Source organism: Ranitomeya imitator, chromosome 6, assembly GCF_032444005.1.
Source record: "Ranitomeya imitator isolate aRanImi1 chromosome 6, aRanImi1.pri, whole genome shotgun sequence".
In the NCBI taxonomy this organism is placed as follows: Eukaryota; Metazoa; Chordata; class Amphibia; order Anura; family Dendrobatidae; genus Ranitomeya; species Ranitomeya imitator.
Window position 1 is genome coordinate 339,486,940 of NC_091287.1, and position 140,821 is coordinate 339,627,760.

At 44.3% G+C, this 140,821-nt stretch overlaps 1 protein-coding gene across 1 annotated transcript; it reads right to left on the reverse strand.

Moving 5' to 3' along the window:
• Positions 1-6,734: 6,734 nt before the first annotated feature.
• LOC138641406 (Y+L amino acid transporter 2-like) lies at positions 6,735-120,497 on the reverse strand. The gene is made up of 10 exons (XM_069728938.1): positions 120,410-120,497; positions 119,765-120,293; positions 107,071-107,196; positions 79,066-79,210; positions 57,816-57,939; positions 56,563-56,666; positions 56,148-56,244; positions 54,013-54,162; positions 50,073-50,256; positions 6,735-7,000 (listed from the first exon to the last, which is right to left on the reverse strand). The coding sequence occupies exons 2-10, from the start codon at positions 120,207-120,209 to the stop codon at positions 6,918-6,920; spliced, it is 1,458 nt and encodes a 485-aa protein (XP_069585039.1). The 5' UTR covers positions 120,210-120,293; positions 120,410-120,497; the 3' UTR covers positions 6,735-6,917.
• Between the last annotated feature and the right edge of the window lie 20,324 nt (positions 120,498-140,821).

Sequence of the window (140,821 nt, forward strand, 5' to 3'; positions counted from 1 at the left end):
CATTGCTGAACCTCCTGGCTTGCTCCTGACCATGTGTATTGCTGATCCCTTTTGTACTTCTGCCTATTTTTGTTTTTTCATTCGGCTTGTTTGACCACTATCTCGCCCCTTGGTGGCGCCTATGCTGCTGCTCTGTGGTGCTCTGTGGTGCTTCTCTGTGTATGCAGTCTCACTTCCCTCTCAAGCTCCCTCTGGTGAAGGTTGCATTATACTGCACTGCAGCAGCATGACTCACAAGACATGCAGTCCTGGGTCTCTAACATATTATTCGAGCACACCAAAGTCACTCGGCTAGCACACGTGCATGGTCGGATAGCACCTTTTCTGAGCACGTTTGCTCAATACTAATAACAACACAAAAACAATAGTAACAGTCATGAAACAGTACATGAATGATCACTGTAGTTACATTGTACTTCTATGCAAGGAACCTGATGAACATTGTGAAACAATGAACTATAAAAAATCAGTGATGTCATCAGTATATGGACTGTGGAGACATTGGGGGGGGGGGGGCATTACACATTTTGATGTTGCAGAATAATGCATGAACCAATATCACGGAAGAGGGATAATATTACAGTATCATACGTCATGCGATGTATACCAAAGTAACAGCGCTGCACGGTTCTTTTAGTTGTCCTGTAAGGTTGATCTGTAAACCATACTTATCTATTACAGACTTCAGTGGTCATATGCCAAGTGCTCTCATAACATGTAAAGCCAGTGATTAACTGCACCCACTAGTAAATGAAAATCCATCACTGCAGGAAATGTAACAAGTTATTTTGCTAGTTTATCTCCTCCCCTGCTTTTGCGATTTTGTTTTTTTAACTACTGGACTATCCCTTTAATATCTGCACAAGTTACTGTTCATTAACACATAATAAATCCTTTCCTACATTATTTGGATAATTTACATTTCTATCATGTTCAGATCTTTTATACAAACATCATGGCATTCTTTCCATAACGAGCCCACGTAGCAGCTGACAAGTTATCCTGCACAGTTCCATACTGACAAGTATTGTTGTCGATGTCTATATCGCCAGTCGGAAACCTGTAAGCCTTGCAAACAGAGTCATTTACATTTTCCAGAGAGCACAGGTTGTTCATTTAGAAATAAGAAAACATTCATTGCTCATCTTTCACCATTGTTAAAATGACTTCCAACTTTGTGTACATTCTGTGCAGCAAACAATGTGTTCATTTATGTTGGGGAATGATTATTTTGACAGTCAGCTCATCCAGTAACCTTGTATATATTACTGTACATGACCTGTATGCCAGGTGCTGTTATCTGCTGTAGAGCAGATCCTAGGTGTCGAATAGTATAACCTCTGCATGTATAGAGTTCATTATAAAGCTGAAAGTGGGGAAAAGACTAATTTTAATATACAGGCAACAGCTGTCAATCGTTCGGCTGACATTTAATTGTCCCCGATCCCCATACACAGCTAATATTTCCTAGGTTCTCTATGAGAGAGCCACTGTCAGAGTCCTCCAGCTTATCTTCCAACCAAACAAAAACATTGGTAGTGTAAATTCCAATCATTGGATCCTTTTGTCTCCTTACATTTTTGGTCGGGAGACCCCCATATGTTGTGAATTCTGTTTTCGAACTCCCTCCTGTAGTCATGAATGGTACTTCGGCGAGTTCTGTCCATGGACTCCCTCTGGTGGCTGTGAGTGGAGCTGCTGCTTCTGAGGTTCCTTCCACAGGTGACGTAGTTTGTTCTTTGGCTGGCTGTTCTATTTAACTCCACTCAGATCGTTACTCCATGCCAGCTGTCAATGTTCTTGAGTTCGCTCTTGGATCTTTCTGGTGACCTGTCTACTCCAGCAGAAGCTAAGTCCCTGCTAGTAATTATTTGTTCATTGTTTCCTTGTCCAGTTGGCTATCATGATTTTGTCTTGCTAGCTGGAAGCTCTGGGATGCAGAGTGGCACCTCCGCACCGTGAGTCGGTGCGGAGGTCTTTTTGCACACTCTGCGTGGTTTTTTGTAGTTTTTTGTGCTGACCGCAAAGATACCTTTTCTATCCTCAGTCTGTTTAGTAAGTCTGGCCTCCCTTTGCTGAAACTTGTTTCATCTCTGTGTTTGTGACTTTCATCTTAACTCACAGTCAATATATGTGGGGGGCTGCCTTTTCCTTTGGGGAATTTCTCTGAGGCAAGGTAGGCTTTATTTTCTATCTTTAGGGCTAGTTAGCTCTTAGGCTGTGAAGAGGCATCTAGGTCGTGTTAGGTACGCTCCACGGCTATTTCTAGTTGTGTGATAGGATTAGGGGTTGCGGTCAGCAGAGTTCCCACTTCCCAGAGCTTGTCCTGTGTGAGTTTAACCATCAGGTCGTTCCGCGTGCTCTTAACCACCAGGTCCATAACACCCATACCCATTAGACTGTCAGCTGATCCCACTGACTTTAGTTTAATGTGTACAGGGGCTATTTGATTGTGTTCATGTGTGTGTCAAAGCATTATGGCAGCTTCATTTACAGCTCCCAAGAGTAGTAATGCTGCATAGCACTACAAACATTGGATACCACAATAGAACCGGACAGACCCCATTATAAGTCAATACGGTCTATTATGCATCGGTTCTACAAAGGATTTGGTACAATTTTGGAAACCACCGTGACAACAAACCCTGGCGGGCAGATTCCTGGTGGACTGCTAACATAATGGGCTGATAGGAAAGGGCCAATCTAATCTGGCCATACTAAGCCATGGTCTTGAGAATTCGTATTGTGCAGATCTCAGTGCTGCCTGAAGACCACTGATTCTTCCTCTCTATCTTTTCTTCATCTTCCTACTCAGGAGAGTAGCACTGAATATGGTCTAGCAGGAAAAGTCTTGGAGTTAGAAAATGTCAATAATTATCTCACCTCAATTTGAGAGAAGTCATGATTATTGTGGTCAGTGGGTGGCAGCTTCACAAATTGATGCAACTTTTAGTAGCTTCAGAACTAGACTGCAGAACTAAAATAGGCTGCAGAAATTACCTTCACCATTTCTGAAGAAACAGACTGCCCATGGCTTCCCAACAATGTATGTGCCTTCTCTAACAGCATTATACAAAAATAAACTGCTGTCTATAAACAAAGGCTCCCTCTCCTCACATCAGAAGAGGTAGTTGGACCAGATACAGTGGTATGGGAGAGGATGACAGTTTTTGTGTCTGCAAAGCTGATTTCCTAGTCATCTCCTGCTCTGTACTGGGTCCCCTCTTTACCGACCAGTGACTTATGATACTAGTTATGTCTGCTGTTTTGTGATGGGTCAGGATTGTGAAGGCCTCTGCTGCTTAAGAGATAGACATAATAGATAATTACATATAATAATGTGTAAATAATGCAGTATGTGTGTATGTGTAGTATATAATGTATGCAATAGTGTGTGTAATAATGTGTATAGTGTATGTAAAATATATGTTTCGCGCTGCCTGAGAGCGCTTCTGATGGACCCGTAGAAGCGCTCTCAGGCAGCGCGAAACGGCCGTCGTCTTACCTGTCGCACTCTCCCTGTCCACTTCCCTCTCCCCCGTGCCGTGAATTATGTGCCGGCTGGCACTGAAATAAAGGACGCTTTGTAACTGCATCTGGTGAGTGCATCTGCTTTCTTCTTTTTTTTCTGGATTGTCATGGACTATTTTTCTGCAGATTGCACCTCCTGGTTCATTTCTTAGACTGCTACACACCTCGTTGGTTTGTCACCGGTTTTCTCTATCTTTCAGAGCTGTGCCGCTCTCTCTCTCTTTTTGGCCTTTATTTACATTGTTATGTTCATGTGTATTTTCGCCTCTGCTTGGAGTTTTAAATGTATAGTGTAGTATATAGTGTATAAAGTAGTATACTATATGTAACGCACACAAGAACAAAATTAATGGTACCCTTCTGTTAAAGTTAGAAAAATCCACAATGGTCACTGAAATAACTTGAAACTGACAAAAGCAATTTTCAATTTTAATTTACTGAATATGATCCAATGGAAATCAGGCAATCCTTTAGAATTTTGATTAAACAGAAAAAAACTGGCCTGGATAAAAATGATGGTACCCTTAAAAAGTAACTGTCGTTTTAATTTTTACTTTACAAATCAATAGTATATGTGAAAATAAGCAACTTTGTAATATATTTTATCAGAGAAACATGCTTCTTTCTTCAATGGGACTGATCATTCCTTTTCAAAATTCTCAATTTATATAACGCTGTGTTCAGTGAAACCAGATTGTTACATTACTTAAATAGTAGATGGGAATTGCTAATTATAAGAGTCTATGCAGAGAGGAGTGAGGAGCTAGAGGTCGAGCTCCACCCTCTTGTCTACATAGAATCATATCAGAAGCAACTGAAATCTCCTATCTCAGTAATGTAACAATCTGTCTTAACTGAATACAGGTTTTACCAATAAATTTTAAATTTTGAAAATGAAAGATAAATCCCGAAGATGCTAAAAGCAGATATCTCTGATAAGATATATTATAATGTTGCTTATTTTCACTATTACTATTGATTTATTAACTAAAAATAATCGTACTAACTTAATATTTTGTTGCACAACCTTTTGAGGCATTTGCTGCAAATAAACGGTGTCTGAAGATCTCAATGAGACATCTGTACCTGTCCACAAGTATTTTGGCTCACTCCTTGTTATCAAATTGCTCCAGTTGTCTCAGGTTTGAAGAATGCCTTCTCCAGACTGCTGGTTTCAGCTCCTTTCACAAATGTTTAATAGGATTTAGATCAGGGCTCATGCAAGCCACGTAAAGGGTATATCCGGGACTTTACAAAAAAGCAAAAATGTATGTAAATGCAACTTACCTACCTGTTGTGCACGGTGCCGTTCTTCCCCGCCACAGAGCCGTCACATAATGTCGGGGATTTAGCTGTGTCTGTTGATGCGATGGGGCAGGGACTTCCGATATCATTCTGACTGACAGCTGGCTCCCCCAGTTGGGCAGCGGGGATCCGGCTGTCAATAAGAATGACGTCGTAAGTCCCGCCCCGTTGACAGAGCAAAGCGGAAAAGAAGTCTCCACTCTGTAGACGTGACATCAGCACAAGCTTCTTAATCCCCATCAGGAGCGGACTGTAACCTCTCTGTGACGGTGAAGAACACCGCTGTGCACAACAGGCAGGTAAGTTGCAATTACCTACCTGTTAGTGCTTAGATACATTTTTTGTTTGTTTTTTGTAATGTCCCGGATACCCCCTTTAAGAATAGTCCCATGCTTTGATCTTAACTATTCTTGGATGTTTCTAGCTGTGTGCTTTGGGTCATTATCCTGTTGAAGAACCCATGATCTGTGACTCATACCAAGCTTTCTGATACTGTACAGCACATTTCCTTGATAGTCTAAATATTTAATTGTACCCTTGATTGGTGTACTTTGGGCTGTATGATGGTGGTTCTGGTGTTGCATTCATATACTGATATTACTGGTGATATACTCACATACTGTTGATGATTCTGGTGATGTATTAATTGCTGGTGGTTCTGGTGCCGTATTCATGCACATTGATGAGAAAACGGGTAATAATGTTTTGTACTTTTGACTTTCAGGCCCAATATCTCACTATCCACTACTGCTTCGAACTTGAGACTACCATTATCTCGGCCATCTGATATATGAATTTGACCTGCAACTATTTTGCATATGATTAGTTATGCAGATTTTCGTAATTTCACTGCATTGTTACTGTTTCTTCTCCTAAAAATCAAAATGTTAAAATTCTAAATCTAAATCCACCTTTAGCTTTAAACACTGTCTGAATCCTTCTGGGCAAGCTTTTGATTAGACGAAAATCTGATCCCAGGTCTCTTCTACACTTTCCTAAAGTTGGTGCATACTGGTCAACTCACTTGGGTATGAATACTCCCCTGTTTCTCCCCTCTGCAAATCCCTCCACTGACTCCCGATTCCCCGACGAATCCAGTTAAAACTACTAACACTGACCTACAAAGCCATCCACAACCTGTCCCCTCCCTATATCTCTGTAACTACCAATATCTTCCCTCACGTAATCTTTGATCCTCACAAGACCTCCTACTCTCCTCTACACTTATTTGTTCCTCACACAACCGCCTCCAAGATTTCTCCCGAATATCCCTCATCCTCTGGAACTCTGTGCCTCAACATGTCTGATAATCCACCACCCTCGGCTCCTTCAGACGGAACCTGAAAACCCATCTCTTCAGGAAAGCTTACAGCCTGCAATAACCATTCTGCTGCCTCACCACCGCCCGAGCTGCATCCTCACCAACACCGGAGCTGCTGCACCCCGACATTCTGTCTTTACCCCATTATCCCGTAGAATGTAAGTCCACAAGGACAGGGTCCTCTCCCCTCTGTACCAGTCTGTCATCATAAATTTGATAATGTAAACAATATCTATAACTTTGTATGCAACCCCTTCTCCTGTACAGCACCATGGAATTAATGGTGCTATATACAGTAAATAAATAATAATAATGAATACATTTCTGAACACAGTGGAGGAAACTGTACACTTTTAGCTGCTTTTACTATACAGTCATTGTAATGTGACACATTTACTGTAGCTGCTCAACTTTCATAAACCTAATGTTTTTGCAAATAAATAATGACCATGCATCATATATATATATATATATATATATATATATATATATATATATATATATATATATATATATATATATATATATATATATATATATATATATATATAGCCATAAAGGGACACTCCAAGCAAAACACTCATACAACATTTATTTGGGGTTCTTTGCTGTTGTCAAATCCTTGTGTCATTTTCTACACTTTTAAGCCCAGTACTTGGCGTAACACAATGTATTTATTTTACCAGGAGTGTTCTTTTACCACTACATGTTGTAATATTAATGGACAGATTTTTCAAGTTGTCAGGTATGCAGCATCTTTTTATTTCAACTTGTCCTCTTCTTCATCTGCCGATTCGACAGGACAGCACATACATAGCTTCTGTGTGTACAGGGAAATTGAACCTGTAAGCAAATCAGTTGATCAATATCATTATGGGAAGAATATATCTAAGACTGTGTTAACACATATTGGAGCTGATTCACTAACATTGTTTAAATTTTAGACAATGCATGTTTACATATGTTGATAATTCTGGTGCTTCTTTAGACTGTTTCAGTTTATACATTTGTTGGCTTACTTTGGTATTCAAAGTTTTGTCAACACTTGGCACAATTTTGTCACCCATGATCACAATTTAGTCCACCCTCCTCTCTCCAACCCCCTTCAATGTGCCTGGCACTTGTCGAAAATGCATAATAAATTCGGCCCAAGACATTAACCCTTTGCATCTGCAGCAATTTTTGTCTTTATGTTTGCATTTTTCCCTCCCCTTCTTCCAACAGGTATACCTTTTTAATTTTTATGTTGCCATAACTGTATGTAGTCTTGTTTTTTTTTTGTGGGATGAGTTGAAGTTCTGAGTGACACCATCCATTTTACTATGCAATGCACTGAAAATTGGTAAAAAAAAAATAGTTTTGAGGGTTTTACTTCTATGGGATTTACAGTCTAGTAAAAATGAGTAGGAAACATTACTTGCCAGGTCAGTATGATTATGGCAATACCAAATTTGCGTAGATTTTTTTTAACATGTGAAAAAGAAATTCTGAAGTATGTAAAATAATTTTTTTTTGTTTGTGTCGCCATTTTCCAAGACTCATAGCATTATTTAATTGTCAATGGAGCTGTGTGAGGGTTGTCTTTTGCGTAGCAAGCTAACAATTTTATTGATACCAGATTAGAATACATATGACACTTTTTTAAGGGAGGTGTGATGAATGAGAAACCATGATTCTGGTGTTTTGATTAATCTATTCTTTACACCATTTACCATACATATCAATTAGTTTTATATTTTGATGAAGCAAACTTTTACGGACACTGCAATATGAAATATGTTTATTTTTTATCTTTATTGGGGAGGAAAGGGGTGATTTGAATAGTTTTTACTTTTTTAAATATTTTTAAAACATTTTTTTTACATTTTTACTTCATTTTTTAGTCCCCTTAGGGGACTTGAACATAATGATTGCTTTTACTAGTGAAGATAACTGTATTCTATAAAGGCAGCCTGCAGCTGAGCTTTATGGGAGTACCAAGATGGCAGTCTTTGGGTGCCAAGAGAGCCAATCAATGCCCCACAATCATGTCGTGTAGGGCCGATAGAAGCCAATACACACATGCTCTAGCGACCGCTCCAAAAATGGTGACTCCAGCGCTGATGTACATGTGATTTTGTGCTGAGACAGTTTTTGGCACAAATTTTAAGCTACATTTCTAGCCCCTGCGGCTTCGTATGTCCTATTGTGTTTGCCACATTTGTTGCGTTTTTTTTATGTATGTTTATATAAAAAGTAAAAAACACTGATTAATAAAACAATGCTATTGTGATCCAACTACTAAATCATCAAATATGACTACCAAATGAAAAAAAGATCAAAAGGATAACAGGCTCAAACCGATGGCAAGATACAAGCATCATATAATCTGTCCTAGTGCAGCGCCCCAGAGACCTGGTCGTTGCAGTATGACACTCTGCCACTAAGGGGAGTGATGGTACGTCTGATGGCACTGAAGGAATTCTCCTGACCAGGTATCACCAGCACACATTACACTTCACACTCCGGCCACTAGGGGGAGCAAAAGGCTTTATTTATTGGGCCCCTCCTCACACTGGTAAAACTAGGGGTTGGATAGAAAGTTAGTCAGAAGCTGACTGGGTTGGATTCAGGCAACATCCTGTGGCAGGGGATGTTGCAGGGAGAAGACACAGGGGGTCCCTGTCAGGCGTGGGAACCTGGCAGGTGCCTAGCGAACAGAGCAGAACGTAACGGAGCCGCGCCTGCACCTCCTTGCGGCGGTATCCTAAGAAAGAGACAAGAAGGGAAGGATATTGTGGAACAGTGTAAACGAGATCAAGCAAAAAGGAGTACAATTAGGAGTCGTGCCGTGAGACCGAGGCAACATCCTACTGAGGCGCGTAGCCGGTGGCCGGAACACCGCGGGAGTAACTGACTTTAGGCCTTACTTCAAACTCCGCAGAACAGTTAATTATAGGTTGGCTGTCTACCTTAAATTTCCTAAGAAGACATAGGGGGCAACAGTGGGAGAGGGGCGTCTCTAGGGTCCCGGAAGACCTCCAGGCCTTCCCGTCATATGGGTGCGTCCTAGCCAAAACATACTGGGGGACGAGAAACTAGCAACATCTGGAACTAAAGAGAGAGAGAGCTGTAGGGAACGACGAACGAGAACAGCAGTTGTGAGGACTATTCCGAATGCTCAGCAGGGTAGGACTATAACACACAGGCGCTAGTGGTAGGCAACGATTTTCATCTGCGAGGGAAACTCTGGAAGTGCCCATTGGACCGGCCGGTCTCTGATAGCCCTATTAAACGTGCTCTGGATTGAGGATCCTGAAGTCTTCAGTAAAGAGGTAAAGAGACTGCAACCCTGTGTCCTCGTTATTGACTGCACCTCACACATCACCATCCACCTTACTGGGAAGCCCTGGGGACATACTTCACCTGTGGGAAGGTATACCATCCAGCTGCCATTCCATCACCCCAGCGGACCCCACAGCAGCGTCGGTCACTCTGACCGAACACCACAGGTGGGGTCACGAACCCCTGACAGACTGCATCACCTTTATTGGACGCCCCTTAGCAGGGTCGCAGACCGGGTCTAGCCACCGTGACAGCCTCAGAACTGAACCAGGGAGGCCCGGTACCAAGAACGCGTGGCCCTGTGTCTGGGGGCGATCTGTTGTGAATTCCGCTCTTGGGCTCCCTCCGGTGGTTGTAAGTTGCACTTTTGTGAGTTCTGCTCTTGGGCTCCCTCTTGTGGTTTCTAGTGGTATGGCTGCTCCTTGGAGTTAGCTGTCATCAGCTGCCTCCACTTATCTTCTCTTCTGCTCGGCTATTTAGGCCTGGCTCTTTCTTCAGCCAGTGCCACTTGTAAATGGTTCCTGGTTGGATTCACATCTCTTTGGAGTTCCCTGTTATCCTGACCAGTTCAGCAAAGCTAAGTTTTTGCTTACTCTTTTCTGTCCATAGATTGTGGACTTATCCATTCTGTGCTTTCTATGTTTGTCCAGCTTATCAGTGTGAATTAATTCTGTCTTGCTGGAAGCTCTGGGAGGCAGATTTGAGCTCCACACCTTTAGTCAGGTGTGGAGATTTTTTGTAAACTTTGCGTGGATTTTTGTAGTGTTTTATACTGACCGCACAGTATTCCATCCTGTCCTATCTATCTAGCTAGACTGGCCTCCTGTGCTCATCCTGGTTTCATTCTGTGTATGTCTTTTCCCTCTCCACTCACAGTCATTATTTTTGGAGGGCTAATCTATCCTTTGGGGATTTTCTCTGAGGCAAGATAGCTTTCCTGCCTTCTTTCTTTAGGGGTAGTTAGCTCTTAGGCTGTGACGAGATGCCTAGGGAGAGTTAGGAGCATTCCACGGCTACTTCTAGTGTTGTGTTGAGCTTAGGGACTGCGGTCAGTACAGTTACCACTTCCTTCAGAGCTCGTTCCATGTTGCTCCTAGACCACCGTATCATAACAGTACAAGTGGCCAAAAATGAATTAAATGCATCTCAAAAGAAGGAAAAGAAAGTTCTGAACCATTTTTTTCCTGTGCTCTAGTTTGTTTTCTCGTGTGGATCAACTTGCTGCAAGAGTACAAAGTATCCAGGACTATGTTGTCCAGACTCCGGCTTTAGAGCCTAGAATTCCTACTCCTGATTTGTTTTTTGGGGACAGATCCAAGTTTTTGAACTTTAAAAATAACTGCAAATTGTTTTTTGCTTTGAAACCCTGTTCTTCTGGTGATCCCATTCAGCAAGTAAAAATCATCATATCCTTGCTGCGTGGTGACCCTCAAGACTGGGCTTTTTCTCTTGAAACAGGGGATCCGGCATTATTGAATGTAGATGCATTTTTTCAAGCGCTCGGATTATTGTATGACGAACCTAATTCTGTGGATCATGCAGAAAAAACCCTGTTGGCCTTGTGTCAAGGTCAGGAAGCGGCAGAGTTATACTGCCAGAAATTTAGAAAATGGTTTGTGCTCACTAAATGGAATGAAGAGGCTCTGGCTGCTATTTTCAGAAAAGGTCTTTCTGAAGCCCTTAAAGGTGTTATGGTGGGCTTTCCTACGCCTGCCGGTTTGAGCGAATCTATGTCTCTAGCCATTCAGATTGATCGGTGTCTGCGTGAGCACAAAGCTGTGCACCATATGGCAGTATCCTCTGAGCAAAGTCCTGAACCTATGCAATGTGATAGGATTTTGACTAGAATAGAACGGCAGGAATTCAGACGTCAGAACAGGCTGTGTTTTTACTGTGGTGATTCGGCTCATATTATCTCTGATTGCCCTAAGCGTACTAAGAGAGTCGCTAGGTCTGTTACCATTAGTACTATACAGCCTAAATTTCTCTTATCTGTGACCCTGATTTGCTCATTGTCGTCCTTTTCTGTCATGGCATTTGTGGATTCAGGTGCTGCCCTGAACTTAATGGACTTAGAATTCGCCAGGCGCTGTGGTTTTTCCTTGCAGCCTTTGCAGAGCCCTATTCCTTTGAGGGGTATGATGCTACACCCTTGGCCAAGGATAAACCTCAGTACTGGACACAGATGACTATGTACATGGCTCCTGCACATCAGAAAGATTGCCGTTTTCTGGTGTTGCATAACCTGCATGATGTTGTTGTACTGGGATTTCCATGGTTACAAGAACATAATCCGGTGCTGGATTGGAAAACTATGTCGGTGACTAGTTGGGGTTGTCGAGGAGTACATAGTGACATTCCTTTGATGTCAATTTCCTCTTCCCCCTCTTCTGAGGTCCCTAAGTTTTTGTCGGATTTCCAGGATGTATTGATGAGCCCAAGTCCAGTTCCCTTCCTCGGCACAGGGACTGTGATTGTGCTATTAACTTGATTCCTGGTTGCAAGTTCCCTAAGGGCCGACTTTTCAATCTGTCTGTGCCAGAGCATGCCGCCATGCGGAGTTATGTTAAGGAGTCTTTGGAGAAGGGGCATATTCGGCCCTCTTCGTCACCATTGGGAGCGGGTTTCTTTTTTGTTGCTAAGAAGGATGGCTCCTTGAGACCCTGTATTGATTATCATCTTCTTAATAAGATCACGGTCAAATTCCAATACCCCTTGCCTTTGCTTACTGATTTGTTTGCTCAGATTAAGGGGGCTAGTTGGTTTACTAAGATTGACCTCCGAGGGGCATATAATCTTGTTCGTATTAAACAGGGTGACAAATGGAAAACTGCATTTAATATGCCCGAAGGCCATTTTGAATACCTTGTGATGCCATTTGGGCTCTCTAATGCTCCATCTGTGTTCCAGTCTTTCATGCATGATATTTTCCGCAATTATCTTGATAAATTCATTGTCGCATATTTGGATGATATTTTGATTTTTTCCGATGATTGGGAGTCTCATGTGAAGCAGGTCAGGATGGTGTTCCAGATCCTTCGTGATAATGCTTTATTTGTGAAGGGGTCTAAGTGCCTATTCGGAGTTCAGAAGGTCTCTTTTTTGGGTTTTATTTTTTCTCCCTCGTCTATAGAAATGGATGCTGTTAAGGTCCAAGCTATTCATGACTGGATCCAACCCACATCTGTGAAGGGTCTTCAAAAATTTTTGGGCTTTGCTAATTTCTATCGCCGTTTCATTGCCAACTTTTCCAGTGTGGTTAAGCCCCTTACTGATTTGACGAAGAAAGGCGCTGATGTGACGAATTGGTCCTCTGAGGCTGTTGAGGCCTTTCAGGAGCTTAAACGCCGATTTACTTCTGCCCCTGTGTTGCGTCAGCCGGATGTTTCTCTTACTTTTCAGGTTGAGGTCGATGCTTCTGAGATTGGGGCAGGGGCTGTTTTGTCTCAGAGGGAGTCTGATGGTTCTTTGATGAAACCGTGTGCTTTTTTTTTCCAGAAAGTTTTCGCCTGCGGAATGCAATTATGATGTCGGCAATCGGGAGTTGTTGGCTATGAAGTGGGCGTTTGAGGAGTGGCGACATTGGCTTGAGGGAGCTAAACACCGTGTTGTGGTCCTGACCGATCATAAGAATCTGATTTACCTCGAGTCGGCCAAGCGGCTGAATCCTGGACAGGCTCGATGGTCCCTGTTTTTCTCCCGTTTTGATTTTGTGGTCTCGTATCTCCCGCGATCTAAGAATGTTAAGGCTGATGCTCTCTCTAGGAGTTTTTCGCCTGATTCTCCTGGAGTCCTTGAGCCGGTTGGCATTCTTAAGGAGGGGGTGATTCTTTCTGCTATCTCCCCTGATTTGCGGCGGGTGCTTCAGGAATTTCAGGCTGATAGGCCTGACCGCTGTCCAGTGGGGAAGCTGTTTGTTCCTGATAGATGGACAAGTAAGGTAATTTCTGAGGTTCATTGTTCAGTGTTGGCTGGTCATCCTGGGATTTTTGGTACCAGAGATTTGGTTGCTAGGTCCTTTTGGTGGCCTTCCTTGTTGCGCGATGTGCGTGCTTTTGTGCAGTCCTGTGGGACTTGCGCCCGGGCCAAGCCTTGCTGTTCCCGCGCTAGTGGGTTGCTTTTGCCTTTGCCGGTCCCTGAGAGGCCCTGGACGCATATTTCCATGGATTTTATTTCGGATCTTCCTGTTTCCCAGAAGATGTCTGTTATCTGGGTTGTTTGTGACCGGTTCTCTAAAATGGTCCATCTGGTACCTTTGCCTAAGTTGTCTTCCTCCTCAGATCTGGTTCCATTATTTTTTCAGCATGTGATTCGTTTGCATGGCATTCCGGAGAATATTGTGTCTGACAGAGGTTCTCAGTTTGTCTCTAGATTTTGGCGGGCCTTTTGTGCTAGGATGGGCATTGATTTGTCTTTTTCTTCGGCGTTTCATCCTCAGACTAATGGCCAATCTGAGCGAACTAATCAGACCTTGGAGACCTATTTGAGATGCTTTGTGTCTGCTGATCAGGATGATTGGGTGTCTTTCTTGCCATTGGCCGAGTTTGCCCTTAATAATCGGGCTAGTTCGGCTACTTTGGTTTCACCTTTCTTTTGTAATTTTGGTTTTCATCCTCGTTTTTCTTCTGGGCAGGTTGAGCCTTCTGATTGTCCTGGTGTTGATTCTGTGGTGGACAGGCTGCAGCAGATTTGGACTCATGTGGTGGACAATTTGACGTTGTCTCAGGAAAGGGCTCAACGTTTTGCTAACCGCCATCGGTGTGTTGGTCCCCGGCTTCGTGTGGGGGATTTGGTTTGGTTGTCTTCTCGTCATGTTCCTATGAAGGTTTCTTCTCCTAATTTTAAGCCTCGGTTTATTGGTCTTTATAAAATTTCTGAAATTATTAATCCGGTGTCTTTTCGTTTGGCTCTTCCAGCCTCTTTTGCCATTCATGATGTTTTCCATAGATCTTTGTTGCGGAGATATGTGGTGCCCGTTGTTCCCTCGGTTGACCCTCCTGCCCCGGTGTTGATTGAGGGAGGGTTGGAATATAAGGTTGAGAAGATTTTGGATTCTCGTTTTTCGAGGCGGAGGCTTCAGTATCTTGTCAAGTGGAAGGGTTATGGCCAGGAGGATAATTCTTGGGTTGTTGCCTCCGATGTCCATGCCACCGATTTGGTTCGTGCTTTTCACTTGGCTCATCCTGATCGGCCTGGGGGCTCTGGTGAGGGTTCGGTGACCCCTCCTCAAGGGGGGGTACTGTTGTGAATTCCGCTCTTGGGCTCCCTCCGGTGGTTGTAAGTTGCACTTTTGTGAGTTCTGCTCTTGGGCTCCCTCTTGTGGTTTCTAGTGGTATGGCTGCTCCTTGGAGTTAGCTGTCATCAGCTGCCTCCACTTATCTTCTCTTCTGCTCGGCTATTTAGGCCTGGCTCTTTCTTCAGCCAGTGCCACTTGTAAATGGTTCCTGGTTGGATTCACATCTCTTTGGAGTTCCCTGTTATCCTGACCAGTTCAGCAAAGCTAAGTTTTTGCTTGCTCTTTTCTGTCCATAGATTGTGGACTTATCCATTCTGTGCTTTCTATGTTTGTTCAGCTTATCAGTGTGAATTAATTCTGTCTTGCTGAAAGCTCTGGGAGGCAGATTTGAGCTCCACACCTTTAGTCAGGTGTGGAGATTTTTTGTAAACTCTGAGTGGATTTTTGTAGTGTTTTATACTGACCGCACAGTATTCCATCCTGTCCTATCTATCTAGCTAGACTGGCCTCCTGTGCTCATCCTGGTTTCATTCTGTGTATGTCTTTTCCCTCTCCACTCACAGTCATTATTTGTGGGGGGCTAATCTATCCTTTGGGGATTTTCTCTGAGGCAAGATAGCTTTCCTGCCTTCTTTCTTTAGGGGTAGTTAGCTCTTAGGCTGTGACGAGATGCCTAGGGAGAATTAGGAGCATGCCACGGCTACTTCTAGTGTTGTGTTGAGCTTAGGGACTGCGGTCAGTACAGCTACCACTTCCTTCAGAGCTCGTTCCATGTTGCTCCTAGACCACCGTATCATAACAGCGATCCAACTTGGCATCACGAACAGGATCCTACTTAAGCCTGAGAAGCAGGTCATGTGTGCCTTGGAACTGTGATTGAAAACGTGTTGGACTGTGATTTATTGCAAGGACTGTGTATTGCTATCTGCCGCAAGATTTCCACCAAAACTGCCGCCATTGTAGCGCCACTAGGAGCGCAAGAGAAGAAGAAGGGCGTGGAAGTGGGCGTGAGTAAGCTGGAGAGCGCGAAAGATAATAGCCGCCCAGTCTAAGTATTGCTGTATCCTGAGGGCGGGTCCGTCAGCGGCTGAGGTCCGCCTTCTCATCTTCTATGGCGGGCGGAGACCGAAGAAACGAAACTATGACTCAGACGGAGTGGAGCTGGAAAGCCGGGGAGGCTTGCGGAGAAAGATGGCCCAGTCTAGGTCCCCATCACCGGAGGATTGTACCGGCATGCCGCCGCTGGAGAAGATTGAGTCCTGGGAGCTGTCCGCGGAGCCCCCGCTACCTGCACCAGACCAGGTGGCCGCCCCTGAGGAATGGTGTGGAGCTGCCAGAGCCCCCACCTGCGAGCGGGCTCGGTACCCTGGCCGATCGGGGATCGGTGTTCTGCCGATGCATGACCCGACTACCGGCGTGGTTGGTGGAGTTCCAGAGTCCGCATCATTCGACCCGGAAACGCGTGAGTGGGACATGGGCCCCCCGTCCCTTGGGGGGATTATCGGAAGCACCTCATAGCTGAGCATGCCAGGGACGTGGAACGGGAGGCCCGTGGTGAGCTGCTGGATGGGTCATTGCCGAAATGGGGAGTGGTGATCGTTTACCAGCCCCAGGGAGGAAGAGGCTTTGTCCAGGAAATCAAATCGACAATAAGGGTCCATATCACCCGGGAGGTGGTGGAGGCTGGCCTGCGGGGCAACAGTGAGGGTGCTGTCCTGCTGCCGGGGGATGCGGTAAGCTACTGCAAGTACCAGAAGGGCCACGGCTGGTGGGCTCGGGATATCCAGCGCTGTACCTCTGTCCTGGTTGCTGCCAAGTCCTTGGAGGAAGAATGGGCTGAAGCAGCGGCTGCTGTTCCTCGGATCGCTCACTGGACTCCCGCACTGCCAGAAATAGGCCGGGATTTGAGGCTTCCCAGACCCTCGAGGTCTGCCTGCCCGGTTAGGCCCTGGCAGAGGCCACCAGAGCAGAAGTAAACCTCGGAGATCCGAAAATGTAAATAGCTAACTGTTTCTTGCTGCTGCTTAAACCCGTAGGGGTTAGAGAGAGAGTCCTGCTGAGAACTGTAGAAAGATGGTCGGCACAATGACAGTAGACCCAGCCAAGGAGCTAGGCGGTCCTGCATTGGGGAAGTTAGAACAGAAAGAAAAGTTGAGATATTTATATAGTATTTTATAGTAGGCTGTTATGAATTCTGTTGTCGGGCTCCCTCCTGTGGTCATGAATGGTACTTCAGCTGGTTCTGTCCATGGACTTCCTCTGGTGGGTGTTTCTGAGTTTCACAGGTGACGAGGTTAATTCGTTAGCTGCTGCTCTATTTAACTCCACTTAGACCTTTGCTCCATGCCACCTGTCAATGTTCCAGTATTGGTCTAGTTCACTCCTGGATCGTTCTTGTGACCTGTCTTCCCATCAGAAGCTAAGTTCCAGCTTGTATTTCTTTGGTTTGCTATTTTTCTGTCCAGCTTGCTATTTAATTTGTTGTCTTGCTTGCTGGAAGCTCTGGGACGCAGAGGGAGCGCCTCCGCAACGTGAGTCGGTGCGGAGGGTCTTTTTGCGCCCTCTGCGTGGTCTTTTTGAAGGTTTTTGTGCTGACCGCAAAGTAACCTTTCCTATCCTCTGTCTGTTCAGTAAGTCGGGCCTCACTTTGCTAAATCTATTTAATCTCTGTGTTTGTATTTTCATCTTTACTCACCGTCATTATATGTGGGGGGCTGCCTTTTCCTTTGGGGAATTTCTCTGAGGCAAGGTAGGCTTTATTTTTCTATCTTCAGGGCTAGCTAGTTTCTTAGGCTGTGCCGAGTTGCATAGGGAGCGTTAGGCGCAATCCACGGCTATTTCTAGTGTGTTTGATAGGTTTAGGGATTGCAGTCAGCAGAGTTCCCACGTCCCATAGCTCGTCCTTATTATCAGTAACTATCAGGTCATTCCGTGGGCTCTTAACCACCAGGTCCATTATTGTCCTGACCACCAGGTCATAACAGTAGGCCTTTAGTGGGTTCAGCTTATACGCCCTTGAAGGAAAAGGTTAAATTATTGTTCAGAGTTTGCACTTGGTAGAATACCCGGCTAGGTACTGAGAGTTATTTATAGTCAACCTGTTATTTGAAAATATTTAATTTCGTTTGTAACGTTCAAGTGTTCTCACCTCCCATAAAGGGAAGCATTGTTCTATTACTTGTTTTAGCATTTCAAAAATTTTGTATGTCTTTTGCTGCTATGTATTGTTGTTCTTCTTCCCAGTCCAGGAATACTGGATTTAACCGGGGGAGGGGGGGAGTGCAGCGCCCCAGAGACCTGGTCGTTGCAGTATGACACTCTGCCACTAAGGGGAGTGATGGTACGTCTGATGGCACTGAAGGAATTCTCCTGACCAGGTATCACCAGCACACATTACACTTCACACTCCGGCCACTAGGGGGAGCAAAAGGCTTTATTTATTGGGCCCCTCCTCACACTGGTAAAACTAGGGGTTGGATAGAAAGTTAGTCAGAAGCTGACTGGGTTGGATTCAGGCAACATCCCGTGGCAGGGGGTGTTGCAGGGAGAAGACACAGGGGGTCCCAGTCAGGCGTGGGAACCTGGCAGGTGCCTAGCGAACAGAGCAGAATGTAACGGAGCCGCGCCTGCACCTCCTTGCGGCGGTATCCTAAGAGAGAGACAAGAAGGGAAGGATATTGTGGAACAGTGTAAACCAGATCAATCAAAAAGGAGTACCAGTAGGAGTCGTACCGTGAGACCGAGGCAACATCCTACTGAGGCGCGTAGCCGGTGGCCGGAACACCGCGGGAGTAACTGACTTTAGGCCTTACTTCAAACTCCGCAGGACAGTTAATTATAGGTTGGCTGTCTACCTTAAATTTCCTAAGAAGACATAGGGGGCAACAGTGGGAGAGGGGCGTCTCTAGGGTCCCGGAAGACCTCCAGGCCTTCCCGTCATATGGGTGCGTCCTAGCCAAAACATACTGGGGGACGAGAAACTAGCAACTTCTGGAACTAAAGAGAGAGAGAGCTGTAGAGAACGACGAACGAGAACAGCAGTTGTGAGAACTATTCCGAATGCTCAGCAGGGTAGGACTACAACACACAGGCGCTAGTGGTAGGCAATGATTTCCATCTGCGAGGGAAACTCTGGAAGTGCCCATCGGACCGGCCGGTCTCTGATAGCCCTGTTAAACGTGCTCTGGATTGAGGATCCTGATGTCTTCAGTAAAGAGGTAAAGAGACTGCAACCCTGTGTCCTCGTTATTGACTGCACCTCACACCATCACCATCCACCTTACTGGGAAGCCCTGGGGACATACTTCACCTGTGGGAAGGTATACCATCCAGCTGCCATTCCATCACCCCAGCGGACCCCACAGCAGCGTCGGTCACCCTGATCGAACACCACAGGTGGCGTCACGAACCCCTGACAGACTGCATCACCTTTATTGGACGCCCCTTAGCAGGGTCGCGGACCGGGTCTAGCCACCGTGACAGCCTCAGAACCGAACCAGAGAGGCCCGGTACCGAGAATGCGTGGCCCTGTGTCTGGGGGCGATCCACTAGCTGATTTTATCTACCACAAAGATTAAAAAAAAGATAGTTTCAACATAAGTAATGTATCATAAAAGAACAATACTCTTGACTGACAAAATAACTTGAATAATCATTGTATAATTGTGATTATGTCAGAACATTACAATTCCCTAGACTTCTCCCTCTCTAGTCAATGATGAGAAACTAATGCTAGGCTATTGTGACATATAGCTATCTTGTTCAAAAGCTTTAACCCCTTAATGACAGCCAATACGTCTTTTAACTGACCTGAGATATAAGAGAATAGCCTCCCCATACAGGTGAGAATCCAGCAGCTGTCGGCTGTACACTATAGCTGACAACTTGCTGCATCAGCCACGATCAGTGTTGGCACTGTACATATCTGTTTAACCCCTTAGATGCTGCTGTCAATAGTGACTACATCATTATAAATGGTTAACAGAGTGTGGGGGCTTCCTCTTTATCCCAACTGGTGCCCTCAGATCATGATTGTGTGGTCCCGATGTTTGCGATGGCAATTCATGACCAAATAGCGGCCTTAGAGTCTGTCGGCTGTTGTAACCTGTTCAGAAGTTACCGGCATTTAGGTGGTAAAAATACACATTTTCATTTCTGTCATACCACTTTGCATTAATTCCTGTGGAGCACCTGAAGGGTTAATAAACTACCTGACAGCAGTTTTCAATATGTCAGGGAGTGCTGTTTTTAAAATGGTATCACGTTTGGGGGTTTCCCAATATATGAGTTTCTGCTGCCCTAGGCACTTTTAGTGCTGCCTCCCACATTGGTGAGTATGACACTATCCGCAGTGACTTTGGCAAGAATTGCTGTTGTGAAAGTCGCCTTTTGCAGCAGATCGGGCAGTTTTTCTGCATCTGCCGCGTAACGGATCACTTACGGCAACACTGCGTTTGGTTTCATTCATTCCCTATGGGATTTGCGGTACTTGCTGTGATCTGGGAAATGCGGTACCATACCTCCCAACTTTTGAAGAAGGGAAAAAGGTGTAAAGGTTGCGGCGCACGTAGTGCGCCGTGGCAAATTTTGGGCCACGCCTCTGACAACACCCATTTCACAACTAATCACACCCATATCCAAGTCCCAACCACACCCATTCAGCACTGCTGATCACACTGTTTTATATACAATAATTAAAACCAAAAAAATATGGCCACGCAGTGCTCCATACTGTATAATGGCTACGCAGTGCTCCACATACTTTATAATGGTCCCACATGATGCTCCATACTGTATAATCGCCACACATGATGCTCCATACTGTATAATGACCACACATGATGCTCAATACTGTATAATGGCCGCACATGATGCTCCATACTGTATAATGACCGCACATGATGCTCAATACTGTATAATGACCACACATGATGCTCCATACTGTATAATGGCCACACATGATGCTCAATTCTGTATAATGACCACACATGATGCCCAATACTGTATAATGACCGCACATGATGCTCCATACTGTATAATGGCCATACATGATGCTCCATACTTTATAATGGCCACACATGATGCTCAATACTGTATAATGGCCGCACATGATGCTCCATACTGTATAATGGCCATACATGATGCTCCATACTTTATAATGGCCCCACATGATGCTCCATACTGTATAATGACCGCACATGATGCTCCATACTGTATAATGACCGCACATGATGCTCAATACTGTATAATGACCACACATGATGCTCCATACTGTATAATGGCTGCACATGATGCTCAATACTGTATAATGACCGCACATGATGCTCCATATTGTATAATGGCCACACATGATGCTCAATACTGTATAATGACAACACATGATGCTCCATACTGTATAATGGCCGCACATGATGCTCAATACTGTATAATGACCGCACATGATGCTCCATATTGTATAATGGCCGCACATGATGCTCAATACTGTATAATGACCACACATGATGCTCCATACTGTATAATGGCCGCACATGATGCTCCATACTGTATAATGACCGCACATGATGCTCCATATTGTATAATGGCCATGGCTCATATCCCCCTCCCCTCCTCCTGTATGCATGGCTCATAATTCCCTCCCCTCCCTATGCATGGCTGATGGCTCATGGCTCATAATTCCCCCCCCTCCCTATGCATGGCTGATGGCTCATAATTCCCCCCCCCCTCCCTCCCTATGCATGGCTGATGGCTCACAATTCCCCCCTCCCTCCCTATGCATGGCTGATGGCTCATAATTCCCCCCCCTCCCTCCCTATGCATGGCTGATGGCGCTCATAATTCCCCCCCCCTCCCAATGCATGGCTGATGGTGCTCATAATTCCCCCCCCTCCCTATGCATGGCTGATGGCGCTCATAATTCCCCCCCCCTCCCTATGCATGGCTGATGGCGCTCATAATTCCCCCACCCTCCCTATGCATGGCTGATGGCGCTCATAATTCCCCCCCCCTCCCTATGCATGGCTGATGGCGCTCATAATTCCCCCCCCTCTGCATGGCTGATGGCGCTCATAATTCCCCCCCCTCCCTATGCATGGCTGATGGCGCTCATAATTCCCCCCCCCCCCTCCCTATGCATGGCTGATGGCGCTCATAATTCCCCCCTCTGCATGGCTGATGGCACTCATAATTCCCCCCCCCCTCCCTATGCATGGCTGATGGCGCTCATAATTCCCCCCCCTCCCTATGCATGGCTAATGGCGCTCATAATTCCCCCCCCCCTCCCTATGCATGGCTGATGGCGCTCATAATTCCCCCCCCTCCCTATGCATGGCTGATGGCGCTCATAATTCCCCCCCCCCTCCCTATGCATGGCTGATGGCGCTCATAATTCCCCCCCCTCCCTATGCATGGCTAAGTGCTGGCGCTCATAATTCCCCCCCCCTCCCTATGCATGGCTGATGGCGCTCATAATTCCCCCCCCCTCCCTATGCATGGCTGATGGCGCTCATAATTCCCCCCCCTCCCTATGCATGGCTGATGGCGCTCATCATTCCCCCCCTCCCTATGCATGGCTGAGTGATGGCGCTCATAATTCCCCTCCCTCCCTATGCATGGCTGATGGCGCTCATAATTCTCCCCCCTCCCTATCCTTCCCTATGCATGGCTCATCTCTCCACCCCCTCCCCCGCTCCTTCTCCCGGGCCATCTTGCATGGCGCTGGTGGCTTCCCATCCTCCCCCCGTCCCCCGTCCCCCGTCCCTCGTCCCTCATACTCACCTGTCAGCTGCCTGTGTGTCCCACACGCCGCACCGACATCCCTCCGGCTCTGGCTCCGGCTCTGTCCCGCGGCGCCGCAGCGCCTTCTTCCTGAATGAGTGGTCATGTGGTACCGCTAATTAAGGTCATGAATATGCGCATATTCATGACCTTAATTAGCGGTGCCACGTGACCGCTCACTCAGGACGCGCTACAGACGCTGAGACCAGGCATCGCTGGAGCAGGTGAGTATCGTCTTCAGGGAGGGTGGGTGGGACTCGGAGACTTGGAGGTGGGGGGACTCGGAGGTGGGGGCCTGGGGGGACTCGGAGGCGGGGGGGCGGGGCCGTCGGGCGCGTTTTTGACCTGGGCCGGGACTTATAAAAAAAAAACAAAAAAAAACACACCTTGCTCAGGTGCCGCCCCCCGCAATGTCGCCGCCCTAGGCACGTGCCCTCGCGTGCCTAGTGGCAAATACGGCCCTGCCCTAAAGTCAATTGAAACATGGATAGTTCCTTAAAAAAATAAATGTTGTAAATTTCCTTGAAAAAATGAAAAATTGCTGCTACATTTTTAAACCTCCTAAAATGCTAACAAAATAAAAGAACATTTCACAAATGGTGCTGATGTAAAGCAGACATGAGGGAAATGTTATTTATTAATGGATGGCTGTGGTATGACCATCTGGATTAAAGGGATAATCATTCAAAGTTTGAAAATTGCTAATTTTTTAACATTTTTCTAAAATTTTTGATATATTCTATAAATAAACACAAAACATATTGACCTAAATTTACCATTATCATAAAGTATAATGTGTCACGAAAAAAACAATCTCAAAATCACTGGGATTTGTTGAAGCGTTGCAGAGTTATTACCACATAAAGTGGCACTGGTCAGATTTCAAAAATTTAGCTCCGTCACTAAGGGGTTAATGAAGAAAGGTGGACAAGAGACAATAGCTCAGGTTTTTTGGTCCGGGGTTATACAGAGACTTTTTGTACAGCAACTGGTTGATGTTAGCTATTAACAATACACCTACAGACCAAAGAAATACATTGCAAGAACATTTTGAAATGTACATGATCATATAGTCTCCTGAAATAAAACAAAAATAAAAAACAATATCCCTCACCTGTTCGTCGTTCTGTCCCACGCCGTAATCAATATCTGGGGATAAACAGTTTTCAACCTGGACGGTGCCAAGATGCGACCATCCATGCTGAGAACCACTGGTGAATGAGCTTCTACGAGTGCAGCAACAGTCACTAGCGGTGATGTCATCGAGGTTTGCCCACTGACAAAGACATGAACAGTCTATAACTGAGTATAACTGTGTTTGTTATTTTTCAATAAAAAGTAAAATTGTTTTGTTTTATTTCAAAGGAGGTTGTTACTCAGGATTTTATGGTACTTGGTTCCATCCATTCTCCCATTGATGCGGTGAAGTAGTCCTGTGCCCATAGCAGAGAAACATCCCCAAAACATAATGTTTCCACCTCCATGCTTGACAGTGGAGGCGTTGTTCTTTGGGTCATAGGCAACATTTCTCTAAGTCCAAACACGGCGAGTTGAGTTAATGCCAAATACCTCAATTTTTGTCTCATCTGACCAAAGCACCTTCTCCCAATCACTCACAGAATCATCTAGGTGTTCATTGGCAAACTTCAGATGGGCCTTCACATGTGCGTTCTTGAGCAGGGGGACCTGCTGGATTTTAAACCTTTACAGCGTAATTTGTTACCAATGGTTTGCTTAGTGACTGTGGTCCTAACTGCCTTAAGCTCATTAACAAGTTCCCCGCCGTGTAGTTTTAGGCTGATCTCTCACCTTCTAGATGATCAAGGATACATCACGAGGTGGGAGTTTGCATGGTGCCCCAGATCGATGTCGATTGACAGTCATTTTGTATTTCTTCCATTTTCTTACTATTGCACCAACAGTTGTCTCCTTCTCATTCAGCGTCTTACTTATGGCATGTAGAAGCGCAACAGAGTGCGAAACGGCCATCGTCTTTGCACTCTTCAGCCCCCCACCTGCCTGAGATGTTTTAAACAGTTTTTAGACCAATAAAGTTTGGATTTTATTCCGGTGAGTTTCACCTCTTTTCCTTTTCACTTGGATTATGCACTTTGTTCTGGTGTACACCTAAAGGAAAAAGGTTTATGCCTACGGTAATTTTGTTCAGCTGATGGTGTTGGCTCCGTGGATCGCCGGTGGTGCTCTGCTTCCTCTACTGTTGTGATTACTTATGGTTTTGTAGTGCATTCCAGCTTTGCGCAGGTCTATGATCTTGTCCCTGACATCCTTATAAAGCTCTTCGGTCTTGCCCATGTTGCAGAGGTTAGAGTCTGACTGATTAATTGAGTTTGTGGACAGGAGTCTTTTATAAAGGTGACTATCTTAGACAGCTGTCTTTTATGCAGGTAACGACTTGATTAGGAGCATCTAACTGGTGTGCAGGAGCCAGAACTCTTAATGGTTGGTAGGGGATCAAAAGCTAACTTCTCAATGCAAAATGCAAATAAATGTACAGTTAGGTCCATATATATTTGGACAGAGACAACATTTTTCTAATTTTGGTTATAGACAATACCACAATGAATTTTAAGCAAAGCAATTCAGATGCAGTTGAAGTTCAGACTTTCAGCTTTCATTTGACGGTATCCACATTAAAATTGGATGAAGAGTTTAGGAGTTTCAGCTCCTTAACATGTGCCACCCTGTTTTTAAAGGGACCAAAAGTAATTGGACAATTGACTCCAAGGCTATTTCATGGACAGGTGTGGGCAATCCCTTCGTTATGTCATTCTCAATTAAGCAGATAAAAGGCCTGGAGTTGATTTGAGGTGTGGTGTTTGCATTTGGAAGGTTTTGCTGTGAAGTAAACATGCGGTCAAAGGAGCTTTCCATGCAGGTGAAACAAGCCATCCTTAAGCTGCGAAAACAGAAAAAAAAACCATCCGAGAAATTGCTACAATATTAGGAGTGGCAAAATCTACAGTTTGGTACATCCTGAGAAAGAAAGCACTGTTGAACTCATCAATGCAAAAAGACCTGGGCGCCCAGGGAAGACAACAGTGGTGGATGATCGCAGAATAATCACCATGGTGAAGAGAAACCCCTTCACAACAGCCAACCAAGTGAACAACACTCTCCAGGAGGTAGGCGTATTAATATCCAAATCTACCATAAAGAGAAGGCTGCATGAAAGTAAATTCAGGAGGTTCACTGCACGGTGCAAGCCACTCATAAGTATCAAGAATAGAAAGGCTAGACTGGACTTTGCTAAAAACATCTAAAAAAGCCAGCACAGTTCTGGAAGAACATTCTTACGACAGATGAAACCAAGGTCAACCTCTACCAGAATATTGGAAAGAGAAAAGTATGGCGAAGGCATGGTACAGCTCATGATCCAAAGCACACCGCATCCTCTGTAAAACACGGCGGAAGCAGTGTGATGGCTTGGGCATGCATGGCTGCCAGTGGCACTGGGTTACTAGTGTTTATTGATGATGTGACACAGGACAGAAGCAGCCGAATGAATGCTGAGGTATTCAGAGCCATACTGTGTGCTCAGATCCAGCCAAATGCAGCCAAACTGATTGGTCGTCGTTTCATACTGCAGATGGACAATGACCCAAAACATAAAGCCAAAGCAACCCAGGAGTTTATTAAAGCAAAGAAGTGGAATATTCTGGAATGGTCAAGTCAGTCACCTGATCTCAACCCAATTGAGCATGCATTTCACTTGTTAAAGACTAAACTTCAGACAGAAAGGCCCACAAACAAACAGCAACTTAAAACCAGCGCAGTAAAGGTCTGGCAGAGCATCAAAAAGGAGTAAACACAGCGTCTGGTGATGCCCATGAGTTCAAGACTTCAGGCAGTCATTGCCAACAAAAAGTTTTCAACCAAGTACTAAAAATGAACATTTTATTTAAAATTATTTAATCTGTCCAATTACTTTTGGTCTCTTTAAAAACAGGGTGGCACATGTTGAGGAGCTGAAACTCCTAAACCCTTCATCCAATTTTAATGTGGATACCCTCAAATGAAAGCTGAAAGTCTGAACTTCAACTGCATCTTAATTGTTTTGTTGAAAATTCATTGTGGTAATGTCTATAACCAAAATTAGAAAAATGTTGTCTCTGTCCAAATATATATGGACCTAACTGTATATGCAGCGCCCCAGAGAGCTGGTCGTTGCAGTAACGTCGCTCTGCCACTAAGGGGAGTGATGGTACGTCTGATGGCACTAAAGGAGTTCTACTGACCAGGTATCACCAAGCACACACTACACTTCACACTCCGGCCACTAGGGGGAGCAAAAGGCTTATTTATTGGGCCACTTCTCACATTGGTAAAACTAGGGGTCGGACAGGAAGTTAGGCAGAACGAAGCCTGGGAGAGCTCCAGGAAGGACCTGTCAGAACTGGGAAATCTGGCAGGTACTTAGCGAAAGGACAGATTGTTACGGAACCGCGCCTGCACTACCTTGCGGCGGTATCCTAAGAAAGAGACAAGAAAGGAAGGATATTGTGGAACAGTGAGAAACGAGATCAGCACAAAGGAGATCCAGTAGGAGTCGTGCCCCGAGAACGGCAACATCTTACTGAGGTGCATAGCCGGTGGCCGGAGCACCGAAGAAGTAACAGTCTCTACGCATTACTTCAAACAGCGGCAGGACAGTTAATTACAGGTTGACTGTCTACCATACAACACCTAAGAAGGACATAGGAGGCAGTTGTGGGGGAGGGGCGACACTAGGGTTCCAGAATAACTCCAGACCTACCTGTCATAAAGGTGCGTCCTAGCCATAACATACCTGGGGACGGAGAAGAGAAAGATCTAGAACGAACGAGAACAGAAGTTGTGAGGACTATCCTGAATGCTCAGCAGGGAAGCACTACAACACACAGGCGCTAGTGGGTAGACACTGATTTCCACCTGCAAAGGGAACTCTGGATGTGCCTTCGGACCAGCCGGTCTCAGACAGCCCTGTTGAAAGTGCCCTGGATTGAGTATCCTGAAACCTTCAGTAAAAGGTAAAGAAACTGAACCCTGTGTCCTCGTTATTCCTCGCACTACGCACCATCACTCTTTATTGGACGCCCCTTAGCAGGGTCACGGACCGGGTCCAGCCACCGTGACAACCCCAGAACTGAGACAGAAAGGACCGGTACCAAGTAACCTGTGGCCCTGTGTCTGGGGGCGATCCAACTTGGCGTCATGAACAGGATTGTACTTAAGCCTGAAGAATCAGGTCATGTGTGCCTTGGAACTGTGATTTATTGCAAAGACTGTGTACTGCTATTTGCCGCCAAAAATCCGCCATTGCCGCGCCGTGTGGAGCGCGAAGGGAGGAGCCATAGCTTCGTGGGTGGAGCCGGCTGGAAAAGTGCGCGGAGCGGAAGACGCAATGAGGTGCCGACCTCCGGAAGGAGAACCCTGACCGATTAGCAAGGGGGAGGATCGGCCATGTCGGACCCCGGAGGAGCGGAGGCGGTGGCCACAGCTGCAGACTCGGGAGCACTTCCGGATTCCGCGGTAAGCGCAGCCACAAACGCGGTATCACCGCTAGAGGCCGCGGGGCTTACCGCTCCCACCAACCAGCCGGATAGTGCCGCCGCTACAGCAGCCATAATGCCCTTCTCTATGCCGTGCCTACCAGGGGCCGCCTGGCTCCCGCGATACTTTGGAGAAGCTCATACGTTAACTGACTTTAAAGAAGGGATTTGTAGCCTGCTCGAGTTTTATCCCTTGATGGAGCCTCAGAAGGTTCATATGATAATCGGCCAACTCTTTGGAGCGGCATTGAGGGAAGTAAAGTCCTGGCCCGCTGCGGACAAGAAAACTGCGCAACAATTATTTGCCAAGCTTAAAGCCACCTTTGACACCCGCACCGCTACGGAAATTAAATTGACGTTCTATGGGTGCAAGCAGCAGCCGCAGGATAGCTTACGGGACTATGCCTTTAATCTGCAGGAGGCGCTGCGGGCCATCAAACAAAGTGACCCAAGCAGCATGCAAGATGAAGATAAACTCCTGAAAGAGCGGTTCATCGAAGGGCTCCTGTGCAGTAACCAAAGGGCCCAGCTACACTTCCTGGCCATGCAGAATCCAGACCTGACTTTCACGCAATTCAAAGATAAAGCTATCCAGGCGCTACCGGAGCGGCAGCCCAGCCGTGCCACACTTCCCAGGCGGCAAGCCCTCACATACCACCAGGAGGTGGCGCCGGACGCACCTGTCTCCGCCGAAGCCGATGCCCAGATCCTGGACGATGACTCCCCTGCAGGACTGCGCCTCCAGGTACAGGAACTGACCAGGAGCGTTGCTGCCCTAGCCCGGACCGTCCAGTCCCTACAGGAGACCCCTAAGGAGAAGAACCAGCTGGCTTCCAGACCGGAGGATGTCCCCTGGCAACGACCAAGGAGGGTTCCATCGACCAGAGGCAGAGACGACGATCGTTTTCATCAGGATGGACGACCTATCTGCCGCCGCTGCCATCGGGTGGGCCATCTTGCAAGGTACTGTCAGTTAAACGAGCAACCCCTGGGGCCAAGGGCCAACCCCCAGGAGTAGAACGCCCAGGCCCGCAAAATTGGAGAGCCAAATACGTCGGGGGGCGTCCTGTTCTCCCCATCGTGATCGACGGTATCCCCATGAACGCTTTGCTGGACACCGGTTCCCAGGGGACAACTATGCAACTATGCCCTACATTCTTTATAGGCGCTATTGGGAGGACACTGACATCACCCGTGCCCCTGATGATGATTTCACCATAATAGCTAGCAATGGTCAGCCACTGCCGCAAGTTGGATATAAAGAGGTTACTATTAAGGTGGGGCGGGTAGAATTGATATTGACCGGCGTGAACGTAACCCCATGATGACCATCGGTACTAATGTCATAGAAAATTGTCTTGCAGAAGTTATTGTTTTGTTGCAGCAAGTAGCAGAGACAGCTGGTCACAGTGAACAACGTGCCTTACAGAAAGAAATCAGAGCCCTAATGCGGAGACAGCAAGTGGAGCTGACTGGTGGTGAAATTGGCCGGGTCACAGTGAGTGATTCGAACCCCATTGCAATACCCCCCAGGAGTGAAATGTTAATATGGTGTCGGGCAGCCATAGGTCTCGGGGGTAAAGACTATCAGGCCCTGGTAGAACCTGTGTATTCGGAGAATAGGCCTACCCTCCTGACAGCCAGAGGGGTGGTTGACATCCGCAAGGGGAGGGTGCCGGTACGTGTTCTTAACTGCGGGGAGGAGGAAGTCCACCTAACTAAATATGTCACACTTGCCAAGCTGTTTACTGTTAATAACAGTGTGATACAGGCACCCGGGCCCTTGGCTCCGTCTAAGTCGGCGGAGGACAACGGCTCTGCAGAGCAATCAAAAGATTGGTGCCAAGAATTACATGTGGGCACTGATGCTACTCCATCTCACCAGATACAGGGGGCCTACAGGGCGGTTCACGAGTATGAGCGGGTATTCAGCAAACACCCCCTTGATTTTGGGCAGGTAAAAGGGATTCAACATCACATCCCCACAGGAGATCACCCGCCCGTAAAAGAAAGATACCGTCCTGTATCCCCAGCTCATTATTAGTGTGCCAAGGACATGTTGCGAGAGATGAAGGAGGCTGGGGTAAAGAGAGACAGCTGTAGCCCCTGGGCAGCTCCATTAGTCCTCGTTAGAAAGAAAGATGGCACCATGAGGATGTGTGTGGATTATAGGCAATTAAACCGCATTACACATAAGGACGCATACCCCCTGCCTAGGATAGAGGAGTCCTTGGCTGCGTTAAAGTCTGCTAATTACTTCTCTACTTTAGATCTCACCAGTGGGTATTGGCAGGTTCCCGTGGCAGAGGCGGACAAAGAAAAGACAGCCTTCACGACGCCGATGGGTCTCTGCGAGTTCAACTACATGCCCTTCGGATTGTGCAACGCCCCAGGGACGTTCCAGAGGATGATGGAGTGCTGTTTGGGACACAAGAACTTTGAGACCGTGCTGCTGTATCTGGACGATGTCATTGTCTTCTCTAAGACCTATGAAGACCATCTGAAGCACCTGGCCGAGGTCTTTGAAGCGCTGTCCAACTTTGGCTTAAAGGTGAAACCGTCCAAATGCAATCTGCTCAAACCCAAAGTACAGTACCTGGGCCATGTGGGGAATGCCGAAGGAGTGGCCCCAGACCCCGACAAGGTCACGGTGATCAGGGACTGGCCGCAGCCCAGTAACATTCATGAGATCCGGCAGTTCCTCGGGTTGGTGGGTTACTACCGGAGGTTTATCAAGGACTTCACCAAGAAGGCCGCGCCGTTGCAAGACCTGTTGATGGGCCAGCCCAAGAAACCCAAGGGTAAGAATATCCCGTTGGATTGAAACAACGGATTGGAAGGATTGTTCACTTGCTTAAAATCGGCATTAACGGGAGAGGAAGTACTAGCCTACCCGGAATACGACCAACCATTTGTATTGTACACGGACGCCAGCAACGTGGGGCTGGGAGCGGTGCTGTCCCAGGTCCAGAAGGGCAAGGAACGAGTAATCGCTTATGCCAGCAGGAAACTTCGCCCCACTGAAAGGAACCCAGACAACTACAGTTCCTTTAAGCTGGAGTTCCTCGCAGTCGTTTGGGCCGTGACGGAGAGGTTCAAGCACTATCTGGCCTCAGCGAATTTCACGTCTTCACGGATAATAATCCACTTACGCACTTGGACACAGCAAAACTCGGTGCCTTGGAGCAGCGGTGGATGGCCCGGTTGTCTAATTACGATTTTACCATCAAGTACCGGGCGGGGCACAAGAATGCGAATGCCGATGCATTGTCCCGATGCCTCACCTATCCGAAACAGAGGAAGACCCAGAAGCATTTGAAGAAGTGGAGCTGCCCGCTTTCCATCATCCCAAGGCAACTCAGTGTTCCCATCAGTGGAGAACAGGAGCAGAAACAAACAGGGCGCCCCATTGAATCCCCTGCCCCACCACGGGTGGACAGAGAACCAGGATGGTGACCCTGCGGTCCGTCGGGTGAAGGAGCTCCTGACGCAGGCAGGTTTGCATCCTGGCCCGGATGATCCACCGGAGACATTACAGTTGTGGAAGGAGAGGGGCAAACTGTTTCTTCACGATGGCAAGCTGTGCCGAAGGAACATCGACCCTCGCACTCACGAATTAGTGTGGCAGATTGTGGTCCCCAGACAAGATGTGCCCATGGTCCTGGGAGCATACCACGATGGGGCAGGACACTTCGGATGGAGAAAGCTGGAGAGGCTACTCCGTGGGAGGTTCTACTGGGACGGCATGAGGAAGGCCATCGAGAAGTGGTGTCGAGAGTGTGGCCCCTGTAGCCTACGCCGGAAGGATCGGGACAGCCAACGGGCTCCCCTGCAGCCCATCATCACCAAACGACCGCTCGAGTTGGTCGCGCTGGATCACGTAAAGCTAACACCTAGCCGGTCAGGGTATATCTACGCTCTCACAATTGTAGACCACTATTCCAGATTCCTGGTAGTCGTACCAGTCAAAGATCTGACGGCTAGGACGGCTGCCAAAACCTTCCAGCAGTACTTCTGTCGACCCCATGGGTACCCAGAGAAGGTGTTGACCGATCAGGGGCCGGCATTTGAAGCGGAGGTGTTCCAGGAGTTCTGCAATTTGTACGGGTGTAAGAAGATCAGAACCACGCCATACCATCCACAGACCAACGGGATGTGTGAAAAGATGAATCAAGTGGTGATCGACTTACTGAAAACCTTACCTGTAGAGGAGCAGAACTTGTGGCCTACAAAGTTACCAGACTTGGTGGACATGTACAACCACATTCCGGTGAATTCCACCAACTGCACCTCAGCGTACCTGATGCGAGGAAGGTCTAGCAAGTTACCCGTCGATCTGGACATGGGGGTTCTGACCCCCGAAGATATATCACCAGATGCGGATTGGGATACCGAGAGACAGCAGAGATACCGCAAAGTACAGGAAAGTGTGGAAAAGAGTCTCGCTCAGGCCAGACAGAAGCAAGAGAGGGAATACAACCAGCATGCTCCCGCGGCTCCATTGGCACCTGGTGAGCAAGTACTCAAAAGAAAGACGGAGGGGAGACCTCAGCGGCCATATCCAGAGACCACCTGAAAATATGCCCGGATAAGCTGAAAGATGGGGAAATAGATCCCAGGATTTCTCCACCCGTGGAAGAAGAGAAGATGATACACACTGTTCTTGGCGATTTTCCCCAGTCCTGGACTCAAATAAATCAGGCCATTGTGGTACCTGTCCTAACGTACCGTCAACCGAGACCGCCAGAACTAAATGTGGTACCAGGGCAGCTGGACCCGCCAGCGCAGCCGACCCCACCAGAAGATGCGATGCCAATGGTCGAACCAGCGGGTCCTCCCTCTGTCATCAGTGAATCTGCCATGCCCACCACTAATAGTGGTAGCACTGAGGACGCAAGTATGCCAGTGCTGCCCAGACTCACTAGAAGTGTAGCTAGAAGACAGTGCACTACACTAGCGATAGCAAGCGTAGCGGGTCCTGTCAGGCCAGTAGCAACCCCTGCGCTGCGGAGATCCACGCGTAGCACCCAGAATCAGACTCCACTTCGTTATAGACCTTGGCGATATTCACGATAGTTGTTATTTGGTTGAAAATGCTTGTGTAAATATTTGTGTTACAGGTTAAAAATGGACAATGGTGTGATGGACAGTAACATAGTAACATAGTTAGTAAGGCCGAAAAAAGACATTTGTCCATCCAGTTCAGCCTATATTCCATCATAATAAACAACCAGGGTAAACATCGGGTAACTAAGCGCAGGGCCGAGCTTAGTAACCCGATGTTTACCCTGGTTACCATCCTAAAAGTAAAAAACAAACAAACACTACATACTTGCCTACAGCCGTCTGTCCTCCAGCGCTGTGCTCTGCACTCCTCCTGTACTGGCTGTGAGCGTTGGTCAGCCGGAAAGCAGAGCGGTGACGTCACCGCTCTGCTTTCCGGCCGCTGTGCTTACACAGTACAGGAGGAGTGCAGAGCACAGCGCTGGACCGGCTGACCAAAACTACACAAGTGCAGCAACAACTCATCTTTGAGGTCACAAAAGTGTTGTGAATTCTGCTTTTGGGCTCCCTCCGGTGGTTGTAGGTGGTAATGCAGTTGTCCCTGGGCTGCAGTCTTGGACAGGTGTATCTACTGATTGCAATTCTGACTGAAGTATTTAGGTTTGCAGGACTCATTGGTCCTTTCCAGTTGTCAATGTTTCTTGGGAAGTGTTGGATCTTTGTCTGGCTTCTCCTGCTTCGCTGCCAATTCAGCAAAGATAAGTAACATAGTAACATAGTAACATAGTTAGTAAGGCCGAAAAAAGACATTTGTCCATCCAGTTCAGCCTATATTCCATCATAATAAATCCCCAGATCTACGTCCTTCTACAGAACCTAATTGTATGATACAATATTGTTCTGCTCCAGGAAGACATCCAGGCCTCTCTTGAACCCCTCGACTGAGTTCGCCATCACCACCTCCTCAGGCAAGCAATTCCAGATTCTCACTGCCCTAACAGTAAAGAATCCTCTTCTATGTTGGTGGAAAAACTTTCTCTCCTCCAGACGCAAAGAATGCCCCCTTGTGCCCGTCACCTTCCTTGGTATAAACAGATCCTCAGCGAGATATTTGTATTGTCCCCTTATATACTTATACATGGTTATTAGATCGCCCCTCAGTCGTCTTTTTTCTAGACTAAATAATCCTAATTTCGCTAATCTATCTGGGTATTGTACTTCTCCCATCCCCTTTATTAATTTTGTTGCCCTCCTTTGTACTCTCTCTAGTTCCATTATATCCTTCATGAGCACCGGTGCCCAAAACTGGACACAGTACTCCATGTGCGGTCTAACTAGGGATTTGTACAGAGGCAGTATAATGCTCTCATCATGTGTATCCAGACCTCTTTTAATGCACCCCATGATCCTGTTTGCCTTGGCAGCTGCTGCCTGGCACTGGCTGCTCCAGGTAAGTTTATCATTAACTAGGATCCCCAAGTCCTTCTCCCTGTCAGATTTACCCAGTGGTTTCCCATTCAGTGTGTAATGGTGACATTGATTCCTTCTTCCCATGTGTATAACCTTACATTTATCATTGTTAAACCTCATCTGCCACCTTTCAGCCCAAGTTTCCAACTTATCCAGATCCATCTGTAGCAGAATACTATCTTCTCTTGTATTAACTGCTTTACATAGTTTTGTATCATCTGCAAATATCGATATTTTACTGTGTAAACCTTCTACCAGATCATTAATGAATATGTTGAAGAGAACAGGTCCCAATACTGACCCCTGCGGTACCCCACTGGTCACAGCGACCCAGTTAGAGACTATACCATTTATAACCACCCTCTGCTTTCTATCACTAAGCCAGTTACTAACCCATTTACACACAATTTCCCCCAGACCAAGCATTCTCATTTTGTGTACCAACCTCTTGTGCGGCACGGTATCAAACGCTTTGGAAAAATCGAGATATACCACGTCCAATGACTCACCGTGGTCCAGCCTATAGCTTACCTCTTCATAAAAACTGATTAGATTGGTTTGACAGGAGCGATTTCTCATAAACCCATGCTGATATGGAGTTAAACAGTTATTCTCATTGAGATAATCCAGAATAACATCCCTCAGAAACCCTTCAAATATTTTACCAACAATAGAGGTTAGACTTACTGGCCTATAATTTCCAGGTTCACTTTTAGAGCCCTTTTTGAATATTGGCACCACATTTGCTATGCGCCAATCCTGCGGAACAGACCCTGTCGCTATAGAGTCCCTAAAAATAAGAAATAATGGTTTATTTATTACATTACTTAGTTCTCTTAGTACTCGTGGGTGTATGCCATCCGGACCCGGAGATTTATCTATTTTAATCTTATTTAGCCGCTTTCGCACCTCTTCTTGGGTTAGATTGGTGACCCTTAATATAGGGTTTTCATTGTTTCTTGGGATTTCACCTAGCATTTCATTTTCCACCGTGAATACCGTGGAGAAGAAGGTGTTTAATATGTTAGCTTTTTCCTCGTCATCTACAACCATTCTTTCCTCACTATTTTTTAAGGGGCCTACATTTTCAGTTTTTATTCTTTTACTATTGATATAGTTGAAGAACAGTTTGGGATTAGTTTTACTCTCCTTAGCAATGTGCTTCTCTGTTTCCTTTTTGGCAGCTTTAATTAGTTTTTTAGATAAAGTATTTTTCTCCCTATAGTTTTTTAGAGCTTCAATGGTGCCATCCTGCTTTAGTAGTGCAAATGCTTTCTTTTTACTGTTAATTGCCTGTCTTACTTCTTTGTTTAGCCACAAATCACTCCAAAACTTTCACAGGGGCCCCTTTGTTTATCCGGGGTCCCTGCTGTTCTATGGTTACACCTACAGAACTGGGAGTCATGGACTGTGCATGACCAATCTTTTGCAACGTTCAAGGGTCCTTACCTTCCATAACGGAAAGCACTGTTATGTTTATTTGTTCATAGTATATATATACAGGTCCTTCTCAAAAAATTAGCATATAGTGTTAAATTTCATTATTTACCATAATGTAATGATTACAATTAAACTTTCATATATTATAGATTCATTATCCACCAACTGAAATTTGTCAGGTCTTTTATTGTTTTAATACTGATGATTTTGGCATACAACTCCTGATAACCCAAAGAACCTGTCTCAATAAATTAGCATATCAAGAAAAGGTTCTCTAAACGACCTATTACCCTAATCTTCTGAATCAACTAATTAACTCTAAACACATGCAAAAGATACCTGAGGCTTTTATAAACTCCCTGACTGGTTCATTACTCAAAACCCCCATCATGGGTAAGACTAGCGACCTGACAGATGTCAAGAAGGCCATCATTGACACCCTCAAGCAAGAGGGTAAGACCCAGAAAGAAATTTCTCAACAAATAGGCTGTTCCCAGAGTGCTGTATCAAGGCACCTCAATGGTAAGTCTGTTGGAAGGAAACAATGTGGCAGAAAACGCTGTACAACGAGAAGAGGAGACCGGACCCTGAGGAAGATTGTGGAGAAGGACCGATTCCAGACCTTGGGGAACCTGAGGAAGCAGTGGACTGAGTCTGGTGTGGAAACATCCAGAGCCACCGTGCACAGGCGTGTGCAGGAAATGGGCTACAGGTGCCGCATTCCCCAGGTAAAGCCACTTTTGAACCATAAACAGCGGCAGAGGCGCCTGACCTGGGCTACAGAGAAGCAGCACTGGACTGTTGCTAAGTGGTCCCAAGTACTTTTTTCTGATGAAAGCAAATTTTGCATGTCATTCGGAAATCAAGGTGCCAGAGTCTGAAGGAAGACTGGGGAGAAGGAAATGCCAAAATGCCTGAAGTCCAGTGTCAAGTACCCACAGTCAGTGATGGTGTGGGGTGCCATGTCAGCTGCTGGTGTTGGTCCACTGTGTTTCATCAAGGGCAGGGTCAATGCAGCTAGCTATCAGGAGATTTTGGAGCACTTCATGCTTCCATCGGCTGAAATGCTTTATGGAGATGAAGATTTAATTTTTCAGCACGACCTGGCACCTGCTCACAGTGCCAAAACCACTGGTAAATGGTTTACTGACCATGGTATTACTGTGCTCAATTGGCCTGCCAACTCTCCTGACCTGAACCCCATAGAGAATCTGTGGGATATTGTGAAGAGAAAGTTGAGAGACGCAAGACCCAACACTCTGGATGAGCTTAAGGCCGCTATTGAAGCATCCTGGGCCTCCATAACATCTCAGCAGTGTCACAGGCTGATTGCCTCCATGCCACGCCGCATTGAAGCAGTCATTTCTGCCAAAGGATTCCCGACCAAGTATTGAGTGCATAACTGAACATTATTATTTGTTGGTTTTTTTGTTTGTTATTAAAAAACACTTTTATTTGATTGGATGGGTGAAATATGCTAATTTATTGAGACAGGTTTTTTGGGTTATCAGGAGTTGTATGCCAAAATCATCAGTATTAAAACAATAAAAGACCTGACAAATTTCAGTTGGTGGATAATGAATCTATAATATATGAAAGTTTAATTGTAATCATTACATTATGGTAAATAATGAAATTTAACACTATATGCTAATTTTTTGAGAAGGACCTGTATATATAAGAATTTTTGTGTGTTTTCTATTAACATGTATTGTTGTTCTTCTTTTCCCAGTCCGGGAGTACTGGATTTAACCGGGTATCACCAAGCACACACTACACTTCACACTCCGGCCACTAGGGGGAGCAAAAGGCTTATTTATTGGGCCACATTTCACATTGGTAAAATGCATCTGCATATTTCCCATAAGGGATGGGGGCAGTGTTCTGGAATCACTGTGTTGAGAAACACGTGATGGTGTCTCCGCGGTGTTGGATGTTTTGGTCTCCCCGAGGCCAATCATCTGTGCCTTTATAGCCTTTTTACTAGGCACTGCTCCTAATAGCCAGATTCCTACTCCACACTGATGAGGGGCAAAAACCCCGAAACAGCTGTCTGTGGATGGATACCATGCTTGGCATAGGTGGCTTTCCTTCATAGGATGCTGCCCTTCCCGTGGTTGTTCCTTCCCGGGGAATGGCCTGGCTATTCACTGCTTGCGTCGAGAAACACGTGATGGTGTCTCCGCAGCTTCTTTACATGAGATTGCTATGAGTGACACCCTGTGGTCGGCGCTCATAGCAAGCCTGTAATTCTGCTGCATAGAGGTGATCTGTGCATCACCTCTATGTAGCAGAGGTGATCGAGTAGAGGACGCTTCTAGCCTCCCATGGCGGCTATTGAAGCATGCCAAAATTAAAAAAAAATGTGTTTAATAATATAAAAAAAAAATAAAAAAAATATAAGTTCAAATCACCCCCTTTTCGCCCCAATCAAAATAAAACAATAAAATAACATATTTGGTATCGCCGAGTTCAGAATCGCCCGATCTATCAATAAAAAAGGATTAACATGATCGTTAAACGGCGTAGCGAGAAAAAAATCAAAACGCCAAAATTACATTTTCTTGGTTGCCGCAACATTGCATTAAAATGCAATATCGTGAGATCAAAAGAACGTATCTGCACAAAAGTGGTATAATTAAAAATGTCAGCTCGGCACACAAAAAATAAACCCTCACCCGACCCCAGATCACGAAAAATTGAGACATTACTTGTATCGGAAAATTGCGCAATTTTGTAAAAAAATTTTTTAGTAAACTTTGGAATTTTTTTGTCATTTAGATAAAAGAGAACCTATACATGTTTGGTGTCTACTCGTAATGACCTGGAGAATCATAATGGCAGGTCAGTTTTAGCATTTAGTGAATCTAGCAAAAAGGCAAACAAATAACAAGTGTGGGAGTGCACGTTTTTTGCAATTTCACCGCACTTGGAATTTTTTTCCCATTTTCTAGTACACGACATGGTAAAACCAATGGTATTGTTCAAAATTACAACTTGTCCCGCAAAAAAAAAGCCCTTAACCCCTTCATGACCGGGGGATTTTTCGTTTTTCCGTGTTCGTTTTTCGCTCCCCTCCTTCCCAGAGCCATAACTTTTTTATTTTTCTGTCAATTTGGCCATGTGAGAGCTTATTTTTTGCGGGACGAGTTGTACTTTTGAACGACATCATTGGTTTTAGCATGTCGTGTACTAGAAAACGGGAAAAAAATTCCAAGTGCGGTGAAATTGCAAAAAAAGTGCAATCCCACATTGGTTTTTTGTTTGGCTTTTTTGCTAGGTTCATTAAATGCTAAAACTGACCTGCCATTATGATTCTCCAGGTCAGTACGAGTTCATAGACACCTAACATGACTAGGTTATTTTTTATCTAAGTGGTGAAAAAAAATTCCAAACTTTGCTAAAAAAAAAAAAAAAAAATTGCGCCATTTTCCGATACTCGTAGCTAGGGTTGAGCGAAACGGGTCGAAATTGTTCAAAAGTCGCCGACTTTTGGCAAGGTCGGGTTTCATGAAACCCGACCCGACCCCAGTGGGGGGTCGGCCATGAAGTTGGCGATCTTTTGAATCTGGAATCGGAATTCCGATCCCGATTCCCGATATGTTTAAGATATCGGGAATTGGTATCGGAATTCAGATTAAAGTGTAAAATATAGAATTAAAATAAAAAATATTGCAATACTTACCCTCTGACGCGCCCTGGTACTAACCGGCAGCCTTCCTCCTTCGAATCCGCGCTTCTAGGACCTTGTCGTGACGTCGCGGTGACGTCGCGGCTTGTGATTGGCCGCGCGGCCGCCCATGTGACCGCTCGCGCGGCCAATCACAAGCCGCGACGTCACCCGCGACGTCACCGAAGGTCCTGGAAGGGCTGATTCTTAGGAAGGAAGGCTGTCGGAGGGAAGCAGGGCGCTTCCGAGGGTGAGTATATACCTAATCGGAATATACTCACCCTCGGAAGCGCCCTGCTTCCTTCCGACAGCCTTCCTTCCTAAGAATCAGCCCTTCCAGGACCTTCGGTGACGTCGCGGGTGACGTCGCGGCTTGTGATTGGCCGCGCGAGCGGTCACATGGGCGGCCGCGCGGCCAATCACAAGCCGCGACGTCACCCGCGACGTCACCGAAGGTCCTGGAAGGCTGATTCTAAGGAAGGAAGGTTCCCGGTTAGTACCAGGGCGCGTCAGAGGGTAAGTATAAGGATATTTTTTATTTTAATTCTATATTTTACACTTAAATATGGATCCCAGGGCCTGAAGGAGAGTTTCCGCTCCTTCAGACCCTGGGAACCATGGAAACCCAATGCACTGCATTGGGTTTCGAGTTTCGGCCGACCCCGACCCCGACTTTTTTATAGGATCGGCCGATTTCACTCGACCCGACTTTTCCAAAAGTCGGGTTTCGTGAAACCCGACCCGATCCTATAAAAGTGAAGGTCGCTCAACCCTACTCGTAGCGTCTCCATTTTTCATCATCTGGGGTCGGTTGAGGGCTTATTATTTTTTGCGTGCCGAGATGACGTTTTTAATGATAGCATTTCGGTGCAGATACGTTCTTTTGATCGCCCGTTATTGCATTTTAATGCAATGTCGCGGCGACCAAAAAAACGTAATTCTGGCGTTTCGAATTTTTTTCCCGCTACGCTGTTTAGCGATCAGGTTAATACTTTTTTTTAATTGATAGATCGGGCGATTCTGAGCGCGGCGATACCAAATATGCGTAGATTTGATATTTTTTTTATTGATTTATTTTGATTGGGGCGAAAGGGGGGTGATTTAAACTTTTATGTTTTTTTTATTTTTTTCACATTTTTTTAAACTTTTTTTTTTAACTTTTGCCATGCTTCAATAGCCTCCATGAGAGGCTAGAAGCAGGCATAGCACGATCGGCTCTGCTACATAGCAGCGATCTGCTGATCGCTGCTATGTAGCAGAATTGCACGTGTGCTGTGAGCGCCGACCACAGGGTGGCGCTCACAGCGACGGGCAATCAGTAACCATAGAGGTCTCAAGGACCTCTATGGTTACCATTCACAAGCATCGCCGACCCCCGATCATGTGACGGGGGTCGGCGATGACGTCATTTCCGGCCGCCCGGCCGGAAGCGGTAGTTAAATGCCGCTGTCTGCGTTTGACAGCGGCATTTAACTAGTTAATAGGTGCGGGCAGATCGCGATTCTGCCCGCGCCTATTACGGGCACATGTCAGCTGTTCAAAACAGCTGACATGTCCCGGCTTTGGTGCGGGCTCACCGCGGAGCCCTGCATCAAAGCAGGGGAGCCGGCATCGGACGGTATAGTACGTCCGATGCCGGTAAGGGGTTAAATGGCCATAATGACAGAAAAATAAAAAAGTTATGGCTCTGGAAAGAAGGGGAGCGAAAAACGAAAGCGAAAAAAGCTCAGGGGGTTAAGGGGTTAATATTCTATCTTTCAATGTTAAAATTAACCTACCCTTAAACTTACAAAACCAGCAAAGGATCAAATAATTATTTCCCTCACTGTCTGTGTGTATATATAAACACTACCGTTCAAAAGTTTAGGGTCACCCAGATAATTTTTTGTTTTCCATGAAAACTCATACTTTTATTAATCAAATGAGTTGTCAAATGAATTGAAAATCTAGTCTAGTTATTGACAAGGTTCGAAAAAAAGATTTTTGTTTGAAATAATAATTTTCTCCTTCAAACTTTACTTTTGTCAAAGAATGCTCCCTTTGCAGCAATTACAGCATTGTAGACCTTTCTAGCAGATAATTTGCTGAGGTAATCTGGAGAAATTTCACCCCATGCTTCCAGAAGTCCCTGCCACAAGTTGGTTTGGCTTGATGGGCACTTTTTGTGCACTATACGGTCAAGCTGCTCCCAAAACAGCTCAATCAATGGGGTTGAGATCTGGTGACTGCGCTGGCCACTCCATTACAGATAGAATACCAGCTGTCTGCTTCTTCCCTAAATAGTTCTTGCATAATTTGGAGGTGTGCTTTGGGTCATTGTCCTGTTGTAGGATGAAATTGGCTCCAATCAAGCACCACCCACAGGGTATGGCATGGCATTGCAAAATGGAGTGATAGTCTTCCTTATACAAAATCCCTTCTACCTTGTACAAATCTCCAACTTTACCAGCACCAAAGCAAACCCAAACCATCACATTACCTCCACCATGCTTGACAGATGGTGTCAGGCACTGTTCCAGCATCTTTTCAATTGTTCTGAGTCTCACAAATGTTCTCTGTGATAAAAATACCTCAAACTAGGATTCGACTGTCCATAACACTTTTTTCCAAGCTTCCGCTGTCCAATGTCTGTCTTCTTTTGCCCATATTAATCTTTTCCTTTTATTAGCCAGTCTCAGATATGGCTTTTTCTTTGCCACTCTGCCCTAAAGGCCAGCATCCCGGAGTCGCCTCTTCACTGTAGACGCTGACACTGTGAGGCGTCGATTTCTTAAACTACAGACTCTAATGTACTTGTCTTGTTGCTCAGTTGTGCAGCGGGGCCTCCCACTTCTCTTTCTACTATGGTTAGAGCCTGTTTGTGCTCTCTTCTGATGGGATTAGTACACACCGTTGTAAGAAATCTTCAGTTTCTTAGCAATTTCTCGCATGGAATAGCCTTAATTTCTAAGAACAAGAATAGACTGTCGAGTTTCACATGAAAGTGAAGAGTTTAATGGAACCAACAAATGTAATGCTCCAGATTCACAACTAGCTCAAAGGAAGGTCAGGTTTGAAGGTTCTCTAATCTGCCAAACTGTTTTCAGCTGTGCTAACATACTTGTACAAGGGTTTTCAAGGGTATTCTAACCATCCATTAGCCTTCTTACACAGTTAGCAAACCCAAAGTACCATAAGAACACTGGAGTGATGGTTGTTAGAAATAGGCCTCTACACACCTATGAAGATATTGCATTAGAAACCAGATGTTTGCAGCTAGAATAGTCATTTACCACAATAACAATGTATAGAGTGTATTTCTGAATCATATAATGTTAGCTTCACTAAAAAACAGTGCTTTTCTTTAAAAAATAAGATAATTTCTAAGTGACCCTAAACTTTTGAATGGTAGTGTGTATAAATATGTATAAATATATATATATATATATTGTGAGGTATTGACCCTGTTACAGCTAGGAGACACTGTTTGTACTCTCCAGAATGCGCACGGAGGCGTAGTGAGGCCATGAGGGCATATGGCAATCACAGGTGTTGCTGTGATTAGAATGGTGAAGCAGTGACTGATTAAAGGCCCTGTAGTAGAGGGGGAGGTTTGTCAGTGTTGAGCTTGGAAGCAGACAGAGCAGTTGTCTGCAGAGCTCTTTCTGTGTGGAGCAACACAGGGGAAAAAGAACCAAAGGAACAGACACCCTGCATCTTGGGCTGTTTTATGTTTACCCGGCTGCAATCCGGAGGATAAAGAGTGCAGTACACTGCGTGAGTACAGAGCCTTGGTACCAGTGTGCAGTCGCCCAGGGAAACTGGACAGAGGGAAGTCCGGCCTGTTTATTGACTGCAAACTACAACCGTTTACTGTGTATATTCCATTGGTCTGGATGAAGAAGCCGTTTACTGTGTGAAGTAACACAATAAAGGAACATTTTGTTTGAACTTGCTTGGGTCACTGCCGTTTCACTGCGTATGGTCATATCGTTGCATTACTATATATATATATATATATATATATTGTGACAGGGTCACCGGCACTGTACGTGAGGGGAGATATTTGTCACAGAGATTGCTTTCCTCCATGATCTAGAAATCCATAAGTTTATTTTCAGCATGCTATGTGATGAAGGAGTTAAGCAGCCATGTTATAGGTGGATTTTTAGGTGAGTAGGTAAAGAGATGGGCAGGACGCCTACTCACCATATCTCCACCTTAAGGGTTTGGCTGGGGAAATAAATGTCCATCCAGTTTTTCTTTCCTCGGTCTGTGTTGTGTTATGTGAAGGCCAGGAAGTCTCCATATTGAAGTTCCTGTGAGAGCTGCCATATGCTTTGGCCCAGAAGTTCTGGGCAGAACTGTGTATGAATTGGGTTGTCATTATGATTTAAAAAGAAAAAGCCACAGTAGTTTGACAATAAATGCTTTCACCCAACCACTAACCATGAGTGGAGAAAACGTTTTGGTGTTATCATTCATATTCTCTGAAAAAAGGCCAAGAAAGCAAACATTCTTACAGGATATGTAAACTTTTGAGCTCAACTGTATATACACAGTGTTGAATGTAAGTTTTTGGTACACAGCCAATTTTGCACGCTTTTCCCAATTGTGTGAGACAGAATCTTAAAAAAAAATCGAGAAAATCACATTGTATGATTTTTACATAATTAATTTTCATTTTATTGCATGAAATAAGTATTTCACACAATAGTTAAACAGAACTTGATATTTAGTACAGAAACCTTTGTTTGCAATTACAGAGGTCGGATGTTTCCTGTAGTTCTGGACCAAGTTTGCACAAACTGCAGCAGGGATTTTGGCCCATTCCTCCATACAGATCTTCTCCAGATCTTTCAGGTTTCGGAGTTGTCATGGGGCAACATTGAGTTTCAGCTCCCTCCAAAGATTTTATATTGGGTTCAGGTCTGGTGACAGGCTAGGTCACTCCAAGACCTTGAAATGCTTCTTAGGGAGCCACTTCTTAGTTGCGCTGGCTGTGTGTTTCGAGTCATTAAAGGCACGGATGATTGACCTCGTGGAGACCAAAACATCCAACACCGCGGAGACACCATCACGTGTTTCTCAACGCAGTGATCCAGAACACTGCCCCCAAATATGCAAATGCATGTAGAGGAGCTGCGGAGACACCATCACGTGTTTCTCAACGCAGGCAGTGAATAGCCAGGCCTTTCCCCGGGAAGGAACAACCAAGGGAAGGGCAGCATCCAATAAAGGAAAACATCCAATAAAGGAAAACCACCTATGCCAAGCATGGTATCCATCCACAGACCAGGCCTGGCTATTCACTGCCTGCGTTGAGAAACACGTGATGGTGTCTCCGCAGCTCCTCTACATGCATTTGCATTTTTGTTGGCAGTGTTCTGGATCACTGCGTTGAGAAACACGTGATGGTGTCTCCGCGGTGTTGGATGTTTTGGTCTCCACGAGGTCAATCATCCGTGCCTTTATAGACTTTCTACTAGGCACTGCTCCTGATAGCCAGTTTCCTACTCCACACTGATGAGGGGCAAAAACCCTGAAACAGCTGTCTGTGGATGGATACCATACTTGGCATAGGTGGTTTTCCTTTATTGGATGCTGCCCTTCCCTTGGTTGTTCCTTCCCGGGGAAAGGCCTGGCTATTCACTGCCTGCGTTGAGAAACACGTGATGGTGTCTCCGCAGCTCCTCTATATGTTTCGAGTCATTGATATACCGGAAAACCTAGCCATAGCCCAACTTCAATGCTCTTACTGAGGAAAGGAGGGTGTGCAGTGCTGTCATCGTGTCCTCTTTGCATAAAAGCACCCCCAAAGTATGATGTTTCCCCCACCATGCTTTACAGTTGGGATGTGTTCTTGGGCTTGTATTCATCCTTCTTCTTCCTCCAAACATGGCAAGTGGAGTTGATACCAAAAATTTCTATTTTGGTCTCATCTGACCTCATAACCTTCTCCCATGCCTCCTCTGGATCATCCAGATGGGGATTTGTGAACTTCAAATGGGCCTGGACATGTGCTGGTGTCAGCAGTGGGACATTGCATGCCCTGCAGGATTTTAATCCATGACGGCGTAGTGTGTTACTAACAGTAATGTTTGATACTGTGGTTCCAACCCTCCTCAGGTCATTGACCAGGTCCTCTCATGTAGTTCTGGGCTGATTCCTGACCTTTCTCAGAATCATCCTTACCCATGAGGTGAGATTTTGCATTTAGCCAAAGACTGAGTAAGACTGACAGTCATCTTGTGTTTCTTCCATTTTCTAATAAGTGTGCCAAGAGTTGTTGCCTTGTCACCAAGCTTCTTGTCTATTGTTCTGTAGCTCATCCCAGTTTAGTACAGGTCTGCCTTGTAACACTTAATGAAAAAGTCTAAAATTGTATTTATTTTAATACATCATATAGAGGCGTTAGGGTATGGACAAACATAGTGGTTGCTGACTGGCAACTGTTCACTATTGGTCTGCTCTTTTTTGAATACCCGCAGTGTGCCAAATAAAATAAGTAAAAAACATACTTACTAAACTTTCTCCCAGTGATCGCGTGAGATTGTTTATTTCATGTGAGCACTGCAGCCAATTTTTGTCAGTCCCCACTATGAAGGCTGTTGTTCACTGATAGGCTGCAGTACTATTGTGACAAAAGCAATGTCACTCTACAGCGGGCAACAAGCTTGAAAAAGAGGAAAGGCACCAGTCTGGGAGATATTTTATTCAGCATTCTAACAGGGTTGTACAATGCCCATTAATGGACAACCCATTTAGTGCAACTGCAAAGAATGCCAACATGACCTATTACTATTAGGCAACATAGTTTCAAAATGACTGTTAATATCTATGCAGTTTTTCTGATACAATTGTTGTTTCACAGACATTATCAATTCTTTGCACTCTGCGCTGATCCATAGCATAAGTGCATGTGCTAGTTGTGCCTGTGCCTTTGAAGTGTTAGAATCTGTTTAGTTTGTGACTATCCGCCATTTTCTTGTGGAGTTCTGGCTGCTGATCTTTTTCCTCTGGTGCTGGGTTTGTCTTGGGTCAGGTGTTTGTTTCACTCTTTATTAACCAGCACCTGCCTCCCAGTCCTTGCTGGACAACAGTGTTTATCTGCTTGAGCCCTAGCTTGGTGCTTTGCTTTGTCTTCTGTGTGTGTTATTTGTGCAGTGCTGGTAATTCTGGTTCTGCTAGCCTTAGTTTCTGTTTCCTATGGCGGCTGAAACAGGGTTCTGGCAACGCTGAGAGATATTGTACCCAGTTCAGATGATGGTCTGCAGAGGTCAGCTGGAACGATCCAGCACTCAAGAGTCAGTTTTTAGCAGGTTTTAATGACAGGGTTAAAGATTTGCTCATTGCATATCCTGCACCTGCTACGCTTGAGGCTGCTATGCAATTAGCTATCCGGGTGGATAGAAGATTGAGAGGTAGACAGAATGAGGAGAAGGTTTAGTTTGTGACTATCCGCCATTTTCTTGTGGAGTTCTGGCTGCTGGTCTTTTTCCTCTGGTGCTGGGTTTGTCTTGGGTCAGGTATTTGTTTCACTCTTTATTAACCAGCACCTGCCTCCCAGTCCTTGCTTGAGCTCTAGCTTGGTGCTTTGCTTTGTCTTCTGTGTGTGTTATTTGTGCAGTGCTGGTACCTCTGGTTCTGCTAGCCTTAGTTTCTGTTTTCTATTGGTTTCTGCAGCCTTCTCTTTGTTTTCTATTAGGAGGTGACCTGTTTTTGTACCCAGTCCTTAGTTCTTTTAGGGAACACCTTCCCCTTAACTATAGGTCTTCGCTTGAGATTAACCTAGGATCGTCGGTGGGTCTATTCACAAGGAATGGGTCGCCCACTCCTTCATAGGGTTTCAGCCTAGTCATAGTGCAGCGTCAATTTTCCCCCTTCTACCTTAGTCCTGTGTTGCAGATCCATAACATGAAGCACCTTTGCAATGGCCAAGTGTCATTATGATATTATGATCTGCTTGTTTGCTTTGCTTTAAACTTGTGGTTTTCAAGGTATGGCACACATAGAACAATGTGTTGACGCCGCAGCCACATTTGGGATTGGTTACATTTAAATAATGTTCCTACCAGAGGAAAATATAGGGCATATTTGCTATGTAAGATCAGGGGCAGTGACAATGTTTGCCACTAAAAATGCCTCTGAACTCATACTACCTGTTTTAGAAACTGGGCGATTAAATAAATAATTCATTAATAAATAAATCTACATAATTCAACATTTAAATAAATGACATGCGGACATTGTATTAGTCCATTTTACACTTGCCGATGTAATCTACAATGAGTGGAGATCAATTTTTATGCAAATTAATTGGTGCTCAGCAATGGGTAGGAAAGAGAGGAATAGAGGTAAACGCTATGCAGGCACTAACAGAGTATGTAGAGTCCAATTCAGAGGCTGGGTAGGTGCTCTATCCGCTGATGAGCACAGCAAAAATTAGAAAGGAAAAAGGAAGTGAAGGCACTCCAGCCCAGAAATAAAAGAAAAAAACTTTATTTCGGCATGTCAAACCAAGTTAAAAACATGAGAAACATCTGACGCATTTCTGGGTGCTTTTTATGCCCCAGAAACGCGTCAGGTGTTTGTCATGTTTTTAACTTGGTTTGACATGCTGAAATAAAGTTTTTTTTCTTTTATTTCTGGGTTGGAGTGCCTTCACTTCCTTTTTACTTTCTAATCGGCGCTCAGTTATTGACCCCTTTACTTTTACATTTTAAACAGAACAATCATTAATACGATTATTGTGTCCTCATGTTGCTTGGCGCACATTCCTTTTTTACAATGGGTGATGCGTTACCAACAATGCCTTTTATAGATTAATAAATTATATCTGACCACTCATTGATTGAGTGTTTTGCTTGTTCTTTGGGTGATTGCTGGCCTTCGTACATCAGCTAATAATAGGAACAAGAATTCCTATGAACGCTTATTTGTCAATCATCAGTATATCTAAATACACCTTAACTATACATGATTTCTTTGTTGAGAAAAAAGGAGAAACGGGAGCATATAGTCGATATATAAAACGAACAATCTTTATTAATACAGAAAGATTAAAAGAAGGGTATAGGACATAAATACGTGTAACAATGTAACCATGACATAACATGAACAGGGGAGAAAAAACACCCCACATCCCGCCACCCCAACGTAAAGTAATCGGATGGCCGTAATATAGCAATAAATGGTGAGCACCTATGCAGGTGACTACATGAAGACAAAAAATAAATAGGGTCACAGTAGTAATTGGGTCCCACCAAAAAGGTGAGGACCAAATGCACATTAGCAATAAGCAGAAACCTCTGCAGCGGTGGTAGTGCCTAGCTCATAAGTGGCTAACTATATGCAGAGCTTAACAACATGTCTATACTAACAATCATGGTGATCCCTACCACACCAGTAAGGACACAAAAACGTACCATATATAAAGAGTAATAAAGTAATATGGTGTGAGAGGGAATCACCACTGCACTTAGCACCTAATAAAAAGTGCACAGCCAGTGTGCAAAGGTGACCAAAAACGGCCCCAATGCCAACAGTACAAAATACATAGTATGCTCACCTAATGCCCGTGGGGGGAGAGAGATGAGGGGGTCCCGCCGGTGAATACACCCCGACGCGCGTTTCGTGGCGTAAACACGCCGCTTCCTCAAGGGGAATGTGACATTTATTGCTATATTACGGCCATCCGATTACTTTACGTTGGGGTGGCAGGATGTGGGGTGTTTTTCTCCCCTGTTCATGTTATGTCATGGTTACATTGTTACATGTATTTATGTCCTATACCCTTCTTTTAATCTTTCTGTATTAATAAAGATTGTTTGTTTTATATATTGACTATATGTTCCCGTTTCTCCTTTTTTCTCATATCTAGTATTTGGAGCGACTATATAGAGTCTGGGGGATCATCTTATATACTAGTTCGTTTTTCCCAGATTTCTGTTAATATGTACTCGGTATCTTGGTTGGCATGATTTCTTTGTTGTATGTGTAGGGTAGGTGGCCATTTGTGCTTTTTCTTCTTAGGGTACCTAAATACCTTTTCTCTGCCCTATCTGGAGTAAGACTTCTAGCATAGCACACAGAGGTGCACACCACTCATCAGATACTCCAGATTCATGAAGAGATGTGGGCACCTATTCATGAAACAGGAGCATCTGATTCAACCATACTCTATCATCAACAACAGAGAGAAAATTGCTGGTCTTGATGAATCGGGGCCATAGACTTATATTGTAAAAATATGTTTGTCTGTAGCTTCCACTTGAAACAATTCAATGAAGACCAAATCACACAGCTCCCATTGGACTCAGAAATAAATTGTTCATTATTCACTATATGTTCCCATGCTTCTATATCTTAATTTATGATTTCATCTGTATGGAGCAGATTTTTAAATGAATGGGGTTAAATGTAGCCAGAATGAATGTAATCAACTGACTTTGTGTAATCACTACTCACCTAAGAATTTCTTTACAAATGTTGGTTGTTTCTCTGCAGGAAGGTGAAGACAGAGGTAGTATACAGGAGCCCCTGAAAGAACTACAGCTATTCCAACCAGAGAATCAATGGGATCACTATAGAGAGGAACCACTACCAGACAAATACTGCAGATGCAGTATAACACTGGGAAAAACAAGCTCATCTATGGAAAAAAAAAAAAATGTTTAAACAATTAAAAAGAACTACAACATTGTCAAATAAACTATGCTTATAAGTCGTAGGTACTTAGTCTACATTATGATCAAATTATGTGAGCACATCTGCCAGTGACAAGTCGACCTTTTTAGATGGGTGCCTACACAAAAAGATCTACTTCTCATTGGTAATTAGTAAATGTAATCTCTTCATGATGGAGCCAATTTTAGTTTTTCTGCTTTCATTTTTTCTCCATTTCTTTTACGAGCCATAACTTTTTATATCTGATAACACTACACATTATGATAGAATATAACCATATTCTGATGAACATTCTAGGAGGTGGGAACAAAAAATCACCAATTTCACTATATTAGTTATCTAGGCCCACCACCACATGGATATAGTTAGGACAACTGCAAACAAGCCAAAGAGAACCAAAGCAGTCATAGATCCAAAAATATCAATACCTTTATTAAATATTTAGAAAATTCATAAAAGCTTATATACAGACACAACTGGCTGAAAGATGGCATAAAATGTAGCCAGCACCAAAAATTTCCCAGGGTGGGGTATCCCCATGGATTTAGGGTATATAAATATTTAAACACTCAGTAATTAGATGTATACTGACATGTGGCAAGAGTACAACAAGAGTACGGGCCGCAACTATTTCAAGTATTTGCCCAGTCTTAGCCACATGGCCCTTGAAGAAGGTATTATTACCGAAACGCGCGTCGGGGTGGCCGGGGGACTCCAGGAGACTACTCCACCACAAGGTACTATGTGATTTTAATTATGACAAATATATTATTTGTGTTGTACTCTTGCCACATGGCAGTATATATCTAATTACTGAGTGTTTAAATATTTATATACCTTATATCCAGGGGGATACCCCACCTTGGGAAATTTTTGGTGCTGGCTACATTTTATGCCTTCTTTCAGCCCCATATATGCGTTGTGTCTGTATATAAGCTTTTATGAATTTTCTAAATATTTAATAAAGGTGTTGATATTTTTGGATCTATGACTGCTTTGGTTCTCTTTACATTATGATAGAATGTATTGAAAATGGGAATTCCAAGTGGGATGAAGTGGGGAAAACAAACCAACAGTATTTTTTTCTTTTTGTTTGTTTTCATAGCATTTATTGTGAGGAAAACATGACCTGCTAAATTGAGTCCATTTAAGTACGATTACAGCAATACTAAATTTATATATCTCATGTATTATATTTACTGATTTTAAAGAAATCGGAAAATAAAATAAGTAAAATGTGAAAATAGAATCTTATTTGTGTTGTCATTTTCTAGGACACAATTTTTTTCTATTTACGGAGCCGTATAAAAATTTGCTTTTTTTTTCACTGGGGCAGTACATATGGTATATCGTTAGATTGCTTTTTATTCAATTTTCATGGAGCAAAGATGTCAGAAAAAAAACGAAATCCTGACTTTTTTATCATTCTCTTTACAGTATGGTAGTGCAGTGCCCCAGGGTCCTGGTCATTGCAGTAATGTCATTCTTCCACCAGGGGGAGTGATGTTACATCTGAGGGCAATAAAGGAGATCTCTTTACCCGGTATCACAAACCACACAACACACTTCACACTACAGTCCGCCAGGGGGAGCTATGCTCCTATTTATTAGGGCACAAATAGGTAAAACTGGTGGGCTGGACAGTCAGTGAGAGAGAAGCGAGCTGGGCTTCACCCAGTGAGCTGCTATCTGAGCTCCACTCAGGTAGTGGGTCCCTGATAGGGGTGGGATCCCGTCAGAGGCCTAGACAGAAGGCCACGGAGCTGCGCCTGCTTACAGATGCGGCAGCATTATAGGAAAGAGACATTGAAGGGAATTGCGTTGTAGAGAGTGAGAAACGAAGTCATAGCAAAAAGGAGAGGAAGCCAGAAGGAGTTCTGCCCTGTAAAAGGCTGCCTCCTTCTGAGGCGCAGAAGCCAGTAGCCAGAACACCGAGGGAGTCATCGTCTCCAAGCCTGGCTCCAGAGACCGGCAGGACAGCTAGTTCCATATTAGTTGCCCAACCCATACCCAGGAGGCATGGTGGCAACTTATGGGGGCCGGGGCATGCTAGAGTCCCTGTAAAGAGCCTCAGGCCATCAGTCATACGGGTTTGTCCTATCCTTACCATCAGGGGGACAGAGAGAGAAAAAGACATAACATCTACAACAGTTGTGAGGACCTTACTGAGACGCACAGCAGGGAGGTACTACAACACCTAGGCACTAGAGGAAGGCTACTGATTTCCACCTGGATAAAGGGGACTCTGGATTTGCCTTCAGACCGGCCGGACTCTGCCCTGTGATCTTGTGCTCTGGACTGTGGACGCTCAAGCTTTCAGTAAAGGTAAAGAGACTGCAACCTTGTGTCCTCGTTCTTCACTGCGCCTCACACCATCCACCATCTACACTCTGGGAAGCCCTGGGGACTTACTTCACCTGTGGGAAGGTACACCATCTAGCTGCCATAACATCTCCCCAGCGGACCCCTAAGCAGCATCGGTCACCCTGACCGAATACCACAGGTGGCGTCACGAACATTATCCCTTTAAACACCTTTCCCCCCATTTACAACGAATGCCCCTAGGGCCACGGACCAGGTCAGCCACCGTGACATCCCCCTTGAGAACGGAAGGGCCCGGTTCCGAGTACCCCACTGCCCTAACGGGGGCGCTCCAGTAGGTTAAATTATTTTAATATTTGTAGCATCGAATTGTGTGATAACAAATATGTTTATTTTATTTTTTTGCTCCTGAGCCCACTCCATGCATGTGAGCAGAACATCCATCATACATGCACATTGGATGTTGGTAAGGGGTTAAGGGCAGGTAGGATCCAGCTCTAATTAAATACAGGCCTGAACAGATGGGAGGGACACTCATGCAATGTGGAATCAGTCTCTTCAACCGAATAACACGGCCGAGTGCTTTCCGGAGCTTTACCAGGTAGCATATGGCCCAATGTTTTACTGTGGGGCAGTGCGACAAGCACTTTTTTCTTGTGCCGATTCGGCATGAGAAAAGAATAGCATAATGCTACTAGTACATCCAATAATGGGATAACGTGCATCCATGCAAGCCTATGGGTGCTTGTGAAACATCGGACTGTATTTGGATATCATCCGAGTTCAGTCAGATTGCCTTGGACACAGAGAATGGAGAAGACAGAGAAATTAAGTTCTCCGTCTTCTTTGCACATGTGATAAGTTCTCTCATGTGAAAAAATCGGATCACATTAAGGTGACACACGGAGCAAACTCCATGTAACGTTAGCATAATTGGCCCGATTTCCTCGCATGAGCAAATCGTCCACCGTCTCACTGCAGCCTTACCCCGAAATGCATCCAAATGTCACCTTAATTTGGTATGTCTAACTTTGCTATATATTCTTTTTTTGGTTTAGTGCGGTTAAAAATTAACATCTCTGTGCACTTTGCCTAAATGAAAAATATCCCATGTCTCTCCATTGTTAGAAACGGCAAAAAATTTCATGTACAGTCTCATCTTGCAATCATCTGCTATATCCTTTGACCTGATCCGTTTGACCAACCATCTTTTTCTCTGTACAAAACCCACAGATTCACCCAGAAAAACTAAGTATAAGGTCACAATTCTACTTCTTGTTACATATTGAAATACAAAGGGCTATCTGCCTTCAAATTTCTGTAAGAGAAAAATTAATTTTTATATATAAAAAAAATTATAATTCCGCAATCTGAAAATCAGTGTAAGATAAACAAATACCTTCACAGGTCTGTGTATGTCCGGTCTCTTCAGCCTTAAATAAATTTGACCAACTACGGAAAGGCCAATAAATAACCAGTAAGAAAAGCTAAAGTAATCAATGAGCTGAAACACATCATCCACACAAAGGAACACAAGAGCCATTAATCCCTGGATAATGCAAAGAAAAAAAATACATTTTAGCAGAAGAAATAAGTACTGTAATTTTAAAAAGAATTAATATTGGGGTGGCTCTTTCCGTCTTGTTAAAAGAAAGCACTATTACTCACCTGATGAATCTTTTTAATCTTTCATAGACCAAGTAACATCCTGGTGCCACCCCTTGGTCTTTGGTTACTGTTCTTACAGTTCTGCAATGATTGCTATGCCCATCTACCCACATGATGGCACCAATGTACAGCATGAAACAATAGGCATATCATCAATGCAGCAAAACAAGAGCAGACTGAAGAGGAGCACCAGAGTTGCGGCACTGGAGCCGTGAGGATTTATCAAGTGAGTATTGTTTTGTTTGCTATTTTATGGCTCTTATCCCATTAAATTATTTTTCCCCATATCATAAAACTCCATTATCTGAGCCTTCCCTAACAGGGTATTTTACATTAAAAAAAAAAACAAGAAACAGACAAATATATTCTAGTGTAAGCAAATGAAGCAGGTTATATAAAACATATTTTTGTTACAAACTGTTAAAAAAAGGCAAAAATCAGTTACAGTAGGTTAAGTGTATGTTCAAACATGGCATTTTGGCAGCATTTTTTATGCAACCAAAACCTACACTCTTGATAGTAACTGTATATAAAATGTGTTTTTGTTGCGCTTTTTTGCTGTATTTTTCAGGCGGATTACATATGTGATTTGCCTTCAGTACATGTTACTAAAACTAGCTTTACTCACCAGAAAACAGCATAAGGCTATGTGCACACGATGCGGATTTAGTGCGGATCCGCAGCGTTTTTTTCCATGCAGAAACGCTGCAGATCCGCAAATTGATTTACTGTACAATGTAAATCAATAGGAAAGAAAAGCTGTGCTAATTGTGCGGAAAATTCCGCATGAAAAACGCTGCGGATCAAAAGAAGTAGCATTTCACTTATTGTGTGCGGATCTGCAGCGTTTCTGCACCCTTCCATTATAGAAATCCGCAGTGGTAAAAAACACATGAAATCCGCAACAAAAACGCACAAAATCCACATAAAAAACGCATGAAAATTCTGCACCCCAATCCGCAACGTGTGCACATAGCCCAAATGTTAAGAGGCGTATTTGACACTCTCATTGCTTTCTATGGCTGAAGATAGCTGCAAAAATTGGCAATGCTGCACTCTAGTGTTCAAATTCAATCAGGAAATAAAGCTGTGTATGCATGAGATTTCTGAAATCGAATAACTTTTTATTATTGTAATACAAAGCTTCTTTTCTGCAGAATAAAATGCAGCAAAGAAACAATGCTGCAAAAAAGTCAAATGTGACCATAGCCCAATGTGTTCAGTATTCTGTAGCTCACTTTTCAGCTTTGTAGTATAGATTGGGGTTGAAGGTGTAAAGTTATCTCATTATCTTTAGAGTGCAGGGGATTTTTTATATACGGTATGTGGACCAATAGGGGAAGACTTGACATCTAATTATTTATACAGTAGAGGACACTATGGCCCACATTCACTAGCTGGTGGGGTGGGGGTTAAAGGAGATGGATGCTGCACCACCCACTCTCCAGTGTAACTGAGAGTGACCACTTCGAAGGAATGAACAAGAATGTACATCATGATGTGGGTCGGTACCAAGCGGGGTGGTGGAGATGTCACATCCAAACTCACTCCACTGTGCTCCCGCTACACTTATCTACACGTGTGGCTAAGCCGCTCCTGTTAAATTAACCAGTGGCTGGACGCTTGCCAGTGACAAAGAGATCTCCATGTTGGTTTGTTCTGGGTATTTTGCGTATTTAAAATAGATGATGCCTTTGCATTTCACCTGTTTTTTTCCTTATTCCATTAAGTCAATGCATTTTCCATTACAGTCTTCATTAAAATAATATTATATGATTTCCTACTTGCTGGACAAAACAAATGTGATTCTAAAATCTTTATCATTTTTTCAAATTCTTATAAAACTTGTATAAAAGTATTTCTTACGTTAAAAAGCAGGGCAGGAATAGGAGTATATCTATTGATGTGTATCATACACAGAAAGTCAGGAAGTTGTCCTTCTCTGGAGGCCACAAAAAACAGCCTGAAATACATAAAAAAATCCATGAAGCTACTAATGGAATGGAGAACTGTAGATTAACATGTCAATAACACGTCAGTCAGGCTTAGCTCCACGAATCAACAGCAGATTTATCAGAACTAGTGTAAAAGGGAAAGAATAGTTTTCAACAGCAACCAATCAGATTCAAGCTCTCATTTTAGAAAACAAATTTATTGATTAAAAAATAAAAGCAGCAACGTTATTGGTTGCTATTCGTAACGCCTGGAGACTTGCTTCTCACAAATTTTAATAAATCTCACTCGTTATGTGACACAATGTTTTAGTTCTGCTTTGTCTTACCTTGATGATGAAATTATTACTGAGTTTAATCCACCGCAACATGACATAGCCACTGATATCGGGATAAACCACTTTACAAATCCAAGAACTCTTTCAGCAAAAGTCTAAATAAGTAATGACAATGTTTAGCTTTTCCACACTTAAAAAGTGGTTACACTTATTTACCAGAAAACCTTAAAGTGTACACTTCTATACTAAAGATTCTCATATACATTAAATATCTGTCAGCCAAACAGTAGTCACTGACTCCTTGGCTCGGCCTAACGTTCCTGTGCTCTTTACGAGAGCCGCTATCAGACTGTTCTACAAACAGAAAAAATCTTTTCTTGACGGAGAGAAAAAGCATCAGCATTTCACACGGGATCGTTCTCTTCCCGAGACATCAACTGTTGTGGAAGAGTCAAGAGGCCCACGTACATATTAGACTGTTGGCTGATCCCACCAATATTGTTGGATTTGGCTGACAGTAGTCTAATGTGTATGGATGCCTTTACTCTTTGTAGGAATAAATATTCTGTACATCTATGGCTGACTTTAACCGGCAGCCAACTACATCTCTACCCTGTAGTGGTCCCTGTTGGGAAAATGTTGTATATTTATAGGACATAAAGGGTTGATCTCATTTGTCATCTTCCGGAGCATCTGGGCTTCCTGTTTGCTTGGGGTGGCTGCAGATTCAGCTCAGATCAGCGGCATAGTTGTATCATTGGTCTGAACTATGCCACATTGGAGCATTGCATGCACACTATATTTGGCCAGATCATGCGCTCCAGCAATCCAGGAAGCTACATATTAGTGCTAATAGTGTACTACTGAAAAAAGCTTGTAAGCACTGTGCATGCTTGGCCACGCAGCTAGACTGGAGCGGTGTCCGGTAACTAGACAATAAGCATTAAACAATACAATTAAAAATCTTGTGAAGGGAGAGGTTTTTCAATAGGATTAAAAATGCACATCTGCTTGTCTTTTCAAGAACTTTGCAATTTTCACTATTATTGATGTTGAGAGAACACAGTAAACAACATTCATATGGACAGGAGTAGAGATGAGCCAATCTTCTGAAATTCAAATTTTCTGAATTTTCCCTAAAAATTCGATTCACATTGAATAAATTTACTCAAATCTTAAACGTAGAAATCTTGTAAATTGCTAAATAAGAATAACACCAAAAATATCTTAAGTAGTTGTCAAAAATAAAATGGTGAAGTGCACAGTGTTAAAATTGAGACTTCTGGTTAAAACCAAAATGTTACCACAGCGACTGCACTACTGTCCATGATGGTGTTCAGATCCAATTCTGTGTAGTATGCAATATTTGTCATGACATAGATAACTGTCACAAGTGGCATAGATATCACCATGGATAATGGCAAGTTTCTGAAAACAAACAGCAAAATGGTAAAATGTAACGTTACAGATTGACAGGTAATAGTGAAATCTAAATCCATTTAATAAGGGAAACAAAATTGCAATTGCCTGAAAAATGGCTGATCAGTTTTTCTGTAGTTGTAGAGTGGGAGGAGGCCCTTGTCCATAATATGAGGAAAATCAGCACTAATTACTAATTAAGTGTCTGGTGCCACCCTGTCCAACTTTTTCTGAGACCATGTAAGGCTGCTTTCACACTAGCGTTTTTTTAAATACGTCGTAATGCGTCGTTTAGGGGAAAAAACGCATCCTGCAAAGTTGTCTGCAGGATGTGTTTTTGCCCCATAGACTAACATTAGCGACGCATTGCGACGCATTGACACACGTCGCAACCGTCGTGCGATGGTTGTGCCGTGTTGCGGCGGACCGCCGGGAGCAAAAAACGTTACATGTAACGTTTTTTGCTTCCAACGGTCCGCCATTTCCGACCGCGCATGCACGGCCGGAACCCCTCCCCCACCTCCCCGCACCTCACAATGGGGCAGCGGATGCGCTGGAAAAATGCATCCGCTGCCCCCGTTGTGCGGCGCATTCACTGCTAGCGTCGGTAACCTCGGCCCAACGCACTGCGACAGGCCGAGCCCGATGCTAGTGTGAAAGTAGCCTAATGTGGGGAGGGGATGCAGATAAGGCAGCAGCAGCATTCTGAGGAACTTGAATTAAAGGGGCTATCCAGGCTTGGGCTTCAAGTTTGCAGTCACTCTATTTGACTGTAGACTTATGACTCCACACAGCGGGCACAGAGTGCATTGTTAGGATTCTCCAGTGTCAGCGTCAGGAGCAGAAGGGCACATGAGTGAAAGTATGCGATTTGCATATATGTGATTACAAGCCAACTAGACGTATGTGGCCTTGCTCGATACAAGTGAATTGAGTGAGGTTGGCACATCTAGTCAGAATGTGGGGGGAATTGTGCAAATCGCATACACATCCGGGACTGAAGAATCCTGACAGCACACATTGCGCACGCTGTGAAGATTCACAAGTTTACAGTCACATAGAGTACCAGTAGACGTGAACCTAAGCCTGTACAATCTTCTTAAGGTGCATAATCCATCAATGCAATAATGACTGTTATGTCTCATTAAAGGGGATGTATAATGTTCTGCCCTCAGAAGAACAGTGCTCTACTGCCTCCCTGCTTCCTGCATGCTTGGGTTTGTGAACTCCTGTCTCCTGAAGATTGACAGTACAAATGCTTCTCACTAAATTAGAATATCATCAAGAAGTTAATTTCTTTCAATAACAAAAAGTGAAACTCATATTATATAGAGTCATTACAAACAGAGTGATCTATTTCAAGTGTTTATTTCTGTTAATGTTGATGATTATGGCTTACAGTCACTGAAAACCCAAAAGTCATTTATCTCACTAAATTAGAATACTTTATAACATCAGCTTGAAAAATGATTTTAAAATCTGAAATGTTGGCCTACTGAAATGTATGTTCAGTAAATGCACTCAATACTTGGTCGGGCTTCTTTTGCATCAATTACTGCGTCAATGCAGCGTGGCATGGAGGCGATCCGCCTGTGGCACTGCTGAGGTGTTATGGAAGCCCAGGTTCCTTTGATAGCAGCCTTCAGCTCGTCTGCATTGTGGGGTCTAATTATTCTAATTTAGCAAAAAAGCACATGTATACACCAGAGACATGGCTTTGCCACTAGCTCAAGCTGTGTGCTTTCCCATGTTGCAAGTAGATCCTGCTTTACCACTGCAGCATGGGATAAGCACAGAGACACTGAAGCTGGATGGAACCAGGGACAGCTTTGAAGTAGCACCTACAGAGATCGTGCCAAATTCAGAGCCGTGCTTGCAGGATCTAAAGGATAAAGCATGGAAGTGCACAGTCTTTGCCACGGAAATTGGCCACCTCTCATACTAAAGAGATGGCTGGTAACCTAGGCACAAGCTGTATACAATAGAATTAAAAATCCCTCTGTTCTTGAGAACAGAGATGATATTTAACTTTTAATGAGCAGTAAGTGTCAAAGTAGTCTTTTTACATTCCTTTAATTTTATCGTGACAAAACAAGGTCCGTTATTCCCACTTAACATCCTTGTTGCTCCTAGATTTAGCTGCTGTCTATTTACTACATAGGATTAAATATCACACCTCACTTTTTTTATAGTTTGAGTAAATTTAGGCTGTAATTAGATGTTGTATAATGTGATGATATGCAGTGTACAAGTGTAACCTCTGTCTTTGAGTGCCATCTTGTGGTAGCCTTTTGCTTTTTGTTGCCTTTTTTAAAAAAAATGTTTTGGTGCAAGCAGATTTAACACATGAGAATGTTACCAAAAGTGACAAATTCTATTTTTGCAAATCTTGACACCAATAACTCTTTATGTCATCATACATCCATACCACCAATAGTAAATACACAATGATTGTGCGATAGCTGAGCCTTCTGGTAAGTGGATATATTCTAATTCTACAATATATCATGAATAAATAAGTAGAATGCCGCATCTGCTAAATGTTGTTTTCATCTTCTGGGGAGATTAGTTTCTGATTATTAAAAGGTACCGTAAGTGTTTGGTATAAAAAATAAATGTGCTAAAAAAGTAGTGTTTTTGCAGTGGCTTTCTGCAATGCTAACAAACGGTGTGAACATAAGCCTTTACAGAGTTTATTCAGGATTCATAATGAATTGTTGTGTGGGGAACTCATTGGCTTCGGTGCCACACATGAAGGTACATAGAGGGCACATAATATTTGAAAGGGTTCTGTATTGAATTTGCCATTGTACTGCAAATTTTTCAAATTTTTCAAAGTTGCTGCAGCGTCCGGTAGTGGCTGCGGCGCTGACATCATGTTGACGGAGCGGCAGCCAGTCAGTGAACTCTGTTGGTTTATACGTAACACCCCCTCAGAGCCACTAAATTCACTGATTGACTGCAGCACAGTCAACTTAAAGGGGTTGTCCACTACAAGAACAACCCCTTCTTACACTATATGTTATGCTCTGATAAAATAATTAAACCTATACTGACCTCCTGTGCGGGCTTCATTCCAGCGGTGTCGGCACCCACGGTCCTGGGGCTGTGATGCGGTGGAATGACACGTGATGCCCGACTTCCAATCAGCGCTGACGTCACTGTCTCCACCTTCGGACAATCTGAACATGGAGAGGAAGTCTGGGCTGCAGCTGCTCCCTGGCTTCCTCTTCAGTGTCACAAAATTGGATCACAGCCCTCAGGAGAGAGGGAGTGCCTACACCACGGGGATGAGGCCAGCATGAAAGGTGAGTATAGGCTTTACTAGTTTATCAGAGCATAACATTTAGTTTATTAATAAAAAACATTTAAGGATGGATGCCTCATGTCAGACAAAAAAGACGCAGCAAAGATTGGCAACACAATTAAGATGATATACTAATTTTCATTTAACAAAGTGATCAAATTAATCCCATGCATAATAAATGTATGAGTCCAGTAATGGATGTCTTAATTATATGGTATTGTAAAAAGAAACAATGATAACAATGCTGGGCAAAGTGCCATTTGCTCTATACAGTTAAAGTGCATGTGAACAAGATCCTATCAGGCAAAGAGGAGGCTACAGTATAATATTTAGGTACAGTTGTGGTTATATCTGTACTCTATAAACGAGAGCCAACTAGTCAAAAGTAACATAGAGTGCCCCTGTACATATAGATTAAGATATTGCTGAAGATTTCAGACCAATACTGAAACTAGATTAGGCAGACTCCACACTGTTTCAATAAGGATTGTGTGCTCCGAATAGACACTCAGTATGGAATAGAACCACATTGTAGAAAAGTGCAAGTGCATTTGTTTTTACCTGAGTTGCGGGCCACGTGAAAGCAAATAGCAGCTGCATATCCATATGCATATGTAAATGAGGGGTCTTTGGTGCATTATGCACGTTCCCATTTCCCTCTCCTGTCATCATTGGCCGCCAAAGCTTTATGATCCTGTGTGCAATGAGTGACCAGTAGTGATGAGAGAGTATACTCGTTGATCGGGTTTTTCCGAGCACGCTTCGGTGGTCTCCGAGTACTTGTGACTGCTCGGAGATTTAGTCTTTGTTGACTCACCTGCGTGATTTGTCGCTGCTAGACAGCTTGAATACATGTGGAGATTCTCTAGCAACCAGGCAACCCCCACATGAACTCAGCCTGGCTCGCAGCCATAAATCATGCAGCTGCATGGCAAAAACTAAATCTCCGAGCAGTCACAAATACTCGGAGACCACCAGAGTGTGCGCAGGAAAACCCAAGCAACGAGTATACTTGCTGATCACTAGTGACCAGTGTACACAGGAGAGGGTTGAGAATGTAGCGGCATGCACTGACATTGTGTGATCTTCGGCCCCTGAGTGTCAGTGCATGTAGGGCTGGAGATTTAGATCAGGCAGCCCTCCAAAGTGAGCGATGTCAATCACCTTAAAGGAAGGTGTGGAGGTTGTGAAAATGGAGGGGGGGCGGGGGGGGGGGGCACTGAGCCCTTGGCCACATAAAGGGTGCACCAAAGTGCCCTCATCTATATATCTAATAGAGCTGTTTTTATATAAAATGAAATTAGTAAAATCTACAATCAAAGTATGATTTCATAGAGAATAAGCCCCCTATATGAATGTCTAAATAGTTCCATTTGAGTCCCTGCGTGACAAACTCCCTTTAACTCCAAATGCGGAAGTGATGATCTTTTTAAATTACAAACAATTTCTGTCTTGTTCTTTAGGGTCTGCCTTCTGCTTGTTTGCAAAAGTTTAAGGCTGTGTGCACACGTTGCGGTTTTTTCGCGGTTTTTGCCGATAAAAACGCTAGAAAAACGCAAAAAAACGCATACAATAATCATCCCATCATTTAGAATGAATTCTGCATGTTTTGTACACATGATGCGGTTTTTTCCGCGAAAAAAACGTATCGCGGTAAAAACCGCAGCATGTTCATTAATTTTCCGTTTTTTTGCAGATTTCCCACTCCAAAATACATTGGGAAGTGTCCGGAAAAAAACGCGGCAAAACCGCGGCAAAAACGCATGCGGTTTTCTTGCGGATTTCTTGCAGAAAATGTCTGGAATTCTCAGGAATTTTCTGCGAGAAATCCGTGTGCACATAGCCTAAAACTTGAGACCCCATCAGAGGTCTATCTCTCACCTAGCCAAATTTGATCTCCTGCTTTGAACTGAGGATGGTTAAACACACCCAAGACACAAGTCTGCAAATGAAGTTTCTGGTTTGGTGCCTTATCCTAAGTCATGAGGCAAGGCTCGTTAAAGGGTCAAAATTAACTTTTAGGATTTCATCATCCAATAGGTAGAAGTAATGGGAGAAAACCACTGTGTTGTTTCCTGATGAAGGAGTCTTTGAACTCTGAAACATGAATAAAAACCACATTTGCTAATACGTTCGGACTTTCAGTGATTCAGCAGCGCCAGTAGCGTAGCTGAGAGGGGGCCCACCCGGAGCTACGCTTCTGTAACAGATACAGTTACATTCTGCGGAAGAGCAGGGAGAATCGATCTCCCTGCTCTGCCGCTGGCTGCTATGGGGCCCCTGAGCAGGCGGGGGGCCCCAGTGCCAGCAGTGGGCCCACCGTCTGTCATCGCAAGGTCAGCTGTACCTGCATTTAGCTGATACAGCTGACCACATTGATGGGGCAGGAGGGCTTCACTATGCTCCTTCCCTCATCATCCCCCTGTTAGCGTCCAACGTCACCGACGCTGCCACTGACAGCGGGCGCGATGACATCACTGCCCGGCGCTCGCTGTCAGGAGATGAGCAGGCGCTCAGAGCAGCACAGGAACCAGGAAGAAGAGAGGTGAGTATTTGTTATTTTTTTTTATGGGGTGCTGCCTTATACTACAACGTCTGCCTATAGGGGTGCTCTCTTCTACTACAGGGTCTGAGTATAGGCGTGCTGCTTTATACTACAGGGTGTGCCTATGGGGTGCTGTCTTATACTAGAGGGTCTACCTATAGGGGTGCTGCCTTACACTACAGGGTCTGCCTGTGGGGGTGCTGTCTTATACTACAGGGTCTGCCTATGGGATGCTGCTGTATACTACAGGGTCTGCCTGTGGGGTGCTGCCTTATACTACAGGGTCTGCCTATGGGGGTTCTGCCTTATACTACAGGGTATGCCTGTGAGGGTGCTAGCTTATACTACAGGGTCTGCCTATGGGGTGCTGCCTTATACTACAGGGTCTGGCTATAGGGGTGCTGCTTTACACTACAGGGTCTGCCTATAGGGGTGCTGCTTTATACTACAGGGTCTGCCTATGGGGTGCTGTCTTATACTACAGAGTCTGCCTATGGGGTGCTGCCTTATACTACAGGGTCTGCCTATGGGATGCTGCCTTATACTACAGGGTCTGCCTATGGTGATGCTGCCTTATACTATAGGGTCTTCCTATGGGGTACTGTCTTATACTACAGAGTCTGCCTATGGGGTGCTGCCTTATTCTTCAGGGTCTGCCTATGGGCATGCTGCCTTGTACTACAGGGTCTGCCTATGGGGTGCTGTCTTATACTACAGGGTCTGCCTATGGGGTGCTGCCTTATACTACAGGGTCTGGTTATAGGGGTGCTGCTTTACACTACAGGGTCTGCCTATAGGGGTGCTGCTTTATACTACAGGGTCTGCCTATGGGGTGCTGTCTTATACTACAGAGTCTGCCTATGGGGTGCTGCCTTATACTACAGGGTCTGCCTATGGGATGCTGCCTTATACTATAGGGTCTTCCTATGGGGTGATCTTATACTACAGGGTCTGCCTATGGGGTGCTGCCTTATACTACAGGGTCTGCCTATGGGGATTCTGTCTTATACTACAGGGTCTGCATATGGGATGCTGCCTTATACTACAGGGTCTGCCTATGGGGGTGCTGCCTTACACTAGAGGGTCTGCCTACGGGGGTTCTGTCTTATACTACAGAGTCTGCCTATGAGGTGCTGCTTTATACTACAGGGTCTGCCTGTGGGGTGCTGCCTTATACTACAGAGTCTGCCTATGGGGTGCTGCTTTATACTACAGGGTCTGCCTATGGGGATGCTGCCTTATACTACAGGGTCTGCCTATGTGGTGCTGCTTTATACTACAGGGTCTGCCTATGGGGATGCTGCCTTATACTACAGGGTCTGCGTATGGGGTGCTGTCTTATACTACAGAGTCTGCCTATGGGGGTTCTGCCTTATACTACAGGGTCTGCCTATGAGGCTGCTACCTTATACTACAGGGTCTGCCTATGGGGGTGCTGCCTTATATTACAGGGTCTGCCTATGGGGGTGCTGCCTGATACTACAGGGTCTGGCTATTGGGGTGCTGCTTTATACTACAGGGTCTGCCTATGGGGATGCTGCCTTATACTACAGGGTCTGCGTATGGGGCGCTGCCTTATACTACAGGGTCTGCCTATGGGGTGCTGCCTTATACTACAGGGTCTGGCTATAGGGGTGCTGCTTTACACTACAGGGTCTGCCTATAGGGGTGCTGCTTTATACTACAGGGTCTGCCTATGGGGTGCTGTCTTATACTACAGAGTCTGCCTATGGGGTGCTGCCTTATACTACAGTGTCTGCCTATGGGATGCTGCCTTATACTACAGGGTCTGCCTATGGTGATGCTGCCTTATACTATAGGGTCTTCCTATGGGGTACTGTCTTATACTACAGAGTCTGCCTATGGGGTGCTGCCTTATTCTTCAGGGTCTGCCTATGGGCATGCTGCCTTGTACTACAGGGTCTGCCTATGGGGTGCTGTCTTATACTACAGGGTCTGCCTATGGGGTGCTGCCTTATACTACAGGGTCTGGTTATAGGGGTGCTGCTTTACACTACAGGGTCTGCCTATAGGGGTGCTGCTTTATACTACAGGGTCTGCCTATGGGATGCTGTCTTATACTACAGAGTCTGCCTATGGGGTGCTGCATTATACTACAGTGTCTGCCTATGGGGTGATCTTATACTACAGGGTCTGCCTATGGGGTGCTGCCTTATACTACAGGGTCTGCCTATGGGGATTCTGTCTTATACTACAGGGTCTGCATATGGGATGCTGCCTTATACTACAGGGTCTGCCTATGGGGGTGCTGCCTTACACTAGAGGGTCTGCCTACGGGGGTTCTGTCTTATACTACAGAGTCTGCCTATGAGGTGCTGCTTTATACTACAGGGTCTGCCTGTGGGGTGCTGCCTTATACTACAGAGTCTGCCTATGGGGTGCTGCTTTATACTACAGGGTCTGCCTATGGGGATGCTGCCTTATACTACAGGGTCTGCCTATGTGGTGCTGCTTTATACTACAGGGTCTGCCTATGGGGATGCTGCCTTATACTACAGGGTCTTCCTATGGGGTGCTGTCTTATACTACAGAGTCTGCCTATGGGGGTTCTGCCTTATACTACAGGGTCTGCCTATGAGGCTGCTACCTTATACTACAGGGTCTGCCTATGGGGGTGCTGCCTTATATTACAGGGTCTGCCTATGGGGGTGCTGCCTGATACTACAGGGTCTGGCTATTGGGGTGCTGCTTTATACTACAGGGTCTGCCTATGGGGATGCTGCCTTATACTACAGGGTCTGCGTATGGGGTGCTGCCTTATACTACAGAGTCTGCCTATGGGGGTTCTGCCTTATACTACAGGGTCTGCCTATGAGGCTGCTACCTTATACTACAGGGTCTGCCTATGGGGGTGCTGCCTTATATTACAGGGTCTGCCTATGGGGGTGCTGCCTGATACTACAGGGTCTGGCTATTGGGGTGCTGCTTTATACTACAGGGTCTGCCTATAGGGGTGCTGCTTTATACTACAGGGTCTGCCTATGGGGTGCTGTCTTATGCTTCAGGGTCTGCCTATGGGATGCTGCCTTATACTACAGGGTCTGCCTATGGGGTGCTGCCTTATACTACAGGGTCTGCCTATGGAGTGCTGCCTTATACTACAGGGTCTGCCTATGGGGATTCTGTCTTATACTACAGGGTCTGTATATGGGATGCTGCCTTATACTACAGGGTCTGCCTATGGGGGTGCTACCTTATACTACAGAGTCTGCCTATGTGTGCTGCCTTGTGCTATAGAGTCTGCCTATGGGGGTGCATTATACAATATAGAGTAGGCCTATGGGGAGTGCATTATGCTATATGAAGGCCTATAGGGAATGCATTATACTATATTGAGGACTATCTTCTGCATTATACTATATTTAGGACTATCTGATGCAAAATACTATATTGAGGACTATTTGGTGCATTATACTATATGGAGGCTATCTAGAGAAGCATCATACAGTGTGGAGATTACAGTGAGGGGGTCATTATACAGTGTTGGAGCCATCAAACAGTTTGGAGGCTTCTAAGTGGTCAGTATACTGTGTGGGTGGTACTCTACAGTGAGGGGAAATTATTCTGTGTAAAGGGGAGCTGTAAGGGGGGAGACTTGGGACATTATTAAATGTAAAGTGGGCACTTATTGTTATAAGGGAACTCAGGTTACTGTAACTATCAAAGGGCCACACAGAGCAATATTACTTTCTAGGGGGCAAAATATGGGCACTGTTTTCTAGGGCACTTTCACCTGGCATTACTACAACCCCTGGAAAAAATTATGGAATCACCGGCCTTGGAGGATGTTCATTCAGTTGTTTAATTTTGTAAAAAAAAAAGCAGATCACAGAAATGGCACAAAACTAAAGTCATTTCAAATGGCAACATTCTGGTTTTATGAAACACTAAAAGAAATCAAGAACAAAAAATGTGGTAGTCAGTAATGGTTACTTTTTTAACCAAGCATAGGGAAAAAATTATGGAATCACTCAATTGAGGAAAAAATTATGGAATCATGAAAAACAAACAAACAAAAAAATACTCCAACACATCACTAGTATTTTGTTGCACCACTTCTGGCTTTTATAACAGCTTGCAGTCTCTGAGGCATGGACTTAATGAGTGTCAAACAGTACTCTTCATCAATCTAGCTCCAACTTTCTCTGATTGAGGCTGCCATATCAGCTTTGCGGGTTGGATCCTTGTCATGGACCATTTTCTTCAACTTCCACCAAAGATTTTCAATTGGATTGAGATCCAGACTATTTGCAGGCCATGACATTGACCTTATGTGTCTTTTTTCAAGGAATGTTTGCACAGTTTTTGCTCTATGGCAGGATGTATTATCATCTTGAAAAATGATTTCATCATCCCCAAACATCCTTTCAATTGATGGGATAAGAAAAGTGTCCAAAATATCAGCATAAACTTGTGCATTTATTGAAGATGTAATGACAGCCATCTCCCCAGTGCCTTTCCCTAACATGCAGCCCCATATCATCAATGACTGTGTAAATTTGCATGTTCTCTTCAGGCAGTCAACTTTAGAAATCTCATTGGAACGGCAGCAAACAAAAGTTCCAGCATCATCACCTTGCCCAATGCAGATTCGTGATTCATCACTAAATATGACTTTCATCCAGTCATCCACAGTCCACGATTGCTTTTCCTTAGCCCATTGTAACCTTGTTTTTTTCTGTTTAGGTGTTAATGATGGCTTTCGTTTAGCTTTTCTGTATGTAAATCTAATTTCTTTTAGGTGGTTTCTTACAGTTCAGTCACAGACGTTGATTCCAGTTTCCACCCATTCGTTCCTCATTTGTTTTGTTGTGCATTTCCTGTTTTGGAGACATATTCCTTTAAGTTTCCGGTCTTGACGCTTTGATGTCTTCCTTAGTCTACCAGTATGTTTGCCTTTAACAATCTTCCCATGTTGTTTGTATTTGGTCCAGATTTTAGACACAGCTCACTGTGAACAACCAACAACTTTAGCAACATTGCGTGACGATTTACCCTCTTTTAAGAGTTTAATAATCCTCTCCTTTGTTTCAATTGACATCTCTCATGTTTAATAATCCTCTCCTTTGTTTCAATTGACATCTCTCGTGTTGGAGCCATGATTCATGTCAGTCCACTTGGTGCAACAGCTCTCCAAGATATGATCTCTCCTTTTAGATGCAGACTAACGAGTATATCTAATTTGATTCAGGTGTTATTTTTGGGTATGAAAATTTACAGGGTGATTCCATCATTGTTTCCTCAAAATTGAGTGATTGCATACTTTTTTCCCTATGCTTGGTTAAAAAAAGTAACCATTACAGTTTACCACATCTTTTGTTTTTGATTTCTTTTACTGTTTCTTAAAGCCAGGAAGTTGCCATTTGAAATGACTTTAGTTTTGTGCCATGTCTGTGATCTGCTTTTTTTCTACAAAATTAAACAACTGAATGAACATCCTCCAAGGCCGGTGATTCCATAATTTTTGCCAGGGGTTGTATATTATAGACGGTTACTTTAGAATTTAGAAGGCACAGAGAACCGTACAGCAGGTGCAGTAATAGGGACACATAGGGCAGCAGCGGCTCAGTATTGGGGTTATCGGGCAGTAATAGGGACATATAAAGCAGCAGCGGCTCAGTATTGAGATATCAGCAGGATGAGGAGTTTGTGAAGGTTGGGAATAGATGATGATGGGGCTGGAATATGAGAAGTGAAACATGTCTTTGTTGTATTCTCTGCAGCCGAGTCATGGCTGGAAGAAGTTGTCATGTCGGTCTGGGCCAGATGGAAAAGATGGGAAAAATGAACGATTCCATCATAAAGAACGTCAGCAGTAAGTCCTTATCTGTAACTGTGCTGTGATCTCTTATATGTTCTGTAGGACTGGTATCTACCACTGACCATATGGCGGTAATATCAATATTGGTCTTTATATAGATATTATTTTCAGTAACATCTCTGTCATCTGCTGAGGTTCTCCTCCACTGTTAGGGTGCATCACCCAGTTGTAATCAAGGTTACCTGGTTAGGGGCCCACTCAGAAGCTTCGCCCTCCCCCCCCCGAACCAAATCCCTAGCTATGCTTCTGAGCAGTCCAGAAAAAAAAACACATTTTCTACCATTACTTCTATTTAACAGCCAGTTTCTACTGCACCTGTGGATCTGCTGCAGCTAATTCTCCCAAAGCTTTATTTTGGCTACATCTGGTGAGTACAATTTAATTGTATTAACTGACTATATCTCAGATAAGACCCTATTTGTGCGCTATTTCCTCCAACTGCACTCTTTGGTTCAACCAATAGGTGGCACTTCTCTAAAGAAGCAGTTTTCATATTTAAGTTCCCAGAGGAGCATTGCATAGCCTATGAGTCTCTGGATGTTGATTTGACACTTTCCACAAAGCAAAATGTTCCCCCTTAAACCCCATGAAAATAAACTGATAAATTATGTCTGTCCGAGGCTGATGGTGATATGCTGAAATCAACAGCAACCTAGCAAAAATAACGAGTATACCTACATAACCAAAACTGACACAAAGGTCAGAACTTTCTGGGATTTCTATCTATGATGCACTTCAAAAGCAAATAACTGGGTCAGTGTGTTCTGAATAAAAGGTTCATTATCTTCTAGCAATAAGGTTATCTTACTATTACTTTCTGTTCTCTTGGCCAAAAGACAGAAGAAAAGACCAGATGAAATATATGATGGTTTGGTATACCTAATTGGGTTGTATATTCTCATTCTTGTTATTTGGAGGGGTTTAAATAAACATTTTATTTTATTACGGTAAGTATTTTATAGCGCCCCTAATTCCAGGGCTTTTTGCGTTCAAATACAGGGTTTACAGAACATAATCAGTTACAATACATAACGGAGTAAAAATGTATACCTGAACATGGCTTAATAATTAACAGACAAGTACAATCAGATGAGAGAGAAGACCCGGCCCTCGAGGGCTTACAATCTACAAGGGAGGAGAGAAGGAGTGGTGGCAGTAGGGTTATTTTAGGTTTAGTAGCAAAATCATGAAGCACCAAAGTATATAGTGGTGGAGAGCAGACCACATTAGCTCTCCCTACACGCCCGACGGGCGCTAACAAACCAGGATAGCTCCAAGCAAAGATCAATATGAAAAAACAGAGCATAAACATCCATAACACCATAGTTATGTATAAAAAGGTATAACGTTTATTATATAATTCCATCAAGATAACACCAATATTAACAATGCAATAAGTGCTGTAAGCACTCTGCACACACAAAGAGGTAATAAGAAGGAGACATGTTGATAGCCAAACACAAGGAGGGATGAACACAGTATATTATATCTTTATCACATCCTTTACACTAGCGTTTGTAAGCCACTTATCATTAAATATAAGGTCCTACCGGTATCCCCTTAGCATAGGTGACAAAAGTGTGGTGCCTATAATGCACCGTATACTGGATCAGGCTTACCCATAGTAACTGCTAGAAAAGGTGCCCCCTCCTGGTGTGGCTCCCCTGGACGCGCGTTTCGCGTATTCGCTTTCTCAGCAGGGTTGATATGTGGCCAGTCTCATGCAGTTTAAATACACATAAAAGCGGAAGTGGTACCGGGGCGGCTTCAAGAGACAGTCCATCAACTCTCCTCAACACATCAGTGGTGTCCCTGACATAGGAGGGAAGCGTCTCGACCAAAGGTTTGAAGACCTTACCAAGACATTTTCGGATGTGTCATGGATCTGACCCCAGAGGCCTGAAAGTAAGAGGCATTGAGAGGATACAGGGAGGGATCAGAGGTGGCAACATGGTTAAAACACTTGCACAACGTGAGTGCAGGTGGATTGTCACCCTTGATACCCTAGCTCCGAGGGGATTGAATGAGAAACTAAGTTTTGCCCCGTTCCTCTGAGTGTCTTGGTCCTATGGACCCACATTAGAGCCATTGTGAGGCATCACTTTTTATCTTGTCACGCCTGTGTGACAACGGATACTTAAGATTTTGGGTATATTTATCCAATCTTCTCTCTCTACTTTTGTGTCAATTCACCATTCTGTTTTAAATATTTTTATATTAATTTGTCTTGTGTATGTTTTTATTGTAGTCTACCCTTTAAATATGACCATGGCTTAGGCGATATTTGGGCTGTATCGTATTCCTTTCCCCCATGCACGAATATCACAATGAAACATGAAGGAAAAATGAAGAAAAAAAGTAAAAGAAAAAAAAGAAGAATGGAGTCTCAATTATTATTATTATTTTTTATTTCATATTTGTTTTTCTGTTTGTCTATTTTCACACGCACTATACATATATTTTATTATTAATAATATTGTCAGCACATGTCACTTTATGTGCGTACCGGTATATGATCTATACCCCTATATGATCTAGTTAAATGCTATTACCACAATGTCAGTATTGTGGATGTAGTGTGAGATTTCCCCTGTGCACCATATTCATCGCACTATATTAGTGCCGTCTACTCACTGGTGTCCTCACTTATATGGTGGGTTGGAGTATGCAGCTCCGTGATCTTCTTGCGCATGCCCGCTGTCGCCCGGGGTGTCCGTCCTTTGCTGCCTGTTTGCTGTCTGTTCTAGCAGGGCGCGCGTCACATGACGTCTATCGGCGGACTTCCGCCTTACACCCGCCCTGCTATGACGGCTTAGGCGATGACGAACCTCGGACGCCACCGCGCATGCGCCGCCGCCCCGGTACCACTTCCGCTTTTATGTGTATTTAAACTGCATGAGACTGGCCACATATCAACCCTGCTGAGAAAGCGAATACGCGAAACGCGCGTCCAGGGGAGCCACACCAGGAGGGGGCACCTTTTCTAGCAGTTACTATGGGTAAGCCTGATCCAGTATACGGTGCATTATAGGCACCACACTTTTGTCACCTATGCTAAGGGGATACCGGTAGGACCTTATATTTAACCCCTTTACCCCCAAGGGTGGTTTGCACGTTAATGACCGGGCCAATTTTTACAATTCTGACCACTGTCCCTTTATGAGGTTATAACTCTGGAACGCTTCAATGGATCCTGGTAATTCTGACATTGTTTTCTCGTGACATATTGTACTTCATGACAATGGTAAAAATTATTTGATAGTACCTGCGTTTATTTGTGAAAAAAACGGAAATTTGGCGAAAATTATGAAAATTTCGCAATTTTCCAACTTTGAATTTTTATGCAATTAAATCACAGAGATATGTCACACAAAATACTTAATAAGTAACATTTCCCACATGTCTACTTTACATCAGCACAATTTTGGAACCAAAATTTTTTTTTGTTAGGGAGTTATAAGGGTTAAAAGTTGACCAGCAATTTCTCATTTCTACAACACCATTTTATTTTAGGGACCACATCTCATTTGAAGTCATTTTGAGGGGTCTATATGATAGAAAATACCCAAGTGTGACACCATTCTAAAAACTACACCCCTCAAGGTGCTCAAAACCATATTCAAGAAGTTTATTAACCCTTCTGGTGCTTCACAGGAATTTTTTGAATGTTTAAATAAAAATGAACATTTAACTTTTTTTCACAAAAAATTTAATTCAGCTCCAATTTGTTTTATTTTACCAAGGGTAACCGGAGAAAATGGACCCCAAACATTGTTGTACAATTTGTCCTGAGTATGCCAATACCCCACATGTGGGGGTAAACCACTGTTTGGGCGCATGGCAGAGCTCGGAAGCGAAGGAGTGCCATTTGACTTTTCAATGCAAAATTGACTGGAATTGAGATGGGACGCCATGTTTCGTTTGGAGAGCCCCTGATGTGGCTAAACATTGAAACCCCCCACAAGTGACACCATTTTGGAAAGTAGACCCCCTAAGGAACTTATCTAGAGGTGTGGTGAGCACTTTGACCCAACAAGTGCTTCACAGAAGTTTATAATGTAGAACCGTAAAAATAAAAAATCATATTTTTTCACAAAAATTATCTTTTCGCCCCCAATTTTTTATTTTCCCAAGGGTAAGAGAAGAAATTGGACCCCAAAAGTTGTTGTACAATTTGTCCTGAGTACGCTGATAGCCCATATGTGGGGGTAAACCACTGTTTGGGCGGATGGGAGAGCTCGGAAGGGAAGGAGCGCCGTTTGACTTTTCAATGCAAAATTGACAGGAATTGAGATGGGACGTCATGTTGCGTTTGAAGAGCCACTGATGTGCCTAAACATTGAAACCCCCCACAAGTGACACCATTTTGGAAAGTAGACCCCCTAAGGAACTTATCTAGAGGTGTGGTGAGCACTTTGACCCACCAAGTGCTTCACAGAAGTTTATAATGCAGAGCCGTAAAAATAAAACAAAATTTTTTTCCCACAAAAATTATTTTTTTAGCCCCCAGTTTTGTATTTTCCTGAGGGTAACAGGAGAAATTGGACCCCAAAATTTGTTGCCCAATTTGTCCTGAGTGCGATGATACACCATATGTGGGGGGAACCACTGTTTGGGCACATGGGAGGGCTCAGAAGGGAAGGAGTGCCATTTGAATGCAGACTTAGATGGAATGGTCTGCAGGTGTCACATTGCGTTTGCAGAGCCCCTAATGTACCTAAGCAGTAGAAACCCCCCACAACTGACACCATTTTGGAAAGTAGACCCCCTTAGGAACTTATCTAGATGTGTGCTGAGCGCTTTGACCCACCAAGGGCTTCACAGAAGTTTATAATGGAGAGCCGTAAAAATAAAACAAAAATTTTTTCCCACAAAAATTATTTTTTAGCCCCCAGTTTTGTATTTTCCCGAGGGTAAAAGGAGAAATTCGACCCCACAATTTGTTGTCCAATTTGTCCTGAGTGCGCTGATACCCCATATGTGGGGGGGAACCACTGTTTGGGCGCATGGGAGGGCTCGGAAGGGAAGGAGCTCCATTTGGAATGAGGACTTAGATGGAATGGTCTGCAGGTGTCACATTGCATTTGCAGAGCCCCTAATGTACCTAAACAGTAGAAACCTCCCACAAGTGACACCATTTTGGAAACTAGACCCCCTAAGGAACTCATCTAGATGTGTTGTGATAGCTTTGAACCCCCAAGTGTTTCACTACAGTTTGTAACGCAGAGCCGTGAAAATTAAAAAAAAAAATCTTTCCCCCCAAAATTATTTTTTAGCCCCCAGTTTTGTATTTTCCCGAGGGTAAGAGGAGAAATTCGACCCCAAAAGTTGTTGTCCAATTTGTCCTGAGTACGCTGATACCCCGTATGTTGGGGGAAACCAACGTTTGAGCGCATGGCAGAGCTCGGAAGGGAAGGCGCGCCATTTGGAATGCAGACTTAGATGGAATGGTCTGCAGACGTCACATTGCGTTTGCAGAACCCCTAATGTACCTAAACAGTAGAAACCCCCCACAAGTGACCCCATATTGGAAACTAGACCCCCCAGGGAACTAGTCTAGATGTGTTGTGAGAACTTTGAACCCCCAAGTGTTTCACTACAGTTTATAACGCAGAGCCGTGAAAATAAAAAATCTTTTTTTTTTCCCACAAAAAATATGTTTTAGCCCCGAGTTTTGTATTTTCCCAAGGGTAGCAGGAGAAATTGGACCCCAAAAGTTGTTGTCCTATTTGTCCTGAGTACGCTGATACCCCATATGTTGGGGGTAAACCCCTGTTTGGGCACACGGGAGAGCTCGGAAGGGAAGAAGCACTGTTTTACTTTTTCAACGCAGAATTGGCTGGAATTGAGATCGGACGCCATGTCGCGTTTGGAGAGCCCCTGATGTGCCTAAACAGTGGAAACCCCCCAATTATAACTGAAACCCTAATCCAAACACATCCCTAACCCTAATCCCAACAGTAACCCTAACCACACCTCTAACCCTGACACACCCCTAACCCTAATCCCAACCCTATTCCCAACCGTAAATGTAATCTAAACCCTAACTGTAACTTTAGCCCCAACCCAAACTGTAGCCCTAGCCCTAACCCTAGCCCTAACCCTAATCCTAACCCTAGCCCTAACCCTAGCCCTAACCCTAGCCCTAACCCTAGCCCTAACCCTAGCCCTAACCCTAACCCTAGCCCTAACCCTAGCCCTAACCCTAGCCCTAACCCTAGCCCTAACCCTAGCCCTAACTCTAACCCTAGCCCTAATGGGAAAATGGAAATAAATACATTTTTTTAATTTTTCCCTAACTAAGGGGGTGATGAAGGGGGGTTTGATTTACTTTTATAGCGGGTTTTTTAGCGGATTTTTATGATTGGCAGCCGTCACACACTGAAAGACGCTTTTTATTGCAAAAAATATTTTTTGCGTTACCACATTTTGAGAGCTATAATTTTTCTATATTCTGGTCCACAGAGTCATGTGAGGTCTTGTTTTTTGCGGGACGAGTTGATGTTTTTATTGGTAACATTTTCGGGCACGTGACATTTTTTGATCGCTTTTTATTCCGATTTTTGTGAGGCAGAATGACCAAAAACCAGCTATTCATGAATTTCTTTTGGGGGAGGCGTTTATACCGTTCCGCGTTTGGTAAAATTGATGAAGCAGTTTTATTCTTCGGGTCAGTACGATTACAGCGACACCTCATTTATATCATTTTTTTATGTTTTGGCGCTTTTATACGATAAAAACTATTTTATAGAAAAAATAATTATTTTTGCATCGCTTTATTCTCAGGACTATAACTTTTTTATTTTTTTGCTGATGATGCTGTATGGCGGCTCGTTTTTTGCGGAACAAGATGACGTTTTCAGCGGTACCATGGTTAGTTATATCTGTCTTTTTGATCACGTGTTATTCCACTTTTTGTTCGGCGGTATGATAATAAAGCGTTGTTTTTTGCCTCGTTTTTTTTTTTTTTTCTTACGGTGTTTACTGAAGGGGTTAACTAGTGGGCCAGTTTTATAGGTCGGGCCATTACGGATGCGGCGATACTAAATATGTGTACTTTTATTGTTTTTTTTTTTTTTATTTAGATAAAGAAATGTATTTATGGGAATAATATTTTTATTTTTTTTTTCATTATTTTGGAATATTTTTTTTAATTTTTTTTTACACATTTGAAATTTTTTTTTTTTACTTTTTTACTTTGTCCCAGGGGGGGACATCACAGATCAGTGATCTGACAGTTTGCACAGCACTCTGTCAGATCACTGATCTGATAGGAGTGCAGGCTGCTTCACAGTGCCTGCTCTGAGCAGGCTCTGTGAAGCCACCTCCCTCCCTGCAGGACCCGGATCCGCGGCCATCTTGGATCCGGGGCTGGAGGGAGCAGGGAGGGAGGTGAGACCCTCGCAGCAACGCGATCACATCGCGTTGCTGCGGGGGGCTCAGGGAAGCCCGCAGGGAGCCCCCTCCCTGCGCGGTGCTTCCCTGTACCGCCGGCACATCGCGATCATCTTTGATCGCGGTGTGCCGGGGGTTAATGTGCCGGGGGCGGTCCGTGACCGCTCCTGGCACATAGTGCCGGATGTCAGCTGCGATAAACAGCTGACACCCGGCCGCGATCGGCGGCGCTCCCCCCGTGAGCACTGCCGATCGCATATGACGTACTATTGCGTCCTTGGGAAGTAAAGCCCACCCCACATGGACGCAATAGTACGTCTAATGGCAGAAAGGGGTTAATGATAAGTGGCTTACAAACGCTAGTGTAAAGGATGTGATAAAGATATAATATACTGTGTTCATCCCTCCTTGTGTTTGGCTATCACCATGTCTCCTTATTACCTCTTTGTGTGTGCAGAGTGCTTACAGCACTTATTGCATTGTTAATATTGGTGTTATCTTGATGGAATTATATAATAAACGTTATACCTTTTTATACATAACTATGGTGTTATGGATGTTTATGCTCCGTTTTTCCGTATTGGTTATTTTAGGTTGTAGACTGTTTTGAAGAGGTTGGTTTTTACGTCTGATTGGTTCAAGGAGGAAGATCCAGGGTACATGGGAAGTGCGTGACAAATCTTGTGCAAGACAAGAGGAGAACAGAGAAGAAGGTCTTGTGTGGACCGGAAATTATGTATGGGGAGGTAGTGGGAGACTAGGTAACATATGTATTGAGGGTATGTGTATGGGTATGTAAGTCGTTGGTAGTAATATAAATGGGAATCTCTGTGTAATGGGCAGACAATGAAACGACTGACAGAGTGGAGAGGCAGAAAAGTAATGAGGGGAAAGGTGGATAAGGTTGCCCGGTCACAGCATATTGATGACCTATCCATAGGTCATCAATATGTGTACAAGTGCCAAACAAATACCTTTGCCTGCACTTTGCTCAGGGCCACCAGTGCAGACAACGGTCTGACACTGAGTAATATTGAGGCATTCTCATCAGTGACATCCAAGAGCAAACCTCCAAGCACCTGCTATAGTAATTGTTATAGATTTTGTATGGTTTAGATGCAGCAATCATGTATTTTATGAGTTTATATTGTTTATATTAATATATGCAGAAAACTGGTGCGATTACATTAATATATGTCCTAGTCTGTCCATAGAAATCAGTGTAACCCAATCCTGCCTGGCAGACACTACAGCCATGTTTAATTTGCTCCTGCAGTATTAGTCTATATGATACATGATAAAGTCGAAGGGCATTTGCATGCTAAAAGTGAACGGTCAATTTGTTCTTCAAGAAAAGTAAATAAAATGGCAGGGTTGTATGAAGGGAGCAGTTATATGAAGGGTGCAGTTATGTAACAGAAGCGGTTGTGGTGGGCTCTTATCTAGTTTAGAGTCGGTCAACACGGAATTCTGGTTTGGGATTTATTTGGAGGTTCTGGTATTTATTAGTTTAAGAGATTTGGTAGAACTTATTAATGGGTCTGAATTTGTTGGCAAGGTCAACTCTGAGGCCTCTATGTTTAGGGGTCTTGTGTGTAATCTGTATACTTTTTTGGGTGTTCTAAAACTGGTCAAAAATTTTGTGTGTCACATCACGCGTGTTAATCTCTCTAAAGTTTCTCTTACATTGGCAAGTATTATGTAAACTGTGTGCTTGGGTTGTCTTATCAATAATTCATCTTTTAGTTCAGATTTAATAACTGTAATTATGCAAAAACATTTAAAAATGCACATACAATATTTTGCATATTTTAATATGCTATTATACACGTGATTAAAATTGTTGTTCAGCCAGAAAAAAAACACTTAAAACGTTATGCAATAATAAAAGAAAACATCTCTTTAGCAGGGAACACAAGAAAAGTAAGGACCAGGGCGGCAGAAGATCAATAAGTTCTTGATGACTTCTTTTGTTTAGATTATTTTTAGCAGTTTTTTAAACAATTTCTCCTGGCTGGACAACCACCTTAATAGTGAATATTTTACCTCTTTGGATTTTTCATTTCTTCTGTTACATAATTGATACAGTCCCAGCCAGAAAAAGAATACAAAGCAGAGTAGAAGGCCATAGTTAATGACCCTATATTAGTTTTGGAGCCTTCAAATGCTCTTTCTAGATTATAGGTGTTACCTGAAATTACAATATAAAAAAAAATTGTAAATTTCATTAAAATTTAGTTTTTGCATATGTGCGTCAATTTCTAGATGAGGTGACTTCTCTATCACTCTTACTGAAACAGGACGTCATCAGGGAGGGGAGAGATGGTGACAGAAGCTGTAGTAAGGGACCGCAGCACAGCCCACTGATTACCTTTTGCTTCCAGGTGGAGAAAAAAGCATTAGGATTGACAGTAGCCTCTGCACCCTGATGGCGAACTGTTTGAGAACCTCCAGTGCATACTGGGAGACTGCAATGAATTGTCATCAGAAGTAAGAAAATAAAAAACACATACAGGAATTCAGAGAGGGAAGGGTAGGGAATTTTGAATTGAAGAACATAAGATAAGTGGTAAAATTATTAAATTTAATAGTTAGACAAAGTATAGAACTCACTTTTTTTCAGACAAACACTTACAAAAATTAAGGTGCAGTGGCTCTGACATACAATTGTGTGAAAAGTGTTTGCCCTCTTCCTGATTTCCTATTCTTTTGCATGGTTGTCACACTTAAATGTTTCAGATCACAAAACAAATGTAAATTTTATACAAAGATAACACAAGGAAACACAAAATTCAGTTTTTAAAAGAAGGTCTTTATTATTAAGGGAAAAACAAATCCAAACCTAAAGGGCCCTGTGCAGCGTCGGACTAGAGCACCTTGGGCCCACCAGAGAAAATCATTCTTGGGGCCCCTATGTAGCTACATAGAAATAGATACAAGACCACCAATTGAGTGGTAAAAAGTGCTAATATCAGGGTATAATATAAGGTAGTACACGTCTTAATTAAGTAGCAAGGGTTGGGGTAGCCCCCTCACAGAATATAATGTCGCTCCCTCATAGAATATAATGCATCCCCCTCATAAAATATAATGCAGTCCCCTCTCATAGAATATAATGCAGCACCCCACAAAATATAATGCAACCCCCTTCAGGTATAACGCAGTCCCCACCATAGAATATAATGTAGCACCCTCATAGGGTATAATGCAGCCCCCCTCATATAGTATAATGCAGTCCACCACAAAATATAATGCAGCCCCCCATAGAGTATACTGTAGTCCCCTCATAGGGCATAATGCTGCCCCCCTCATATAGTATGATGTAGCCCCCCCAGAATATAATGTAGTCCCCTAAGAGAATGCAGCCCCACCACAGAATATAATGCAGCCCCCCATAGAGTATACTGTAGCCCCCTCATATAGTATGATGTAGCTTGTTGTGAATTCTGCTCTTGGGTTCCCTCCAGTGGTTGTAGGTGGGAATGCAGTTGTCTCTGAGTCACAGACCTGGCCAGGTGTATCGGATTATTACAATTCTGACTGGGATATTTAAGTGGGCAGGATCCTTTAGCCCTTGCCAGTAGTCAATGTTCCTTGTGAAGTGTTGGATCACTTTCTGACTTCTCCTGCTCGCTGCCTATTTCAGCAAAGATAAGTGTTTGGTTTTTGTTTCTGTGGCACACTGCCAGTGTGCTTGTTTCAGTTTTATTCCTGCTCTGATTGTAGGATTCACTGGAGTTGCAGATTTACGCTGCTACATCTTTTAGTAGCAAGTCCAAGTCCAGTTTCCTTCCACCGCACAGGGACTGCGATTGTGCTATTGACTTGATTCCAGGCTGTAAGTTTCCTAAGGGTCGACTTTTTAATCTATATGTGCCTGAACATACCGCCATGCGGAGCTATATTAAGGAGTCTTTGGAGAAAGGGCATATTCGGCCATCTTCTTCACCGTTGGGAGCGGGGTTCTTTTTTGTTGCTAAAAAAGATGGTTCCTTGAGACCCTGTATAGATTATCGCCTCTTGAATAAAATCACGGTCAAGTTTCAATACCCTTTACCTTTGCTTTCCGATTTGTTTGCTAGGATTAAGGGAGCTAGTTGGTTTACGAAGATTGACCTTCGGGGGGCATATAATCTTGTTTGTATTAAGCAGGGTGATGAATGGAAAACTGCGTTTAACACACCCGAAGGCCATTTTGAATACCTTGTGATGCCATTCGGACTCTCTAATGCTCCATCTCTTTTTCAGTCATTCATGCATGATATCTTCTGGACTTATCTTGATAAATTCTTGATTGTATATTTGGACGATATTTTGATTTTTTCCGATGATTGGGAGTCTCATGTGCAACAGGTCAGGATGGTATTTCAGATCCTTCGTGACAATGCCCTGTTTGTGAAAGGGTCTAAGTGTCTCTTTGGGGTGCAGAAAGTCTCTTTTTTTGGCTTCATTTTTTCTCCTTCGTCTATAGAGATGGATCCGGTTAAGGTTCAGGCCATTCATGATTGGATTCAGCCCACATCTGTGAAGAGCCTTCAGAAATTTTTGGGTTTTGCAAATTTTTATCGCCGTTTCATTGCTAATTTTTCCAGCGTGGTTAAACCCTTGACCGATTTGACGAAGAATGGCGCTGATGTGGCGAATTGGTCCTTTGCAGCTGTCTCTGCCTTTCAGGAGCTTAAACGTCGATTTACTTCTGCTCCGGTGTTGCGGTTGAGGTTGCGGTTGAGGTGTTGAGGTTGACGCTTCTGAGATTGGGGCAGGGGCCGTTTTGTCTCAGAGGGATCCTGTTAGTTCCTTAATAAAACCGTGTGCCTTCTTTTCCCGTAAGTTTTCGCCTGCTGAACGCAATTATGATGTCGGCAATCGGGAGTTGTTGGCTATGAAGTGGGCGTTTGAGGAGTGGCGACATTGGCTTGAGGGAGCTAAGCACCGTATTGTGGTCTTGACCGATCATAAGAATTTGATTTACCTCGAGTCTGCTAAACGGCTGAATCCTAGACAGGCTCGATGGTCCTTGTTTTTTTTCCTGTTTTGATTTCGTGGTCTCATACCTTCCGGGTTCTAAGAATATTAAGGCTGATGCCCTCTCTAGGAGTTTTTTGCCTGATTCTCCTGAGGTCTTAGAGCCGGTCAGTATTCTGAAAGAGGGGGTGGTCCTTTCTGCCATTTCCCCTGATTTACGACGGGTTCTTCAGGAATTTCAGGTTGACAAACCTGACCGCTGTCCTGTGGGGAAATTGTTTGTTCCTGACAGATGGACTAGTAGAGTGATTTCTGAGGTTCACTGTTCCGTGTTGGCCGGTCATCCTGGCATTTTTGGTACCAGAGATTTGGTTGGTAGGTCCTTTTGGTGGCCTTCATTGTCACGAGATGTGCGTTCTTTTGTGCAGTCCTGTGGGACATGTGCGCCGGCCAAGCCTTGTTGTTACCGTGCTAGTGGGTTGCTTTTGCCATTGCCAGTCCCTGAGAGGCCCTGGACGCATATTTCGATGGATTTTATTTCTGATCTTCCGGTCTCCCAGAAGATGTCTGTTATCTGGGTTGTTTGTGACCGGTTCTCTAAGATGGTTCATTTGGTGCCCTTACCTAAATTGCCTTCCTCTTCAGATTTGGTTCAATTGTTCTTTCAGCATGTGGTTCGTTTGCATGGTATTCCGGAGAATATTGTGTCCAACAGAGGTTCCCAGTTTGTTTCTAGGTTTTGGCGGGCCTTTTGTGCTAGGCTGGGCATTGATTTGTCTTTTTCTTCTGCGTTTCATCCTCAGACAAATGGCCAGACCAAGCGAACTAATCAGACCTTGGAGACTTATTTGAGATGCTTTGTGTCTGCTGATCAGGATGATTGGGTGGCCTTCTTGCCATTGGCTGAGTTTGCCCTTAATAATCGGGCTAGTTCTGCTACCTTGGTTTCGCCTTTCTTTTGTAATTTTGGTTTTCATCCTCGTTTTTCTTCTGGGCAGGTTGAGCCTTCTGACTGTCCTGGTGTGGATTCTGTGGTGGACAGGTTGCAGCAGATTTGGGCTCATGTGGTGGACAAGTTGGTGTTGTCTCAAGAGGAGGGTCAACGTTTTGCTAATCGTCGTCGGTGTGTTGGTTCCCGGCTTCGGGTTGGGGATCTGGTCTGGTTGTCTTCCCGTCATGTTCCTATGAAGGTTTTTTCTCCTAAGTTTAAGCCTCGGTTTATTGGTCCTTATGGGATTTCTGAGATTATTAATCCGGTGTCTTTTCTACTGGCGCTTCCGGCTTCTTTTGCTATCCATAATGTCTTCCATAGATCTTTGTTGTGGAAATATGTGGAGCCCGTTGTTCCCTCTGTTGATCCTCCGGCCCTGTGTTGGTTGATGGGGAGTTGGAATATGTTGTTGAGAAGATTTTGGACTCCCGTTTTTCGAGGCGGAAGCTCCAGTACCTGGTCAAATGGAAGGGTTATGGCCAGGAGGATAATTCTTGGGTTTTTGCCTCTGATGTCCATGCTGCTGATTTGGTCCGTGCCTTTCATCTGGCTCGTCCTGATCGTCCTGGGGGCCCTGGTGAGGGTTCGGTGACCCCTCCTCAAGGGGGGGTACTGTTGTGAATTCTGCTCTTGGGTTCCCTCCAGTGGTTGTAGGTGGGAATGCAATTGTCTCTGAGTCACAGACCTGGCCAGGTGTATCGGATGATTACAATTCTGACTGGGATATTTAAGTGGGCAGGATCCTTTAGCCCTTGCCAGTAGTCAATGTTCCTTGTGAAGTGTTGGATCACTTTCTGGCTTCTCCTGCTCGCTGCCTATTTCAGCAAAGATAAGTGTTTGGTTTTTGTTTCTGTGGCACACTGCCAGTGTGCTTGTTTCAGTTTTATTCCTGCTCTGATTGTAGGATTCACTGGAGTTGCATATTTACGCTCCTACATCTTTTAGTAAAGATGTAGGAAGTTTTTGTATATTCTGCTGTGGATGTTTTGAAGGGTTTTTATACTGACCGCACAGAACTCTGTCCTGTCCTGTCCTATCTAGCTAGAGTGGCCTCCTGTGCTAATCCTGTTTTTCTGCCTGTGTATGTTTTTTCCTCTCCGACTCACCGCCAATATTTGTGGGGGGCTGTCTATCCTTTGGGGATTTTCTCTGAGGCAAGATAGTATTCCTATTTCCATCTTTAGGGGTATTTAGTTCTCCGGCTGTGACGAGGTGTGTAGGTGTGTTAGGTACACTCCACGGCTACTTCTAGTTGCGGTGTTAAGTTCAGGATTGCTTCACCCACCATCATTGCCCATCACCTCCATCAATGCCTCCCCCACCATCATTGCCTATCTCCTCCATCATTGCCTCCCCCACCATCATTGCCCATCACTTCCATCATTGCCTCCCCTCACCATCATTGCCCATCACTTCCATCATTGCCTCCCCTCACCCTCATTGCCAATCATCTCCATCATTGCCTCCCTCACCATCATTGCCCATCACCTCCAACATTGTCTCCCCACCATCATTGCCCATCACTTCTATCATTGCCTCCTCTAACCTCCATCATTGCCTCCCCACCACCATCATTGCCCATCACCTTCATCAATATCTTCCCCCACCACCATCATTGCCCATCACCTCCATCATTGTCTCCCCAACCATCATTGCCCATCACCTCCATCATTGTCTCTCCCCACCAATATTATTGTCCTTCACCACCACACACAGTGCCTGGGCCTACCGGAGAATCCTCCGGTTCTCCGTTGGGCCAGTCCGAGCCTGGCCCAGAGTGAAAAAGTGATTGTCCTCCCAAAGAAACATAAATTATCTGTGGTTTATCACATCTTTGGGAAGCTGAGTTCAATTTTCCTAACCACATACAGGCCTCATGTCAAGCTGTGATGGTCTTAGGTAGGGGAGGGGGGCCTCAAACTGTCCCTGGAACTGGGACCCTAAATATCCCTGTCCCGGGTGTACTCCTGATGGTAGAGAGTCAGTGGCAAGTGGCGTAATAGTTTGTATTGTCAGGTGACATCAAGCGCCAAGGTTAGTAATGGAGAGGCGTCAAAAAGACACCTTCATTACTAACCCCATAGTCACATTATATGAAAACACAGAAACCCAGAAAAAAGTCTTTTAATTGAAAGAAAGGCACAGACTCTATTAATAATCTTAATTAAACCATACTTAAGACCTTGCATATTCCCTCGATGCCAGCGTTATCTGCGAAAGAGGTAAAAAACAAACAAACAACAATATTCCTCACCTTTCTGCAGAGATGCTTTTAATCCATTTGTCTCATGATGGGTCTAGCTCTCTACATCTAGATGGCAGGCTACATGGTTGCATGATGCGACCATGGAGTCTGTCATCCAGTAGACACTGAGCACCGAGTGCTCAGTGTCTGCCTATGAACTGCTATTCCCTATCTGAGGGCACCGCGAGCGTGAGATAGTTCTCCTGCTCTTGGTGCCATCTGACAGGTCCTGCGAGTTCACAGCCAATGAACTCACTTCACCTATGTGACATCAGCGCGAGCGTCATTTCTTTTTAGGGTCCCCATTTTAATAGCCAATACAGACTAATTATACAGCTGTGAGCTGATGTTAATAGCCTTGGAAGCTGCATGGGTATTACCACTTCCCAGGCTATAAACATCTGCCCACAGCTGTCAGCTTTCCCTCTGCTATTTACGAAAATTATGCGGGAGCCCACACCATTTTTTTAAGAAAAATCCTTTATTAATTAAATACATGTACAGTAAGCTTCACACACAGTGTACTAATTGTATTTGTCATTGACTTTATATCTACCTATTCTATATGTATTTACTGTATGTAATCCATCTCTTCTATCCTGTCGGCTCCTGCTGTGATTTTACAGTACACAGCAGATGAATTGCAGGCTTTCCTTCTATCTATCTATGTAATATATATACATATATACTGTATATGTGTGTGTCACTGACATCTATATACATATGTATTCTATGTGTATATATCTATTCCATCTATTCTATTGTAACCTATCACTCTGTGGTTTTACTGTATGCGGCACATGAATTGTCGGCTTTTATTCTATCTTTTACAAATGTTACCGACTTTTTCCAATTTAAAGAAAAATGCTTGTGTTACCGATCAAAAATCCGAATGTACCATATTCGTGCCGAGTTTGTTTGGCGATCATAAATCATAATTCCGAACATATTTGCTCATCTCTACTCTCTGCCCTGCTCTGCATCTAATGGCCTCTTTATATGGACTGATCGATGTCATAGTAGAGGACTTTTCACCATTTTTACCTTCTAAACTGGCCACAACACGATAAAGGGAATGAAGATCTGAATAAAATGTGTTTTCTATTGTTTTTTATTTCTCATTTCCGTTGCAGAGATATTGGCTTACAGCTCAATCCCTGCACTTACTGTGATCTGACTATAAGTGCTGGGAGGAGAGCGGAGCTGTCATTACATATACTGCTCTGAATCTATCCCACGCATCGGGGAATAATGCATGCTAAGAAACATGTTTTATTCAGATCTGCAGTCCCTTTGTAATAAAGTTGCCAGTTTATCTAATTACAATGGTAAAAGGGCCTCTTAAAATGGCCACCAATCAGCTATATGCAAGTTGACTAACAGACTTTGGCTTATTTATATTTCTATGTCCACAGAATGATTTTTAACCCCTTTACCCCCGAGAGTGGTTTGCATGTTAATGACCAGGCCACTTTTTACAATTCTGACCAATGTCCCTTTATGAGGTTATAACTTTAGAATGCTTCAACTGATCCAGGTAATTCTGACACTGTTTTTTCATGACATATAGTACTTCATGATAGTGGTCAAATTTCTTTGATTTGACTTACGTTTGTTTGTGAAAATAAAACGGAAATTTGGTGAAAATTTAAAATATTTTGCAATTTTCCAACTTTGAATTTTCATGCCCTTAAATCAAAAAGATATGTCACACAAAATACTTAATAAGTAACATTTCCCACATGTCTACTTTACATCAGCACAATTTTGGAGCCAAAATTTTCTTTTGTTAGGACGTTATAAGGGTTAAAATTTGACTAGCGATCTCTCATTTTTTACAACAGCATTTTTTCTTAGGGACCACATCACATTTGAAGTCAATTTGAGGGGTCTATATGATAGAAAATATCCAAAAGTGACACCATTCTAAAAACTGCACCCCTCAAGGTGCGCAAAACCACATTCAAGAAGTTTATTAACCCTTCTAGTGCTTCACAGGAATTTTGGAATGTTTTTTAAAAAAATGAACATTTAACTTTTTTTCACAAAAAAATTAATTCAGATCCAAATTTTTTTTATTTCCCAAGGGTAACAGGATAAATTGGACCCCAAAGATTGTTGTGCAATTTGTCCTGAGTACACCGATACCCCATATGTTGGGGTAAACCACTGTTTGGGCACACGGAAAAGCTCGGAAGGGAAGGAGCACAGTTTTACTTTTTCAATGTAGAATTGGCTGGAATGGAGATCAGACGCCATGTGACGTTTGGAGAGCCCCTGATGTGCCTAAACAGTGGAAACCCCCCAATTCTAACTCCAACCCTAACCCCAACACACCGCTAACCCTAATTCCAAACCTAACCATAACCCTAACCACAAACCTAACCCTAACACACCCCTAACCCTAATCCCAGTCTTAACCCTAATGCCAACCGTAACCGTAATCCTAACTTTAGCCCCAACCCAACAACGGGAAAATGGAAATAAATATATTTTTTTATTTTGTTGTTTTTCCCTAACTTAGAGGTGATAAAGGGGGGTTTGTTTTACTATTTATAGCGGGTTTTTATGTTTGGCAGCTGTCACACACTATTAGTTTTTGCATCACCACATTTTGAGAGCAATAATTTTTCCATATTTTGGTCCACAGAGTCATGTTAGGTCTTGTTTTTTGCGAAACGAGTTGACATTTCTATTTGTACCATTTTAGGGCACATGACAATTTTTGATCACTTTCTATTCCGATTTTTGGGAGGCAGAATGAACAAAAACCAGTAATTCATGAATTTATTTTAGGGGGGCGTTTATACCGTTCTGCATAAAGCAGTTTTATTCTTTGGGTCAGTACGATGACAGCGATACCTCATTTATATCATTTTTTTAATGTTTTGGCGCTTTTATACAATAAAAACTATTTTACATAAAAAATTATTTTGCATCGCTTTATTCTGACAGCTATAACTTTTTTATTTTTCTGGTGACAGAGCTATATTGTGGCTTGTTTTTTGCGGGACAAGATGACGTTTTCAGCAGTAGCATGATTATTTTTATCCGTCCTTTTGATCGCGTGTTATTCCACTTTTTGTTCAGCGGTATGATGATAAAGCATTGTTTTTTGCCTCGACTTTTTTTTAATGATGTACACTAAAGGGATTAACTAGTGGAACAGTTTTATAGGGCGGGTTGTTATGGACGCGGGGATACCAATTATGTGTACTTTTATTTTTTTAATTATTTTTTTCACGCAAATATTTATTTATTGATAGAATAATTTTTTTTTATTATTATTTTTTAAATATTTTTACAATTATTTTATTTTATTTTTTCATTCATTCTAACTTTTACACTGTGTCCCACTATGGGACACTCATTTTTTGCAGGCTGATCGCTTCTATAGCATGCAGATCTGCATGTTACAGAAGCTGTCAGCACTGCAGCTTCTGTGCACTAACCTTAGAGACTTCCTGACATGCACTGCGCATGACAGGAAGTCTCTCAGTTTTTAGGGGGTTAAAGTGCCAGGAGCGGCCAGTGACCACTACTGGAACTTAGTGCCGGGTGTCAGCTGTGAAGCTGTGAGCTGTGAGACACTTGGCGCTGATCGGCCACACACCCCCTATGTGCGCGGCCGATCTGTAATGACGCCAGGCGCTGATCGGCCGCACCCCCCCATGTGCGCGGCCAATCTGTAATGATGTACTATTCCGTCCATGGTGATTAAGTCCCATGTCACATGGACAGAATAGTACATTGAATGGCAGAAAGGGGTTAATACAATAGAATATCTATTTAGTGCCATAATCTAAACTATTTTCTAATATACTTGAATTAAAAATTTCCTACCGTTCTCTTTCTTCATTATCTAATTGCTTGTTTTTTTTTACTTGTTGTTCGATGCCACTTTGAGAATCCCAGTACATGCTGGGGCATTCAATCAAAGCATCATCAGAAGGCAGATGTTGAGGCCACTTCCCGAAGCTCCTGCTCCCTTCCTCAAACAAAACATCATCAATGATGCTTGTTTCAGGGGCTGGGCTCATCCCAGGGTGATGTGCACAATGATAGCTCACGCTCTGTTGCTGGCTCATTATTGCTTATCTGAGCCAGCGAGAGAGTGCACTGTCTTTCTGCACATCGCACAGTGCACAGCGCACATGGACTAGCCTAGCCCTTGGAAGTAAGGTTACATATAATGCAGGGATCTCATTGGATCTCACCGCAGCTCAGCCCAGCTGGAAATGGAACCCAGTGACCGGAGGTAACCTCTATGACGTCACCCCGGTCAATGATGCTGCGTTCCCATCAGTTCATTCACCAGTGGTTCTCAGCCTGGACGGTCGCATCTTGGCATTGTCCAGATTGAAAACTAATTATCCCCCAGACATGGATTACAGCGTGGGACAGAACGACAGACAGGTATGGTATATTGTTGTTTTCTTAATTTTAGTTTTATTACAGGAGAACGAGGGCTTCGGTGGAATAGGCGTTTCGTGAGTATAATTAGGTTTGTTATTTTTAAATAAAAAAGTAAAACTGTTTTGTTTTATTTATAATAAAAGACGTTTTTCTGGCTGTGTCTTTATTTACCATATAACTATAGGATTAGTAATGGATGGGTGTCTTATAGACGCTTCTCCATTACTAATCCATGGGTTTTATGTCACCTGACAATACAAAGGTGACATCAACCCCACAAATATAAACCCCACTTGCCGATACAGGGCAAGTGGGAAGAGCCAGGCAAAGCACCAAAATTGGAGCATCTAATAGATGTGCCTTTTATGGGCAGCTGCGGGCTGCTATTTTTAGGCTGGGGGGTCAATATCCATGGCCCCTTGAGGGTTGCAGCCCCCAGCTGTGAGTTTTGCCTGGCTGGTTATAGAAAATACAGGTGAACCTATGTTGTTTTTTTTTTCATTTATTTATTTATAGTGCACACGGCGGCTGATGAATACCCCCATCAGCTGCTCCTGTTGTCACTGTTATTAGCAGCAGCAAGGGTAGGCTGATGGGAGTAATTGTCCCATCAGCTGCCGCCCGCTGTCTCTTTTATCACTTAAATGTAACTATCGTCATTCTCCCCTGCTTGCACCGATCGCCGGCAGAGTAGGGGAGAATGATGAGAGCCGTGTTCAGTACCCGGCACTGGGGAACAGCGCTTACTGCAACACTTCTTCCCTGGCGCCGATGCATGTCACACGGATGACATCCATGTGTGTCATGCGTATGCACATGTGCGGGATATTTTGTGGCCCGTGCTGACATTAAAAAATGGACATGACAGCGTGTTTTGCCCATGGACACAAGGTCCATGGAAACACACTAACATGGGCACAGGCACATTCAATGGAATAGGCAAATAGCGCTCTGCTCCTCCCGAGTCTCTCCATATGGCTAATTAGTACTGTAGAGCCACATATGGGGTATTACCACGTTCAGTAGAAATTGTGGGACAAATTTTGGTGCCATTTTTACCCACTTATTGTTTGAAAATGTAAAATCTTTGGCCAAAACAAAATTTTGGTGGTAAAAATGAAGTTATTTTGTCTTCACAGCCCAATGGTATAAAATTCTGTGACACACCCATGGTATCAATATGATCACTGTGTAGGGGGTATGTGTTGTGAATTCTGTTGTCGAACTCCCTCCTGTGGTCGTGAATGGTACTTCGGCGAGTTCTGTCCATGGACTCCCTCTGGTGGCTGTGAGTGAAGCTGCTGCTTCTGAGGTTCCTTGCACAGGTGACGTGGTTTATCCTTCGGTTGGCTGCTCTAGTTAACTCCACTCAGATCGTTACTCCATGCCAGCTGTCAATGTTCCTGCATTGGTTCAGTTCGCTCTTGGATCTTTCTGGTGACCTGTCTTCTCCAGCAGAAGCTAAGTTCCTGATAGTTATTATTTGTTCATTGTTTCCTTATCCAGCTGGTTATCATGATTTTGTCTTGCTAGCTGGAAGCTCTGGGATGCAGAGTGGCACCTCCGCACCGTGAGTCGGTGCGGAGGTCTTTTTGCATACTCTGCGTGGTCTTTTGTAGTTTTTGTGCTGACCGCAAAGATACCTTTCCTATCCTCTGTCTGTTTAGTAAGTCTGGCCTCCCTTTGCTGAAACCTGTTTCATTTCTGCGTTTGTGACTTCATCTTTACTCACAGTCAATATATGTGGGGGGCTGCTTTTTCCTTTGGGGAATTTCTCTGAGGCAAGGTAGGCTTTATTTTCTATCTCTAGGGCTAGCTAGCTCTTAGGCTGTGAAGAGGCATCTAGGGAGAGTCAGGAACGCTCCACGGCTATTTCTAGTGTTTGTGATAGGATTAGGGCTTGCGGTCAGCAGAGCTCCCACATCCCAGAGCTTGTCCTGTGTGAGTTTAACTATCAGGTCGTGCCGGGTGCTCCTTACCACCAGGTCATAACAGTACAGCTGGCCCAAAGTATTAATGCATCTCAATAGAGGGATAAGAGAAGTTCTGAGACCATTTTTTTTCTTTGCACTGTGTTTTGTCTTTCTTTTCCCCTAAACCTTTGGGTGGTTCAGGACACAGGTGTAGATATGGACATTCAAGGTCTGTCCTCTTGTGTGGATCATCTCACTGCAAGGGTACAAAACATTCAAGATTTTGTGGTTCAGAATCCTATGTTAGAGCCTAGAATTCCTATTCCTGATTTATTTTCTGGGGATAGCTCTAGGTTATTGAATTTCAAAAATAATTGTAAACTGTTTCTAGCTTTGAAACCCCGCTCCTCTGGTGACCCCGTTCAACAAGTAAAAATCATTATTTCTTTGTTGCGTGGTGACCCTCAAGACTGGGCATTTTTCCTTGCGCCAGGAGATCCTGCATTGCGCGATGTTGATGCGTTTTTTCTGGCGCTTGGATTGCTTTATGATGAACTAAATTCAGTGGATCAGGCAGAGAAAATCTTGCTGGCTTTGTGTCAGGGTCAGGATGAAGCGGAGGTGTACTGTCAGAAGTTTAGAAAGTGGTCTGTGCTTACTCAGTGGAATGAGTGTGCCCTGGCGGCAATTTTCAGAAAGGGTCTTTCTAAAGCCCTTAAGGATGTCATGGTGGGATTTCCCACGCCTGCTGGTTTGAATGAGTCTATGTCCTTGGCCATTTAGACCGATCGGCGCTTGCGTGAGCGCAAAGCTGTGCACCATCTGGCGGTATTCTCTGAGCATAGGCCTGAGCCTATGCAGTGTGATAGGACTTTGACCAGAGCTGAACGGCAAGAACACAGACGTCAGAATGGGCTGTGTATTTACTGTGGTGAATCCACTCATGCTATCTCCGATTGTCCTAAGCGCACTAAGCGGTTTGCTAGGTCTGCCACCATTGGTACGGTACAGTCTAAATTTCTTTTGTCCGTTACCCTGATTTGCTCTCTGTCGTCCTATTCTGTTATGGCATTTGTGGATTCAGGCGCTGCCCTGAATTTAATGGACTTGGAGTTTGCCAGGCGCTGTGGTTTTTTCTTGGAGCCCTTGCAGTATCCTATTCCATTGAGAGGAATTGATGCTACGCCTTTGGCCAAGAATAAGCCTCAGTACTGGACTCAATTGACCATGTGCATGGCTCCTGCACATCAGGAGGATATTCGCTTTTTGGTGTTGCATAATCTGCATGATGTGGTCGTTTTGGGGTTGCCATGGCTACAGGTCCATAATCCAGTGTTGGATTGGAAATCTATGTCTGTGTCCGGCTGGGGTTGTCAGGGGGTACATGGTGATGTTCCATTGTTGTCAATTTCGCCTTCCACTCCTTCTGAAGTCCCTGAGTTTTTATCAGATTACCGGGATGTATTTGAAGAGCCCAAATCCGGTGCCCTACCTCCTCATAGGGATTGCGATTGTGCTATTAATTTGATTCCTGGTAGTAAGTTTCCTAAGGGCCGTCTGTTTAATTTATCTGTGCCAGAGCACGCCGCTATGCGGAGTTATGTAAAGGAATCCTCGGAGAAGGGTCATATTCGCCCGACGTCGTCACCATTGGGAGCAGGCTTCTTTTTTGTGGCCAAGAAGGATGGCTCTTTGAGACCTTGTATTGATTACCGCCTTCTTAATAAGATCACAGTCAAATTTCAGTATCCTTTGCCGCTGCTGTCTGATTTGTTTGCTCGGATTAAGGGGGCTAGTTGGTTCACCAAGATAGATCTTCGAGGGGCGTATAATCTTGTGCGAATTAAACAGGGCGATGAATGGAAAACAGCATTTAATACGCCCGAGGGCCATTTTGAGTACCTGGTTATGCCATTCGGGCTTTCTAATGCTCCATCTGTGTTTCAGTCCTTTATGCATGACATCTTCCGAGAGTACCTGGATTAGATTCATGATTGTATATTTGGATGACATTTTGGTCTTTTCGGATGATTGGGAGTCTCATGTGAAGCAGGTCAGAATGGTGTTCCAGGTCCTTCGTGCGAATTCCTTGTTTGTGAAGGGGTCAAAGTGTCTCTTTGGAGTTCAGAAGGTTTCATTTTTGGGTTTCATTTTTTCCCCTTCTACTATCGAGATGGACCCTGTTAAAGTTCAGGCCATTTATGATTGGACTCAGCCGACATCTGTGAAGAGCCTGCAGAAGTTCCTGGGCTTTGCTAATTTTTACCGTCGCTTCATCGCTAATTTTTCTAGTATTGCTAAACCGTTGACTGATTTGACCAAGAAAGGTGCTGATGTGGTCAATTGGTCCTCTGCGGCTGTAGAGGCTTTTCAGGAGTTGAAGCGTCGTTTTTCTTCTGCCCCTGTGTTGTGCCAGCCAGATGTTTCGCTCCCGTTTCAGGTCGAGGTTGATGCTTCTGAGATTGGAGCAGGGGCTGTTTTGTCGCAAAGAAGTTCGGATTGCTCGGTGATGAAACCATGTGCCTTCTTTTCTAGAAAATTCTCGCCTGCTGAGCGCAATTATGATGTTGGCAATCGAGAGTTGTTGGCCATGAAGTGGGCATTCGAGGAGTGGTGACATTGGCTTGAAGGAGCTAAACATCGCGTGGTGGTCTTGACGGATCACAAGAATTTGACTTATCTCGAGTCTGCCAAACGGTTGAATCCGAGACAGGCACGATGGTCGCTCTTTTTCTCCCGTTTTGATTTTGTGGTTTCATACCTTCCGGGATCTAGGAATGTGAAGGCTGATGCCCTGTCAAGGAGTTTTGTGCCTGATTCTCCGGGTGTTCCGGAGCCAGCGGGTATTCTTAAAGAGGGGGTAATTTTGTCTGCCATCTCTCCTGATTTGCGGCGCGTGCTGCAGAAGTTTCAGGCTGATAGACCTGACCGTTGTCCTATGGAGAAACTGTTTGTCCCTGATAGATGGACTAGTAGAGTTATCTCTGAGGTTCATTGTTCGGTGTTGGCTGGTCATCCTGGAATCTTTGGTACCAGAGATTTGGTGGCTAGATCCTTTTGGTGGCCTTCCTTGTCACGGGATGTACGTTCTTTTGTGCAGTCATGTGGGACTTGTGCTCAGGCTAAGCCCTGCTGTTCTCGTGCCAGTGGGTTGCTTTTGCCCTTGCCGGTCCCGAAGAGGCCCTGGACGCATATTGTTAGGACTGGCGGAACGCACCAAGAAAGGTGGTATAGATGCGTTCGCAGTCCGGGGTCCACCGTGCAGGTGAAAACCTGCTGCTAGTAAATACAGACTATATGGCGGTACACTAAAGTATATACACGTGGGTTCAACCTCACCCAGCGTGAAGGGAGCAATCCTGTTGCGTCACAGGATCGCGGTACCGCACCTAAAGCGCGAGCGAGTAGTCAGCGTACTTAACCCCAACTGGGATTGAAGTCCGATTAGACCCTCGCTGGCACTACACCACAACTGGGTGTGTAAGGAAACTAAGAATAAATATATAAATGCACAGGAGTGCAAGCAATGCCGCACTGACGGACGCCACCAACCACACTGGCTTGGGTATGGAAAGCGCAAGGCAAGCGCACGGCGCCGTACAGGCGGACACAGCAAGAGGACGCTGTAATGTGTGTATCGTGCAGATGATTAGTCGGGCGCTAGATAGCTACCAACATCCGCGAGCAGACAACAACTCTAGGGAGGGATATTTAGGAGCTTTCATCCATCGACATACATTCATCTACACACACACATATAACATTATGAGACAATACTAGCGCATGGCCGTGCGGTCATGCGCAGTTTATATAGTTGCAGCACAGGAAGTGGCTACAGCACTTTTGCCCTTCCAAGACCTGCCAAGAGGACCAATGGAATGTGCTGCAGAGCCTGAGCACATGACCCTCGATCTCCAACGGGAGATCTTACCCTGGGCATGCTCAGTACGTGCAGACAAGGACTTAGTCCCAGAGAAGTCCGCTCGCTGCTGACCAGCACTGACTTTAATGGCAGAGACTGGAGAAGCAGCAGCAACTCTTCGCACAGAGTCAGACTGAGCGAGACGCTGGGATCGACGTCCCTGCTGAGCAGACTCCACTGCAGCTGGAGGAGAATGGGAGACCGCAGCGGAGACGGATCGAGATTCCCCCTGTGCAGCAGAGGAAACTCGACTCCTAACACATATTTCCATGGATTTTATTTCTGATCTCCCTGTTTCTCAAAGGATGTCGGTCATTTGGGTGGTTTGTGATCGCTTCTCTAAGATGGTCCATTTGGTACCCTTGTCTAAATTGCCTTCCTCCTCTGATTTGGTGCCATTGTTTTTCCAGCATGTGGTTCGTTTGCATGGCATTCCAGAGAACATCGTCTCGGACAGAGGTTCCCAGTTTGTTTCGAGGTTTTGGCGGTCCTTTTGTGCTAAGATGGGCATTGATTTGTCTTTTTCTTCGGCTTTCCATCCCCAGACTAATGGCCAAACCAAACGAACTAATCAGACTTTGGAAACATATCTGAGATGCTTTGTTTCTGCTGATCAGGATGATTGGGTGTCCTTCTTGCCTTTGGCTGAGTTCGCCCTTAATAATCGGGCCAGCTCGGCTACTTTAGTTTCTCCTTTTTTCTGTAATTCTGGTTTCCATCCTCGTTTCTCTTCAGGGCAGGTTGAGCCTTCAGACTGTCCTGGTGTTGATACGGTGGTGGACAGGTTGCAGCAGATTTGGACTCATGTGGTGGACAATTTGACATTGTCCCAGGAGAAGGCTCAACGTTTCGCTAACCGCCGGCGCTGTGTTGGTCCCCGACTTCGTGTTGGGGATTTGGTTTGGTTGTCATCTCGTCATGTTCCTATGAAGGTTTCCTCTCCTAAGTTTAAGCCTCGTTTCATTGGGCCATATAAGATTTCTGAAGTTCTTAATCCTGTGTCATTTCGTTTGGCCCTTCCAGCTTCTTTTGCCATCCATAATGTGTTCCATAGGTCGTTGTTACGGAGATACGTGGCGCCTATGGTTCCCTCCGTTGATCCTCCTGCCCCGGTGTTGGTCGAGGGGGAGTTGGAGTATGTGGTGGAGAAGATTTTGGATTCTCGTGTTTCGAGACGGAAACTTCAGTGCCTGGTCAAGTGGAAGGGTTATGGTCAGGAAGATAATTCCTGGGTTTTTGCCTCTGATGTTCATGCTGCCGATCTAGTTCGTGCCTTTCATTTGGCTCATCCTGATCGGCCTGGGGGCTCTGGTGAGGGTTCGGTGCAGAGGTCTTTTTGCACACTCTGCGTGGTCTTTTGTAGTTTTTGTGCTGACCGCAAAGATACCTTTCCTATCCTCTGTCTGTTTAGTAAGTCTGGCCTCCCTTTGCTGAAACCTGTTTCATTTCTGCGTTTGTGACTTCATCTTTACTCACAGTCAATATATGTGGGGGGCTGCTTTTTCCTTTGGGGAATTTCTCTGAGGCAAGGTAGGCTTTATTTTCTATCTCTAGGGCTAGCTCTTAGGCTGTGAAGAGGTGTCTAGGGAGAGTCAGGAACGCTCCACAGCTATTTCTAGTGTTTGTGATAGGATTAGGGCTTGCGGTCAGCAGAGCTCCCACATCCCAGAGCTTGTCCTGTGTGAGTTTAACTATCAGGTCGTGCCGGGTGCTCCTAACCACCAGGTCATAACAGGTATGATAAAATGTGTTATTACCTTTGGCTTTCCCTCTCGTCCCGGTGCCATCAGTTATTAGTGTATGTGTATAGATTACCATATGTTGATATTGCCACATGATTTAGGTGTAGACAAATACAGTAATCAACAAGCACGTACTCATATGAATGGCCGAGAGCATATTCAATAGTTTTGGCTCTCCCAAACGTCAAAAAGAATATATGTACATAGGTGCACTACTCCAAATTTAGAACATTTGAACATTTGAAAACCAGCAAAGGGAATTATACACATCAAATTATAACAAAATATAAACTTTAATTCTGATATTAAGAATATAATACAAACAAATTTCACATATGACAGAATATATAAAAAAATCCGACATGCAAAAAAGAGGAAAGAACCAACCGATACACTAGAGGTAGGACATAGGTCCACAGTATGACCAGGGTGAGTAAGCAGAACTGCTTAAATATCATCAATCACAAAGCAATGCTCCATCTATCAAACACTGTGAACCCATATTGCAATCTGATCTAATATATCCCATGTTCACATATGTTGATGGAAAAGTATATGCTCACCCATAGTTGGTCCGGCCTTCCCACAGCCCCTGATGTGCATTTCGCCTGATCGATTTCTCAAAGGGGAAGTGATAAGGATGTCTTGTCCCTGCTGCACTATTTATAGAACACCGACACGCCAATACATATGGCGCATGCGCCCGTGACACCCCACATAAAAAAGTGCACACCCTGTTGTCTTCATCATGCCGCACGCATGTGGGCAGTATAACACCCATGGTACCAATATCCATCTGCTCCGCATGTTTTAATAGACACCAAACAGAGATTAAGCAATGTCAGGTGAATCACAGTGCGCACGCGTACCACCAGCGGCCATATTCCCGGAAGTACGTAGCGGCTTCAGCCGAAGTCTATTCAGTGACAGATAAATCATACTGCGCATGCGCATCACTAGCAGCCATGCTTCCGGAACTAAACAAAGGCATCGGCCAGTAATCTAGCAGTATAAGGTGAATCACTACATGCTTCCGCATTATCCAAAGCCCTATTTCCAGAGATCTACAGCAACGCTAGCCGAAAGATCAACGATGTTCCCTCCTTTGTCTGCTCATCAGTCGATATCTTTTGCAGATTGGTAACTGAGGATCTAAAAAAGATACCACAAAATTTATGTAATGACAATCTTACATCTAGACAGAGACAAGCTTTAAGAGAATTGCAGTCATTGGATACGGTGGTGATTAAACCAGCGGACAAAGGAGGGAATGTCGTGATCTGGCTGGCCAAAAAATATAAAAAAGAAGCTTTTCGACAGCTCAGAAATAAAGATACTTATTGTACGCTATCCCACAACCCCATGCAGGCTTTCAATTCTGAAATAGAATCAATTCTATCTTATGCCTACGAGTCGGGTACTGTCCCCAAGAGTGTCTCGGATGCACTCTTGCCTAATTTTCCTAAGGTGGCGACATTTTATCTTTTACCCAAGGTGCATAAGGACACTGTGAATCCCCCAGCCGACCTATAGTCTCTGGCACAGGAGGGTTGAGCGAAAATATTTGTAAATTCATAGACTTCTATCTGAAATCTTTGGTAGAAACGCTCCCCTCCTATGTCAAAGACACGACTGATGTACTTACTAAGATTGATGGTGTTTCAATTGATGAAGGGACACTACTAGTCACTATTGACATCGAGTCATTGTACACATCAATCAAACATGTTGATGGTCTCAGGGCGGTTCACTTCTTTCTTGAGACGGCCAACTGGGATGGCCATTTTTCTGATTTCATTTTGGATTTATTGGAGTTTGCATTAACACATCATTTTTTTGTGTTTAAAGATCGTTTCTTTCTACAGACGCCGGGTACTGCGATGGGCGCGGCCTGTGCTCCGTCGTATGCAAACCTGTTTCTCGGTGTTTGGGAGATGCAGGTTTTCCAGGGCAACGGAGCACAGGCCGCGGACCCAGTAATAGGCTGGTTTCGCTAGATAGATGATGTGTTGATGTTTTGGGAGGGTAGCGAGACCAGCCTATTTAATTTTATGCAACAACTGAATGATAACACTGGGGAACACAATTTTTTAGGAGTTAGGTCAGACAACTGTTCTTAACTAATTTTTGGATGCTGAATCCAGAAATGATCTCAGTTTTTCTCTATCACGTCAAGTTTTTGAACTATAGGATTTTTGTCTTCTCAAAAATATGTAAACTACTGTACCTAAAAGTGTTTGTCTTTTTTTAAATAGTACAAATAGGCATTTACGACGAGAGGAAGAAGGAGCAGACATGATCTGAAACAAAGGAAATATGTACATATGTAAATAAAACACTGAGATGGAAAGTTACAAGCTTTGAAAACTAACAAAGAAAAAATCATAAAAGATATATAAATTACAACTAATTTAACCAATGTAAAGAGAAAAGCTATCACAAATCCTATTTATTCCTACTATGATAACATTTTTTGTGTAAAGATATTGATAATTATGACGTATTGGGAGCTGCACACACCTCTCACCACACTGTCTCAGTTGTAACTACTCTTACAAGTTGCCACGTAGCTCTATATGAGTCGAATTGTAATCAGATAACAAGTCTTATTACAGATATCAGTGCAATTGTGCTTCTCTGGCAGGTAAGTTGTGGAGGAAAAACTTGACGTTCTAGAAAAAAACTGACTACATTTTTGGAATGAGCATGCCAATTTTAGTATAAATCAGCTCAAAAACCTAACTCAACAGAAATTTTTTTTCAAATTGTTCCCCAGTGTAATTCATTCAGTTTGAAATATACTTTTCAGTGACACAAAAAACACATTGACTTTTTGGATATCAGCTTGTATGTCGAGGAGGATGGAAGGATAGAAACTGATTTATATAGGAAAGAAACATCCGTGAATTCTCTTCTACATGCCTTCTCGGCTCATAGCTTTTCAACTATTAAGGCTATCCCAGTTGGTCAGTACCTCAGGAACAGGAGGGTGTGCTCTACGGAGACACGATTTGAAAAACAGTCCATCCTTCTCACCGATAGGTTTAAAGCCAGGGGGTACAGTGCCCCTTCTATCAAATTGGGGTACAGGCATGCTAGATCTACAGGTAGGAGTGACCTGTTAAAGCCTTCTGAAAAAAGTGGGCGGGGAAGTGATTACAAGTTGAGCTATATCTCCACGTCTAACTGCCTCTGGGACTGGGTTTGTGATATCTTGAGGAAACATTGGCCGGTATTACGCAGCGACCATATTTTGGCAACCCATTTAACTGAATTGCTACACATGACACAAAAAGAGGCGGGAGGGACCACTTAGTAAATAGCCACTACGTGGCAAGACAGCCGGGGATATTCAATCAGAGTGGCACCAAGCAGGTCTGCTTCCCATGCGGATCATGTGTGGCTTGCCCTAATATAGTGATATGTGGGACCTTCAAATCATCTGACGGGAGCAGGGAATTTAAAATTAGGGACTATAATTCATGTAATACATCTCATGTGGTAAACTATGCCACTTGTCCCTGCCCCTTGATATATGTTGGTCTCACATCGAGAGAGTTAAAAATCAGAACATGGGAACATGTCCGCGACATTAGGGCAGCTAAAGAAGCATTAGATATCTCAATGCTCAAGACCCTACCAAGACATTTCAGGGAATACCATGGATCTGATTCTGGTGGCTTAAGAGTTAGGGGAATTGACTGTGTCCATGGGGGCATCAGGGGTGGAAACCTTAAACAGGTCCTCGCTCAACGTGAGTGTAGGTGGATTGTCACTCTTGACACTATCTCACCTAAAGGCTTAAATTAAAAATTATCTTTCGTACCGTTTTTGTGAACTTCCTGCCTACAATTTGATGATATGGGTGTCATGCCCCTACTTGGATTGGGGTGTCATATCCCCACAGCTTCCTTTGTGCATATGGACTTGATGTAATTAATAATGTTCATATTCTGGAATTCTTGTCTTTCTGTGTTTTTTTAATTATGTTTGTCTTTGTCTTTTTTATTTAGTATTGGTGTTCCATAATCCATCACATGTGATTTACATACTCTGCCTATTTTTGGACCCCGACCGTCAAGGGTGTGTACGCCGTTGGAGGATTTTGATACCCCCTTATTTGGATACAGACTTTTTTGAGACCAAGATTGAATATGGGGAAGGGAGGAAGGAAGTTTTTTATATAATATTGAAGATTAGGTGTTTCCTAATATATGCACTTTTATATAATTATTATATTTTTGCACATTATTCACTATTATTATATGTGTCTTTTCCACAATACGGGGAGTATTATGTAAATGCCACTACTATATTTTTTTCAATATAGTTTGCACTATATATATATTTTTTCACTTCTATATATTATTCGTCAATATTTCACTTTCTTTGTTATCATTTTCTGTATATGCATTATCTGTTTTTTATCTGGTTTCTCCTTCCCCTCTCTTTCTTTCCCTTCTATCCATGCATAGGACTGATTGATCTGTCCTTGGTATTGTTAATATATATGTGCTGGATTTTATCTTATGGGAAGTTCTAGATCGGACGACAAACAACCTTTTTAGTGGGTTTTATTGTGCTAGATACATACTTTTGATTTCCGGGAATATGGTCGTTGGTAATATGCATGCAGATGGCGATTGACTTATCACTGCGTAATTATTGATCTCCGGTAATATGGCTGCTGATGGCACGCATGCATATAGGGATTTATTTGAAACCATATCATTTTCAGCTAGTGTTGCTTTAGATCTCTGGAAATAGGGCTTTGGATAATGCGCAAGCGCGTAGTGATTCACCTTATACTGCTAGATTACTGGCCGATGCCTCTGTTAGTTCCGGAAGCATGGCTGCTAGTGATGAGCATGCGCAGTATGATTTAGCTGGAATATGGCCGCTGGTGGTGCGTGTGCGCATTGTGATTCACCCGACATTGCTTAATCTCTGTTTGGCGTCTATTGAAACATGCGGCACGGATGGATATTAGTACCATGGGGGGTGTTATACTGCCCACATGCGCACGGCATGATGACGCCAACAGGGTGTGCACTTTTTTATGTGGGGTGTCATGGGCGCATGTGCCATATGTATTGGCATGTCGGTGTTCTATAAATAGTGCAGCAGGGATGAGACATCCTTATCACTTCCCCTTTGAGAAAGCGATCAGGCAAAACGCACATCAGGGGCTGTGGGAAGGCCAAATAGTTATCCGGACCAACTATGGGTGAGCATATACTTTTCCATCAACATATGTGAACATGGGATATATTAGATCAGATTGCAATATGGGTTCACGGTGTTTGATAGATGGAGCATTGCTTTGTGATTAATGATATTTAAGCAGTTCTGCTTACTCACCCTGATCATACTGTGGACCTCTGTCCTACCTCTAGTGTATCGGTTGGTTCTTTCCTCTTTTTTGCATGTCGGATTTTTTTATATATTCTGTCATGTGTGAAATTTTTTTGTATTTTATTCTTAATATCAGAATTAAAGTTTATATTTTATTATAATTCGGTGTGTATGATTTAAATGTACTATCACCTTGCACTGTAGGAGGGGTTAGCTGCAACTAAGGGAAGGAGTGTTTCCTGTATCTAGTCAGAAGGGCCCAAGTGCCCAGACAGTCCACACGGGCTCTAGGCCCAGGACATTAGCAGCCACCACGCAACATTGGTTGTTTAAGAGGAGAGAGCAAAGCCATCCACAGCATCAGGCCAGAAAAGTGGAGGCCAGCACAGCATTACGAAAGAATGAAAGAAGACAGTATGCGAGCACAGGTAGCCCTACAATGTGGCAGCTTATAGATTGGGCAGATGTCCTCAGTACCGGGGTGAAACAGTGGCTGGGGCAGGACCCAGAAGCAGTGAGCTGGGAGCAGGACAGTGCTGGGACTTCACAGAGCGCATTATTGAAGGGCAGGTCACTCAACAGATTACAACTAGCTTCGGAGGTGGAAATTCTTTTGTCTGAGGTGAAGCAGACTGAGAAAGAATTTACCGTGGCCGAGCTGAATTGGGATGACATTGAGGACCTGTGCGGCACAGTCCGACCTGGGTATGTGTTATGTGAAACGAAGGACGGTGCAGGGAGAGAAGAGGAAATCTTTAATGCTGATTCTGATGTAATTTCTGTGAAGAGTCTGGATGTGCTGTGCAAAGCTTGCAGTAAACTTGTTGATTTGAAAGTTGAAAAGGACTGTGTCTCAATCTTTGTTGCATCCACTGATGGAAACCTGTAGCGAGGTGGCCCTGACTGCGCAGAGAATGGAGCCACAGGTACACAAAGTAATGGACAATGATTTCATGTATTGGGAGACCAGGGCTCTGATGTACCAGAGTGTTTGGCCATGACTACTGCCATGGTCTAGACCCTTACAACTGCACCCCTAGATGAATTCATTGAGAGGTATAGCTCGTAAAATGGGGTCACTTATGGGGGGTTCTGCTGTTCTGGCATCTCATGGACTCTCCTAGTGGGTCATGGCACCTGCAAACCATAACAGTAAAATCTGGCGCCTTCTGAGCTTTGCACTGTGCCTGAAAAATATTTCCTGATTACATTTAGGGTATTGACACACTCAGGGAAAAATGGACCTCAGTTTGTTGTAAAAATTCCTATTAGCCCTTAGAAAAATTAAAAACTTGGGCTGAAACATTTTATTGGTAAAAGTGTAATTTTTTCTTTCTTCACCACTCAGTGGTATAAAATTCTGTGAGGCACATGTGGTTTTAATATGTTCACTGCACCAAAAATTCCTGTGAAGCACCTGAAGGGTTAATAAACAAAAAAAAATTCTTGAATGTTGTTTTGAACACCTTGTGGGGTGCAGTTTTTAGAATTGTGTCACTTTGGATATTTTCTATCATATAGACCCCTCAAAATGACTTCAAATATGATGTGCTCCCCCCAAAAAAAATGGTGTTGTAAAAATGAGAAATTGCTGGTCAACTTTTAACCCTTATAACTTCCTAACAAAAAAAATTTGGTTCCAAAATTGTGCTGATGTATAATAGACATGTGGGAAATGTTATTTATTAAGTATTTTGTGTGACATATCTCATTTTCAAACTTTTCGCCAAATTTCCGTTTTTTTCACAAATGAACGCAAGTCATATCAAAGACATTTTACCACTATCATGAAGCACAATATGTCACAAGACAATATTCTCATAATTACTGGGATCCATTGTAGCCTTCCAGAGTTATTACGTCATAAAGAGACAGTGGTCAGAATTGTAAAAATTAGCCCGCTCATTAACATGCAAACCACCCTTGGGGTAAAGGGGTTAAAAAGAAGCATGTACATATTAAAGAGCTGTAATTCTTAAACCCTTACCCCAATTAAGGTGTGAATACCCTCAAATTTAAGTTGAGAGTCTGCACTTTAAACTCCTATTGATTATATAAATATATATATAGTGAATTTATTTTTTTAAACAGCTAAAATGCCAAAACTTCTGTCACTGTTCAAATATTTCTGGACTTAACTGTAGATAGTGTAGTTAGGAAAGTAGGCGCAATGATTACAGAGAGTGTAACCACAAGCCGGCCCGTGTGGGAGGGGTCCCGCCGACACCGGCGCCTACTTCAGCTGGATTTGCGACAGGGACCCACTGGCCACCTGCTATATGCAACATATGCCGCAGGCCATTCAGAGGTCAGCAGCTGACTCTGTTGTGCCAGTCACAAGCGGCAATGACATTATTGCTGGCTACAGAAGAGGACACCACACATCATGTGATCGTTGGAAGGTAAGAAGAATTAATTATTTTTATGTTTTGGAAAATAGTGCGGGCATTATACCAGGAAGGGGTCCATGATGGAGGTCAATATACCAGAATAGTGTACAGGATAGGTGTCATTTTTCAAAGAAGGGGTCCAGGATGGGGGTCATCCCAGAATGGGACTCAGGATTAGGGTCATTAGACCACAATGGGGACTATGATGGGTGTCAGTATACAAGGAAGGGCCCCAGGATGGGAGCAATTATACAAAAAGGGGTTTAGGATTGGAGTTATTATAATATGATGGGGTCCAGGATGGGGTTATTATACAAGGAAGGAACCCTGGATGGGGGTCATTATACCAGGAAAGGGCCTAGGAAGGCAGATATTATTATAAGATAGCGGACATAATACCAGGAAGGGGCCTATGATGGGGCGGATGGATGGGAAATATTATTATAGTAAGGGGCACAAGACACAGGACAGGTGGCCATGAGGGGGGACAATATAAAAGTAAAGGGGACATTATACTTGGAAGGGGCCCAGGATCAGGGACATTATAACAGGAAGAGTAATGATGGGATATTAAAGTAGGAAGGAGCCTATGATGAGAGACATTATTACAAGATAGGTGCCAGGACAGGGAGCATTATTACAGAAAGAGGCCAGGACGGGGGACATTATTACAGGTGTTCTGATGGTGTAGCAACTCACTTGGGAAAATACATAACACTAAAAACTGCAACTGACCCCGCCAGTTCCTATACAGACTAGAAATCCTGACCCCGCAGTCTCTAGTGGTTTCTGCTTGAGTGGACATAGCCCTAACCACAGACTAGATGATGGCAAATTGGACATATGCTCCCCGAAGGCTGTCAAGCACTATACGTTCCTTCTAAAGAACTGGAGGTCAGAGCAGAGAGCAAATTACCTACAGAAGGAAACGTGTGCTGAAATAGAAAGAGATCCCAGAGTGAGTAAAGCAAACCACAAAATACAAGATAAAGGAATAAGTATGCACTTTTAGAGAATATGCCACCTACTACCTAAAAAAACAGAACATAGATGCAGGGTAAAGAACATAAACAGAAAAGATATAAACTCTAGTTGCTCTTTCACTGACTGGTTTAAACTAGTATATCTTTGTACCATGTTAGCCAGTAGATAGAAAAATATTTAGAATTGAGAGTCCTCAGTGGTTGATACCTTTTAATGTCTAATTGAAAAGATGGTAACAAATTGCAAGCTTTCGAGACTACACAGGTCTCTTCATAAAGCAAAGAGTAAAACAAATTCTGAAGAATTACATATTTATGAACAACACAGCAAAGAAATAATGTCATAGATAAGACAGGTGACGGGAAGGAGAATTACCATTATGGGAGAGTGATAAACAGTTATGTCCATAAATATTGTAACAGTTCATAGATCCTTAGTTCCTTATCTATGAAATGTTACAATATTTATGGACACAACTGTTTATCACTCTCCCATAATGGTAGTTCTGCTTCACATCACCTGTCTTATCTATGACATTAATTCTGTGCTGTGTTGTGCATAAATATGTGTTTTTTTCAGAATTTGTCTTAGTCTATGCCTGATGAAGAGACCTGAGTATGACAGATCCGCCGAAAATTTGTTTTCCGGGGGCCGGAGAAAACAGACATAGGAATGTTTTTTTGTCCGCCAGAAAAACAGACAGCGACGGATCCTTCGCCGTCCGTCATTTGCTATAATGGAAGCCTATGGCGCCGGATCCGTCAAATGATGGAATCAGTCAACGGGTTCCGTTTTTTTTTCAAACTAATGATGCATTTCCTCCTCCCCCTCCTCCTCCTCCTCTTCCTCTTAGTTTGTGCCAGAAATGTGTGCCAACATTTTGGCAATTTTTTTTGCCGCACAAAAGGGCATATTAAACCACAAACCTTTCTGCTACATCATACGATCATTCACTTAGGTCTCACCTCTTGTTAAAATAGTGTTTAAAACACATCATGAATATTAATCATAAAAGTAAAAATAAAATAATAATAATAATTCATTTTCATACCAGTCCATACTGCTATAGAGAAAACCATAGATTCAGATTGCTCCTATTTAGCTATGTATGTGCATGTGATTACTTACCCTGACATAATCTGACAGCTCCTGCAATGATGATAATGACCAGAGCGAAGACTTTGGCAAATGTTGCCAGCACTTGAAGGATGGCTCCCCATTTGACTTTTGCACAGTTCACCACTGTTAGAAATGCTACAAATAGACAGTAATTAGATTACAGATAACATTCTGAGCAAGAAAAAAAGCAATCTGACAATGACTAAGCTGGCACTTTCTTCCTATTAGGCCGGGGTCACACTAGAGAGGAATACGGATGAGGGAGAGGCGCAAAAACAACACATTGCACACGGACCAATGTTTCTCTATGGGGCAGCTTCCATCAGCTGTATAGTTCTCGGTCGTATTTTACGGGCTGAGAAAATCGCAGCATGCTGCGTTTGTCAGCGTATTGCGCAAAAAATCCACCAATGAAAGTCTATGGGGGTGAGAAAAATACGGATTACCCATGGACCATACATGTGACTTGCGAGAATTATGCACCGGTGTTCTATAGAAAAGACGGTAATTCAGTGCGGTGTACAGTAAAATCACACTGACAGGTTAGAATAGAATAGATAGAATAAATGTCTACACATAGAATAGGTATATATATATATATATATATATATATATGTCATTGACACACGCATATATATTTAAATATATATATATATATATTATATATATTTATATTTAATACAGAGCTAGATAACTTATAAGCCGGTAATTCAATTGCTAAGTAAATAAGGCAGCACACTGCAGCGCTAAAACATGCAAACTTGAAAACACGAAATTTGAACTGCATTACTGCACTAGAAATATGAAAAATGAGAGCTTTTAGCGCATAAAAATGGCCAATTTTATGTGTACCTGGTAGCCTCTTTACGGCATCTCTCTTATACCAGGTCCTACACTTGCCTTCCTCGCTGAGAATAAACGTCTCCATCTGAATGGGTGCATGTGAAAACCTCTTCTTAGACTAAAATTCTCTTTCTCTGTGGAGGGGTATTGGACCTGCTGTAATTAAAACACCTGAAGCTAGGGGGCGGAGTGCACGATCAGAAGGCTAAAGAACACATTTCAAAAACCTGACCTGCACATCCAAACATAGACTAAGTGTGAACAGGTGCTGAACCCAGAGTCGCCAACTCGTATATAGTTAAGTAAATAAAGGCAGCACACTGCAGCGCTAAAACATGTAAACTTGAGAAAAGACACACACACACAGAGAAAGAGAATTTTTCATATTTCTAGTGCAGTAATGCAGTTCAAATTTCGTGTTTTCAAGTTTGCATGTTTTAGCGCTGCAGTGTGCTGCCTTATTTACTTAACTATATGCGAGTTGGCGACTCTAGGTTCAGCACCTGTTCACACTGTGTCTATGTTTGGATGTGCAGGTCAGGTTTTTGAAATGTATTCTTTAGCCTTCTGATCGTGCACTCCGCCCCCTAGCCACAGGTGTTTTAATTACAGCAGGTCCAATACCCCTCCACAGAGAGAGAGAATTTTAGTCTAAGAAGAGGTTTTCACATGCACCCATTCAGATGGAGACGTTTATTCTCAGCGAGGAAGGCAAGCGTAGGACCTGGTATAAGAGAGATGCCGTAAAGAGGCTACCAGGTACACATAAAATTGGCCATTTTTATGCGCTAAAAGCTCTCATTTTTCATATTTCTAGTGCAGTAATGCAGTTCAAATTTCGTGTTTTCAAGTTTGCATGTTTTAGCGCTGCAGTGTGCTGCCTTATTTACTTAACTATATACGAGTTGGCGACTCTGGGTTCAGCACCTGTTCACACTTAGTCTATGCTTGGATGTGCAGGTCAGGTTTTTGAAAGGTAATTCAATTGCTGGCTTTTGCTATCTCCTTATCAAACCCGACAGGATATGAGACATGGTTTACATACAGTAAACCATTTTAAATCCGTTAAATTTTTAAATATTCCTCACTAATAATGTTAGTAGTGTGTGTGTGCAACATTTTGAATCTCTAGGTGTTAAAATAAAGGGTTAAATCATGGAAAAAAACTGGTGTGGGCTCCCGCGCAATTTTCTCTGCCAGAGTGGGAAAACCAGTGACTGAGGGCAGATATTAATAGCCTAGAGAGGGACTATGGTTATTGGCTTTTCCTTGGCTAAAATCATCTGCCTCCAGCCACCCCAGTAAAGACACATCTGTAAGATGCGCATATTCTGGCACTTGGCCACTCTCTTCCCACTCCCGAGTAGTGGTGGGATATGTGGTAATAAGGGGTTAATGTCACCTTGCTAATGTAAGGTGACATTAAGCCAGGTAATAATGGAGAGATGTCAATAAGACACCTATCCATTATTAATCCAATAGTAGGAAAGGGTTAAAAATACACACACATTATGAATAAAGTATTTTAATGAAATAAACACATGTGTTTTAATATCTTTATTGTACACTCAATCCAACTGACGATTCTTGCTTTTCTGAAAAAAAAAGGAAAATAAAAAAACAGCAATACCCCATACCTGTCTGCCGTACAGTCATGTCCCACGATGTAAATCCATCTGAAGGGGTTAAATAAATTTACAACTAGGAGCCTGCTAATGCAGCCATCCCTGGCTGTAAAAACTGGGAAATGAATGGAATGCAGCTTCGCTGACTTGCGGTGCTGCGCCCCCTGATGGCATAAACTCATATGAACTCTAGCATGGGAATTTTTCAGAATATTTTCTCACGCTAGAGTTCATATGAGTTTATGCCACCAGGGGGCGCAGCACGACAAGTCTAAGAAGCTGCATTAGCAGGCTCCTGGTTATAAATTTATTTAACCCCTTCAGATGGATTTACATTGTGGGACAAGACTGAACGACGGAATGGGATATTGTTGATTTTTTATTTTCCTTTTTTTCAGAAGAATGAGGGTTATCAGTTGGATTAAGCGTACAATAAAGATATTAAAACCCATGTGTTTATTTCATTAAAATACTTTATTCATAATGTGTGTGTATTTTTAACCCTTTATTACTATTGGATTAATAATGTATAAGTGTCTTATTGACATCTCACCATTATTAACCAGGCTTAATGTCACCTTACATTAGCAAGGTGACATTATCCCCTTATTACCCCATATCCCACCGCTACTCGGGAGTGGGAAGAGAGTGGCCAAGTGCCAGAATAGGCACATCTTCCAGATGCCTCCTGAGTGTCAGCCGTCGCACCTGAGTGAGTGAAATCCCTACAATTGGTGGAGAATGCGGGCAGCGTTCCCAGCGGAGACGTAAGTCTATTTTGAATGTCCTGGGTCAAGTCTGTTGCAAGCCAGCAAGCATTGCCGGAGAAAATGGAGGACCTGCTGAAGCACTTGGTCCAGATGCAGTCACAGCAGGAGCAAAGGCAGCAAGAGACCAACAGGCTGTTGATGCAGCAGATACAACAGAGCCAGCAGCAGATACAACAGAGCCAGCAGCAGATACAACAGAGCCAGCAGGAGCAACGGCAGAGCCAGCAGGAGCATCAGCAGCAGATGCAGCTTCTGGCAACCGCCATCCAGGGCAAGGCGAGCGCCCCAACCCCAGGTCTGGCTGATGACACCCACGTCCGGAAGACGGTAAGACGCGCATTGCAGAAAATGACTCCCGGGGATGATGTTGAGGCCTTCCTGACGGTGTTTGAGAGGCTCGCTGAGAGGGAAAAACTTCCGCCAGAGCAGTGGGCAGAGGTACTGGCGCCATAACTGACGGGAGAACCCCAGAAGGCATACTATGATTTGACCTTGCAGGATGCCAAAGAGTATCAGAAATTGAAAGTTGAGATTCTCGCACATTTGGGGGTGACACTGACTGTCAGGGCACAGCGAGTTCACTGCTGGGCCTATCACCGGAACAAACCACCTCGTTCCCAAATGTTTGATCTGTTGCACCTGGTCCAGAAATGGCTGCAGCCAGAGTCATCTACACCTGCACAGATGGTAGAACGGGTGATGATGGATCGGTTTGTCCATTCCCTCCCGAGGCCTATACAGTCTTGGGTTGCCCAGGGTGATCCCCAGAATGCCGACGAGCTGATCGGACTGGTTGAGAGATACCAAGGGTTGGAAGGCTCCTTCGGGAGGCAGCCCATGCCGTACTGGGGGTCCCAGAAGGGAGCTGAGTCCCAAAAAGGGTGGTGCATCCAAGGTCACAAAGGGCGGGGGAGGTGGTGCCCAAGGTCCCTACGGGTGATATTGTTTGTTGGAAGTGCCACGGGCCAGGACATATAGCTGCCCGTTGTTCCCAGACCACTGAGCAGATGGACTGCAGCATGGGACGCCATTGTTCATACTATGCGTATCCAGCCTGCAGTGTGAACTCTCCGCCCAACGAGGGACCTCAAGCGTGTCCCGTAAAGGTGAACGGTCGAGCAGTAACGGCACTGTTAGACTCGGGGAGCCTAGTGACCCTGGTGAGGGCCACTTTTCCTCTCCACCTGCTCCCGGGAAAGAAGGTCGGAGTGCGGTGCATACATGGTGATGCAAAGGACTACCCTATGGCCAGGGTGGACATTGAAATGGCATGTGGCACTGAGCCCCATAGTCGGCGTCGTTCAGGACTTGTTGCACCCTATAATTATTGGCCGGGATTTCTGTTTGTTTTGGGATTTGTGGGGAAAAGGTTCTGAGCTCCCTAGCAGGGAACCAGTGAACCCTGGAAGGGTATCGCCACACCCAGAGGCAGACAGGTTTCCTTTTTGTGTTCTGGTTGGGGATGAGGAGGAAGTATCCCCTTCATCTGACATTCTGGAGTTAGAGGTTACCGGTGAAAATTTTGGGACTGCCCAACATAGGGACCCCACTCTGAGGGAAGCCTTTAATAATGTCACAGTTATTGATGGGGTGGTACAGGAGTCGGGGGCAGACACAAGATTTCCCCATTTTCTGATGAGTGGGGAGTTGTTGTACCGGGTCACGAAAATAAGGGAGGAGTTGGTAGAGCAGTTGGTAGTGCCGGGTCCGTATAGACGGAAAGTGTTGGACATGGCCCATTCACACATCTTGGGTGGACACCTAGGGGTGGAAAAAACGCAGGAACGGGTTGTGCAGAGGTTCTATTGGCCTCGGTGTCACCGGGAAATAGTGAACTATTGCAGGTCCTGCCCTACATGTCAGCTAACTGCTCCTACTCCTCATTTCCGGAACCCCCTTGTGCCACTGCCCATTATTGAGGTACTGTTTGAGAGAATTGCCATGGACTTGGTCGGTCCCTTAGTTAAATCAGCGCGGGGCCATCAGTATATATTAGTCATCCTGGACTATGCCACACGCTATCCTGAGGCAATTCCCTTGAGAAATTCTTCCTCGAAGACTATAGCCCGCGAGTTGGTCCATGTCTTTTCCCGGACAGGTCTGCCGAAGGAGATCCTGACTGACCAGGGGACACCTTACATGAGCAAGGTGATGAGGGAGTTATGCAAAGCCCTGAAAATCTCCCAGTTGAGGACCTCGGTGTACCATCCCCAGTCAGATGGCCTTGTTGAGAGATTTAACAAGACACTGAAGAGCATGCTGAGAAAAGCTATAGAGAAAGACGGTAGAGACTGGGATTGTCTCTTACCCTATTTGATGTTTTCCATTCGTGAAGTTCCACAGGCCTCCACAGGGTTCTCACCGTTTGAGCTTCTATATGGCCGACATCCACGAGGTCTCCTGGATATAGCCAAGGAGACCTGGGAAGCCGAAGTCACGCCCCACAGAAGCGTCATTGAGCATGTGGCCCTGATGCAGCAGAGGGTTGCAAAGGTGATGCCTATCGTGAAAGAACACCTTCTCCAAGCACAAGAAGCTCAGGCCAGGGTCTACAACCGGTCTGCAAGAGTGAGGCAGTTCAATCCGGGAGACCGAGTTCTTGTGTTAGTTCCAACGGTGGAAAGCAAGTTCTTGGCCAAATGGCAAGGGCAATATGAGGTTGTCGAGAAACTTGGTGAGGTAAATTATAAAATTCACCAACCAGGAAGACGGAAACCATTCCAAGTTTACCATGTCAACCTCATCAAGCCATGGCAAGATAGAGAGCCGACAGTAACTCCGTCATTGTTAAGCAACCCAGAAGGTGAGGTTGGAGCCGTTACTATAGCAGAGACGCTATTGAAGACCCAGAAACAGCAGTGCCGGGAGTTACTCCAGAAAAACAGGGACTTGTTTTCAGAATTGCCAGGATACACGAAGGTCATAGAGCACGAGGTCTTAACAGAGCCACATGTGCGGGGGAATGTGAAACCTTATCGTATTCCTGAGGCTCGTCGAGAAGTTATCTCCAAGGAAGTGGAGCGTATGTTGAGGCTTGGAGTCATTGAGGAATCCAAGAGCGGTTGGTCGAGCCCAATTGTCCTGGTCCCAAAACCTGATGGAGAGTGGAGGTTTTGCAACGACTATCGGAAGTTGAATGAGGTCTCCAAGTTTGACGCCTATCCCATGCCCCGCGTTGATGAGCTCATCGAAAGGCTTGGGCACGCCAGATATATATCCACCTTGGATTTGACAAAGGGGTATTGGCAGATCCCCATGGCACAGGAAGCCAAGGAGAAGACGGCCTTTTCGACACCTGATGGATGCTTCCAGTATGTCCGGATGCCGTTTGGCCTACAGGGAGCTCCGGCGACCTTCCAGAGGGCTATGGATAGAGTCCTTGCACCCCATAAGGCCTACGCTGCTGCGTACCTAGATGATATCGTCATCTTTAGCCTGGACTGGGAGAGTCATCTGGAGAAAGTCCAAGCAGTGTTTGATGCCAAGCGGCCTACAGGGAGCTCCGGCGTCCTTCCAGAGGGCTATGGATAGAGTCCTTGCACCCCATAAGGCCTACGCTGCTGCGTACCTAGATGATATCATCATCTTTAGCCCGGACTGGGAGAGTCATCTGGAGAAAGTCCAAGCGGTGTTTGATGCTATAAGAGAGGCCGGATTTACAATAAACCCAAAGAAGTGTGCCTTGGTTAAAGAAGAAGCTAAGTACCTTGGATACATAGTGGGTCATGGAGAAATAAAACCCCAAATCAGTAAAGTGGAGGCAATTCAAACATGGCCAAAACCAGTTTCCAAGAAGCAAGTTAAAGCCTTCCTGGGAATCGTAGGATATTACAGGAGGTTCATCCCAAACTTCGCCACGATGGCTGCGCCTCTGACTGACCTGCTAAAAGGGACAAAAGCCGTAATGGTTAAGTGGTCCGAAGAAACAGAGTCAGCCTTCCAAGAAATGAAAGAGGCTTTGTGTAAGCAACCCGTTCTGATGGCCCCAAACTTCAAGAAAGAGTTTATTCTTCAGACAGATGCCTCAGATGTTGGGGTGGGAGCAGTCCTTTCCCAAGAACTACATGGGGAGGAGCATCCTGTTCTCTATCTGAGTAGGAAGCTGTCCTCGTCTGAAAAGAACTACTCAGTCATTGAGAAGGAGTGCTTGGCCATAAAATGGGCAGTGGACACATTACGGTACTATCTGCTGGAACGTAAATTTAGACTGATATCCGACCATGCCCCACTTAGGTGGATGAGGGAAACGAAGGGTAGAAATGCTAGAGTCACCCGTTGGTTCTTAGCCCTGCAGGACTTCAGTTTCCATGTGGAACATAGGGCCGGAAAGCTGCACGGTAATGCGGATGCCCTATCAAGAATCCCTTGTTTAGTGGGAGAAAGTGCCAAGCCCCACGGCTTTAGGCAGAGGGGGGAGGTATGTAGCATGGCTAAAGGGTGTGTAGTCGACGGGAGGTATGTGCCACATAAGTGCCTTGTTGCTGTAATGTAGCCCAGAGTATTTCTTTCTTGCACATAACCTTGTATATATATACTGTATTAGTGAGGAATATGTAAAAATATAATGGATATGAAATGGTTTACTGTATGTAAACCATGTCTCATATCCTGTCGGGTTTGATAAGGAGATAGCAAAAGCTGGCAATTCAATTACCGGCTTTTATGCTATCTAGCTCTGTATGAAATATAAATATGTATATGTGTCTCACTGACATATATATATATATATATATATATTGTAGCATGGCTAAAGGGTGTGTAGTCGACGGGAGGTATGTGCCACATAAGTGCCTTGTTGCTGTAATGTAGCCCGGAGTATTTCTTTCTTGCACATAACCTTGTATATATATGTGTTTCAGGACCTGTGGTGATGTCAGACCACATGGCTAATCATGTGATGGGTTACTGGGTGTGGTTAGCTCTATATAAGACTGGCTAATGCTTTACACAGCAGATATGTGTGGAGGTGAAACCCTCCTGTGTGTGTCAAGGCTCCAGGACTGAGCCGGAAGGACTGGACACTTGTTTTTCTTTCCCTGAGCCAAAGGCTATTTCCTTTCTGTTATTTTGCCATGTGGTTTATGATGCAATAAACCCTGTGAACTTTTCAAGGAACGTGCCTCCTGAGTCTCAGCCGTCGCACCTGAGTGAGTGAAATCCCTACAATATATATATATATATATATATATATATATATATATATATATAGACTGTATATATGTTTTCACAAATATTTGAGCCCATGGATCCATTCTATGTCCATTTTGCAAGCCGACGAGAAAATCTCACCTCACGGATGCCATACGGATGACACACGGATAATTTTTGGAGAAAAAATAGCATCCTCGCATTGAATACGGATCACTGTTCAGGAACTTTTCTGCGTATCTCGGCCGTAAAAAACGAACCGTACTTTCCTACACTAGGTCTGACCCCGGCCTCACTGTCAAAGTGGCACTGCTGTATGGGGAGCTGCTCCGTTCACATACATAGGGCTGTGTTGCACTTCCCTATACTACAGATAGATGGCAGTGCTGCTGTGGAGGGGAAAAAAATGCTGCTGCCCCTGTTCTTTTGCAAGGTCCTAACAATCAGACCCCTTCTGACAGGTAAGTAAAATACCATTATGTTTAATGTTTGGGGATCTCTTTTAGGCTGGATTCCCACACAGCGTCTTAAAAATCAGTAGTTTTTACACGGACGACAATCGCAGAAATGTTCCCTGAACAGTGATCTGTATGTCATCCGTGTGCAGTGCAAGAAAATCTCATATAAGCATCGGTGTGACATCCGTCTGACATCCATATGACGAGATTTTCTCGCCGGCTCGCAAAATGGGCATATAACGGATCCATGGGCTCAAATCTTCGTGAAAACATATATACAGTATATACTGTATATATATATATAATTGTCTAAAAGTCACTTCTGTTTGTCTGTCTGTTTGTCTGTCACGGAAATCCTGCGTCGCTGACTGGTCGCGGCCCGAGGCCGCGACCAATCAGCGACGGGCACAGTCCGGCCGCGAATTGGACAGTCCTGCCTGCAGTCAGTGCCCCCTTCATACTCCCCCCCCCCCAGTCAGTGCCCACATAGCGTTGACCGGACTGCCTTACACCGCGGCATAACACGGTGTAAGGCAGTCCGTAAACCTAACATTAACCCTCTGTGTGACCAACTTTTTACTATTGATACTGCCCCCGGATCCAGCCCAGGCCTTTCCCGCTTCTCGCGCGCCGGTCCGGTCTCAAGAATGCCTTATGGCAATGACTGGAGAAGACGTAGTGGTCTCACAAGACCGCTACATCATCACGTGTTATGTCTGCAACATTTCCGGGTCCGTCACCGCTTTTGACAAGTGTGACCAACTTTTTACTATTGATGCTGCCTATGCAGCATCAATAGTAAAAAGATATAATGGTAAAAATAATTTAAAAAAATAAAAAATCATGATATACCTTCCGTTGCTTCCGCAGCAGCTTTTCCTGCAGCTCGCGATGCTCCGGTCCCACCGCTTCGCTGATTGGTCGTGCCCAGCCGGCGTGACCAATCAGCGACATTGGCACGGGATTCAAACACCGCTTCGCTGATTGGTCACGCCCAGCAGGCGCGACCAATCAGCGAAATTGGCGCGGGATTTAAATCACACTTCGCTGATTGGTTGCGCCCAGCCGACGTGACCAATCAGCGACATTGGCACGGAATTTAAAACACGTTTCGCTGAGTGGTTGCACCCAGCCGGCGCGACCAATCAGCGACATTGCCGCAGGATTTAAATCACGCTTCGCTGATTGGTTGCGCCCAGCCGGCACGACCAATCAGCAACATGGGTGCGGGATTTAAACTCCGCTTCGCTGATTGGTCGCGCCCAGCCGGCGTGACCAATCAGCGACATTGGCACGGAATTTAAAACACGTTTCGCTGATTGGTTGCACCCAGCCGGCGCGACCAATCAGCGACATTGCCGCAGGATTTAAATCACGCTTCGCTGATTGGTCGCAGCCAGCTGGCGTGACCAATCAGCGACATTTGCGCGGGATTTACTATTGATGCCAATTCGTGGCTGGACTGTGCCTGTCGTTGGTCGCCACCGGCGTGCCGAGACTGATCAATCAGCGAAGCGTGGTTCAAATCACGCGTGAATTCGCGGCCGGGGGTGGGACAGGCCCAGTCCGGCCGCGAATTGGTGTGGGATTTGAACCACGCTGCAGGCTGGACTGTGCCTGTTGATTGTGGCATGCTGGCGGCAACCAATCAGCGAAGCATGGTTCAAATCACGTGTGAATTCGCGGCCGGGGGTGGGACAGGCCCAGTTCGTTCGCGAATTGGCGCGGGATTTGAACCAAGCTATACTACGTGGGCAGTGTTATATACTACGTGGGCAGTGTTATATACTACGTGGGCAGTGTTATATACTACGTGCGCAGTGTTATATACTATGTGGGCTGTGTTATATATAACTTTGCAGTGTTATATACTACATGGGCAGTGTTATATACTACGTGAGCAGTGTTATACACTACGTGCACAGTGTTATATACTACATGACAGTGTTATATACTACGTGGGCAGTGTTATATACTACGTGGGCTGTGTTATATACTACGTGGGCTGTGTTATATACTATGTGGGCTGTGTTATATACTATGTGGGCAGTGTTATATACTACGTGGGCTGTGTTATATACTACGTGGGCTGTGTTATATACTATGTGGGCAGTGTTTTATACTATGTGGACAGTGTTATACTGTATACTATGTGCGCAGTGTTATATACTACGTGGGCAGTGTTATATACTACGTGGGTAGTGTTATATACTACGTGGGCAGTGTTATATACTACGTGGGCAGTGTTATATACTACGTGGGCAGTGTTATATACTACGTGGGCAGTGTTATATACTGCGTGTGCAGTGTTATATACTACGTGGGCAGTGTTATAAACTAGGTGGGCAGTGTTATATATTACATGGGCAGTGTTATATACTACGAGCGCAGTGTTGTATACTACGTGGGCTGTGTTATAGTCTACGTGGCTCCTATATACTATATGGCTATGCTATATACTACGTGGCTGTCTGTGTTACATGGCCTCTGCTATATGCTATGTGGCTGCTATATATACATGCATACATATTCTAGAATACCCGATGCGTTAGAATCGGGCCACCATCTAGTACAGTGGTCCCCAACTCCGGTCCTCAAGAGCCACCAACAGGTCATGTTTTCAGGATTTCCTTAGTATTGCACAGGTGATGCAATTATCACCTGTACAATACTATGGAGATACTGAAAACATGACCTGTTGCTGCTGAGGACCGGAGTTGGGGAACACTGATCTATATATATATATACAGTATATATGTGTGAGACACATACCTCTCTGTGTTCATCATCTCATTAAATAAATTTACATTTGACCAGCTTGATTTTCTTGAAATTGCCTGCTCCCCCGAAAACCAATGTGCGAAAATTTTGCATGGGCTAACTAATATAACATAGATTATAAAATACACTAATCAGCTCTAAAATTAAAACTGCAGAAGGTGAAGCGAACAGCACTGTCTCTTTCCAACATTTGGGAATAAGAGGCAGAAAACAGGAGAACAGAACATCTTTACTTACCAATGCAATATTTCAGTTATACAAGACTTTTTCAAGTATTAAAAAAGGCTTGTATATCTGAAAAATTCCATAGGTAGGTGAAGAAAATATTTTTTCCGGTATCCTGCCTCCTTTTCCCATATTTTGATGACAGCATCGGGCCATTAGATTGGGTCCTTTGGGTCTGCATCTATATCTATATATATTTATCCAGTGATGCTGATTTCAATTCATTTTTATTATCTCAGTACAATGGTAACTGTCAAGGGGTGGGACATATTAGTCAGCAAGTGACGGTTCTGGAAGCAGGTTAATGTGCTCGCTATTCAGATACCTTGTCTGGTTAGAACTGCTTTGGAAACACAAGGAGGCCTACACAGTATAAGGGCCCATGCACACAACTAAATTTTTGGTATGTGCTCTATCCGTGGTTTTGATAGATAGCACTCGTACCTGTGCTATTCTATAAGGTTGCAAGCATGTCTGACTTTTTCATCGGACCCAGTGGGAAGACATGTCCAGTTGTGATGCTAATGTCAGATCAAAATCCGAAATGCAAGTCTATGGGTCCATAAAAAACATTGGACTGCACTTGGATGAGAGACAATTTTCCATACTGACAGAATGGAGAGTGTGTAGAATTTTTTTTTTTTTTCCTTACCACGTCTGAGAAAAAACTGATGCCACTCGGATCAAACTCTGGTCAGAATAATTGTACCGTTTTTCTCGGATGTGAAGATATCAGTTGTGTGAACATACCTATAGGTTGGTTGTTTTAATGTTATGGTTCCAAAGACAATATAAATTGTACTTAATTTATTAATGTGAATTAAAAATGGATAAATCATTCATGTATACTCACCCACACATACTACTGAGAGAAGGTAGACCGCAGACTGAGGTAAAGAACAGGTAGGGAAAAATGGCTCAAGCATGTACTGGGCACATGTCACTGCGAGTATGGCTTGACTGGCTGGATAGATTATTAACATGTTAGTCCAAAGGTTTAAGAAGGCCAAAAACCCACCAAATGACTCTTTTATATACATGTAGCTTGCCCCTGATTTGGTGATTGTCGTACCCAATTCAGCATAGCATAGAGCTCCAATCACAGAGAACATTCCTCCCAGAACCCATATGATCAAGGACAAACCATAAGAGCCACTGTACATTAGAACTCCTTTTGGTGAAACAAATATTCCTGCACCAATTGTATTTCCAATGACCAAACTAACTCCATGTAGAAGTGAAATTTCTTTCTTAAGTTTTATGGAGTTTTTGGAAACGTCTTGGGAAGTGTCCTTCATTTTTGTTCAGTCACTTTTCAAATAACATGAAGATTTCAGATGCCAGGAGGATTATGTTGGATATTATTCAGGTAAAACGTAGGTCTAAAATTAATAACATAAATATTAATTGTAGCTAGTGTATGAATAAGATAATTTCAACAGCTATATTGCTACGTTACTAACATTTATATGTTACAAAATTGTAATTATAAACTTACAGAAGCAGAAGAATTGAAACAGATCCAGATAGAAATAGCAGCACTGCTGGTCCTTGCTGCTGACAGCAATTTTAGAAAGTTACAGAAATGTAGTACCAAAGCTCAATATGTGGGAAGTTAATGATCTGTCCACAACCAAGCTTGACCTTGTATTGGGGACCTTTGTTCTGTCCATGTGCTAAATGTTGCAATTTACAGGTCTAATGTAATGCCAGTACATGCTCCCAATGTATGTTCCAAAATTTAGGTACAGGGTTATTGAAGAGGTAAAAAAGTTTACAATATATCTTTATCTGATCAGTTAAAGTACAAGCCATAAGAGCTGCAGTACACATGGGGCCTGATGATCTATTTAGTAATCTTACATAACAAGGACAAAGGTAATACTGCCTCACTGCCAGATCCTTTCTTGAAGTCTTCTTTTATTACCTGACCATCATCTGACCCATCATGATTTCTGTGTCCACGTCTCCATCCAAAAGGTCATTAATCTTGGTTTTAGATACTCATGACTCATTTTTAGTTTTCTAAGTATGAATATCATGGCTTTACCACTAGTTATATTTTTATTATAATACAAGTTTACATTTCTGTTAGAAGCATGGTGCATGGTGTGTCCCATCAAAGGCTTTCCAGTAGAGGTGTGTTGCAGGTTCTATAAATGAACGACAATCAGAAACCAGAACTGCTAGTTGGCCATTATGACTGCTCCCAAAGATATGCTGCATTGCTCGTAAGACTGAATAGTTGGTAATGGCACTGCAGCTTTGATGGTGTAGTGGAAACCTATATAGAAAGTTTTAGGAGAAACTCAAAAGGTTTCATACGTTTGCAGGTTTTGATCAAATCAGGGAGTCGATCGATGGGAGACAAGGGCACACAAGCAGGGTCTCTTCGTGGACAGTCTTTGCGTACAGTCTCAGAAGCCCAGTCACAAGTTTTTATTACAAGCATAGAGATAAAAAAGTGTGAATGGCTTACATGACCTAAGACAGAAGATATTTAAGTTGGGGAAAAACAGAATCGTTGTAACAACTCTGCTGGCATCACTGTATGGCCTCCCATCTCCCATCTGCCTTATACACCAACTTACTCACTACTCCGGGCCATGCTGTGAGTTCTGTCTTCTGCCGACTCATGCTGTGTGCCTCTTGTCTCCTGCCTGCTCTCTGCATACTTCCTGGCTGTGTGCATAGGGGGGCGGCGCCGGCTTTCTCTGACTCTGTGCTGTGTGCATTCTCCTAAGTTGTCCCCAGCCAATGGCCAAGAGACATCAGGTACTTAAGGCACTCCCACCCCTGGAGGAATGCCTGAGCAACTTAATTCCTCAGTTAGTTTCTCGCTGCTGAGGTGCCAGGTCCCATCTCTATCTCTTGTGTTATCCACCCAGTGGGGCTTCGTACCCTGGCCTTTACCTGTGTTCTGTTTCTCCCGTGTCTGCCACCCAGTGGGGCTTTGTACCCTGACCTGTACCTGTGTTCTTTATCTTCTATGTCTGCCACCCAGTGGGGCTTTGTACCCTGGTCAGGGCCTGTATCCTATGTCTCTTGTGTCCATTGTCTGTATCCTCGTTTCCGTACCTTGTATGAACTAAGTCCTATATCTGTCCGTTTGTGTTCCTGTCTTGAGTCTTTCCTATTTCTCTGTGTGTTTTCTTGTGTTCACTCCTTCTGCTCTCGGCTCCGCACCCTGAGGCTTCGCTCTGCTCTCAGCTCCGCACCCTGCGGCTTTGCTCTGCTCTCGGCTCTGCACCCTGCAGCTTTGCTCTGCTCTTGGCTCTGCACCCTGAGGCTTTGCTCTGCTCTTTCCTCTGCACCCTGCGGCATTGCTCTGCTCTCAGTTCCTCACTCTGCGACCTCGCTCTGCTCTTTGCTCCGCACCCTGTGGCTTTGCTATGCTCTTGGCTCTGCACTCTGCGACCTTGCTCTGCTCTTTTCTCTGCATCCTGTGACTATGCTCTGCAGCCTGCAGCTCTGCTCTTTGCTCTGCACTCTGCTCTGCATCCTGCAACTTTGCTCCGCACCCTGCAACTCTGCTCTGCTCTTTACTCCGCACCCTGCAGCTCTGCTCCACTCTTTGCTCTGCACCCTGCGGCTCTGCCCTGCTCCGCTCCTTGCGGTTCTGCTCCGCTCTAGTTCCACACCTCACGAGTCTTTGTCCTCCCTGAATCAGTGCCTGCTCCTACAGTCTGAACAGGTCCCTACCTGTTCCCATATCACTTACACCTGTCTGTGTTCCTGTGACTTCCGAGTCAGTTCCTGTCCCTTCTGTCTCAGCCATGCCTGCCAGTGTCTCATCCGAGCCCGCCTGCCTGCCTGTGTCTCAGCCGAGCCTGCCTGCCTGCCTGTGTCTCAGCCGTGCCCTCCTGCCCGTGTCTAAGCCGAGCCCGCATACCTGCCAGTGTCTCAGCCGTGCCCGCCTGCCAGTGTCTCGGCCGTGCCCACCTGCCTGCCAGTGTTCTGTCCCCCAGTGGGATCAGCAGCCACAGCCAGACACCACCCTGGAGTGGTACCTGGTAGCTACCTGCCGCACCTGCCTGACCTCACCATCAGAGGCACCAGTGAACACCAAGGTAGCTGCTTAGTCACGCCCCTCCAGGGTAATCTGGTTTGTGGCACAGTGGGGTCAAACCCCCTTGCTCACGCCAACCAGTCAGGGTGCGAGCGCGACAATCGTAAATTATGGATTCTGTCAAAATTATTTTCTAGCCAGTTCAACCAGCTTACTATACTTTCAGAGGCAAAATAAATGTTTAATAGACACATCTATGGCTAGTTTCACACTAGAGTTTCCCTGATGTGCGGCGGGCTGCGGACTTCCTCCGTGAAGCCCTGCCCTCAGCCGCACCTCCGCTGCTAGCTCCGCCTACATCTGCATGCAGCCCGCATGCGGCCTGCGTACCTATATTTAACATTAGGTATGCAGGTCGTGCGGCTGTATGTGGATGGTGCCGCATACGTCGTTTTGACGATGCGGAAAAAAAAATGCTACATGGCTGCGTCTCCGCTGGTCGCTGCAACGTCAAAACGACGCATGCGGCACCATCACATACAGCCGCACGACCTGTGTGAAACTAGCCTATTTCAGACAGAACACCTTGTACTATTGCTTTTATAAATAACACTTATAAAGCTAATACTAAAATCCAAATTATCGACGATATAAAGGTAGATTCAATTGTCAAAGCAAAGTATAAATATTTACTATAACAATTCCTCCCTTTTATTATTTACAGACAATTTATCCATCAGCTACTTCCCCATGCTATGATAGCCTGGACCTGGAAGGGACTAATCCCATTTATAGATGGACAACTTGTTTGTAAATCTCATCATACATATATTACTGGAGGGGAGCTGTAATATTTTGCATATGTGCTAACTGACGATCTATGATATCTGATTCTACGTTTCTTTACATTGTGCTGTCATAACAAATATACCAGTTCTAGCTGTTAGATATGTAATTAAATGGGTCTGGGGCGATTGTCTGCAGCTTAAACATATAAGGAATGTTTGGGGACAGCATTTATATCTAGGTCACCATACAGAAGTATGAAGGTACCAGACTTAAGGCGTACTAAGGTGCATGTTCCTTCTGCACCCTGGAGAAGCCATTTATAGGCCCAGTGGTGACCACATCTACTATATAATTGTCTAAGGGTCACTTCCGTCTTTCTGTCTGTCCTTCTGTCACGGTTATTCATTCGCTGATTGGTCTCACCAGCTGCCTGTCATGGCTGCTGCGACCAATCAGCGAAGGGCACAGTCCGGAAGAAAATGGCCGCTCCTTACTCCTCGCAGTCAGTGCCTGTCGCCCGCATACTCTCCTCCGGTCACCGCTAAAACAGGGTTAATGCCGGCGGTAACGGACCGCGTTATGCCGCGGGTAACGCACTCCGTTACCACCGCTATTAACCCTGTGTGTCCCCAACCTTTTACTATTGATGCTGCCTATGCGGCATCAATAGTAAAAAAGTAATGTTAAAAATAATAAAAAAAACAAAAGACCTGCTATACTCACCCTCCGTTGTATGCTGAGCCGCTCTCACCGGCCGCCATCTTCCGCTGCAGTTTCCGGTGGCAAAGATGGTATGGCAGAAGGACCTGCCATGACGTCACGGTCATGTGACCGCGATGTCATCACAGGCCCTGCGCGCCTGCGCGACAAGGACCTGCCATGATGTCACAGTCATGTGACCGCGATGTCATCACAGGTCCTGCGTGCCTGCGCTAGAAAGACCTGCCATGACGTCACGGTCATGTGAACGCGACGTCATCACAGGTCCTGCGCTGTGATACCTACCCTGGGACCGCAAGCTGCCGTGGACTACAACGGGCCTTCGGAAAGATGAGTATATGTCTTTTGTTTTTGTTTCACCTGTGACAAACCTGGCTGGGCAATATACTATGTAACTGGGCAATATACTACGTGAGTGGCCAATATACAACGTGCCTCTGTGCTGTATACTACTTCGCTGTGCAATATACTACATGGCTCTGTGCTGTATACTACGTCACTGGGCAATGTACTACGTTACTGGCAATATACTACGTGGCTCTGTGCTGCATACTACGTCACTCGGCAATATACTACGTTACTGGCAATATACTACGTGGCTCTGTGCTGCATACTACGTGGCTGTGCGATATACTACGTAACTGGGCAATATACTACGTAACTGGGCAATATACTACGTAACTGGCCAATATACTATGTGGCTGCGCAATATACTACGTCACTGGGCAATATACTACGTGGCTGGGCAATATACTAAGTGGCTGGCCAATATACTACGTCACTGGGCTATATACTAATTGTCTGGGCAATATACTATGTGTCTGGGCAATATACTATGTGTCTGGGCAATATACTACGTGGCTGGACAATATACTACGTGGCTGGACAATATACTACGTGGCTGGGCAATATACTACGTAGCTGGGAAATATACTGCGTGGTTGGGCAATATACTACGTGGCTGTGCAATATACTACGTCACTGGGCAATATACTACGTGGCTGGGCAATATACTACGTGGCTGGGCAATATACTACGTGGCTGGATAATATACTACGTGGGCTGTGCAATATACTATGTGACTGGGCAATATACTACGTGGCTGGCCAATATACTACTTCACTGGGCAATATACTACGTGGCTGGCCAATATACTACGTCACTGGGCAATATACTACGTGGCTGGGCAATATACTACGTGGCTGGCCAATATACTACGTCACTGGGCAATATACTACGTGGCTGGGTAATATACTACGTGGGCTGTGCAATATACTATGTGACTGGGCAATATACTACATGGCTGGCCAATATACTACCTCACTGGGCAATATACTACGTGGCTGGACAATATACTACGCCACTGGGCAATATACTACATGGCTGGGCAATATACTACATGGCTGGGCAATATACTACATGGCTGGGCAATATACTACATGACTGGTCAATATACTACATCACTGGGCAATATACTATGTCACTGGGCAATATACTACGTGGCTGGACAATATACTACGTCACTGGGCAATATACTACGTGGCTGGGCAATATACTACGTGGCTGGGCAATATACTAGAGCCGTTGTCTACCATGCCACATGTGGCCTTATCTATGTGGGTATGACAACTCGCGAACTCCGAAGACGTGTCCGTGAGCACATTCTGGATATCGAAGGGGCCAAGGATGTTAGTGACACTTCAACATTGAAATCTATCCCACGCCACTTTAACTTTAGGGAGGTACACAATTGCGACCCTTCGGGTTTGAAATTCAAAGGTATTGACAGGGTCTTCATAGGGCCACGTTGGGGAAACTGGAAACGGTTATTAGCGCAAAAAGAAACGAAATGGATCTTTAAACTCAATACCATCTCTCCATTTGGATTGAATGAATATAACAGTTTCCAGCCCTTTTTATAATAGTCAGTACCTCTTAGGCTTCTTTCACACTTCAGTTGTGTGGCGTCAGTTAGGTCCGACATCGTGGCGGATCGACGGATCCGTCAAATTTGGTGCAAAAACGGTTCTAACGGATCCGTTTTTTTGACGGATCAGCTGCCCTGATCCGTTAAAAAAACGGATCCGTTAAAACCGTTGCGACCGTTTTCACATCCGTTGTAAACGTTTTTTGACGGATCCGTTTTTTAAAAGGGGAGGATTTCAATGTGATTGGCTACTGGAAACTACTGGAAAACTATATATAGCGTGTATTTACACCACATCTTTCAAAGGTTGTAGAGAAAGTGGCAGAAATGGAAGGAGTCCTGGCGAACATTGCAAAGATCTATGCGGATTTTACTTTTGAGGCAAATCAGTTGGCAGTCAGTGTTCGAGAGAGGGAGGAACAAAGACTGCGCATCCTACGGCAGCGGCGGAAGAGAAGGCTGTGGATCCATCCCATCACAGCACAACGTATGACCCGTGGTGTTTATTCCACGCTTTACATGGAACTAAGGGAAAACCCTCAAAAGTTCTTCAATTATGTGAGGATGAGAGCTGAAAATTTCGAATTTTTATTGGGCTATGTGGAAGACTGTATACGGAGACGAGACACCCAGATGCGATTCTCAATATCACCAGCAGAGCGTCTCATAGTGACTATTCGGTAAGTAATTTTTTTTTTTAAATGATTCTCATTCATCAGACTTATAACTGTAATGTTGTTTTTTGAATTTTTTTATTAATTATTGTCTTTTCGTTTTGTTAACAGATTCCTTGCAACTGGAGAGTCGTTCTCATCCCTCCATTTTCAATTTCGGCTTGGGATATCCACCATCTCGGGGATCATCAGAGATACCTGCCGGGCATTGTGGGAGTGCCTACAAGTGGAATACATCCCAGAGCCATCACAGGAGAGGTGGCTGGAGATCGCCCAAAATTTTCATCAAATTTGCCAGTTTCCAAATTGTGTTGGAGCAGTTGATGGAAAGCACATAAGGATCGTCAAACCTTCAGGCTCTGGATCACAGTTTTATAACTATAAGAAGTACTTCTCTATTGTGTTGATGGCCATAGCCGATGCACAATGCAAGTTCATCGCTGTTGATATCGGTGCGTATGGATGCGCAAATGATTCACAAATCTTTAAAAATTCACCAATGGGGCGCCGTTTATATGGAGAGACATTTGATTTTCCGCCCCCTCGACCTCTCCCTGGAACCACTGGTCCACCATTACCATTTGTTTGTGTTGGAGATGATGCCTTCCAGCTTTCCCCACACTTGCTGAAACCCTTTGGAAGTAGTGGACTGACCCAGAGGAAAAAAATTTACAATTACCGCTTAACCAGAGCACGAAGAGTAGTGGAATGTGCTTTTGGCATCTTAACTGCCAAATGGAGAGTCCTGTTAACTGCAATTAAACTGCAGACTGAAACTGTCGATGATGTGGTCAAAGCGTGCGTTATCCTGCACAATTTTGTTTTATCAAAAGAACAAGTTTCCCAGGAGGATAATGTTTCAGAAAGCACCTTACGGGATTACCAAAACCCCACTTTTCGCAGTCCAGTAGCAGTCTCCAGAATGCGGGACAGTTTTGCAGACTACTTCATGTCTCCTGCAGGATCAGTTGACTGGCAGTATGAAATGGTGTAAAAAATTTTTTCTTTTTGCACTTGTAAAAATACCATTTTTTGTTTGCTTACAAAATCTTTGTACTTTAATGCAGCATTGTATGTTTTGCAACGGTACCCTTTAAACACTGTTATTGTTACTATTGCCATAACCTTGGTGACTTAAAAACTTAAAAAAAAAAAAAAAAAAAAGACAATAAAATTGTTTTTAAACCAAAAAACTGTTTATTTATTGACTTTTACAGATTCTCATAGTTTGGGATGGAGATAGTAGCGGAGGGGCTGACAGGGCGGACCACGTCGAGAGTGGGGGACAGGACATCACGGGGAGGAACAGAAGTGGAATGGGTGGTGAAAACATGAGGTTGTGTAGAGAGTTGAGGTGCAGATGTGGTGTGTGTGAGGTATGAAGGTGTTGGTGGGATTGGGAATGGAGAAGTTAAAGGGGAAGAATGGAAGGGGGACGGTAAAAACTGGGAAAGACTAAGGGGGGAAGGAACAAATGACGAAGGAGTAGAATGGACGGGAGGAGGACGGACAGGAGGAGGACGGACGGGAGGATAGACGGTGGATTGAGAGGGGAAAGGTGTTGAAACATGAAGAGTAGGTGGAGGGGCATGGGACATTGCCTGCGCTAGAGCAGTATGGCAGCCTTGCATCACATGCATCTGCAGGTCAGGAGTTAGATTTTCCATGTGCCTGAGGACCGACTGAAAAAAACAGTGCCTTGGTGACTGGTTTGCATCTGATTGCATCCTATCAAGACGACTGCTGAGTTCAAGTATGCTTTTGTTAAGCATATTGTACCCAGCAGACGTTTGCTCACTCAAAAGCTTGATGGCACTGTGAAAGGATGCATTCAGCTGCAAAAAGTCAGGCGCATAGCTCCTTTCCTGACCTCTCTGGCGCTGCCGTCCTGACCACAAAGTTGGTCTAGATGTTGCGGCAGTGGCAGAGGGGTGGGGTAAAGGGAACTCTAACTCATCACCTGCAGCTTCAAGTGACGAAGTCCGCCCTGCTGCTCCAGCGCTGGTGGATGAGGCTGAGGGATCAAACGAAAGGGAAGGTGCAGAAACAGAGGGGTCGACGTGGTCCCCGGTGGCGGACTCTTGAGGGATCGCTCCAGAGGGGTGCAACTCTGATGCAGGCTCCCGAGTGCTGCAGAAAGTGCTGTTAAAGAAGAAAAAAAAAATTAGTATCTGGATATTACAATTGCCCTTGCTGCAAAAAAAATTGAAGGTTACACATTTTTACAGTTTGACTGAAAATATGTGGTGTTGAATATTTACCTTCTGCTCAGCAGCGTCGACCGGAGGAACGACAGGGCTCTGGCATGTTTGTTTCTGCTCCTGCGTCCTCTAGATCCACTCGGGGCCTGCGTCTCCTTATTAAACTCCCTCTTGAAGCGATCCCTGAGTGACCGCCACCGCACGATAATCCTGTTACCTGGAAAGAGAAAGCAAAAATTGGTTACTATACACCACATTAAATCATGCTAACATAAGGTTATGAAGTGTGAATACTTACGCGCTAGATCCTGGGCCCCAGCATCGAGTTCCTCCCAGTTATCCATAACAGCACTGCACACTTCCTCCCATAGCCGTTGGGTGATTAACTGGTCAGCATGGCGGCGGTCCGACATGTTCCACAGCGGCTCCCGACTTTGTACTGCTTCGATGAGGGTGTTCACATCGATGCCCTCCTCTTCATCATCTTGTTCCGGAGCACGCTGTGAAGCCTAACAAAAAGATAAGAATAAAAAGGGAAAGATTACAACACATGAATTTTACATTTTACTAAACACCAAACCAAAAAGGAACTTACTCTTCGGCGACCGCCGCGATTATCATTCCGACGACTATGGGAGGTGCTTTGAGGAACTCTACGTCGAGCCCCGGATTGTGAAGACTAATTAAAAAAAAAAAAAAAATTAATAATGTTCTTTGATCGAGGCATATGTATTGTGTGCTGTGCTGAATGTTTGTGTTGGGTGTAGTGCATTGTATGTGAGGATCGGTCTGTTCAAAACTTACACTATGCGCTCCTGCTCCTTGCATTTCTCCACCCTGTCCGTCTCCTTCTGTTAGCCCCTCTGCTTCATATTCCTGTGAATACAGAATAAACACATAAAGGCTTAAAATACAATTGCCATTGTTGCACCAAAATAAAAAATTTATGAAGAAAAAAAAAACACCTCAGTTTGCTGATGATGTGCTGGGGGGCTCTCAGAAGACATTATGATCTTGCGTCTATCTTGGGTTGGTCGGTCCCTTGCTTGGGTCCTCTTGGTCCCTAGAATCTGTAAGCATAAAGGGAGTTCTAAGCTACTATACAAAAGGATAGATAGATAGATGCAGCTTTCAGGACTTTACACTTACATCTGTTTCCAAAACTTGGGGCTTGCGTATAGCTTGGGTCGGTCGGTCCCTTGCTTGGGTCCTCTTGGTCCCTAGAATCTGCAAGCATAAAGAGAGTTCTAAGCTACTATACAAAAGGATAGATGCAGCTGTAGGGACTTTACACTTACAACTTTTTAAAAAAATTGGGGAGCCTGCTTGTGTACGTCTTGGGTCAGTACCTACTACAGTACCTATAGTGCCAACTTATTTTTGATTTCCCCCACCACAAAAGAAAAAAAAAATTCTTAACCGTCAAACTTGATATGCTATATATGCTTGACCTCCTGTTTCCCCACAAAAAAAAAAAAACCCAAAAATCCCTTTAAAGCAACACCAAAACTACTTAGAACTTGATATGCGCAATGCGCATGCTGGTAAAACCCACCTAAACAAAGTTTAACCTTATAAAAAATGTTCCTCATTCGAAATTAAAATACCAATTCCCAAAATTGTTAATTATGATTACCCTACAGTTTGTATTTTCTAAAACCAGATAACATATTCTATAGCAAAGATTTGCATTACACATTTGTATAAATAACCTTTACTGCATGTTTACCCAATATTACATTTATCTTGAAATGAGACTACTGACAGTTTTGTGAAATTTTTATTACTATATTTTTTAAAATTTTCTTTTTTTTAGGGTACAGTAGGAGCTACACTGCTCTTTATTTGAAATACAAGTACATTATGGAAAACAACAAAGATGCAGAACACATCACACATCATTTATACACACAAAACACATTTTACACCACAGCTATTCAAAATACCAGCATAGTATGAAAAACATATAAACAGGGCAGTCAGGCACACGCACGCACGCACGCACGCACGCACACACAGCCATCTTCTGTCTGTCCCTCGGCGCTCTGCTTCTCTGCCCTGTGTAAGCACAGCGGCCGGAAAGCAGAGCGGTGACGTCACCACTGTACTCAGCTTTACGGCTGGCTGGCGCTCACAATGCAGAGAAGCACAGCACGGGGACAGACAGTGGAATTTACCTTTTTTTTTTTACTTTTACACTGGTAACCAGGGTAAACATCGGGTTACTAAGCGCGGCTCTGCACTTAGTAACCCGATGTTTACCCTGGTTACCGGCATCGTTGGTCGCTGGAGAGCTGTCTGTGTGACAGCCCTCCAGCGACCAAACAGCGACGCTGCAGTGATCCGGATCGTTGTCGGTATCGCTGCAGCGTCGCTCAGTGTGACGGTACCTTTAGTAAATACATCAAAAATCAACATTAACCAATATGGCATTGACAAATGCACATGCAACCAACAAGATGAAAACAAACATACCTGCTAGCAGAGTCATAACGCAAGCATAACACATGAAAAGGCATAATATTGACGAAGGCATAATAAGGTGCAGGCACATGAACACATACATACAAAAGCACACAGCAGTACAAAAATACACACACACACACACACACACACACACACACACACACACACACACACGGCCATCAGTCCTCCAGCTGGAGCTTGATATATTCACAGTGGCAGGCCTCGGGGTGGATCTGGACTGTAGCAGGGCACTGGCTGTTGCAGGACGACGGCAGGCCTCAGGTTGGATTCAGGTTTTAAAAGCTCTTGCTGTACTCAGTACGTCATACACAAATGCGCACACACACACACACACACACACACACAAGCACACACACACACATGCACGCTGGATGGCAGTACTCACATGGCTGTCTCAGGCAGGGTCTGGCTGGCACGGCCTCTCTGGCTGGCTGGCAGGGCCTCTCTGGCTGGCTGGCAGGGCCTGGCTGGCAAGGTCTTGCTTGCAGGGTCTGGCAGGGTGTCTCTGGCTGGCAGGGCCTCTCTGGCTGGCTGGCAGGGCCTGGCTGGCAAGGTCTTGCTTGCAGGGTCTGGCAGGATGTCTCTGGCTGGCAGGGCCTCTCTGGCTGGCTGGCAGGGCCTCTCTGGCTGGCTGGCAGGGCCTGGCTGGCAAGGTCTTGCTGGCAGGGTCTGGCTGGGTCTCTCTTGCATTGAAGGGTCTCTCTTGCTGGCTGGTACATTTGGGAATGACCTGTCCTCTTTATATAGTTTTTGGGTTGTCTGGGCAAAGTATCCACTTTTTGGAGCATGCTCAATCAAAAAAAGCGGATTGAGGCGACGGATCCGCCAAAAAGCGGATCGCAATGGATCCGTCGCCCATAGGCGCCCATTCTAAAAAAAGGCGGACACGACGGATCCGCCGCGGTCCGCCTTTTTGGCGGCGCCAAAAAACGTTACAAAGTCCGTCAATGTCTAGACAACGTCCGCCAAATATCGACGGATCCATCGCATGGCGGATGGAACGGACGACCATCCGCCACAATCCGTCTCTAATGCAAGTCAATGGGAAAATAGCGGATCCGCCAAAAAAAATGGCGAATCCGCCATTTCACGAAAATGGCGGTTTTTGACTGACGCCGAAAGACTGAAGTGTGAAAGAGGCCTTATGCACATTACTTACCTACCTCAATCCCTTATCCTTCTCCGATGTCTTGGTTATTTTATTTTATTCTCTTTATGGATGTCATGTTGTCCTTTTTAATAAACTTAAGTCTGAGCTGTTTTTGTCATTGGTTCTATTTATTTTCTCATATTTTGTCCTTTTTATTCAGGTTGTGGTTCCAGTTCTTGCTTTTCCTCACTGGATTATTTATTCTCACGTCTACTTCACAGAGTTCCAAGTCCAGTTTATGCTATATAAATGATGCTAATTTTTTAAAAAAATATATGTGTCTATATACGCTGGTATTTATTCCTATATACGGTAATCTTCATCACTGCAATTGCACTGATTTCACCTTTGGTGTACATGTACATATGGCTAAATGCATAATAATTGTCACTTTGTTTACATGCTTGTCTGTCTTTGTTATTCTGTGATTTTACTAGTTGTATACATTACAAAGTGCCGTATGTGTATATTTTAGGCATTTTTTCAACTACAGTATGTGCGCATTGTTGTTTTGTGTATTTATTCTTGTTGTCATGGTGATCCAAAATGTTTTCACTTTTATTGTTTATGCTCATTAACCACCGGTTTTCCTTATATCAGGGTCCATCATGTGTTCCTTTTTGCTTGGATGCCTGTCACTGGATGGCACCGCCCACCGGTTCCCAGCTTGTTACGCAATGATTATTTTTTTTGTAGCAGGGTTACCGAGTGGAAGCGGCGCCGTGCACTGGTCTCCAACCTCTGGTCTGACCTCCTTACGTCACAATGCCGCTAACGGCTGGTCACCCGAAAGTGCTTTCTTTCGGATGCGCTTGCAGCATCACGGCTTCTGCAATTCTTTATCTGCACGGCACATTGCACTTTGGTATGCACTTTAAATGTACATTCTATCCTATGCGCTCACATTTTATGCGTTTTTACGCTTATAGGGATGCTTTTTGTATACAATTGCCATGGCAACGCGTCTATGTCACTTCCGTTTTTTTCCGGCGCTTGCGCTTCTATTCACAGCTGTTTGTCGTTATGTGTGGCCACTCTGCTTTATAAAAAGGTACCTTACCAACTTCTCACCACCCCTGGACGAAGCATTTCATTGCGAAACGCGCGTCGGGTGTGGTGGACTCCTGGCTCTTCCTCCATTACTTGGTAAATATGTGTTGGTGTGCAAAGTAATATTTTGACAGTAGGTGGTGGTTCCTGGATACTCTGCATGTGGAAATACATGGCACATTGGCCTTTGACATTTAGACTACATGCTTATTCCTATATATGATGTTTTGTAACCATTACCTACTAATTTCCCATGCTATATATAGCTGTTAAAAGCTCACCATGCCTCTTTCTGTAATGTAAGTTATCTGGACATACCAGTGTGTATATATATATGTATATATTTTTGTAACTTGTGCCAGTTGTCTACCTTTTTTCTGTGTCTGTTACCCCTCACCTGTTGCCTATTTAGGCTTTTTTATGGCCATTTATGGTCTTTTTTTTATATCAATAAAGTTGTTTTTATTATCAATGTGTGGTGCCTCTTTCTATAGGTCGATATTTGTTGTGCGGCTAACCACTGTAGGGTATATCATAGGTGTTGTACTCTCCAGCATCGCCAGTCACTGCCACTACCTGGTGTCTGGCCCGCTTCTGGCCACTCGCCTGGAGGTCACGTGCTTCAGGTCCTGTGCTCACCGTAAGCTTTCCTCTCACTCCCCTGTTTCTCGGTATTTCTGTGCTCAGATCCCTGCTAAAAGTCTGCAACAGAGGTTGTGATATTATAACTGACCAGATAGTTTTTTTTATTTCTCTTGTCAGGTGTGGGAGGTTTTGTTTAACTATGGACCCAGAACATGCACTCTCTGAAAAAGTGAGTAACCTCACTCAGATGATGCTGAAACTGTCTGTGGAGCAGGAATCCCTGGCTCAGTCGCATCAACAGGTTCAAAGAGGAGTCGTTGTCGCAGCCTGGACTCTGGGTAACTATGTGTATTCATTAGCAAAATATTTATTATGAACTCTCTCTTACTTTATCTCTATGTATGGCTATGATGTGCAGAGGAATATTTCGTTATAAGGCTCTCAAGCAACTTTGTTTTTGATATACTGCATCGTATTACTGAACCAGTTGCACTCAGTCCTTTAGTATGTTTTTGGTCCATATGCAGATGCACTTTTTTACTTGATTCACTTTAAGCACTGTGCTTTCTATTGATTTATCTATGGTGGGTTACTATTGATGTTATTTGTACAGGTATCATTATTGTTGGACCTGATTCATACCTCTGCCCAATGTTTGCTTGTCCATTTTGTATGATGTCATCCCTTTTTTAATTAGGTTTTAAATATGGCTCAATAATAATTATATTTTATATGATTTCTTTGGAGGACTTTCTCTGTAGGTTTTCCTGATTTTCACGGTCCTCCGTGTTTATGGTGTGGGGTATTTTTTGTGCTTTCCAGGTTCAAAGAGAAGTTGCTGGCGCCATGCAGGGTTCTTTTTCTTTTGAAACTCGGGATGGGGGTACCATTGACGTTTCCTTAATTTCCCCTGAACCACCTGTTAAGTTACCCGCCACCTTTTCTGGGGATAAGAAATTATTCAGGGTGTTAAAGAGGGGTGTAAGTTGTTTTTTTTTTCTCTGTGTCCCCGCGCCTCTGGGAACGAAATCCAGAGAGTGGATTATTTCCTTATTAAGGGGACCTCCACAGGTTTGTGCTATTTCTCTCTCTCCCTCTGCTCCGGAATGTATGTCTGTGGATCTGTTTTTTTTAAGCTTTTGGGCATATTTATGATGAGCCTGATAGACTGCATCTGTCGGAGGATATGGTGATGAGTGTGACACAGGGGAAGCACTCAGCAGAATGTTTCTGTTCCGAGTTCAGATGCTGGGCCACTGAGATATCTTGGAATGATGTTGCCTCGAGAGGGTTGTTCCGCAGGGGCCTGTCAAACTGTTTGCAGGATGCACTGGCGTTGTATCCTCCCCCAGATACCCTGGAGGACGCCATGATCGAGGCTGTCCGTATGGACCGTAGGCTCCATTCCAGTGGGGTGATGCAGCAGGATGCCCCTTTATACACCAGCCTAGGTGACACCTCTTCAATCCCAGAACCCATGGAGGTGGGAGCCATTTCGGTTAAAGAGAGAGAGAGGAGATGCTGCAGAGATAATCAGCTATGCTTTTACTGTGGAGCTTCTGGACATTGTACTCCCAGGTACAATTTTCTTCATGTGCTAAAATCCTTCTCTAGGTGGAGTTGGAATTTGTTGGTGGTCCTGTTGTGACTACCGCTTTTGTTGATTGCGGCTCTACCATCAATTTAATTGACTCTCGGGTGGTGACTTTTAATAAGATAGGGACAGTCAGGCTTGAGTCTCCAGTCAAGGTGGTGGCTATTGTCTCCTCTCACCCGAGAAGGAATCTGTTTCATGTCCGAGGTTTTTTCTCTAAGAATCGGTCCGGCTCATGTGGAAAAATTAAGCTGTTTTGTTTTTAATAATTTGCCTGCTGGTCTGGTTTTGGGTATGCCTTGGCTTCAATGCCATAACCCTATTATTGATTGGGTAACTGGGGAAATAGTCCAATGGGGGTCCAATAGTAACAATCTGTGTTGTAATTCAGTGCCATTGTCCACCCCGTTAAAATCTGTATCTGTGTCGTCTGTCGGTCTGGAGGTTATTCCAGAGTACCTAAAAGACTTCGAAAACGTGTTCTCCGAAAGCGAGGCTGAGGCGCTACCACCACATAGACCTTTCGATTTTGTCATTGATTTAGTTCCTGGAGCCAAACTGCCCAAGGCTCAACTGTTTAATCTTTCAGGGCCGGATCACCAAGCCATGAAGGAGTATATTACTGAGAGTTTATGCAAAGGGCATATTCGTCCTTCTGTCTCACCTGTAGCCGCGAGGTTTTTTCGTTAAGAAAAAAGATGGTGGTTTGCGGCCATGCCTCGACTTTCTTTAACTGAACTAGATTACCGTGAGAAACATGTTTCCACTCCCCCTCATTCCGGATCTATGTAACCAACTTTCAGGGGCCAAATGGTTCTCCAAGCTTGATTTACAGGGGGCCTATAACCTTATAAGGGTTCATGAAGGGGATGAGTGGAAAACGGCATTTCTCACGACCAAAGGTTTGTTTGAAAACCTGGTCATGCTCTTCAGTCTGACTAACGCTCCTGCTATTTTTCAAAATTGTATTAATGTTATTTTTCTGATCTGATTGGGTGCTTTGTGGTCATTTATCTTGATGACATTTTAGTATAGTCCTCAGATAGTCAAGCCCACTTGCATCATTTGTGAACTGTTCTTCTGAGACTTAGAGAAAATCATTTGTATGCTAAATTGAAGAAATGTTCATTTTTTTTGTACAGGAATTGTCCTTTTTGGGTTTAATTGTTTCTGGGGAGAGATTTCGTATGGATCAGAAAAAAGTACAGGCTATTACTGATTGGGTTCCACCTCATAACTTAAAGGGTTTGCAACGTTTTCTGGGTTTTGCAAACTACTACTGAAAGTTCATTAAGGGTTTTTCATGGGTGGTTAAGCCCCTGACTGATCTCACACTCAAGGGGGCTGATGTGAAGAATTGGTCAACGTCTGCGAAAAATTATTTTCTGACTTTAAAAAAGTGTTTTATTTCCGCCCCCATATTGGTCCAGCCAGATCCATCGAGACCTTTTATCGTGGGAGTGGGGGAGGTTTTGTCTCAGGGTCCCACTACTCTGACCAAACTCAAACCTTGTGCCTTCTTTTCTACAAAGTTCTCTTCTTCCAAGAGAAATTACGATGTGGGCAATAGGGAGCTTCTTGTGGTCAAGTTGGCCTTTGAAGAATGGGGTCATTTTTTGGAGGGGGCTAGTCATCCTGTCACTGTGATCACCGATCACAAAAATTTAGCGTATATTGAGTCTGACAAAGGATTGAACCCCAGGCAGGCTCGGTGGTCACCTTTATTTCCCGATTTCAATTTTCCATCACTTTCTGCCCGGGGTCTAAAAAATGTTAAGGCAGATGCATTGTCCCGAAGCTTTGACTCTGTCTCCTCCTGAACCCTCATCCTCCATTCTTCAGCCAGGGGTGGTGGTGGCCGAAACATCGTCTGATTTAGAGAGAGAGATTTTTGAGACCCAGGCACTGGCTCCCAGTAATAAACCTATGGGTAGATTGTTTGTACTGGAACATTTCCACCTTAGGCTCCTGCGGGAGTTTCATGAGTCTGTATTGAGTGCTCATCGGGGGGGCCGTAACTAGGGTTTTCTGGTGGCCCTCTTTGGTTACGGATGTTAAACAGTTTGTGTCTGCGTGTGGGGTTTGTGACCATTCTAAAAATTCTCATTGCTGGCCGGCCAGGGAATTAGGGCCTTTACCAATTCCGGATAGACCATGGACACATTTGTCCATGGCCTTTATCACTAATCTCCCTCCTTCCAGGGGCAACTCCGTTGTGTGGGTGGTGTTAGATACAGTAGATTCTCCAAACAGGCTCATGTTGCACCCCTGTCCGCTTCACCATGTGCTCAAACCTTGGCCAGGTTGTTTGTACAGCATGTGGTCCGTCTGCATGGGGTGCCTATTAATGTGGCGTCTGACAGAGGTGTGCAGTTCTTGTCCAAGTTTTGGAGGGCTTTTTGTAAGAAGTTGGGTATTGCATTGTCTTTTTCCTCTGCTTACCATCCGGAGTCGAATGGGCAGACCAAATGCACTAATCAGTCCTTGGAGCAGATTCTAAGATGATTGGCATCTTCCAGGCAGGATGACTGGTGTGAGGTGTTGCCCATGGCGGAATTTGCTTTCAACGGTCGGATGAGTCAGTCCATGGGGATGTCTCACTTCCTGGTTAACTATGGGTTTAACCTGCATTTTGTGGAATTTTCTCGCTTGGACTTAAGTTGTCCAGGGGCAGAGTGTGCGGTGCAATGTTTGAAGATCCTGTGGAGGGAGGTTCAGAGAAACATCTCCGAGGCCCAGGAAAAGTACAAATTTTTTGCGGACAAGAGGAGGGGATCATGTTCTGCGTTCTTAATGGGAGAGAAGGTGTGGTTATCCACCTGCAATATTAAGCTCAAGGTAATCTCGGTCAAACTGGGGCCTAAATGTATTAGCCCATACAAAATTGTGGAGGTAGTCAACCCGGTGGCCTACAGGTTACAGCTGCCCGCCTCCTTCAAAATATCCAATGCTTTCCACAGATCCCTCTGAAAACCATTGGGAGCGGTTGTGGAGGACTCCTCATCCGTTACTCCTCCGGTAATGGTGGAGGGACAGCTGGAGTATAAGGTGGGGCGCATTGTTAACTCTCAGTGGGTGCGTTGGAATCTTCAGTATTTGGTGCACTGGAAGGGTTACGCTCTGGAGGATCGGTCTTGGGTCCCAGTCAGTTCAGTGCACGCCAATCGGTTGGTTCGGGCTTTTCATGCCAGGCATCCGGAGAAGCCTGAGGGGTCCAGTGTCCCTCCCCTTTAAGAGGGGTATACTGTCATGGTAGTGACAAGGTTACTTTCCCTGTCCTCTTAGGGTTAATTTTGTGTTACAAAGTAGAGAAAAAAAAATTAGCTCACCATGTCTTTTATCTTGACCTCCTGTGTGATCACCAAACACCTCGCATGGACCAGGGTGAAGTAGTCACAATGAATCCAACAGAAAAGCAGGTGTGTCCAGTGAGTGGTAAAGGTAAAAAATAACTTTTAATGAAAATATATTAAATATATATCCATATATATGGTAGCCAGTACACACTGGCTATAGAACCTAATGACGATCATCACAGCGAGACGACACGATCATGCCGCCGTACTAGTTCTGCGGTTTGCGGGAATGCAATTCCCACTGAGCAGTACTAGTATGGCGCATGCCGGTAAGGGGTTAATACCCGGCACTGTCGCCGGTACTCGGGAGCGGAGCATGCAGCTGCATGTATTTCTATGCAGCCGCACGCTCCGCTCCCGAGTGCCGGCAGCAGTGTCGGGTATTGAGGTGCGAGATTTGTGCGAGTTTCTCGCAAGTGTGACCCCGGCCTTAAATGTTTAAAAAAAAATGGGAAAAAAAATGGTGTGGGCTCCCGCACAATTTTCAGCACCAGAGAGGGAAAGTCAGTGACTAGGGGCCGGGGAAAGGGTTAATACCCATGGAGCTTCCCAGGTTATGAATATCAGCCCGCAGGTGTATATTTAGCCTTTACTGGCTATTAAAATAGGGTGACCCCCAAAAATGATGTGGGGTTCCCCTATAATTTAAAGCCAGAAAGGCTACACAGACAGCTGCGGGCTGATATTCATAGCCTAGGAAGGTACCCTGGATATTGGCTCCCCTGGCTACAAATACCAGCTCTCAGCCGCCCCAGAAATGGTGCATCTGTAAGATGCGCCATTTCTGGCGTGTAGCCTCTCTCTTCTCTTTGCCCTGTAGTGGTTGCATATGGGGTAATAATGGGTTAATGTCACCTTTGTAAGGTGACATTAAGCCGGCTTAGTAATGGAGAGGCGTCAATAAGACTCCTACCATTACTAATCCTATAGTTGGTAAAAGGTTAATAAAACACACACACATGCAGAATAAAGTATTTTAATGAAATAAAACACCACACATTTTTCCCATATTTATTATACTGGTAATCCAAGTGAAGCCATCGATATTCTGAAAAAAAATAAAAAAAATAAACCAACAGTATACTCCCTGGTCTGACGCAGTCCTTAATAACGAGTGTCCCACAATGAGTCCAGCTCTGCTACATCTGGATGCCTCACATGCAGACATACTGTAGCAGAGCTTGTAGATGACCACCTGAGAACTCTCCGGCGATCACCTACACTCTAGCTCTCGCGATCAGCTGACCATGAGAACTAGCCTAAGGTGACCTGTAGTGATGAACAAGTGTATTCGTTGCTTGGGTTTTCCTGAGCATGCTCGGGTGGTCTCCGAGTATTTATGACTGCTCAAACATTTAGTTTTCATCA

Coding starts and splice junctions, on each gene's coding strand:
- LOC138641406 (XM_069728938.1), bottom strand. CDS start 120,209: ATGAAGGACACTTCCCAAGACGTTTCCAAAAACTCCATAAAACTTAAG. Junction 57,940..79,065: donor GAAATGAAAAATCCAAAGAG/GTAAAATATTCA, acceptor GTTTGTTTTCAG/AAACTTGCCATTATCCATGG. Junction 54,163..56,147: donor TTCCTGCCCTGCTTTTTAAC/GTAAGAAATACT, acceptor TGCATTATCCAG/GGATTAATGGCTCTTGTGTT.